The 130652-nt window shown below is 37.9% G+C and overlaps 1 protein-coding gene across 1 annotated transcript; it reads left to right on the top strand.

Annotated features, from left to right (window-relative positions):
• The first annotated feature begins 9082 nt into the window (after nucleotides 1–9082).
• Nucleotides 9083–119915, top strand: LOC131079756 (uncharacterized). Its single transcript, XM_058017790.2, has 5 exons — nucleotides 9083–9517; nucleotides 23678–23744; nucleotides 23962–24405; nucleotides 44910–45250; nucleotides 119402–119915. Exons 1-5 carry the CDS (start codon nucleotides 9395–9397, stop codon nucleotides 119618–119620), a joined length of 1194 nt encoding a protein of 397 aa, XP_057873773.2. The 5' UTR covers nucleotides 9083–9394; the 3' UTR covers nucleotides 119621–119915.
• The last annotated feature ends 10737 nt before the right edge of the window (nucleotides 119916–130652 follow it).

The following is a 130652-nucleotide window of genomic DNA, read 5'->3' as shown; positions in this document are numbered from 1 at the left end:
TTGCTTTCAAATCACTTTCTTGAAATCATCTTACTTGCTAATTGCTTGCATTTTTAGGTGACATCCACATAATTCAAAGGTGAAAGGAGAACAATGGGGTCCAACAAAGGGAGACATTGGTGATGGTTTGCCTTTTATTTGAATGTCTCGTCTTTTGTTCTTTCATTGAATGTATTAGGATTCATATTCATTGCCTGTTAGGTTTCATGGTTACCTAATATTTGGGCCTTGATACTTTATTTTGATTTCCTAGTTACATTTCTTGGTGAACCTAACGTGTCATAATTTGTCATAATCATGCCTCTTTCGAATCAATTTGCCAATTTCAAATGAAATTTCACATTCTTTTCAACTTGCCTATAAATTATACTCATTTTTTCATCATTTTTAACCATGCTTTGAGTATCCTTATGCTATCCAAATTGCTATCATTTTGTCATCAACTTGATTTCATTTGCACTTGCACTTGTAGGTGAGATCCACATCAAATTTGAAGGATAAATAAGGACAATGGAGGTCAATGAAGGAAATTTCCACATGTGGTTTGCGTTTTTATTTTGAAATATCATCTTTCATTCCTTCATTGAATGTGTTATGATCTATTTCATTGCATTTTAGCTTTTGTGGTTGGCTAATCCATTTCTTTGAACCTTATGCCCGATTTCCTACGTACACATGCATACATGCATACTTACATACATACAAAATATGTGTGTGTGTGTGTGAGTGAGTCTAATGGTGAAAAATTAGGGTTTTCACCATTAGATGTATGAAAACCATTAATTTTATGACTTAAAGACCATTACTTTCAAAAGAGGATTCCAATCCAATATAGCTAGTCACAAACCAGCAAGGATTAGGACTGAGAATTTTGATGTGGGGGGGAGGGGGGGGTGGGTTGATAATGTGAATCAATAAAACCTCTTTTGTGAGTTGAACTGCTGAAATTAGGGTAAATGTGCTACAATGAAGATGAAAATATAAAAAACAATAAGTTACAATTGTCATATTGAGCCATGAACCTAGATCTGATCAATGTAAGCAGATTCAAACTTGTTCCCAAAAAGAGCTCCTAAAATGTCAAGACCATGGTGTTGGTCGCCCTGGTCCTTCAAAATTTTAGCACTCCAATGGGGGATCGATATGTCACTGCAAACAATGCTTATTCTGAAGATCTCAACTTTGTAGCTACTTCCTACACATAGAAAGAGAGGAAACAGGTTGGGAATATGGGCTTGCCTAAGTCAAACTCCGGTTCAGGAATTAACCTTGAATGAAATATTGCAAATATTGAAATAAATGATGGAAATATATACCTTAGATTTGCAATGACTGATAATGATACTTTTCTTCTTGAATGTAACCACATATGTTGTATGAAATGGCATGAAAATGACAAAACCCTAATGACACACACATGATTGCATATGAATGACGTAATGTTGCTCCACAATGGATAAATGAAGAATATGTAGCCTTTAAGATCTCTAGAAATGCTTGATAATGAATTCTTCAATGTTAGAATGATAGATTGCTTGAGTATGGATTGATTGGATGCCTTATGATTCTCTATGTTGGTGAAATGAGAGGGATGGACCTCCTTTTATACTTGCCCATCGAAAAACATCTTAATTTTCCAACATAGGTCGACATGGAGATCACATTCATGCTAGCTCATTGTGATCGTTAAGAGGGGCCAAATTAAGGTCCTAATTGAGAGGAGCAAGGCGCCATGCCCTGGTCCCATTGAGGACCATGGTGCCATGCCCTGGTCTTACCCCATTTAAGGGCCAGAACAAAGAGGCCATGTGATGTGCAAAGGGAAAATGAGACTAGATTTAAATGGAATGAGAAGAATTAGGTCCTAGTTTAACTTTGGGAAATGAAAACTGAAACGAGGACCCAAATATGGACCAAATTGTAAGGGAGTACAATTTAGAATGCTACATTTAGTCCCCACTTTAGCGGGAGCATGAGTCTATGCAAATACTCCTGGTAAAGTAGACAAAAGAGAGATGAAGAAGAGGAGCAATGATGAGCATAATAACAAGGAGTATAAGACATCACTAATTTCAAGGGACCAAGCCCCCACTCTTAGAATCTTAACTCACTCAAACATATGCAAGGGAAGACAAAACAAGATAAAAACAAAAGGACAAGCAAAGACAAAAAGACAAACAAAGGCAAAAGACACAAAACACGAAATCTAAAGACCAAAAACAAGACCTCAAGTCAACTAGCCGAAGAGACATCGATATCAAAATGTCTCAACCACTAGTATCATTCTTTTAAAATACCATCTCAAGAACACAAGTGATCACATAAAAGAGGAAATCAGGCATCATCCATGAACCATCAACAGCAAAGCTATGAGTTCATGAGAAGAAGGAAAGAGAGAGCATGCATACATGCTAGATGTGTTTTTTCTAGGTGATCCATGGGAAGAGCGATGATAAATGACATGGATACTTTCCCCTAGATATGTTTTTCTAGGTGATCCATGTTGGGGATGAGAGTAGGAATAGTTTAGCCATCTTCTGCTACTTCCACTCATTCTCGTGCGTGTGTGCAAGTGATGTCTAGTTTCAAGTGTATATCACCCTGTATAAGAGTTTGTTTCCTCTGGTTTCAAGCATGCTTCGACTTGTTTAAGACATATAATGCAAATTCAAATGCCAAGGGGCGAATGTTTGGTTTCAGGAACATCTTGTTTTAGAGTTTTTCTCTAGTTTCGAGAATTTGTAACCCCGTCTAAGATAGATACATGCTTGGTTTCAAGGACATCACATGTAAGAGTTTGTTTTCTTTGGTTTTGGGAATGTATACCCCATCTAAGACATATATCAAATGTTGTGCCTAGTTTTAGGTGTGAAGCATCTCGTATAAGAGTTTGTTTTCTCTAGTTTTGAGAATGAACACCCTGTTTAAGACATGCAAAAATATGGTACAATACAGTACAAAGAGGGAAATATGCCCCCCCCCTTAAGATGTCAACATATCACTATGTTGATGTCTTAAGGAAGCTAGAAACAAGGATACCCACCTTCAACACCAAGGAGATATCCTTTAGGAAACAATGTTAGAAATCCAAGCTAAAGAGGAAATACTCTTCAAGCAAGGATAAGATAGTTGAGAAAAAGATATCATGCAACAAGTGTAAAGAGGATCCTTGGAGGAGAAAATATATTTTCTCAAAAGACATCTACCTCCAAGAGGAGTTTCTTGAACAAACATAACATCTTCTACCAAAAGAAAAGGAGAAAAAAATGCATACCTTCCCCCTATTGTTAGGTGAAAGAGATTCTTGATGAATGATGACACAATTTAAGATCCTAATCCAGCTTTGGGACATCAATGCTGAAATGAGGACCCAAATGTAGACCAAATTGTAAGGGAGTGCAATTTAGGATGCTACAATGAGGTATTTGGTTCACACACACACACACACACACACACACACACACACATAATTCAAAATTTAATTGCAAGAGCATAATCTATGACTATTAAAGTCGATTCATCATATGTTACATAATAAACATGCTTGAGTGGGAGGATGTAATGTCCACCTCGCCACCATTATTTGTATGCATCTAAGAATGTAAGTTACATTAGGTATCAAAAGTTATTAATACAAGTTTGTGAATAGGAGAGTTATGGTGTCAACTCAAGAAACCACTTACATTATTTATTATTATGCATCTACCCTAGAGAAATTTAAAATTGATTAAAATAACAATAATTCTAAACAAGTAAAGGGGGGCGCAATTGAGGAGTGACCTTGTCGTCACTCATTAACATCGGTCTGAATCCAAACATGTTGATTTCTTAATCAGTTTAGTGTATTATAATCTGGAGCACATAGACTGTAATGAATTTATTATATTATATTATGTCATAAATTCAATTGATCATATCTATATTATCGCATTGATTTGCATTTGCTTGTCTATTGTATATAATCGATTAAGAATAATTTGAGACTCAATCACTTATCAAATACATATACTTAAGTGCATGCATACTAAAGAATGCTAGCTCTTCGTAGTGATTTTTGATTCTCTCTTTTGTGAATGTGGTATACGAGATATAGTCCCATAAACATGTAATATGCTATATCTACTTCAAAGATTATAGGGAATTAGTAATCTGATTATAATCTTATAATCAGATCATATTGTATTACGTAATTTTCTTATAACATTGTTGAGTCATACATGACTTCCTAGATATTTGTTAGTTTGTGATATAACCTTATAGGATCAAATTGGAAACAAAGATTGAATAATCTCTAATTACAAAATAATACCATCTATTAATGAGATTGTAAGACCTAGATTTGTTGAACAATTTTCTTTTAGTTAGTTGATGAGGTTTATTGTCTTCGATTAATAAAACAAACTATTGGATTTGTTATTATGATAAATAATTATGAATTTATTTATAGTATAATATCACTAGATGGTTAGTAACAATCCTTGAGATGTCAATAAGGGAGGATGTCCATATTCAGCTGAAAGGGAAATCTTCCAATTGACAAATTAAGAAGAAAATTGTTAACAAACTTGTTTGAGAATATTTCTATAGTGGTCATAAATGACCGTTAGGGTTAACAGATAGAAAGCAGTTGACTTGTCTAGTTGGTTAGTTAATTAGTGAGTCATTTAGAGCTCAAGTAAGTATGAACAAGTCAAGTAAGGATGGTGAATACCAACAACACATAATACTGTGCTTGCAACTTAGAAACCTTGGCAAAGGTGGCACAGTGCAATGCATGTGATCGTTAATTCACATGAATTAGATACACTCCTTAGTTTGATGGTCATACTAGTTAGGGATACCTATAGTATGTGACAGACTAGATTTGTGTAGGTTCTAAACACCAAACTTAGATGGTATTTTGACCTAGACCTTTGTCAACACCCTCGTGAAGGGTAGGGCCACTTCAGAAAGGAAGGCATGTGGGGGAACACTAGGTTTGTGGTTGGAGGCAAAGCAACTTGATGATGCTCTCTCCCTCATAGTCAATGTCGACACTTGTACAAGATTTCAAATTGGAAAGTAGAAAACTTACATAAACTCTAACCTTTCTCTTTTATTATGATTTTCTTATTTAATAGATGAATATTACTTATTTTATTTTATTTCTCATGGAAAACTCATATGGAAATGTACTATTTTTTTATGATTCCTTGAATTAAATGTTAAAAAATATTTTAAAATTCAGTTTTAGCATGCAATTTATATTCATTTCCAAGAAGATTAGAAAGTAATAATCTTAAATTTTCCTTAAGTTAGATTCAACATGATGCACCACAAAGAAAAGCACATTAAATGGAGGGATTAATCAAGATTCTAGTCTTCAAAAAAGATATTGTTAAAGATGTTGAACATGTGGTCATGTTAGAATCACTTTGGGAGAGGAAAGGAGTTAAAGAAGATAGATATAGGCTATTGGGGTTTGTGTTCTCATTGAGGAAGGATTACTTGGATTGGTACAAGAAGACATATCCTAAACATGAAAAAAGTTAGGATGAGGTAAAATAAGACTTCTTGATCAATTTTGATCCTCCAAACATCCCCACAAAATGTGTGAACAAAATGAGGGAGTTAGTATATAGAGAGAAAATGAATTAGTAAAAACCTATGACAAAAGATTCAAGGAAATATGTCGCAAACTAGAAGAACCACTATCTGAGAGCTAAAGAAGATTAAATGGTTCATATCTAGCCCATAGAAGGATATAATAGTTTATTTAGATGGATGATTATTTGAATTTTACACAAATTTAATCACAATGGCATATTAGGTTGAGACATGTAACCTTAGTGGATACTGGAGAAGGATGAAACAAAAGAAACTCTAAACAACTTCAACTAGTAGTAAAAAAATAAAATAATTCAAAATGAAATACTAGCTAAAGGAGAAGTCAAGAAGGCCAAATAAATATGGTGCAGTTGTTGTTCCAAAGAAGGACATGCCCAAAATGATTACCCAAAGGCACAAGGAAAAGGGACAAAAACCACATTACACGTGGAAGTGAAAATAATACTAGTAAAAGCCAATTCACTATATTACACAATTTTTAAAGAGTGGGACAACCACCTCACTAAGGAATACCTTGATTATCAACTTCAAGACTAGAATGGAGGAACTCATTGTAACCAAGAATGCCAAAATCATAATTATAATATGGATATAGAAAAGAACATGAATGATGGGGGATATAGAAAGCCACCCTGGAGGGACAATAGGAATGCCTGTGCTATGCACAATAACCCAATGTAGGACTACATTGGGTATAACTAAAAATTATAGAGGTGGAAGAGGTAATGGAAGAAATAATCAGAGAATAAATTATGCCACATGTTTCAATTGTGGGAAAGTAGGCCACCATGTGATTGAATTTTGGGGTAAAAAGAAAAAGAAATGTTCTTATTTGTGGAGATGAATCCCATGGCCTCTATAAATTTGAAAATGCAAGATATTTTTTTTTAAATGCAAGAACACAATTTTGGAGTGATGAGCTGCATATAGGGGCTAGAGTTAAAAGGAGAGTACCACCGCAAGGGGTCAACATGATAAGGTGGTAGAAAAGGATAAACAAAAAAATTATCCAATAGTAGCAAGATGAGGTAGCTTATTTTTTTAAAGAAGAGGTAATGATGTAGATCCTTTGGTGAAGTTAAAGTAGTGGGGAAAGTATTGGAACAAGAAAAATCAACAAATAGTGATAAAATCATTAATGCATGGATGCCAAGATAATAAGAGCTAACATCCTGGAAGCTCTATGGGGTTTGAAGAGCCTTTTTGATATAAAGAGAACCTATTAGATCTGCACAAAACACCACAAATCACTTTAGGGTACCACAAAATAAGAAACATAATACCAAACCATCACCCAAGTACCCTAATATCCTAATAAAGCTTAGGAAATGTATATGCAAAACAACTAAAAATCTATCACTAACTGGATCATTAAGATTCAAACTAAAACTTAAGGTGGAAAAAAGGTCACTCATACTCAACAAATGGGAAGTCCATAAAGTCCACACAACAAGGTTACATTATTGGAATTCTTCAAGAAGCACAACACTTGGCCCAAAAAACCCAAATACCTACCACAGTCCCAAACGCAGAGAAATTACTGTTGTAGATCCAAGCCCACATCCAACAACTTAAATTAGTTAAAACTTAGTGGAACAATAGAGTTGACTTGACGACAAGTCAAGGTATTAAAAGGGGGATGATGTTGACAAAGAAGAGGAACAATTAGACATGGTTCAAGAGAACCTATCACATCTTGTCACATCAAGCCAATAGAGAATAAGATTAGGAAGATAATATATAGAATAAGGATATTATGTATGGGCTATGTCCCATACCTTAGATATAAGTATATTTTAAGACGTAACTGTTAGAGGGAGAGAGATATAATACGAGAGAAGAATGTAATAGAAGACAGGGGTGAATACATATGGATAGACATTATATGAATGTATAGAAGGATATAAGGTTATATAAAGATGTATATGGTATACTAAATCAATATAGATAATACAAATACTTTTGGGTTCCATATATGATGTGTTATGGTATGTTCTTTATATTCTGTTAAGTAGTTAGTCTCCTATCCAGACCTAATTCCTTGTTTCCTTAATAGGACTGAGTTTGGGATATAAACTACAACACTAAGAAAGTCATTGGGGCTTAAAATTTCGATCTCTATCCCCTTAGATTTCTTGCTAACAATTAAATTATTTAATTATCCTAAAAAATTTAGAAAAATGTTTTCTTTTCCTTAAAAATATTCTAAAATATTTTAAGTTTCTATTCAAATTTAAAATAATTTTCTATTAAATGATTGTAAATGACCTCATTCAAAATATTAGTAGAAATATTGCCCAATAAAATTGTGGTCCTATAGGGATGCTTCATAAAATAGCTTAGTAGGTGTTGCTAAGAATTTTTAATAGCTTTTATATGTAGGCGGTCCCATGGATTTTGTAATAATGGAGTTAAAAACTTTAAGCTCCAAAATTTTCATAGATTTGGTGGTTTCATGATTATTTTTAACAATTTAAGGAGTACTAAATTTAGAATTATATAGCTAACTTTGAAAAAATAGTCAATACCACATTAGGAAGTTGAGGTCATGGGTTAGATTCTCAATTTAAACATGATGTATGGTGTGAGATCCATTGCACATTGCATGAGAGGCTATAGGGGCTTACCTTGTAACTAAGAGTTAAGCTCTAAATCACCAAGCTAACCCTCAATTCTTTCGTTAAAAAAAAAGGAATACTAAATTTATAATTATATAACCACACAAAAAGGCCAAGTAGCCACCCACCCTAATTCGTGCACCTTAAGCTCCTAAATGGTACTTCGAATTTTGATTTTTTTTTTCTTTTTCTTTCGTCGTATGTGGCTTAAGAGCTTATAGTTATTGTTTAAGCTTCTAGACAATTACGATAAATGCACGAGGATTCATTATTTATACAAAGGGCAAAAGTAGTCATTAAGAAGTGATTCCCAATACCTATTCATAGATGCCTAATAAATATGTGCTACAAACACCAAAATATTTTTTACAAATAATCTACATATTCCTCTAATAAAAGTTTATACCAATGCCTATGAACATATGCCTTAGTAACCAAAATGCATGGTTATCAATAAAGTTACACAATTCCTCCAATTAAATATTCAAATTTTAATTATTAAGTTTACAATTGTTGGACTCGTATGAAATATTTTAGCAAGACTTTTAATTATCATGTATTGATTTTTTTTTAAAGATAGAAATTAAAAGATTAGATGAAGAAGAATGTAGTGATTAATGGACGAGTACTAGACCCTTTCTACTAAATCTGAAAAAAATATTGATATAAATAATTATAAATAAATTATGTGTACAAAATTTTATAAAGTGAATGGAAGAAACTTTTTAGACCACCATTAAATCCAAAATTTGAAAAATAGAACATCTTATAACTTCTATTTTCCTCCTCCACAAAAAAAGTTTATGGGGCGATTTCCATGGGACCCCTTCCTAAGAAAGGGGAAGGGGAAGGTACAACGACAAAATTGTCGTGAGTTTGGAGAAGGAATCGTTTGTGTCGTATAAGTAGGAGAGCCCAACAATTTCATTTTAAAACGATCAACGACAGACCTCTGTTCGTTCTTTCAGACCTGAATTTAACTTAACCCGATGGTTATATCAGTTAAAAGCGGAATACTACGATTTTATGATTAGAAGCAGGGCGAATATTCATCAGTTGTTTAATCAGCAAACGATAAGAAACTTTAATCGTAACTTCCTATCAATGGTGGGATTTGCAAGTTTTTGAATAGCGGCTAGGGTTTAGGGTTTAAGCGTGCGAGTGAAACCATGTCGATAGCAGCCGGGACCTTCTCTCCATGTCTTCTCAATAATGGCACTCTCTACCACAGTAGACGGTTTTCATTCCCACGCCCACATTCTGCTGCTCGCTTCAATGTTAATGCTTTCAAGGTATTAATTCCCCTTAAATATTCTGTAATAATCCCCTTGCTTCGTACCAAATTGTTTTCTCCTTTTATGAAATTTGAAGATCAGATAAAGCTATTTGACAACAAAAAATTGCATCTTAAAACCCTTTCTATACAAAATAATTGAATACATACGAGATTCTGGGAAGTAGCGATTGGCGCGGTGGCGAAGAACTTATAAATTATACACATTTATAAAAATGAAACAAGCATAAATTAGAGCTATGCGACAAGTTATAAAATCGAAACCGCCTGCGATTTTAGTACCAGACAGAGCTAAGCGGTAACTGTTTAACCCCATGACTTGCATTTTAAAGTGAGATTCCAAATTGTCAAAGCTTTGTGTGCTGGTAATGCCCTCTGCAGTCTAAATCATCTGTTTCCCAGAATTGTCATCCATGTGAAGTTACTTACGATGCACAACTTCAAGGACAATATTAATGTGAAACTGAACACATCATAGTGATGTCACTGCAGTACTGTTTGCGCATAATCAGAGAAAGGGAGGGAGGGGAACATCTGTATTTATGATTCTTGTGAAGACCAAGAATGCACCCACAGAAATTAAAGCCATTTTCAGATTGTGTGGGCAAAGGACAAATGAAAGAATTTCAGTAGCTATATATTCATGATTTCTTGACTATAGTAGGTACATTGGTGCTGGATATAAATGGCATATAATAGTTGGAAAAGTAGAAACTTCTCATTTCATACTACATCTAAAAGCATTTGTTGGCACCATAACATGCCCTTCCTATAGCACACAACAATGTTTTAGTTAACTGAAAATTTTAGTGTGAGAATCTCGCAAGTTGATTGAAAGGATAAGCATACATAACTGATAAATGCGAGTGCTGTCTGGTTAACTGGAGTACAATATGCAATCCATCCCATGCAAGATCTAGTTTAAGAGATTTGCCATGTAGATGTGCATAATTGATGCCGTTATTGGCATTCCATGCATGCAAACTGGAAGTTTGGACTTTGGAGTGCTGGGGTAAAGTGCCTATGAAACCTCCTAATTTAATACACTGAAATATAGACTTAATAGAAAACAATAATGAAGTTCTGCCACATTTTATGCTCAAAATAATCATTTATCATCGTGCATTGTAGTCTATTGCACTTATTATGCTCATGGTGTTAATGGCACACATGATCTAATGAGGGTATCTAAACTTGAGCATGCTTTGGATGAGAAATGACTATGTGCTGCGTGCATAGGTAGATTACTACATGAGTGTCAGCCATGGTCTAAATGCATGTGTTGCTAAATTGGCAGCATTTTGGTTTTGTTGGGAATCCGTTGTGGGTTTGGCATGCTGTTGATCAGCAATGCTTGGCAAATAACAAGGGATGAACTTGGAAGTGATTTACCAGTGAGGTTGGGAGTTTTATTGCAGCAGAGATCCTTGTTGGAGTGAGAGTTTGTCAGTGGCAAGAGGAAGATCTTTTTGGAAGTGATTTGTATGAGGTGTTCTCGATCAAGCTCCCTCAAGACTTTTTTTATTGGCTACTTGCATGGATACAACATTGACACTTTGAGTACCAGTTTCAAGTCATTTGAATGTTCGAAGTGATATCTCAATTGAAGAGTGTAGATTTTGTTTTGACCCAAGATCTAGTGGAGATGAATGTAGAACAAGTCCCAAAGACTCACATGTCTCCTCTAAGGATAAAGAGACCTCCTCCAACTGTTGTACATAAGAATCCACAATCATATCAACCTTAAAAGAATGATCATGTAGAGAATGAACAAGAGGGTCAGAGTGTTCCCTCGCAACAATCGAAGAAGGATCATCTTCATCAAAGAGAAGATGAATATCATCAATGATGTCTCCCAAATCTGCAATGTAGGATTCCACAAACAAACCTGCAATGTCTGTCAAGTAATCATCCCAAGAAATTGAAGCTGGAAGACAAGACATATCCTGCTGCACTGAATCACATGAAGGCGAAACTGTCGCACTATCCGCATCATCAGGTGCAATAGGTGATGTGATATCAATAGGAGGAGATGAAATACAAGGCACAAGAACAGGGTCACATGTGAGAATCCCCAAGTTCAAGTACCCAAAGTTCTCCTCAAAATCTGAACCATCACAAGAAGTGTGATCATCATGTGTAGAATCATCATATGTGAAATCATCATCATCAACAAAATTTGAAAAGGAGTATAACCGAGATGCATGATCAACCACCCAAGTCGCAATGATAGCTCTAGTCTCCAAGTCTCTAATGAAAACTGACTCAGGTGTGAACTCCACAATTCTCCTAGTTGCGCCATGTGTGATTTGATAGATGGAAAGGAGATTGTTTGTCAAATGGGGTACACACAACACACCATTGAAGGAGTTATCCCCAATGTCAATAGATTCTTTCCCAATCACATCCATGTATGTATGATTGCCCATCAAAATCTGCGGCATGGTGCAAGGCTCAAATGTAGAAAACATAGACTGCGAAGATGCCAGATGATGAGAAGCCCCTGAATCTGGAAGCCATCTCCCTGAATCATGACTTGTAGTAGCACAATGACCTTTTCCTTTTCTTGTCCCAAAAGAGTGAGTCTTCCCACTTGTAGAAGCCATGAATGCTTGCCCTTTCCCTTTTGATTGTGAGGAAGTAGAAGTTGATGAATCATCCTTCTTGTAGACATTAGGCAAATCAATGTTGTGCTTTTTGAGGATATGTGTGAGCTCATCAATCTTCTTAGAATGGCAACGACGCTCCTCATGACCAACCTTTTTACAATAGGCACAAGTAGGTCTCTCCCTCTTTGGTGAATTGTCCCTCTTGGAAAGAGGATGAATCTCCTTGTTGTGGAGAAGGTGATGCTTCGTCCTTAGGCTTTGATTGCCATTTTTTCTTGTTGGAGTTGTCCTTTCCTTGATTTCCTTTGTTCCCTTGATTTTCCACTAATGCTTGAGTCTTAGAAGCCTTAAGAACGCCCATGCTTATCAACTTAGTTTGTTCCATCATCAACATTTCAGCGAAAGCATCAAATGTAGGCATTGTGTAGCTTGAACCCATTGTCATCCTATGGGTTTGGAAACTAGAAACAAATGTTGCATATTCTTGTGGAGGTTTGCCCATCAAATTGAAGATCAATTGAGTATCCTTCTTATCAATGCCACAATCCTTGAGTTGTGCCCTCAACTCTTTTGCCTTAGTGACATAATCTTGTATAGTATCAAAGTTCTTGGGATCTAACATGGTGAGATCACTATCAATCTGATATCTTCTAATCTCATTAACTTGACTATACAAGTCTTGAAACTTTTGCCAAGCATCCTTGATTAGAGTACATTTCTCAATATGAAAAATGAGATCCTTTGATACATACTTTCTTAAGGTACCGATTGCCATGATATTTTTAATGAGCCAATTCGAGTGAGCAACAGGATCAGCCTTAGGATCAATGGGAGCAACAATAGTTCCATCAATATAATGAGATAGTCCTTTTTCCATAAGTTTACTCCATGCATCAATTTTCCAAGGAGCATAATTATGAGGAGTTAAGAGAGGAAACTTAGGAGAACCCATAGCAGCAAAAAGGAAAGAACACAAAAGCACAAAAGCATAAGAGACACCCCCCCAAATTCAATCAATCAAAGTACACCCCCCCCCAAAAAAAAAAAATGATGATTTTGACACTTTATATGTAGTACGTGTACAATAGGCCACTTGCAAACAATGGCAAAGTGGATTTCTGATTTTGTTTTACAACTACCCCAATAGGCTGAGAACTACAATGCAAAAGACCAGCAAGATAGATATATGTAATACAAGTGCCAAATTAGCCAAAAAAGACCATACGTTGAAAGTACAATTTCTACCCAAAATTGTTGCAAACTGATAGCATATTATGAGAGTAGACGAAAAATTATGCACTTTAAAAAAAAATGGCACCTGAAAAGGAGTTCGTATGAGCCCAAACAGAGTCCCGTAAGTTGCAGAAACGAGGATTGGACAGGTACAATCACCAAAAAATGAGATTTCTGAAAAATGTGTTCATCAAAATTAGAAAATAATTCCACCACAAGAAAGTACACGAAATTTTAGCCCATTTAAAAAAAAAAATGCACAAAAAAAGGAGCAAAATGAGCAAGATATGGCCATTTGAAGTTGAATTGCAAAATCAAAAAGCTCAATGGGAAGGGCCTGCCAAATTTTCAAAAAAATGATGACATCAGCAAAACACGAGGTTAAATTTGACGGCCGTATGATCGTTGCGAAAACTTCACCTCTTTGTTGACTGGGCGTCCGTACAATACGGACGTGATGACGTGACGCGATCTGGTTGGTTGAAAAAGATGATGTGGCAGTACGAAAATGTTGAGGTGGACTGTTGATTGGTCTGCCATGCGGGTTGTATAGTTGATGACTGATCGGTGATGTGGCCGAATCAGAGTGTGCCACGTGTCTTTGTCTGGACCGAGCTGATGTGGTAGACAAGAGGGTGTTGACTGGGTCACCGTACGAAGGCACTGATTGGCAGTGACTGGGCGCCCGCGTGGAGGTGTCGGAGGTGTTAGCAGAGAACGATAGAGAAGGGGCCGACGGGAGGATGATGCAATCGGCCGACGATGTACAAAGTCCACTGGAGACGAGGTCGACGACAAACAGCTGGCAGGGGCCGGGATGCCGGGAGATCGTCGGGCACAAAGAGTAGCGTCGTCGGGGTTAGGAGATCGCCGGGGACAGGATGTCAGGTGTCGGGGACCGGAGGAAGATCGGCGGTAGTTCGTGTGGCTGGGAACAATGTACGGGTGCAGCGGCTGCAGAGGAGTCACGGGCGATACAACCTGCAGGTGGTACGATGGCCATGGGGGAGGGGTCGTTGGACCCCCCAAAAATATATTTCTTTTGATTTTAAAATTTTTCAAAATGATTTCTGCCTTTTTTTTTTTTAAAATTTTTTTTTCAAAACTCTGTACCGTACCGCCCAAATTGGGGAAATTTTTTCTCCAAACCCAAAATTTGACTTTCACCAAAATAGGCCGAATTTATACTCAAAATTCATGGAAATAGCCACGCGGATGCAATGACAAGGTCGGATCTAGTCTAGGACGCCTCCAAAAGATGCTGCTCCTTAGATCTGCCTCTTGACGCCTCAATAGTGCCTCTCAAAGACGAATCAATGACGCTCTAATGGCTTTGATACCATGTGAGATTTTGCCAAGATCAAGAGCTCAATGAAATGTACACAATAGAGTGACAAAATATAGGACAAGAATAAACTATATTCTTATCGATAGATAGATGATCAAAAGATCAATAGTTGTTACATACAATGAATATGAGCTTGCATATATAGGCAAGGCTGTATGGATATGTGGGCACACAAACATGACATGTGGTTCAATAAGAAACAAGGGTAGGTAGGAAATAGGTGTGGTAGGTAAGAGAAACAATAAAATATTCCACATGAGGTGGATCGCCCACCGAAGGTGGAATTATCACTCCACAATAAGTGGATATGATAGAGTAAGATCACACCATAAAAGGTGGAAATTCTTCTACACACACTATCCCAATGTGGCACAAACACCCAAGTGCTTCATACCCAAACTACTATGAAATGCATTACCCTAAGTAAACTTAAGTAAGAAATAGGGTAATGCATTTCATAGTAGTTTGGGTATGAGACACTTGGGTGTTTGTGCCACATTGGGATAGTGTGTGTAGGAAAATTTCCACCTTTTATGGTGTGATCTTACTCTATCATATCCACTTATTGTGGAGTGATAATTCCACCTTCGGTATGCATTTCATAGTAGTTTGGGTATGAGACACTTGGGTGTTTGTGCCACATTGGGATAGTGTGTGTAGGAAAATTTCCACCTTTTATGGTGTGATCTTACTCTATCATATCCACTTATTGTGGAGTGATAATTCCACCTTTGGTGGGCGATCCACCTCATGTGGAATATTTTATTGTTTCTCCTACCTACCACACCTATTTCCTACCTACCCTTGTTTCTTATTGAGCCACATGTCATGATTGTGTGCTCACATATCCATATTGCCTTGCCTATATATGCAGGCTCATATTCATTGTATGTAACAACTATTGATCTATTGACGAGAATACAATTTATTCTTGTCCTATATCTTGTCTCTCTATTTTGTACATTTCATTGTGCTCTTGATCTTGGCAAAATCTCACATGGTATTCGAGCCATTGGAGTGCCATTGGTTTGCCAATTGAGAGAAATTCGGGGTTCTGCGTTTTGGAGCTTTCTATTGCAGGTTATTATTGGAGTTTGTTGGGTCAAATCTGAGGTCATCATTGGATTGAGGAGGTCTCTTTATGCTTTGAGGAGACATGTGAGTCTTTGGGACTTGTTGTACATCCATCTCTACTAGATCTTGGAGTGCCTTTTTCAGCAGTGTGGAGCAGCTCACCACCTTTGGAGGGGGTATCTTTCAGCATCGACATGGGGACACTTGAGCAGTTTTCAAAGACTTCATTCATCATGAGTTTTTTTCATACATCTTCCCTTCATGATTGGGGAGACTTCATGGATACACCTTTGGTTTTGTTTCTTCCTAAGGGGAGGAATGTTGTTCGACGTTCGTGGAGCAGTTTCTTCATACATCATTGAGCTTCTATCATTAGTGCAGATTCTACATTGAGGGGGCTTCCTAGCTTCCGTTCTTCTCTCATATGGTGGGGACATTCAAGAAGGGTGTGATTGACTCCTATGTCATGCAATTTTGCATGATGACATATGTGTTCACAGAGGAAGCGCTAAGCATATCACTTCTTGAACATAAACTTTTAAAGTATTTTCATTGTGGTGAATTTGCTTTTTGGAGGAAAGCACAATGAAACTTTCCCAAGGAAGAAGTCTCTCATTGTGCTTATGGGTGAGTAGGTGAGGGTATAACAATTTTATCATGAAGGGAGAAGTGAAGGAGGAGTAGCAGCAATATAAGAGAGCGTAGAGACATATGAAGGGCCATGTGAAGTTGTGATTGTTGAATCTGAAGCAGAAAGACCTAGATCAATACTTCATGCATAAAGGGGCTGATGCATGAATGGGAGTGTTGATTATGAAAATCATGTAGACATATCAGTAGAGTAATGGTTCAATGGGTGTCTGGATGAGGATTGGAGATTTTCAAAATGGTATGCCTATTATGGAGCCAAAACACATGTTGCAACGGTAGAATATATGTGCTTTGATGGGGATGAACCGAGTTGCAACTCAAGGCCACCACCTAACATGGATCTTAGCACAATTATATACTTGTTGTGTCATAGTGAGGAAGTAGTTGTTTGTGGAATATGCCTTAAGGTGAGAGGCTTTAGGAGGAAAGGGGAAAGAGGTTGTCTTAGATAGTTTTGTTTTTGATCAAGTTTTTTTTAATTTTAAGGATTTTTAACTATCAATTGGCATTAAATATTTATCTTATCACTACCATTTTGGCATTTGGCATTTGGCATTGATCAATGATGAAGTATCATACTATCAAATGTATTTAATTTTACAATTCTATATATTTTTTTTAATATTTTTGTATAATCTATATATATATGTACCCAAATGTACCGTACCCAAGGGCAAAAAGAATTGCCTATACCAGCATACACGGTTCTTGTACCCATATCCATATTGGCAACTTAGCCCTTGATGATGCTAAGTACTTGTCCCATTCGAACATGACTGTAAGTTGTCAAATAAATTGGTTGATGCCTTAAAAGAGTATTTGAGTCTTGGTCCTTTGTGGTTGACATTTATTAGTTGCCCCACCCTTGATGGTAAATGCATGTAAGTGATCCAAGGATATGGTTGATGCCTGTATCTCACACCATTGGAATAGTTAAGTTGTCAAATAAATTGGTTGATGCCTTAAAAGAGTATTTGAGTCTTGGTCCTTTGTGGTTGACATTTATTAGTTGCCCCACCCTTGATGGTAAATGCGTGTAAGTGATCCAAGGATTTGGTGGATTCTTGTATCTCACACCATTGGAATAGTTGATCATTGAACCTTTGATCAATGCCCATGTTTTGCTTTGGTGGTTGATGCTTGTAAATCATCTTTTGAGTATTGTCTAGATGCTTGTAAGTCGTTCCCTGAGTAATACGAAGTGAGTTTATCAGTTATATTTCTTGACTGGAATTTGTTGCTAGTAATTGTTAGTTTCATTCTAAGTTGCTGAATCGAGTATGGGAATAGGAATGGGTACATGGGTACGAAATGCCGGTATGACAATTTTTTTTCGGTACATTCATACAAAAATAATATGTATGTGTGTGTGTGTGTGTGTGTATGTATGTGTGTATGTATGTATGTGTATGTGTCTGTATGTGTGTGTGTGCATGTATGTGTGTCTGTGTGTATGTGTGTCTGTATGTATGTGCGTATGTATTTATGTGTTTATGTGTGTATGTATGTCTGTATGTATGTATGTGTGTCTGTATGTGTGTGTGTGTGTCTGTATGTGTGTGTGTGTGTATGTGTGTGTGTATGTGTGTATGTGTCTGTGTGTGTGTGTGTGTGTCTGTATGTGTGTGTGTATGTGTGTATGTGTCTGTGTGTGTGTCTGTGTGTCTTTATGTACGTATGTATGTATGTCTGTATGTATGTGTGTGTATGTGTGTCTGTTTGTATGTATGTATGTGTGTCTGTATGTGTGTATGTATGTGTGTATGTGTGTCTGTATGTATGTGTGTATGTATGTGTGTGTGTGTGTGTGTGTGCGTATGTATGTATGTCTGTATGTGTGTGTGTCTATATGTGTGTGTGTGTGTGTATGTGTCTGTGTGTCTTTATGTATGTATGTCTGTATGTGTGTCTGTATGTGTGTATGTATGTGTGTGTGTGTGTCTGTATGTGTGTATGTATGTGTGTGTGTGTGTCTGTATGTATGTGTGTATGTATGTGTGTATGTATGTATGTATGCGTGTGTGTGTGTGTATGTATGTATGTCTGTATGTGTGTGTGTCTGTATGTATGTGTGTATGTATGTGTGTGTGTGTGTATGTGTGTGTGTGTGTCTGTATGTATGTGTGTATGTATGTGTGTATGTATGTATGTATGTTTGTGTGTGTGTGTGTGTGTGTGTGTGTGTGTGTGTGTGTGTGTGTGTATGTATGTATGTATGTATGTATAGAATTAAGTTTAGAATGTCACATACCAAAACATTTGCTAAACAAGACCATTACAAATTTCAAATTTTGAAACATAACATACTAATTTAAATTCAGTTTTCAATGTCGAAAAGATCAAACTAGAATCTCATGATGGATAAGTTCTGCGTTCACTAATCACTAGAGTCAAACTAGAATCAGAAAGATCAAACTAGAATCACTAAACATTTCAGCATCTAAAAATGCGAACCCCGGATGTACCCACAGGAGATTCGTTTCAGAATCCGATTCCACTACGTTTCATACCCGGAATCGCCCAAATAATCCCACGATTCAGCAACTTAGGTTTTATTGTATACATATTTTGGGCTATGCAATTACATTGTCTAGTGGATTTTGCCAATAGTTACTCGAGGTATTGTTTGTGAACAGAAGCTTGGTGGTTCACGTTTGCAGGCTGAATAACAAGGATGGTTTTTGGTGAGGTGTGGACTTTTAGTTAGTCTCAAAATCATTCCATTTTGTTCTTGGTGTGTTGTAGTCATTTATCCTTACTATATTTGGATTTAAATTGGGCCTTGCGTAGTTACCTGGAGATGTGGAGTTACAGCTACCTGTACAAGGACAGGGATGTCACTCAAATTAGGATACATATGTAAATGAATAAGCATATGGCTATTAAGTATTACTTATGGATATAGTCATCAGAAATTGCGGGTCTGGGGATGGGGTCGGGGATGCACTTCATCTTTGTTGTGGAGGTTCCACAGTTTGTGGATTTCTACTTGTCTTTACACTTGTATGGGTTTATTGTTCGCCATGGTTTTGTTTTAGTTTGGCTTCTTAAGGTCTCATTGCTTTCTGTTCTTTCTAGGACATTTTCATCTTGGTGGTTATCTGGTTCCTTTGGCTATGTTTCTTCGTGGCCTTTAATGGCGAGTGAAAATTTATCCCTGCCCTATAAAAGCTCTGGAAAATGTAATACTTATTTGGTTGAAACTCTTGTTAAACATTCTACCAAATAGAAGACGAGCCCTGCTAGAAAACCCTGTTTTAACTTTGAAACTCAATTGTGGGACTGGTTGGTCAAATCCCATGAACTCTACTTCTGCCATGGGTAGAAAAGTGCTGAAGAATGTGGAGGCCTTAGTTTTGGATATGAAGTAAAGCCTCGTGGCCTAAGACTCCTTTAGTCTTGTCCCTACCTCTTCTTACCCAGCGGACAACCACTTTGTAAGGCTTAGATTAATGGCTAATTGATTACATGTAAAGATAAAACCTTTGGCTGAAGATTAGGCTGTCCTGAAAGACTCTATTACTTCCTCCATGTTCAGATGACACTCTTCTCTTGGCAAGAACTCTTGCTGCCCTGATGAGTAAACACTTTGCAAGGAACATCAAATCCCCTTGTTCCCCCAGTACCAAAGTTATTCTATGAAAGAGCTAGATGAGCGGAAAATTATTGCCATGCGGCAATAGGCACAGATCAGTGACTCGTATCCTCTCTGGAAGTGTGGATGTTATTACTTCTGAGGACCTGATTCCATTGAAACCTGCTCCTGACAGGGAAGACTTTAAAGAGGTTGTAACCTTTATGGTTGAGAAGATCTTTAGATCTATCAATCATATTGGCAGCAGGAGCCCTCATGCTTGAGACTCTATATAACCTGAAATTATCCATGGTGACTAATCCTTTCATTGGAATACAATACAGGCAGGGACTCTGGTTGGTGGCAGAAACCATTGAAAGGCCTTTAGTGGATATTAAAAAACAAAGTAGGGATGGTGGGTTTACGGTTGGATCCTACAACCTGTATCTTTCCTATCTAGCTTTTTTTGTCTATAGACGGGGATGCCCTTGATGATAGTGGATGGAAATGGAATCGCTTTTTGACATTTCTGATAATGAGATTTTTACCGTGTTTAATCACTGCACTTGCATTTATTTCAAGTGTAATACCAGGATTGATGATAGTGATTGTGAATATCTTTGGTTTGAATTCTTTGAAATTTTGAATCTTTAGGATAAGTAGGATCATGTTATGGGCTGGATTTGCTTGAGAACTTGTTTGTTATTTTTTCTTGAGAACTTGTTTGACACTGGAAGGTGGTTAGAGTGGAGCCTTTTAGTAGACATGGTTACTGTTAAATTTTTGTTTTTGTTTTTGCTAAAGTATAAACATAGTTTTGTGTTTTCAGTTTTCACTAGTTCAATTTTTTAGGAATTATACATTTATCTTCTATAAGGCTAGGTTACTTCTTAGTTTGTTATATTTTGTGTGTTATGTCTTGTTTATATTTAGTTTGTCTTGTTTTGTAATATTTTTATGCATGCATGAAAAACAATTGTAACATAATTTTTACAGATAATGCTTCATACTCTAAATTAGTTTCTTTTAATTTTCACTTTCCCACATTGCTATTTGTTTTTAAGCTCTTCGTTGAAGAACTTTTGAGATTATTTAGACACTTCTTCGGGTCAGATTGATGATGCATTTGATACTGATGGACCAATTTTTCGGTATCTGCTTGATGCTAACATAATTTCTATCTATGTAGAAATTGCGTGCCTGGATTTTTAATATTTTTAAATTACCATGTCTGAGTTAACTGAACACAGCAAAGATTCATATACTGGCAAAAACTAACCAAAAGCAATGTATGTCATGAATATGAAAAATATCAAACAAACCATTGAGAGTGATTAGAATCTTTTGCAACACCCAAGAACTTTACATGAATGAGATACAAAATTTTCCTACAAACGACTATTAGAAATCAGTGGTTTGCCACACCCAATGCATATGAAATATCAACAATTCATGTTCAACCGCATGTCACAACAATCAATACAGTATTTCCTTACACCTCAATAAACCAAAGTTGCATGGACACGGATACGGTATCCGATACGGATACAGTATCCGATACGGATACGGTATTCGATATGGATACGGCTATTTTTTAAGACCCCCAATATGGATACGGCTGGACAGGTCATTCATAAAAAACACATACACATATATTTGACACAATTTTCTAAGTTATTCGAAGAATTTTTCATTACTTCAAAAACAATATAGACACATAATTAATACATAAATAATGATAAGTAGATTTAACATTTTACAATATGCAAAAATAGAAGAGTTGCATTGGAAGATAACCCAAAAAATGGGTCACTGAAACAGAAAAACATTTCATTTGTCTTTCTCATTTGGTGTAGGTTTTGTTAATACCATTCTTTTAAAAAAAATGCATTAACGAAGTTTTTTAAAATTAAATTTAGGAAGATTTACGTCAATTTTGTTTAAAAATCAAATCATATTAGTATTTAGCATGGTTGGAAATCAAGTATTTTTGGGCATGCGTGGGTACAATATTCGACGTGTATCTGGGCTGTATCGGATACGTATCCGTTTCAGAAACGGAAACGGATACGGGGAAACGCGTTCCCGGGGAGGGACAAAGGAGTTTCCAGCAACTCTGCAATAAACAAATTCAATTAAAATTGCAGTAGTGGTCAAAATAACACATATAAACGCCTAAACGTAGAAAAATAAAACAGATTTTCCACAATGTGTGAATATCTCTATTCCAAACACTCCTACTCTAGCTGGGTCAGATTCTAGCCTTGTGTTAAGGTCATGTATTCGGCAAATGGAAATCAATGATTAAAAGGTGAAAATATTTGCAGTTGGTGCATTAGCTTATGGGCTTATACTCGCAGCTGTTCAATAGAGAATTTCTTCAAAGTTACAAGTGGGTCGGCATGATATTTTGTTTGCACTTCTTTGATCATCTTTATTGGTAGCACATCTGTTGTATGATCATATTTACATTAGCTTCAACTTGGTAAGTAAATCCTAATCTGAGTTGAACAATTTTGACTATATTCATCTGCTTAATATGTTCAATAAGTGCACTTGTCCATGAGGATGAGATGTAGTGAAGAATTTTAAGGCTATTTTAGCACTATTTCTGATTTCATATTGATTTTCAATTAATTAAAAACATAATCTTGATTTGAACTTAAAATAGTAATCTCATTCTTGAGATGTAAAGTCTCCATTGGAATAAATTCTTCTTTTGCAAATATTTCAGATCTCTCCATCAACACCACCATTATTTATCTGGAGAAAGCATTGTATCAATCTGGTATCATAAACATATTTTTGCCTTAATTTCACGTGTCCTGTGTCACTACCTTGTTAGCATCGCAGTCAACTTTAAATGATCTTGTTCCTTAAGATAAATAGTTGAATTTTATGATACAGTTTTCCTTTTTAAGAGATTGACATATTTCAGCCACCCAAGTATATAATTTAACCAACACAAGCTCTGGTATATTGTTTCTGTTTCTGAAGCCAAATTTAATTTAATTTTTTTGTTAAATTTCAATGCTGGTGGTAGGGATTAATAACTCTATTCGTCCTTATCAATTTTGACTATTATAACATTCTGGAGAATCTCTTCTCATTCAAACTTAAACTTACCTTACCAAATCCATGCCTGATATATAATTAGTCTTGAACTATTTAGTTTTCTAAAATTTCTGGGCAATGCAATATACCATTTATATATTAAAGTCAAGCAGATGAATAAAATTGGATGACTTCTTTTAATTACATTTCTGTGCAGTATTCCATCATCTAAACACCACAATGCTGGCTATCTCAGGAAACTTTGGAGATTGTTTGGCCATATAACTCCATTTTGGTTGAATCATTTCTTGTAGCAACTGCATGAATTTTTTATTTCCTTTAGTTGAGGAGTGAGATTTATAATTTATTATTTCTTACTGCTTGGGAACATATTTTCATTTGCATTACAAGCTGTTTAGTTAGTGATAAGAAATCATAATTTTTTCTAAGAATGGATATGGATATCTAATGATGGTGTCACCTTCCTATGACATACAAAGATATCTATTAATAGTTGAGCTAGAAGAAATCTATTTGTAAGTAATTTTAGCATTTCTTATGATACTGTCCCTTTCTAACATTTCGTTGGAACTTTTCTCATCTGATGCTTGCCAGGTAAAATCACCAGGAAAGGTTATCCAAGACCATAAAGAGAATGCACAATGGTTTGCCTCTGGACAATGTACACATGTTCCCAAACAAATTTGCACTTTGATATTCTTATTTTGTACATATTTTGTGTTACAAGGGTACTAGAAAAGTGGCTTCAGTCAATCTATTAGTAAATGAAGGATATCAAAAGTCATTAATCCTAGAGGACTAGAATATTGCAATAATATTTCTCTTGGCTAGAATGTTTCACTCATAACATAATTATAATAAATTCTGTCATTTCTCAGGGAAATTAGATACTTCATTCAAGTTCTTCCGTGGATGGTCACTTTGTGGTCCAGAACAATCTAGACACAAGGTACCAATAAAGAGAAGAGTGGGAACATATTCTTCTGCCGTTCCTGAAGGAGAGGCGTCAGGCATTGGATTAAAATCAGAACAAGAACTACAAGGTCCTTTAGAAAACCCTTTCAAAGAACACATTCTTTCTTCTGAGTGTGGGGCACTACATCAGAGCCAAAATGTTAATGGTAAAGCTGGTTTTGTTTCGTTTTATGGAGCTACTCACCAGCATTTGGAGGAAGAAATTCCCCGATTCACAGCATCCAGAGAAGGACGGCAGTCCCTAGTTTGGCTTTTGGGTCCTATATTTTTAGTAGCAACTGTTGTATTTCCACCATTTTTTCTTCGAAAGGTTTTTGAAGCTCTCTTTGAGGACTCCCTTCTGACAGGTATTAAGTTGTTTCTTAACCACAAATTTGATATTTCTTAACAGGTATGTGTTTTAAGCATTGGGATTATAGAACCAACGAGCTGCTTATTTCATCTATGGTTAAGCTGCAAAAAGTGTAATGTGGTAAGTGTGTTTAACTTGAAGAGCAAATGTCAGTGACAATTTTGACCAGTTTAAGCTAAGACTAAGACATTTTGAAAAGATGTAAACTCTGCTAATCATGGAGGGGAAATGCAAGGCCACAATTAGACTTTATACAATGTACATTATTGCAATGCTGGTTTATTACAATTAACCTAAGCTACTGATTCGGGTATGGGTACGGATACGGAATCGGCAAAATTTGTTTTTCCTTGGGTTCGGGTATGGGTACGTTTTATATATATATATATCTATACTATTAAATATTATAGTTTGTTTTACATATAATAATATTATATATATATATAATTATAGTATTATTATATATTATATAACAGAAGTATTATATATAATACAATAGTCTATAGATGTTTATATATATGAATTTAAAAAATCTTTAAAATTAATAAATAAATATATAAACATATTTTATTAAACATTATTAAATATATAAAAATAATTTTAAATAGTCTTTATAGTTATAGTATTAATTTTAAAAAAAAAATATGGAATGTTCTCTAACGCTGCAGATAAACACGAAAAATACGAAACTGGTGATTTCCAGCGATCGATTCCCAGCGATTTCCATTGATTCCCAGCAATTTCTGTCGATTGACAGCGATTTACGTCAATTCACAGCAGTTTCCGTTGATTCTTGGCAATTTAACCGAGGGCCGAACCTGGTAGGAACCCAGGGCCTAACCGGGACTGGATCCGGACCCGGTTCGAACCCAGCCTCGCACCTAGACCCTGTGCGATGATTCTGGTATCTTACAAATTAGTTCATCTGCAAGATGCTTCACGTGAAGCTTGGTTTTACGAAAGAGAGGATAGAAATTCACTAACTAATCCTGGCATTGTACTAGAAAGGGATGGAGATGCTTACATTCATTTCAGAAGCAATAAAGAATTGCCCTTATCAAGGATGATAAGTAGGCATAAGAAGTTATAGTAAATGATTCATTACCTTTATAAGACTAGAAATTTCCTCTTAGTCTTAGATAAGAATCCATATTGTTCTCTTGAACACTATATTTATTCAAAATCTTACTCATACCTGAGCAACAGCCAGAATTGGATAGTTGCTGTGCAGTAACTTTTTGCAATTTTATTTCAATCTAAAAGACACTTTAACTGTTAGTATTTGGCCTTCTTTATCATAAGAGATGGATATAAGGAATATCAATATAAATAAAAAGATGGATACAAAAAGAATGTTAGCAGGCATCTGCATAAGAGAAGCTTTCCTAATGCAAAACAAAAATAATATTGAGCGAAGGTTGTAGAAAGTGTCAAAAGCATCATGTTATCTTATAGGACAACAAAGTGAAGCAGCTCTAGATCAGACTAGTTTCACCTCAAAAGTACAAAATCCAAACATGAACAGTCTCCAATAAACTTCTAATAGAATGAACCTCAAAACAGCCTTGGATAATTCTAATCTTTGTATTGAGAATTACTTGAAGGAATCTTTTGTCCAATGCCTCTTGCTTCGTTGTGCTTTCTCATCTTCTTTTCACCCTTACTTGGCACAAGTCACATTCTGCAAGTCCCTCTTCTTCTAACTCTCACTCACTTTTTTGCTTCCCCTTCTTCTTCTTAGATGATATTTTGACATGCTTTTGTTTCTTTTTTCCTCGATTTTCTCTCTACATGCCATTCGTTGATAATTAGTAGTGTTTCTTTTTGGGCCTTCGTCCTCTTGGAGTTTGGTTGTTGCACATCTTCTTTGTGGTCTCATCATGTAGCTTACCTTGTATATTTGATTGTTTATCTTAATGTGCAATGTAATGTCCCCTTGTTGAAATAGGATTTATTAATAAATAATAATAATAATAAATTAAAATATAAAAGAATAAAAATAAAATCTAATATAATTAAAATTTAGTTAAGTTAAATGAATGGTCAAAAGGCTTGAGATGAAAAGTTGTGACTCCCTCAAACATGAGATATAAAAGGGGGAGAAGAGAAATTCATTTGGGAAAAAAAGGGATGAAGGAAGAAAGAAGTGGGCAAAGGAATTAAGGAAGCATTAAGGAAGTGACTCTTTCAAAGGGGCAGCAATGATGAAGGGTTGTGACCCTTTTGAAGGGTGGTAATTGTGAAAGGTTGTGACCATTTTGAAGAGGTGTAACTCTTCCTCACATTGGAGGATATAAATGGGAGAAGTTTTCAATTGAGGAGGAGATAAAAAATTGGTAGATCAATTTGGGGAATAATATATTATTCTCAAGGGCAACAATGAAAAGTGGTGACTCAATTTTTATGAAAGATGGTGACCCTTCCACCATGTTGACGTGTATTTCGTACACCATCATACACAGAATAAAATACCTAAAGGCATCTTATCCTCTCTTGAATAAAGTCTCTAACTGCTGAAGATTCGCATGAAGGATCAGTTAGGATGACTCCAATGTTCTGGTTAGTAGGGTCTCTACGTGTGGATAAGCACCAGCGGTATGATGTGATTTGCTGTGTCCTCAAGGGGCCTTACACTCCGAAAGTCTTTGCTAAATTAAAGAAGGTTTTCAAAAAATTAACAAAAGGATAGGGTTTGCAAGAGGTCTAATCTAATCTAACCCTAAGAATGACTTCATGTGGACAAGACTTGGCAAGATTCTACCAACTTCAATTTCGCCATAAAATAACAACTCAATTGAAATTGATGCGATCTTCTAAGGTAACAAACGATTTTCAACGCATCAGAGATCAAAGACACTACCACGAAGGTACATATCCAAGATACAATAATGATTGAAGGTTAAGTGATTCAAATATCTCCAGTCGACCACGCAAGGCGTTCCTACAATCAGCAAGAAACTAGTGGTATGGAAAGCGAATCCTACCAAAGATCAAGTCCAACACTATGTCCTTCGAATTAACACACTACTTTGATTGAGCATGATTCAAATGAATTGAACAACCATGAAGATAACCAAGAAAGTTGCAACAAAACACCATAACTTCAATATTTCATTGATTTCAAAGTCATCATGTACAACAATTGCTTGAATTCCTTTCCTCAAACTCAATCTTGCTACAAAAGTAAAATTGCTTCTAACTCTAATCTCTCTAATACATTAAACTTTCTCTCTAATCTCTTAACTATCTCTATTACAAATGAAATGAAAATGAGGGTATAAATAGCATCCTCAATTACAATGAATGGTCCAGATTGAAAGTAGATCAATGGTCAAGATCATGACACCTAAACCCTAATTAGGGTTTGTTACAAATAGTTCCCCTTTTATTGCACAACATTAAATGCATAGCCAATTATAAATTTGGCACGAAAATCTAGGAGACATAGACCAATGACAATTAGGATGCCATGTCATCTATAACAACCTCTCATCTAGAATCTTATTCCCTTTCCAATGCTCCTTTTTAGCATATGCAATGAATCTTGACACGATTCCCTCGATCTCAGCAATTGGAATCTCGGGAAGATTCTTCATTCTTTCTTCCAAGTGGATGACCTGATCAAATGCATCTAGAAGAGCTGCGTCCCATGTAAGTTCAAGTTCCTTAGTCTTTTCAATCAGGAGCATGGTAGCAAACATCTGGTCCTGTTGCTCATCTGTGATATTGACGTCCTTGCAAAAGATGACCTTGATTCTATCTTCCAATTCTTGCAAATCCACATCTGTCTCAACTTCGATCCTCCTGCCAAGAATGGTACGTAGTACCTCAAATACTCTGTCCTGGATCGGGTTGATCACCTCCTCAACATGACTGCACCTAGTACTGATGTCCTCAAAGAGAACTTCTTTCATCTGGAGTAAGGTTGACCACTGAAGTAAACTGTGAGGTCCTCCATCCATAATCTTTTCCTGCGCTAGGACCTTCCTCGATGTTTGTCTAATTACCTTCAAGACGGGAATGATAACGTTCTTGGTATGAGCAAAAGCGGCTACCATTATCATCAAATTGTGGATGATCTCAAGAACCTGAATAGCCCTGTGAATAGTCTTCATCATCCTTGTTGCAAATTCTACGGCAACTGTATGAGATTTATCCATCCAAGTACTCATACGCTGGACCATACTCCTGAATCTCTCTGCCTCACCAATTGATTGAAGGGGAAGTGCCTGTATAGGTGATCTTGCTGGATCCTGACGTCCCAAAGGCTGATTGAGATGGCTGAAATATGTTCTCCATGCACCGACCTCCCTCTCAAGCTTTCTACTCTTCTCCATTTCTTCCCTGAGCTTGTCCTTCAATGCTTCAAAGGAATCTGTGGCATCATCTAGTGTCTGCTCAGCTGTGGATGGACCTAGCTCAAATGTCTCTACATCATATTCCTCTGCTAAGATCTCACCTTCGTACTTGTCTACTGCTGGTGTAGCTATCTGTAATTTTCTGGATCCAGTCTCATCTCTAATCATCTTGGACATCTTGGTAGCCTTTCTCTTCTCTGTCACTTCCTGGGAATGTCCAACAAGGCTCTCTAAATCAATCACATTGTCTTCGTCCTCGATCACAATCACCTTCGTTAATCTTTCCTTCAACCAATCTGGGATGGCTGATCTTGTCTCTCTAACCTGTATCTCCTTATGCAATATTTCTTCTTCTCTGTGAGGAGATGTTACCTCGTCATTGTTCTTGTCTTCATGTAGCTCATAATCTTGGAGAGATCCACTTGGTGACCCTTGAGGTACCTGTCCTTCCTTATCATTCTGAACCATCGACTCCATAGACTCCTCCACTTCAAGTGTCCTTTTCTCCTGTCGAGAGGATGTACCGGATGAACGATCTCGGCTGGCCTCTTGTTTCTTCTTGGAGGATTCTCTGTTTCCCGGTCTCTCTTTCCTCTTCGAGCCTCTTGGATGGAGATCGCCTTCACTTGCACTTTGAAAGTTGCCTTCATTTGCATTTCTGGGATTAGGATTACCTTCGCTTACACTAGCTCCACCTTCAGCTGGCTTCTCTTCCAAAGTGAAAGTCATAGCTATGCCTTGCTCTCTCAACTTCTGATGCTGCACATCAACCCATCTGCGAGTACAAGACAAGACTGGAGCCATCAAAGCATCTAAATCCACGAGCTCGGGCTCATTCCAATCTAACCTTACTGATTTGCTTTCTCGATCATAGGATGACTGGAGATGTCTGCCACTGTCTTGTGCTTGGTCGGCCACTCTGTAAATCTTGCATTTCCTGATGAAATCCAAAGGCAATCTAGAGTGCATCTTTCTTTTTACTTCAAGATCGTCTAAGAGATTCATCATAAAATCTTCAATCTGAAACTCATGCTTAAACTTCCTACCGACTGTCTCCTCTATATATCCATGTGGATCAAAGCTTTCCCTCAAAGCAAAGAATGAAAAAGAATACACAGCTAACTCCTTCTCTGCGTCATCCATGGCTAAAGCATTAGGACATACTTCAACTGAATTGCCCAATATGATGGGTACCGGAACTCCATTTCCATGTCTGTGTCTGAATGCCTTCGCATAAGCTGCCAACTGTCTTGTTACCTCAAGTAACACAATTCTGTCTGTCGGATATCTTGGCAACATGTATGGAGGTGAAGGACATCCATGAACTCTGATATAAGTAAACTTCTGAAATTGGATAAACCAAGCACCGTACCTCTTTACTAGTTCCTGTGCATCCTGAGATAATCTGTTGTGAATCCCGCCTTGCAACGTCCTTGTGATGTTCATAGTGAAGGTATCATTAACTAACTTGTAGTTGCTTCCTGGCGGATGATGCAAGTGAACATAGGAATCACAAACTCTGACCTCGCCGGGTCCTCTTCCAATCACTCCTCTGTGAGGTAATCTTGCGTACTCGAAGCTCCTGATCAAGGCATAGATGACGTATGAACTCATGTGGAAGGACTTGGTAGCTTTGAGTCTCCTCAACTGTACGTCCAAGCAATGGCTAATCATTCTAGCCCAATGAATTGTTCCTTTACCCTGAACTATCACCTGGATGAAGTAGAACATCCACTTTTCAAAGTAAAAAGCCTGAGGGGCTCCTGTGACTCGGTTGAGCATTGTAATCAAATCTCTGTACTCCTCCTGGAAATCAATCCTGTGTGGTGTGTTCGGTACCTTACTCAGGCGAGGACGACTCTTGAGTAACCAGTTCTTGTTAATGATGCTTAGACAAGCATCTGGATCATCTTCGTACATTGACCTGGCTCCTTCTATGCTCTTGTAGACCATATCTCTGTGCTCTGGAAGATGGAAAGCCTCACTTATAGCTTCCTCTGAAAGATACGCCAAAATGTTTCCTTCCTTGGACACGATCGTTCTGGATTGAGGATCGTAATGACGAGCACACTCGATCATCAACTCATGACACTGAACTGCTGGAGGGAAGCCGGCCGCCTTAATGATGCCACTTTCAATTATCCTCCAGGCGACAGGTGATGGCTTGCCAATGTAAGGGACATCTCGAAACTTCTTTGTGCTGAAGTTGCCCAAATTAGTATCTCCAATGTTGCTCCACTTCGACACGATCTTGGTCTCCACTTCTTCGGTCTTTTGATCTTCCTTCATGAGAGCTGGACGACTGGTGGATGCTCCCGCCTTAGGGGTCGCCATACCTACACAACATTTCACAATAAGTAACTGGATATTTGCAATATATATCATAAATTAGAGAGTAAATTTTAGGAAACATCATGATAAGTCTTTGAGTTATCATTTGCTAAATAACGATTGAGCTAAGGAAATTCAAAATTTAAGCTATGACGATCAACAATTCAAAATTAAAACAATAAAACCATATCGCCATACCTCACTAGAGAGCTAACTCTAGAATGCAAAACAAATGGATTCGCCTAGGCAAAATTAACGTTAGATGGCTTCAACGTGATCTCCTCTTCAAATTAGCAACTTCGCCACCTTTCAAGTCTTTGACGTGATCTTCCAATATCCTTGGCAAGTTCGCACAATATGAAATTTTAGATTCGCACCCCCTTTGATGATACTTCACACCACCTTGCTTGAAACGAAATTCGCTCTCTCTAAACACAATTCGCACTTTCCTTTGTCTTCCTCGAATCGCACTTGAATGTGGATGATAAAATGATAATGTGAAAATGAAAATCTTCACCAACCTTTATAAGCGCTCACACCTCAATTACCACTAGGCCGACCTTGGTAAAATTAGGCAATTAAAAATGATTTTTTTTAATAAATAATAAGGCCGACTTTGATAAAATAAACCCAAGCGCTTCATTTGATTTTAAATTAATAATTAATAATTAATTATTAAATGCCATCGTTTATTAATTAGTAAATTCGATTTTCTTTTACAAGGCAATAATTAATTAATGATATCAAGCACAAATTTTAAATGCTTTCAATTAAATATCGATTTTCCTAGCATTTAAAATTCAAAATGTGTTTGAGTGCCAAAATTTAAAGATGAAAAAATGCAAACCTTATCGCCCTGGTCCCTGACTGAGGGACAGGAGCGATCCATCAACTTGGTCTTGATCCTTACACTTTTGATATTCAACATCTCCATTCTTACGTGGAAGTTGGCATTTTTGCTAGGATTTTCAAACTTGAGTGACTTGACCTTGCAAATGAGTACCTCTTGATGTGATATCGCCCTGGTTCCTTGGAGAGGGACAGGAGCGAACTTCATAGTTTCTCCTTGATCTTGCTTTCTAAGTTGCCAATTTGTATCGCAAGGCAAGTAACAACTTTATTCTTTCATTCTACGCATAATTCACTTGTCTTCTACAAGGCAGATTTGATATTTGAGTGTTTTTCGCCCTGGTCCCTTGGTGAGGGACAGGAGCGATCTTAGTGCTCTAGCCAACATTCTTTGTAGTTAATCTTTAACTTCTCGCTCATTGCCTTCCAAACGACTATCTTGATCTTGTGCGATCCTGCCTTGTCTTGATTTTGAGGAAAAATGAACGTTTTAATAAAAATCGCTTTGGTCCTTGTCCAAAGGACAGGAGCGATATAGCTTCCTTGTTCAAATTGGTATTCATTTGACGTTTAAAACCTTTGTATATCATCTTCAAAGACACCTTGGACCTTTTATCATCTCGCATAATCCTTGACTTAACGTGATTTTTGAGAGATTTGGCCAATATAGTCAATATCGCTCTGGTCCCTGCCTGAGGGACAGGAGCGAACTTCAAGGTTTTGAGCTTGTCTTTGCTTCTATTGACTTGTAATTACTTTCATAATGTAAGATGAAGTCCCTTGATCCTTCCTAATCACTTAATACTTGATAAAATTTCGAAATCTAGGCCTTCATGAGGATTTCGCTCTGGTCCCTTCCTGAGGGACAGGAGCGAACTTGAACATTTGATGCAAATCCTTCAATACTGGCGACCTTTGATGCTTTGTTCTTCATTGAGATGCCTTAAAACGTCCTTACCACCCTTTACATTGACTTGGAGAGTTTTGAACTTAGCGGAAAGGCAACATAATCATCATATCGCCCTGGTCCCTGACTGAGGGACAGGAGCGATCTTGCTCTTGTAGGCTTCATCTCACTTTGCCAACGTCAAAATCTATCTTCAACAGTCTTGTAGTACTCCGCTTCACTCATCCATGCCTTGGAATTTGCTCTCACTTGGCAAGAAATTTGTCTAATGTAAAAATCGCTCTGGTCCCTGACTGAGGGACAGGAGCGAACTTAGGCATTTGGGTCCCTTGTAGATGTTTGGTAATCTTCAATTTGTCTTCAACGAGTTCAATTCACCTCCTTTCTTGCCATCAAACAAGTATAGTGGGCAATATTTAGTGTCCTCCCTAAGGGGGACATTACGTGCAATGGAGGATTAATGGTTTGACTCTATTAGATAAGTCATGTTTGAATTGATGTTGGATAATTTGTGAATTTAGTCAGATAATGAGGTACATCTACGATGGAATGGACAGAGGAAAGGAGCTTGTCATACAATATTATAGTGTTTTTGAGGTCAAATATGTGCTCTTATTGACCTCCATTGGATGAGATGACTATAGGGCACTTCATGCTTGTGGGTACTTCCTCGACCCAATCTTACAATTTCTTGGTAGCTTCAAGGTTGTTGAGAAGGTTTTTGGGGCCCTCTTCTCCATCATATAGGCTATGAAGCCAAGTTTGGAGACGAGGGCGAAGATCATTTCCAAGATTAAGATCTACAAACAAATTGTAGGATCTCTCTTCTCAAGACATGCACAATAGCAAAACCAATTAGCACCCCAAGTAAAGTTTCATTCATTGAATTTTGAAACATTGATTTAAATTTTATGATTTTCTATCATTATTAAATTTTGAATGTCTAGTATTTGTAAATCCCAAACGTTTTAAATGTTGTCCTTAAAGATGCATGGTGGGACTATTTTGGTACTAAGGTGTCTAATCTTCAAAGAATTGCCATCCAAGTTGTGAGTCAACCATGTAATGCTTTGGGGTTGTGAGTGTGATTGGAGATTGTTTGAGCACATATGCTTCAAAAAGCATGTTCTCAATGCAAAGGTTGAATGACCCCTTATTGGTGGATTACAACTTACATCTCCTTCAAGCAAGGGCATCTAGACATAAAGATTGAATCTTTCAAGTTCATGGAATTTCTCATTCAAGACTTAGTGCGTAGATAGAAAATGAAGCATTAGTGCACAAAAGATAGAGTGTGCTATATGTGCTTGGTAACAAACAATACCACATGTACCTTGGGTTTTATAGACCTAGGTTATGAGGTGATTGGATTAAGGTTTGTAGTGGAAAACTTTTTACTTTCCTCAAAGTGTGAACATGGCCAGAAGGTAGTGCAAATTTCTTCCAACATAGTGTTTGGTTAGATGGCATTGATAGCAAGTGTGTTGTGTAAAGTATGTGAGGAACAAGATGGTGAATGGAGCAATGGTGGTAGAGTTGGAGTAAGTAGTAAATTACCTCCAAGCAAGGATGGAAGAGATGGAAAATGCTTAATATATGGAGGGAGATGTAGATTCAAGCGATGACAAGGCATTTAAGGAACACATGGACAAGGTTGGCAAGGTTCCATTAGAGAGGAGATAGCTAAGGGTAATTTCTAGAGTTGGTGCTTGGAGGTGATAATTTGAACTTTGCATGGAGTTTGTGCTTATAACTGATTAATTAGATCACGAAGTTGGAAAAATTCTTTTGAGTATGAATCTATCAAGGATCATGTCTAGAGGGATAGAGTACAAGAAGGAAATGAAAAAATATGCACATGGAGCAAGATGGTTATTGAGCTTAGGATGAAGTTCCTACTTGTGGACTATGAGATGATTTTGTTTTGGAAGCTCCAAAACTTAAGTCAAAAAGAGATGAATGTGCAAGACTACACTAAGGAGTTCTTTTGGTTGACCATTTGCACGGGGCACAATGAAGGAGGAACAAAGAAATTTATGCTATATGGGAATGGATTGCATGCATCCATTCGAGACAAGTTCATCATGCTAATTCCCAATTTGTAGAAGAAACCCTACTAGTACATGTTGAAGGTGGAATAATTGTTGTCAAAAAGGCAACAAAGTGCAATGTGAGAAAGGGGTGGGTTCATGCAAAGATGAGGTCTAGTGTAATGAAAAGGAAGATTCGACACTAGAATGTGAAGGGGAGTTGAGCAGATCAAAGGCCTTTGGGAATACATCTTAGAAAAAAGATTTTCCCTTTGGGGGAGGATGAGGGGGAAGAGTTTCTTCTAGAATGTGCTATAGATGCAAAGAAAAGGGACATTGCGCTTTCAAATGACCAAGTGTAGCGTAAAAATGCAACATGTGTAGTCAGAAGGTAGCAAACAACCATGTTACTCAAGGCAACTTTGAGAGGAATATGTTAGGACTCGAGAGAATGTGGAGAGGAGTTGATGCATGGAGAGGGCCACAACATAAGGAGGGTGTTGATAAAGTTGGAGAAGAGGGATGGTGAATTGTTGCAAAGGAAGAACCTATTTAGGACTATTTGCAAGTTTAGGGAAAATTGTTGTAGGGAGATCATCGATAGCAACAAGAATGACAAACCAGTATCTAGCAAGATAGTAGAGAAGTTGGTCTTGAGGAGGTTGAGGCACAAGAACCCATACAAGGTGTTGTGGCTAATGAGGGGCCATTAGGTGGTGGTGAACAAATAGTATATGGTTGGCTTTAAGATTGACATTTAAAAAGGAGTTCCTATGCAACATCATGTTGATGGATTATTGCCACATGTTGTTGGGAAGACCATGGCAATATGATCAGAAGATATGACATAATGCACAAACTGACATCTATAACTCGTGGAAGGATGGGAAGAAGTATAAGTTGGGGCCCTTGAAGGATAGTGATGCGAAAGTGGAGAACAATTTGCAAGTGTCGCTAGCATTAGGGAAGTAATTGTTGAATTAGGTAAGGAGTGTGCATGTCTTGTGCTTGGGCCCAATCCTATGCTATTTGTTATCACAAAGGAAGAAAAGGAAGAGGGCAAGGAGATGATATGTGAGGTGAGAGAGTTTGAGTGTACACGGACACCATTTGAGAAGAAATATTAGGATTGTTCCTCTACACAATATTAGCCATGTATTAGATTTGACTCTAAGGTCGAGTTTACAAAATAGGGTGGCCTACTAGATGATACCATAGGAGAATGGGGAAGTAAGAAGGCAAGTGTAAGAGCTACTTGTGAAAGGGTTGGTTAGGGAAAACCTAAGCCCTACGTTGTACTGGTACCAAAAACAGATGGATAATGGAGTATGTACATTGACTTAGGATTGCCAGTAAGATCACTATCAAGTATAGGTTCCTCTTGCCATGCATGGACGATTTGATGGATTGCATGAGTTGAGCATGATATTTCATGAAGATTGATCTAAATAATGACTACTATCAAATCAAGATTGGGGAAGACAATGAATGGAAGACAACCAACCTTAAAGAACAAGGTTTGGTTGTATGAGTTGTTGGTGTAAGGTCATTTAGCCTAACAAATGCACTTGGCACTTTCATGCATCTGATGAACAAGGTGCTAAAGCCATTTCTATGTAAGTTTGTCATTGTATATCTTGATGACATCCTAATCTTTAACAGGACAATGAAGAACATTTGGTGCACATCAAATAAGTGTTGTAGCAGCTAGTGAGGAGAAGCTGTTGGTGAACTTGAAGAAGTGCAACTTCATGAAGATTGGGTTGGCATACTTGGGATTTGTACTGTCCCAAGAAGTGTTGAAAATGGACTGTAAGAAAGTAAAGGTGATCATGGAATGGCCATTGCCAAATATTGCTTTCTAATCTCAAAGCTTCCACATATTGGGAAGCTTCTCCAAGAAGTTCATTTAGAATTTCAATAGGATTTGTGTACCTATCACTAAGACTATGAAGGGTGATAAAAAGGAATTTATCTAGATTGGAGTAGTTGATATGGCGCTACTTGATTTTTATAAAGTTTTCGAATTAGATTGTAATGCTAGTGGTATAATGATTGGCATAGTACTAAGTGAGGAAGGGCAATCACATACCTAAGTGAATATAAATAATATGCAGAAAAGATATTTTACGTATGATCAAGAGTTACAATGCTATGTTCCACAATGTTTCAAGGGTGGGTATAATGGGGTGCTAGGGGATGACTTTCGTGGATGGCACCCAAGGTGTCATTTTTTGGGGATGGTGGGGGGACAATGGTATATATATAGACAAAAAAAAATCAAGATTGACAACAATATAACAACAATATTGAGAACTTGGTTAGGGTTCTTTGTGGCTCCTCAACATCGAAACCAACATACTTTGAAACAAAATGACCTTGTTTTGGATGTTTTCCCATATTATGAAAGGTACTGAAGAATGTCACAATAGGATTTACTAGTTGGCAAAATCAAAGTTTTTATCAATCCTAGTTGATACTATTCTTTTGGCATTTGATTCGTTGATCTTGTGTTAGAAGTTGCTATAAAGTTATGAAACTTAGTTGCAAATGAAGTTGCACAGTTACATATTGAAACATTTGGGGGCAAAATTGTGTTAGTAATTGTTACTTTTTAATGCAATATTTTTCAGTATTGGTATATAATAATGGAAATTGTGTGCCACTGTCATACCAGTAGGGTGACTTATTCGGCTACTATATGTGAGAAGTATACATGGCCTATGGTCATTGCTAGGTGGACAAACGAACAATTTAATAGATTGATTTTTTTGCTGAATATATTCAAGGTGTATGGTTATATTTTAAACAATTCCTAGAAGTGTAACATAGCTTTTGAATACTCTAATAAGTTTCTTTGTAACTTGCAAGATCTTGAAATTATGCACTTCTATATTTTATTTGCTCTAGCATCAGGACTAATTTCAAATATCGAGGATCTTATAAACTATAGCAAATGGTGATTTTGTATGTAAAAATTCCATTTTCTGATTATAACATACACACATAGATGATCTAGAGTTTAAAATTGGAAAGGATTGCAAACTTATATAAGAACATCCATATTTTATGTCTTTCCTTCTTCACTGTAGTGAATGTCACGGTGGATTTAAACACTAAAAAAAGTATGACTGCCATTGGGGATGTTTGGCTGTCCTTGGGATGGTCAAGGGATGTCTCAACTGTCCTCAACTATTGCAAAGTTGTCTGCCTTGGTGCTAGCCATACATCCATGTAGCGTTTCCTATCCATATATTGCATTTATAAAAAAATTGCCATTTTCAAAATTTTTGGGGATGGCAAGGGATGTCCCTTGCCATCTTGTTGTACCTAAAACATTTATGGGGATGGGGATGGGGATTGGAGGGTCAAGGATGCATCCATATGGAACACAAGTTATATGTAATCATACAAGCATTGAAAAAGTGGAGGCATTACATGCTACCCAAGGAGTTTATGTCGTACATTGACCATCAAGTGCTACTATACAATTTATTGGGGCAAGTTGAACCAATGACATATGAAATGGGTAGAATTCTTGCAAAGCTACTTGTTTGTTCCAAAGGATTGGTGTGGGAAAGCCAATCAAGTTGTAGGTGTGCTAAGTTGAAGGCGTGCCTTGGTTAATGAGTTGTGCTTGGGTTAATGAGGTGTTCTTGAGTCACATGGTTCAGTGGGGTAAAGAAGCAATATTCGTAGGATGAGGACTTAAAGGAAGCATGGGAAGTGTGTGCAGAACCTTGTGCATGCAATCCAATTGTAATTTTCAAATTAATTAGTGCAAGATGGATTGCTTTCAAAGGCCCCATTATTGTGTACCCAAGGGGTCAATGTGTGAAAACCTCATCGTGGAGAAACATAATGGAGGTTTAAATGTTCATTTCATTGTTGACAAGATGGTGGCACAATTAAGTAAGGGTATATTTGGCCATGTATGTTTGTAGATGTGTATTACACCAATCCTTGCCAATTTCCTTGATACCATTGGAGCATTTAACCATGGATTTCATTCCTGGGTTGCCAAGAATTCAGAACAGCCACTTCATATTTGTTGTGGTCAATAGGTTTTGCAAGATGGCACATTTTATATGTGCAAGCAAACAAATGTTGCTATGTAGGTGGTTGATTTGTTCTTTAGGGAGAGTGAGGTTGCATGGATTACCATTTGACCATTTTGTTGGATTGGGACATCAAGTTTGTGGGGCATATTTGGAGGGCGATATGGAAGAAATTGAACACCCAACTACAATTCAGCTTGGCATATCATCCTCAAATAGCCTAGGAATTGATGAGAGAGAAGCTATTGCAGTGTTTGATGTGAGAGAAGCTAGGACTTTGGGACTCAATCTTGGCAACGAGTAGAGTTCACATACAACTCAGTGAACCAAAGCATTTGGAGAAGCCCATTCTAGATAATCTATGGGTAGAGTTCAAGGGGAGTTGCGGAGCTATGCGACATATAAGTGAGCAAAGACATAGTGTAGAGGTAGATGATTTCATAGAATACACGTGTAACGTGCACAAGCAAGTGTTCAAATAGTTGGAGAAAAGCAAAGCCCAAGACAAGGAGAGTGTAGACAAGAGAAGTGAGGTGGAATTCCAAGTGGGCAACATGGTGTTTGTGCATTTGGATAAGGAGAGGTTCTTTAAGGGGACACTTAATAGTTGAATTGGAAGAAGACCCTTACAAAATTCTATACAAATATGACAAGATTGCATATGAGGTAGAGTTGCTAAAGGAGATTGACAATCCCCATCTTTAATGTTGTAGACACAGACCCTTATCAAGGACAACTTGATGATGTAAATGGAGGAGTAGAAGAAGAAACAGTGGATTGGAGGTATTAATTCTCGTAAAGGATACAAGAAGAGATAGAGCAAATCCTAGATACAACAATTAAGAAAACATAGATAAATAAGTACCTAGACAATTGGGGGGTTTGGAGAGTTGAGCTTGTGACTTGGTTAAGCACATTAGAACTCACCAAGCACAACATGGTGAGAGTAGAACTGCTGGGCCATGCATGAGTAGAGGGTACATGGTCAATTCTTTTCTACCTAGGGTGTTTGATGTAGGGGCATCCTTGTATAGAGATCAAATCCTTCAGGTTTTGGGAGTTTTGCATGCAAGGGTCAGCATGTGTCATAGATGATGAATGATATGGTACCACTTAAATGGAAGAATGTGGTGTGCACTAGGTGACAAAGAAGACTGCGTGTACTTAGGGTTGAACAATCGCAAGGGTGAAATGGTTGGGATGACATCCACATGTCAACATGAGGGGTGATAGTTGGTGATTGGATTGTATGTTAGAATTGAGAATGTGCATGATGACAGATAATCCTATCATTCTTCACTGCTGCTTTTTCTTGGATGGCTGTGAATTTGTTTGTCTCTAATGCATGTGGGTGAGTTGGTAGATTCAGATATTTATGTGGGCTACACTAATGATGGTTTGTGTCTTTGGCCGCTGAATCTCTTGTAAAATTGTTTAAATAGTTGAATACTATACATAGTCGGAGTCTTTGATGGTTGAATGAGTTGAGAGTGCATATTTTATGGAGTATTCTGGTTGTCATCTTGATTGTAATAATAAGAGAAGTTTGCTTGTACTTAAGCAGTGGTTTTAGATGTTGTGCCAATTCAAGAATTTATTATGAAGAGTTATTAGATGTTGCACTGATTCAAATTGGCACAATATCCAAACCACTTCTTAAGTAATTGCAAACTTCACTTTGCATTACCTAAAAATCAGCACCATTTTGGATCCAACCTAGAGCATAAGGCGTAGGATGTCGAAAAGTTTGTATATCAAGTTTTCCAACCAAGGGATTCTCTAGGTTATATTGGTCTCATTTTCATGGTGTTTTCAATCTTTTTATATTGGCTCTTATTTTATAATTCATTCGCTAAAGTTTTCAGCCACATTGCTCTCAATTTCTAAGTCTAAGAATATCCATTGTTATAAATCTAGCTAAAGAATATCCTTATAGTTTACAAATTGTTAAGAGGGAATAAGGGGAAGGGGATAGGGGCATTGGGAGATGAGAGATGCATCCTATGTTAGGATGCAAAGGCCATTCAGAAGGAAGGAAAGGACTTGAATTAAATGCTGTAGAAGAAGCTTTGAATCTGATTTCATGTTGTGGCAAGATCAGAAAACTCATTCCAATCTCTTTAGATATGAGAGAAGTCAAATGAGTCGATTTACTAGCTAACCATCTCACCTTATCCAAATAGCACATAATCTCAGAACCTTGACGTCCCCTCACTTGTGGAATTAATTAAAAGTTTCAAGCACCCCTTGACAACTGTTTTTTACATCCATTTAAATTGCAATTTGAAGGCCTTTGATAAGAGCCATTGCTTCTGCTTGATTATTTGCATGAATACAATGTTGAATAAGTAAATCATCTTTAAACAATCTCCACCCTTTAATTAGCTTTGTCAAAGTTGAGCATAAGAAAGATTGAAAGGGGGGACCATATGATCTCAATTTTCATGGCTCTTTTGAGACAAAAATTGACAACATCTTTTTCTTCTAGCTCCATAAACTACTTTATTGGACCCCATACTCGAATTGCTCTTCATACCACCTCAGCTATTTTCTTGTAGTTAATGATTTTATTATTTTTTTCATAGCCACTAGTTACAACAGATGATGGATAGAGAAGTAAACCAGAGGCAAGGGAAGGGCATACTATAAAGGTTGATTTCTGGGAGGATAATCAAAATGATCAATTCACTTCAAGTTCTCCTAAAATAAGCCTCACAATTTCTTTGTATTGCAAGAATCCTTCAAGTCAGAGACTGGAAAGGTTGGAACTGTTTTTGTTTTCTTTAATTGTGCTATAAACTTATAGCTTCTTAGAATTCTCAACCAAGATAGGAATAAATTCTACAATATGTCCCTTGGGTCCTATAGACAATTTAACTATTTTTAATTTTTACTAATGATGAAAATTTTACTTAATGCATGTAAGTCATTCAATATATTATGCAATGTTGCTAAAAAATTTAACAAATTATCCATTCATTAATTATCTAGATTACTAGAGGATTCAAGATTTGTATTTAATAAAAAGAGAAACTTTACTAATTTATACAGTTCAGAGTAACATCCTCACGGTTCATTTCAGATCCCTTGTTGCATTAAGAATTTAAGAGGTACAAGTAGTTATCCAAAATCATAAAAAATATTCTCAATATATTTCATAATTGTAATAGCTGCTGTCAACAATATGTAGATTAGAACTGATTTGTTACATACTCAATAATTACTTTGGTGAAATATCCATCTGTATCCTCAATAGACCATTATATAGAAATACAAATAATTATCAAATTACAATCATCTTTCCAATAATGATACAAAAATATAAGTTACATAGGTACTTTTCAATGAATATTATAGGACAACCAAGAGTGCCATAACCATTGTACTATTTCTTCAGGATGACATCAGATTAGACCAGAGACACTGCAAGGGTGGAGAGACTATCAGTGGAGTGCTTTACTGCACAACTTTCTATCTTTATAGAAATCCTGCACACTTCCCCTGCTCTCGAGTGGCCCAACCCATTATGAGGGTATCAGATAAGGAGATCTGACAAAGTAAGAGAGAACCATCTGCATGTCATCACAAACAGCATATAAAATAAAAATCATAAAGAACTAGATAACATTATGACAGGGAAAAACATTAATGCATAATCATGTACTTTGGCCAAGCATTTAACAAACATGTCATTTATCACATATCATGAACAAGAATGGGTATGTTGGGTTCCCTTGTCTCAGATCCCTTAAGCCTAAAGGAATTTGTTATAACTTCATTGAATAAAACTGAAAAATTTGGTTTGGAAATCTAGTTCTAGTTTTTCTATTCTTCATAGAATGTAAACTTTCTTGAATCTCTATCTGGGAATCCTAGTTAACCCTGTCATGGGCTTGTTCATGGTAGGCTTGACAAGCCTACATGGTTTCCTTTTATGATGTATAGAGTGGATTGTTTATGAACAATGAATATTCCATCTAGGATTGGTTTTCAGGTACAAATCCTTACTAGGATTCAGAGAGATGCCATCCAAGAAAATTTTCACTCTTAGCCACATGTTTGGTGTCAACTTCATACCCTGAATTGCAGAAAGAAATGGGACAGTATTCATCAAAATAAACCAATTTTTTTTTCTTGGTGGTAAGATCGAGGAAATTAGTATTCCCTTCCTTCATGATAAAAACTATCTTTTTTCATTCTTCTGCACATGCAGTGACATCTTTGGTCACTATCTTCAATGTTTCTAGCAAAAATGTTCTTGAAATCCAACTGGTTCTGGAGCTTTATACACTTTGAGGCTGGAGGCTGCCTGCTTAATTTCCTCCTTCGTAACTGGCATAATTAGCATCTAATTTTGCTCGCCTTTGAAATTAGGGTTGGTATGTTGCTTACCAGTTTGTTTTGAGCTTCATATAAATAAACAACTTCATTTTTTCATGTTCAGATGTTTCCATTCTGCATGGTGTCACTTGTTTGTCGTTTTTATATGTTTCTCTGGATTATGGTTGGAAGGTAGAAAATTTTGTCTGTCCCATTCCTCAAGAAATTTGACTCTTGAATTTCTTTCAATGGGTTTCCTCCAATCTTGGTACATGCTGAAATTTAGTGATTGGATGTTTACTTGGCTCTGTTAATTCCTAATATCATATCCCCTTAACAATGACAATCTAGAATGTGTCCAACTCTTTGGAAATGCTTACCTTTTTCGTTAGTGTTGTCAATTCTTCGACTGTTTGCTATTTCCACCTCTACTTTTTTTCTGTGACTTCATTCTTGGAGCCATTGACTAGGATATCCTTGCATTTTTTTAGATTTTATTTGAAATGCAGACCTTTCAGCCTCCTTTACTCAAAATAAAAAAGGGATACTCTTTGGTTTTGTTTCATTTTCAGTGTTTAACTTAACTGGCCAGGGATCAGATCCAGAATAGTTGTGGACCTACAAAAGAGCACTTTATTCCTTTTGCCAATCGCTCCGAGTTTACTATGAGGCAGTCTGATCCTTCAAAGATATTGTCTTTACCCTGCCTCAATTTCAATTAAATGTTTAGCCTATTGGTTTGATACCTGTCAAGGTGAGAGCTAGGTAGAAACAGCCTATATCCAGCATTGATTGAAAGAAGAGTTCTGCACCACCTGTGAAAGCATTGAAGTCATCTCCCACAACCCAGTCTATATCATTATACTCTCTTTTGAATGATTCCAGTTCTTCCCATCATATTGTTTTTCTCCACAAATATACTGGGACCATAAACATTGGTAATAATAAGAAGCATACCTTGCTTAAGATTTTTCATGCACAAACTATTTGTATTGTTTGCCTTGGAGAGAAAGCTTACATACAGAATGTTTTGGGTTCCATATGTTTGCAACTTTCTTGTAAAAGCAAAAGCCAAAAATATATTGTCTTGCAGTTTTCTTCAAAAAATTATCTCAGTTTTCTTCTTGCTGGCCCTAATGTGACATTTTTGAAATAGGATGAAAAAGAAATAACCAAAGCACAGACACTCGTGTGTAATTTTCTACAGGAATTATGGAACTCTTCTCCAATGTAAAAGCAAAAGCCAAACATTTTGCATTAATATGTACTTTTCTCCAACAAATTATCTTACTTATATTCTAGTTGTCCCTAGTGTGCCAAAGTAAGATGAAAACACAATGGTGTCTCATTTTAACATATTAACAAGTTTTAAGATAGGTTAACTAATTCAGGAGGACATGTTAATTGAGCAGCATACAAATATTTTGGAAACTTTAATTGATTTCTTTTGTAATTCTTTGGATAACCAACTAAACATGTGTCAACATGCTAAGGGTGCAACCATTTGGTATTATTCTAAAGTAATAATTCTTCTGTCTTTAAAGACAGAAAAGCAACATATTGTTCTTGCATTTTTATATTTGTATATTCAGTACATTAGTGCAATTTCAAGGCTTTGGACTAATTGTCATTTTTTGGAGGTGCAGATTTTCTAATACTCTTCTTTATGGAGGCTGTGTTCTATGGTGGGGTTGCCGCTTTCCTTCTTGTTACAGATTATGTTCAGAAGCCTTGTTTCGAATTCGTAGCAGACAAGAGAAGCATTGATAACAAGCTATATGGATACAGGGTTGTTTCAATAGCAACATTAGTTCTCAGTGTGCTCCTGCCACTTGTATCTCTTGGTTTGGTGTGGCCATGGACAGGACCAGCTGCGTCTGCTGCTATTGCACCTTATTTAGTAGGCCTTATTGTTCAGTTTGCATTTGAGCAGTATGTCCAACGTAGAAAATCGTGCGTTTGGACTATTGTTCCCATTGTTTTTCAGGTATATGGTTTTCATTTGATCCATTACATTTACAAATTTAAAATTTATATGGTGTATTGCAAATACAAGGTCTGCAAAGATGGGAAATCTGAATATAAGGTTCTCAGATTTTGTTATGAAAAAGGGCTTTTAAAATTCAAGAATCTCATATTTCACAAATTGGGTACTTACAGATACTGAATTACAGATTATTGCATTGATGTAAAGGGTTTATGACACTTCTTCCCTATTTAGAAACTTTCCTGTAAACAATGGAATGAAACTTATATGACACTTCTTCCCTATTTAGAAACTTTCCTGTAAACAATGGAATGAAATTTATCTGAATTCTACCATTTTAATGAGCTTGTAATAATTTTCTTAGTTGGCTCTCTAGAGGAGCTGTTTTATCTTAACAAATATTATAGCAATTAAAGAACCCTTAAAGGAATTCTGTCTTCTCTTCTCGTACCAATTACTTTTTTTGTAGAAAGGTGTCTTGTATGACATCAGGGCACAATAAGATCACATGAAAGAATCCAACAGAGTAAATGAAATTGTGGGCCAGAATAGACAAAATTTTCTCTTCCAATATGGCCTTAGCTCCATAAGTCAGCATCATTCCTATATCCAATGCCCATTATAGCTGAAAACTTGATCACACAGTCCAATATGAGTGCTGTTAATTCTTCTAGGTGAAGGTTGGATTTCCATCACTAAATATGGCTTTACTTCTCCACATCCAAAGAAAAGCAATGCTTGCCCAATTTATACTACTCTGTCTCTGTCATGCTGCCATGCTCTTCCAATACCGGGTCTTACAAAGAGTGGTAAAATGTTCAGAAAGATTCCAATATAGAGACTCAATCCCAAGTTTTGAGGCATAGTTAGAAGACTCAGACTCGCCTCAGACTTGGCAAGCTGATTTTTGATCTCGACTTGGACTTGGTGTTCAGACTGGACTTAGCAAAGACTTGACAGATTGGAAAAACCATGAAATATATAGATTTTTTAAGGATTTAAAACTTGTTTCGTGCATTCTTTACTAAATAGACACAAACTAATCAAATAGAAGATATTTTGATTACATACACAAGTATAATCAATCATGTACATAAAAACAGATTTATTTTTAGCTAAAATAAACAACATTTATAGGTATATAAATTATAAATATTGTCAAATGTATACAAATCTCACGGACTATGAAATCTATGGCATCAAAATAAATATCAAACTAAAAATATAAGTTTATGGCTCAGAGGAACATGCATCACTTGTCCAAACATCATGGGAAGTCCTTTATTGGCGCCTAAGATAGGTGTTGATGATGATGCAGCCATGATGTTTTCTTGTGTCTCAATGACACCAACACAAAAGGGGTCTATCCTCCATCTTTTCTTTGGCTATCCCCTTTGCCTTTTGTTCCATAGAATTCGTCGTTGATGACAGGATCCTCAATCTGTGCAATCCAATTTGACTGTGGATCAACCTTCCCCAGAGTGATGGGAGATGAGTCAATGCCCAAGATTTGTTTGTTAAGGAGGCAAAGGTTGTAATGAACATGTACAAGCACATTCAACCTTTGAATTGACAACCTATTGCGCTTCTTGGAGTGTATGTGCTAAAATTTACTCCAATTGCACACACATCCTGAAGCATTGCAAGGTTGGCTTGTAATGTCCTTGCTAGTTAGGGATCACAATCCTGCAAAACAAATTGTTAGAATACAACAAACATATAAATATATATATATATATATATATATATATATATATATATTCTAAATTGCCACTGAATTTTAAAATATTTAATTACATAATCATCATTTAATCTAAGCAAAAGGATACGAATGCCATACAAAGTATGTCCTTAGGCGGCCGTGAAGCTCGCCTTCTTGGAACCTATCTTGGTTCCAAGCCCTCAGGAAGTCGAAGGTGAATTCGACTCCTGTCTTGAATGTAATTTCTTACATCCAAGCCCTCTAGGAAATCAAAGGTTATTTTGATTCCTGTCTTGGGTGCAACCTCTTACACCCAAGCCCTCCAAGGAAGACCATGAGTCATTCCTTGCCTTGGGTGATGCATCCCATCACCCAAGTCCTCGGAGTGGACCGGCCAGATCCATCTCCTCTTGGTTGACCCTAATCAACCAAGCCCTTCATATGCATATCAATAATCAGTACATATTGCCCTAGGGATTAGCATAATCCCTCCCTTAAACTAAGGAAGTTTCCTTCCTATAGTTTCCATCATGAGATAATATATTTATGCCTTTCATTAATATTTTCCTATTCTCTATTCCATATATTCACATTCCTGATTTAACAAGTATTTCTTCCATATATTCCTTAAAACATTCATTATCCCATATGCACATATATTTTAACTAAGCATTGACATTTATTCCTTAATATTTGAAATCCTTTCATTAAAGCATTTATTAATATGAATATTATATATTCATTAACTACATTAATTATTCCCCTACATTACCTATCTAACATATTAATGCATTTATTATGATATTCGTTATTTACATCCATTAATTATTTATATTATAATATTGATTATTTGCATCCCTTTAAAATATACAATAATTAACATTAACAATGACCTTGCCTACATTCCATGACATCTACCTATTACTTAATTACGTCTCTAGTATGTGGGAATATTAATCCTTACCTGTTTGCTTGCAGCCGAATTCTTGTTCGCACTCCTCTCCTCCGTGCCTCTCCCTTTTTTTTTTTTTTTTCCTTGCGTGGCTGCTTCCCTTTATATCTTGTAAGGGATGTGAACCTCCACGATCCCCTTCCACACCAAGGGGTGCGGTGGTAATCACAGCCCATGCTGCGATTACCATCTCACCTCTTGGTGCGGGAGAATCGGGGGGGTGGCTGTTTAAATATAATAATATTAAATCTGCTTTAATATGTAATGCTTTGCTTTTATTTGCTTTAATAATATTAAACATAATACTTTTTGTTTTATTTGTTATATATTAAAATCACACTTCTTTCAAAATATATGATATTTTAATTAATTCTTTCCTTATTATATAAATGTATTTCCTTTTTAATATAATACTTATTATATTAAATGTATTTCCTCTATTTAATATAATATTTATATATTTCCTCTTTTTAATAGAATACTTATTTTATCGTATTAGTCATGTATTTACAATAATCTTAATATTATTTATATAACTTTATATGAGGGCCGATGCGGGTTTATCACAGTCCCTCCGTCTCAATTTTGCTTGTCCTCAAGCATCTTTAGGTCTTCCTCCTTTTCCCAAGTAGCATCCTCGTTTGGGAGATTCTTCCATTTAATCAAGTGTTCGGTAACAGTTTTGTTCCTGAGCTCTTTTTGCTGTGTATCTAGGATGATCTTGGGGTACAAGGTGAGTTTCCCTTCGTCATCTAGGGGTGGTAATTCCTTGCAAGGAGCCAAGTGTTGCCCGAGAACCTTTTTGAGTCGAGAGACGTGGAACACATTATGTATTTTACTGTCTTTGGGAAGTTCTATTTCATAAGCTACTTCTCCAACCCTTCGAATTACCTCATAGGGTCCGTAGAACCGTGGTTTCAATTTTTCAGCCCCATTCTTCTTGAGGGAGGATTGCTTATATGGTTGTAGCCTTAAAAACACGAAGTCTCCGGCCTCAAAAGTCCTTTCTGAACGTTTCTTGTCTGCGTAGATCTTTTGTTGGTTTTGGGCTTGCTATAAATTCTCTTCCAAGGTCTTCGTGATATCCCTACTTTGTTGAATGAAATCTTGTGCTTTTGGCACTTTGCTTTCTTGGTTTAATAGTTCACCAAAACTTGTGGCCTCATAGTCGTACAAGGCTTGGAAAGGGCTCATCCTGATTGACATGTGGTGCGTTGTGTTGTAGCAATGTTCTCCTAGGTGTAACCACTTGATCCAGGCGGTCTGTTGCCCTGTAACATAATTCCTTAGGTAGCCCTCTATCCATTTGTTCACTATTTCAGTTTGCCCATCAGTTTGAGGGTGGTAATTGGTACTAGGGGTCAAAATCGTTCCTGCCATTCTGAAGAGTTCCTGCCAGAATTGACTAATAAACTTGCTATCTCTGTCACTGACAATATTCAGGGGGAGTCCATGGAGTCTGAAAATCTCCTTGAAGAATAAATCGGCTATGTGGTGGGCTTTGTATTTGGTGGAGATTGCAAAGAAGTGGGCATATTTTGTAAGTCTATCTACTACCACAAAGATGGTATCTTTACCTCATGACCTTGGCAATCCTGTTATGAAGTCCATCGAGATGCTCTCCCATTTTTGTTTGGGAATAGGTAATGGTTGAAGTAATCCGGCTGGGTGAGTGAGTTCTGTTTTATAGCGTTGACATGTTAGGCACTCTTGTACATATTTTTGGATGTCTCTCTTCTGGTCTTTCCATGCATATTTCTCCCTGATGTGTTTATAAGTTTTATAATATCCGTGGTGTCCCGCCAAGGGGTTATCATGGAATTCTTTTAGGAGCTTGTTCTTGAACTCGGTTTGAGGGGTTAAGTATATCCTTCCCTTATATAATATGAGGCCTCCTTTAACCTGGAAGTCTTCATTGGGAAGGTTTCCCTTTAAGATTCTCTTTGTTTGTGGATCTTGGTTGTATTCATTAAGGATTTCTTCCTTCCAATCCCTTGAGATGCTGGTAAGGGCATTAAGGTGGGCTCTGCGGGACAATGCATCTGCTGCCTTGTTATTCACCCCTTTCACATATTCTATATCGAAGTCATAGGCTTGTATTTTGCTCACCCATTTTTGTTGCCTATCATTGAGGTCTCTTTGGCTCAGGAAGAAGCGTAGACTGTTATGATCGGTTTTCACACTGAATTTCCCACAGACGAGGTATTGGCGAAATTTGGCTAAGGCGTGCATTATGGCTAGCATCTCTTTGTCATAGATAGAGTAGTGTCTCTCTGCTTCGGTGAGTTTACGACTCTCAAAAGCTAGGGGGTGTTTCTTTTGCATGAGGACTGCCCCAATTCCCTCCCCGGATGCATCACATTGAAGTTCAAAAGGTATAGAAAAGTCAGGAATAGCCAATACGGGACATGAGCTCATGGTTATCTTAAGTTGTTCGAAGGCTTCTTGGGCTTGGTCATTCCATGTGAAGGCTCCTTTCTTCTTTAGGTCAGTGAGGGGTGCTGCTATTTTGGAGAAACCTCTTACAAAACGTCTGTAGTAGCTGCATAGTCCCACAAACCCTCTTAATTGTGTTAAGGTTCTAGGGATGGGCCATTCCTTGATGGCTTTGATTTTTTCCTCATCGACACTTACTCCTACTTCACTAATTTTGTGTCCTAGGTATATGATTTCTTTCATCCCAAATTCACACTTGGAGGCTTTAGCATATAAGGATTCAGTTTCAAGAATATTTAATACCTCTTTGATGTGTCAGAGATGTTCTTCCCATGTCTTGCTGTAAATGAGTATATCATCGAAGAAGATTAGAAGAAACTTCCTCAATTGTTGCCTGAATGTATGATTCATGCATGACTGAAAGGTGGCCGGGGCGTTAGTGAGGCCAAATGGTAGAACCAAAAATTTGAAATGTCCATAGTGACATCTGAATGCGGTCTTGGGGATGTCTTCCTTCCTCATTCTGATCTGGTGGTACCCTGACCTTAGATCGATTTTAGAGAAATATTTTGCCCCGTGAAGTTCATCCATTAGTTCATCAATTCTTGGGATAGGGTATCTATTCTTTATAGTCTTTTTATTCAGGGCTCGATAATCGATGCACATCCTCATCGTCCCGTCTTTTTTCTTGACCAATACTATTGAAGAAGCAAAAGGGCTGCTGCTTGGTTGGATGTGTCCCATTTCTAGTAATTCTTTTATGGTTTTTTCAATCTCTTCTTTGAATTTGTGTGGGTGGCGGTAAGGAGTGGTAATTACCGGTTTTGCTCCTTCTTCTAATTCAATGGAATGCTCAAATCCCCTTTTTGGTGGTAGTCCTGGAGGGATGTCTTCGAAGACCTTTTTGTGTCTCCTAAGGATGGGTTGTATATCACTCTGAATGTTTTGACCTTCGGATTGAGATTTATCCAAGATCATACATTGAGCGATCCACTCTCCTTGATCATGTTGAAGAATTTTCTCCATTTTATTGCAAGATACTATTTTTGGAGAACCGTCGGGGATTCCTTTTAATGTTATCTCCCTCCCTTCATGTTGGAAACATATCTCTCGATTTGGACTATCCATGGTGAATCGTCCCAATGAATTTATCCATGGCATTCCCAAAATGATGTCATTCTCTAGGTTCACCACGAAGAAGTTCCTCATAATTGTATGTACCCCTAGGGTGACTTCCAATTGAGGAATAACTTTAGTGCATTTGTCTATGACTTCGTTGCCCATAATCACTTCGAATCCTTCAAATTCTTGAGCTTTTAACCTTCTCTTTGCTGCCAAGTGTTTGCTAATGAAGTCATGTGATGCTCCTATGTCCACTAACGCAATTACTTTCTGTCCTCTGATAGTTCCTTTGAGCTTGAAGCACCTATTTTCACTCCCTTGAGTGATGACTGCCAAGGTGCTTGGTTCGTTGTTTTCAAATCTGGCTCTTTTGTATGGTCTTTCCTCACCCTGTATTTCTTCTGTGTTATTTAGCTGTCCTTTTTTACATTCGTGGCCTCTCCCCCATGGGGCTTTGCATTTGAAACATAACCCCTTCTCCACCAAGTTGTCTCTCTCCTTACATTGGTGATTGTAACTCCAAGGTTTTTGCACAAGCGGCAGGGTTTTTCTCTGCGGTCATTCTGGTGTCCTTCATTCCTATATGGTGTTTTGGTTGAGGTATTCTTGGGAGCACTAAATTCAACCATTCTAGTTTTCTTGATGGCTTCTCCTAAGTTCTGTGGTTCCAGGGGTTTCACAAAATTCTTAATAGAGTCTTTTAGGCCTTCTAAGAACATGTAGGTGAGCCTCTTTTGGGATAGGTCAGGAACCATTACTGACAAGTTTTGGAATTGGTCTATATAGTCTTCAATGGTTCCTACTTGTTTAAGGTGTGTTAACTCTTGGAAGTACCATTCGGAGTCCTTTTGGTCGAATCGGCTAATGAGCCTTTGTGTGAACTCATTGTAGGTGGCGACATTTTTGTGTCCTAGGGTAATGAGACCGTTATGCCACCAATTATGGGCGGTTCCGGTTAAATGTAGTATGGCAAATTTAATAGCATCTCCTTCAGTCATGGGACTGTATGAAAGATAGGTGTCTAGTTTTTGTACCCAAGCTTGGGCGACATCCTTCCCTGTCCCATCAAAGCATGGTAGGGACATTTTGTTGACTTTAGCTTTAAGGTCATTACCCATAGGTTTTCTCCTTCTACCTTCACTAGTTTTGGATTCACAGAAGTCCCTGAAGGACACTACTCTTTGAACTTCTGGCTCTAACCTAGCATAAATTTGGGTGATTTGTTCTACCCCAAGTGTGGCTCGTTCCTCTTCTTCCCTTACATGTTCCTCTCTAGGTAAAAATTCGGGCATTGTTTGTCTAGAACTCTGAGGAGACCGTTCGTTATCAGTGTGATTAGAGTGTATCTCTCTCCTGTGGTCTTGCATATCTCTATTGTTGCTGTTTGTACTTTGGAGGATTAGTTGGCTCATTCTTTCGAATTTCTCGTTGGTCTGTTCCATGAAGGTCTGAAGTTGTTTGGCCAATTGATCAGCCATTGCCTTTGCTGCTTTCTTTCTTTGATACGCGATCATAAACTAAGAACCCTTCCCACAGGTTGGCAAGATTATGCTCTGATACCACTGTAATGTCCCTGCTAGTTAGGGATCACTATCCTGCAAAACAAATTGTTAGAATACAACAGACATATATATATATTCTAAATTGCCACTGAATTTTAAAATACTTAATTACATAATCATCATTTAATCTAAGAAAAAGGATACAAATGCCATACAAAGTATGTCCTTAGGCAGCCGTGAAGCTCGCCTTCTTGGAACCTATCTTGGTTCCAAGCCCTTAGGAAGTCGAAGGTGAATTCGACTCCTGTCTTGAATGTAATTTCTTACATCCAAGCCCTCCAGGAAATCAAAGGTTATTTCGATTCCTGTCTTGGGTGCAACCTCTTACACCCAAGCCCTCCAAGGAAGACCATGAGTCATTCCTTGCCTTGGGTGATGCATCCCATCACCCAAGTCCTCGGAGTGGACCGGCCAGATCCATCTCCTCTTGGTTGACCCTAATCAACCAAGCCCTTCATATGCATATCAATAATCAGTATATACTGCCCTAGGGATTAGCATAATCCCTCCCTTAAACTAAGGAGGTTTCCTTCCTATAGTTTCCATCATGAGATAATATATTTATGCCTTTCATTAATATTTTCCTATTCTCTATTCCATATATTCACATTCCTGATTTAACAAGTATTTCTTCCATATATTCCTCAAAACATTCATTATCCCATATGCACATATATTTTAACTAAGCATTGACATTTATTCCTTAATATTTGAAATCCTTTCATTAAAGCATTTATTAATATGAATATTATATATTCATTAACTACATTAATTATTCCCCTACATTACCTATCTAACATATTAATGCATTTATTATGATATTTGTTATTTACATCCATTAATTATTTATATTATAATATTGATTATTTGCATCCCTTTAAAATATACAATAATTAACATTAACAATGACCTTGCCTACATTCCATGACATCTACCTATTACTTAATTACGTCCCTAGTATGTGGGAATATTAATCCTTACCTGTTTGCTTGCAGCCGAATTCTTGTTCGCACTCCTCTCCTCCGTGCCTCTCCCTTTTTTTTTTTTTTTTCCTTGCGTGGCTGCTTCCCTTTATATCTTGTGAAGGGATGTGAACCTCCACGATCCCCTTCCACACCAAGGGGTGCGGTGGTAATCACAGCCCATGCTGCGATTACCATCGCACCTCTTGGTGCGGGAGAATCGGGGGGGTGGCTGTTTAAATATAATAATATTAAATCTGCTTTAATATGTAATGCTTTGCTTTTATTTGCTTTAATAATATTAAACATAATCCTTTTTGTTTTATTTGTTATATATTAAAATCACACTTCTTTCAAAATATATGATATTTTAATTAATTCTTTCCTTATTATATAAATGTATTTCCTTTTTAATATAATACTTATTATATTAAATGTATTTCCTCTATATAATATAATACTTAGATATTTCCTCTTTTTAATAGAATACTTATTTTATCGTATTAGTCATGTATTTACAATAATCTTAATATTATTTACATAACTTTATATCAGGGGCTGATGCGGGTTTATCACATGGCTCAAGATATGATGTGCAATCCTTTGAAGATTTGAAAACTTAACACCAAACCCTTCTCACCATGTATCTGAAATAAGAAGAAAAAAATCATTCTCATTGTCTAGCTTTGAGTCATACTTTCAATATTAACGTAAAAAAAGAAAAAAAATTTAATTTTTGAACTTAAATTATGCCTTTAATAGATTTTTACATGGCTGCAACGTTGTCCAAGTTGTCTTGCATATCTCTCGTGCAAAAAGGTCTTGTGCAAGCTTGAGGATCTCTATCTCAATGATTATTTGTGCTCCAACCAAAGAATTAGGTGCCATCCACTCTATGATTATGCAGAGCACACTTAGAACCTCCTCATTGGCCTTGAAATTTGGATGTAATTGTAATGTTGGATTGAGGAAATAGGTGGCTGTATCTAAGAGCTTTTGAAATTGAAGGTGCCATTATCAATCAGTGATCTCCCATATGGGAAGATACTTATCCTAGGGGATCTAATGGCCTTCTTTGCCTCAACCATGGCCTCATATATGTAGCCTATTATGGGATTCTCCCCTTCAATATCTTGTAAGAGAACAACTAGGGGCTATGTGAATTTCAATTGTTATGAAACATTAACATAATTAAGTGTGAACAAAAATATGCAAATGAAATGGCAATATAAAGAAATATAATAAAAATTTACGTCTCCAATTTTCTTGGCCAGTATGCCCAAAAACTATGCTCATAAAAAATCCAATTAACCATGTCAACCCTTATAGTTGTCTTTGCATATGATGACGTAGACCACTCCTCACTAACAAACATGCACCTCAAAGCGGCCTTCATCTGAAACAATGATCACAACATGATAAAATTGGTTGCAAAGTGGGTTATTCTGAAACAAACTGAAATATCCTACTCTGATTTCTTTGCTACATCAAATGGCAATTATAAAATATTTCCAGTTTTAATGGCAACTTCTTCAATTACTTCTGAGACTATGAGATACATCAGAACAATAGTTTGCAGATGCAGATAACAATTTCAACAATGTTTTCAGACTAGCATAATTACTCAGCTTAACATCTGAGGATTTATATCACTTATAGAAATTATGTATTCAGAAACAACAGTCTGCTACAATATAAGACCAGAGATTATATAGATTGGTATAACTTTCAATGCCTGAATCTTAATGTATACTTGAGTTTTGGGTCTGTTGCTGTTGCAACTTGGCTTCACCACCTTAGACTGTTGGCTTCAGAATCTCTACCCCTCTGAGAATGTTGACTGGTAACTATGTAACGCTGCAGCTGTGACTTATTACTGCCCAGGTTGCAATCGATTAGCGATTGAGGCGCCTTAAACTGGTGCCAACTTTGGGCGCTGTTATTCCAAGCCTAACCAAGGAACCCAACGCTGGTAGTTATCTCCACGCCTGAGCCTTCCTATGCACCTCAGATTTCTCCTTAATAAATGGCAAGCTCCTTTCCTTCCTGTCTGATCTTTAACATCTGCGATATAATGGAAAGAAATCAATCTATCTAACCCAGTGCTAATGAATCTGCTGGTCAAGGAAAGGGATTTCGTCCTAACCTTGTTCTCATATGGCAGACGCAACAGATCAAAAGCATAATAAGAGAGCAACTTGACCTCCTTTAAATAGACAAAATGCCTACACCTCAAGGGAAGTCGGCCTGATTAGGGGAAACGGCCCTAGAGTCAGCCAAGGGAAAAACAAGAGAAGCCGACTTGGAGTCGGCCAACATAAAAGACAAAAAAAATAAAAAAAATATTAATATTTATTTAAAATAGTGTTAATAAAACACTTTATTTTTAATTGCAAATCGCCTAGAAAGGTACGCCTATTGGGGGACATGACACGAATTGGCTCTTTCTTTTTTGTGAATTTCACATTCGGTTGAGGACCCAAGTACGCTAATATAGGTATTCACAAATATTTTTAGTATCCTTAAAAAAATAATTTTTAGTATACTTTATATATGTTTTGATCCATGAATTCTTTTAAAGATCCTCTAATATGAGGTCAAGCCGTCAAGGCAATGAGTAGCACAAGTATGGGTGCTTGTCTATGAGAATTTTATCTGCAACAACATAATTTGATGCACTATTTGTAACTATTTGCTCTACATTCTCCTCACTCACCTTGGCAAGGACTCCCTTCAAAGCTTCATAAAGGAATTAAGCATTTTTTGCGTTTCTTGAAGCATCAATTGACTTCAAGAACACTGTATCACCAGAGAAAGAAACAAAATCAACAATTTTGTAAATTAGAAATTAAAAATTAAAAATATTAATCACTAAATCATTGGATATCACTAAATACAATTACCTTAGGAAATAACATGAAAATTCAATAACGTACAAATTCTTCTATTGGTCCAACCATCAGCCATAGTGGTGCAATCCTTCTTCCATATGCCACACTGTTAATTGTAACTTTTTACATTGGTCACCTTTCGACTCAAAATGGAGCCCTCTATCTCATCATCAGGGGCTTTCAACCCCACCCCACAAATAGCAATGACATCTATCACATTTTGCCAATAAAGAAACCTAAAACTAATAAAATAAACAAACTAAGTATTCTAAATCGAGAGTTTAATTCAAAATTCTATGATGCTGCATACCCCCAAATGAAATAATTCAAGAGATGAATAAATTAAACTATATACTGTAAAACAAAAATAATAATAATAACCACCTAGTTGGGTGAAATGGAATGGTGCGATAGAATCAGAAGTCTTTGATTGCACTTCTTGTGGCATCATGTTTATCCTTGTTCTAATCCATGCTCTCAAGTGATGATTTGGGCACTTGGAGTAGTGTGTGGACTAAAATATGAATCTGAATTGGATGAAGATCTATGAACTCTAGGCCCAATACTGACACTACCATTGCCCTTGCCACTACTCATAGATCTAAGAAATATAGGAATGAAAGAAGTCTCTCCATTTTTATTGCTTGAAAGCCTCTAATTGACTTTGCACTTAACGTATAACTTGAAGAGGTGTTGCAAAGCATATGGTTCAACATCATGACATGGTATATGTGCAAGGTGATACTTTAAGTGGATAGTGCCTCTTCCAAGCAGTTTTGTTATTTAATGAATATATGTTTTCTCCTCTATAATCGGGAGACGCATCTCCACCCCCCTGAGACTTGTCTCCGAGGCAGAGACGCGTCTCAAATTCTTTTCGCGCACCTAGAGGCTTTGTTTTGGGCCGGAGACCTCACTTCCGTGTCTCCTGCTTCTTCCTTGACTCTTGCCAGGTTTTTGGCTGTCTCCTGTGTGTCTTCTCTAGGAAAATGCAAGTTAAAGGGTTAAAAACAAAACAAAAACATTGTTTACCATCATATATCCACTGTTGGAAGCATTGAAGCCAGCCTAGAAGAGTGAAACACTCCCTGAAGACTACAAAAGTTGCACAATGCTGGGTTTGCAAATCATTGCAATCATTTGTTTACATCTGTTTTCAAAATTTTAAACCCTACAAGCATGGCATTCGCTGAGACCAGTTCACATGCATTGTGAATGCTTCCACATTTTGCATACATGTCATGTCAAAGTTCTATGTCATGATATTTTTTGGAAATTATTAAATTATATTAAAAAAAATTGGTGTTTCCAAGTACTCCTGTCTCCAATTTTTGAAAATTAGCCATACTGGTACCAATACCAGTCTCCAAAGTCTCCAAGTACCCCTGTCTCCTGGTGACCTTGGTTATCTCCTTTTTTATTGCCCTAAGGATGTCATGTTTTCAACAAGGACTTCTTTCTAACTAGGGTTGACAGAGTGATTGAAAATTTGGAACAAATTTATAAATGTGGAGTATGCTGCAATAAGATATACATGAAGAATTTTTAACATTTACAATTTCTGTGTAAATTAAAATAAAAAAAATGATAAAATAAAAAACAACTAGGCTTTGTAGCTATAAATTAAAAAACAAAAACAAAAACAGTAACAGTTTATTCTTTTTCCATTAAACCTAAAATGAAGAAAAATGAACACAATGAAAATTTGAAAAAAAAAGACAAAAAAAGAACTTCAAAATACAAACTTACCTCTTCAGATTTGCTCCAAAATGATGGTAAGCTGCTTGAAATCAATGGTGGGCTTTTCCTAATACTTTGTAGGCTTCCTATAAATGTGTCAATGATTTTTGCAAACTTGCTCAAATTGTCTTCAATTACCGTTTCTTGATCAATGTGCAGGTTTTGTCTTCAAAATGTGCTTTTGAGGCATGATAGATCATTTTAAGTGTTTTTGTTCTAACTCTAATTTTTTCTTTTCTTTTTTAATTTGTTAACTTAGCTGTGGCCGAGTCACTGCGTTTGTCCAAACTTGCTGGGTATTTTGGTTTTGAGTCTGTAGGAACTGTTTGATCATTGATGCCACCTGCTTTGAGACTTTTCGAGTCTTGGTGAGTTCAATTGAGTCTTCTAACTATGGTGTGTGAAACTATACAATTTCAAAAGCCACACTTGATTGGTTCATCTGTTAAATTAATACATCCCATTCAAAACCTCAAACTTATAAAGCTTAGCCATCCGTACTAGATGTTTTGATTAATTGTGTTTTTAAAATCTTTCAACCATTTCATAGAATGTTGTTGATTCTGTTGAGACATGGACCAGCTAGGACTCGAACCTAGGACCTTCCATACGTTGCTGGAGTGCTCTACCACTGCGCTACTGGCCCCTCTTGGACCAGTCCATCGTTGGTCCGGGTGTGGCTTATTTTCAACACTAACACCCCCCCTTAAGCCACACCTCTCGTGTGCTTGGGGCTCCTAGCCTGGACCTGGCTCTGATACCATGTTGAGACATGGACCAGCTAGGACTCGAACCTAGGACCTTCCATACGCTGCTGGAGTGCTCTACCACTGAGCTACTGGCCCCTCTTGGACCAGTCCATCATCGGTCCGGGTGTGGCTTATTTTCAACACCAACAGATTCATTTGTTCTTCCCTTTCATGTAGCTCCCATCTCTTGTTAAATTGTCTTCCATTTGGTTACCTATAGAACTTACATGTCTTATAACATAAAAGGCTTATCATAAACCAATTGTTATTCATTCAATATCAATCTTTGGCTTTTGTGGTTTCCTTGGTATTTTAGACATATTACACTCAAATGTCATCATGTAGACCTTGAGGATGGTGTTTTGTTCATGGCGGGTAAACGTTGAGCATGGTTCATGTTCTCCACTCTAATGGGAAATTCCTCTCTTTTTCTAAATGGTAACCCCAAATAAAGAATCATTCTCTAGCACGTCTTCTCCCCAAAAATATTGGAAGATATCCTAGTTGATCATGATAAGATGGAAAATTCACTTAAAACTTATAACTAAGTCACACATAGTCCTTGAATCCACATTCTCTTGGTGTAGCTTCTTGGAGGTTATTTTTTAGGCCTATGAATTTCACCCATAAGTCTAGAAAAGGTACATGAGAGATTTGAAGCATGTCAAAAGAAGAAAATATTATACCGGGAGGCTAAAATCACCCAAAAGTGACATCTAGGTGCACTCCTAGGGGTGTAATGTCATGTTGTAAGTCAAAAATGTTTTTAAGTGAAAGTGCTTGTACTTTTCAATGTCAATGACAAAATATATCACTTAAGTAACTCAAAAAACTATTTTTTCACTTAAAGACAAATGTTGTTGAAGAAATAGAAACCTTTTAACACTTCAGTGGCTTGGGGGGTCAAAATGTCATTTATTCTATTGGGTGTTCACCTAGTGACTTAAATGTTAAAATATCAAATTGAAACCATGGCAAAGTGTTCTTAACTGGAATATGGTGGTCAAAATCAGGTAAGGCTCAAAGTGTCAAAGAATTTAGATTAAAAAATGCCAATTTTCTCCCAAGCTAGCCCTAGAGGGTCTTGATGACAAAGCATCAATTCAAATAGATTACTAAAGTATAGGCACGCCTAATAAGGTCTTGGTATCAAAATGTTGATGAAGGAATAGAAGAAAATGTGCATCTCATCACTCGATTGCGCTCCTAGTCACTTAATGTAAAGTTGCCAAAGTAAAAAAAAGACAAAAGTGATTTCAAGCCCAAAGGCCTGCTCATGAAAGGTTTGAGGTCAAAAAGTAATTTTAGAACATAAGATAAAATGCATATGGAAGCCAAAGTGCATAAGACACTGTTGGCAATTTTTGTGCCAACCTTGATAGGTAGCAAAGAAACAGGGTCTCGCGGGATAGGAAAAGTCAAAGGCGGGTGGGCTTTTCCCTTATCCCGCAAAGTAAAATTGATACAACTAGGACCACGCAGGATAAAAAAGACAACAACAGCGGTGGGGCCCTTGCATCCTTTTCGAGCTCCAATTCTATTTTTGAGTTGACCGGGTTGGTCGGTCAACTCACTTATGTTCAACCGACTGGAGGGTTCCCTATCGTTCAAGGGCCGGTTCCCCTTTTTCTCTTACCGGCTGATGGCGGTTTGTCTCCCTGCCACCCCGCAGGATTTTCTAAGGTCATCAAAGGGCAGTGCGGGATAGTGAGATGGTGATCAGGCTTATGACCCTGCCACCCTGCACAGGCAAAAGATAGGGACAAATGATGCTGTGGGATAGCGGGAAAGTGATCTTGGTCTCTCCCTGCCACCCCGCATAGGTAAAAGAGAAGGGCAGATGATGCCACGGGATAGGGGGAACAATGTAGCGGTTAGGCTTCCCCGCTATCCCGCAGGTCGAGGGCGAAAGAACAAAATGGCGCAGGATAAAGACAAAGTAAACAACGCGGCTCCCCTGCCATCCCGCAGGCATTTCATTGTGCCTAAGGGCGGCGCACAGGGTAAACAAACAAAAGGAACAAGGCTTCCCCGCCATCCCGCTAGGACTTTTGGCATGCATTTTTGGCTCCACAGGATAAAGAGCGACAAGCGAATGGCTTCCCTGCTATCTCGCAAGGGATTTCTTGGAGGCAAAGTGGCCTGCGGGGTAAGAGACCGCGGGGGTGATGCTCCTGCTATCCTGCAAGGTGAAGCCGGGTGAGGAAAAGTCCTGCGGGATAAGGAAGCGAGACAGAAACAAAGAAAGCTTATCCCGCGAGGTAAACAGGAAGTGCAAAGGGACCCGTTGGATAAGAAGACGAAGCAAATCCAAAGGGGATGGTTGTTCCCCGCTATCTCGCGCGGTATACAGGGCCGTTTAGCGATCAAACACAACCAGGGAGTCGTGGACCCCGGGTGCGACGTCGGATCTTCATAAAGGTCCGATCCGACGACCATTTTTTAAATCTCAGATTGGGCTTTTGAGTGCGCTTACATGGCAAGATCTCGCGCGTCCATCTTTGCTCGAATCCTTAGATCGACGATTGAAATTCAATTTTTGCCGTGGTCGTTGGAATTCAATTGCTCTGTGCAGGGTGGTTGTCGACCTGATGGTCGAGGATGTCATTTTGCTCAGTCGGCGCCCGATTTTGGACCTGATCTCACTCCATCCACTAGATTTACACGCCATTACTTCAGAGGTGACCCTGCAAGCCGATTTCAGATGAAACCCATGCCTCTTCAATGCAGACTGAAGACCTTTTGTGCATGTAGACGCCACCCAGTGCATCTGCGCAGAGATTTTCCTTCTTCTGTGCAGGGATTTTGTTTCTTTAGAGGCCAGTTTCAGCACGCCATCAGATCATTCCTGATCTGATCTTCCTCTCCCCTCTCTGATTTTTTGTAACCTAACTCGAGTGGGGTTAGGGTTTCAATCAGTTGTTCAATTCTGAGTTAGGCTTAAACTATAAAAGCAATTTTGTAACATATTGTTCAGATCTTCTCTCTTCTTTTTCTTCTACAGAAAGCTTATGTCTCTTTGCACTTGTAAAAAACTGCCTTGCCTTCTCATTAATGAAATTACTTGTTTTGCCTCATTTCGTTTCATTCAAATTGTGTAATGCCTTACCTCTTTGTTTGAATGCTTTCTTGTTGGTTTTCCTGAGTTGTAGGTGTAGTCTTGATTCCTCCTTGGGTGGCACATGAGAACTGGTTTCAGTTCCTCTTGCCATTTTCCAAATTTCAACCTTCACTAACAATTAGGTGGCTAATTAAGATAGGAATCAATGCATACCTGGGTAGTTTTGTTGATGTTCTGTGCAGTCATAGGCAGGGGAGATCATCATTTCAGCCTAGGTGCAAACCCTTTTCCTTTCTTTCATGCAACCCCTCTCTCTCTCCCTTTTCACTATCGAATCAATAGATTAGTTTTACCAAGTGTTGGGTTGGTCCAACAATCTGCATTTCAAATTGTAGAGGAAGCGGTCCTTCTTCGAAGATTCAACCTCACATTTAGCAAGGTCCCCCACTTGAGAGGTTGACTCAATGTTTCACAAGGTTACTTTTGTGACAACAAGCCGTCCTTCTCCGAAGATTCAACCTCACATTTAGCAAGGTCCCCCACTTGAGAGGTTGACTCAATGTTTCACAAGGTTACTTTTGTGACAACAGTTTTTGGCACGCCTGGTGGGGCTGTTGGACTTTTAGTTCATAGATGGCCATCGGGGGTACAAACTCTTAGTAACTGGTCATGTCTTTGTTGATAGTTGGTGTGTCTATCAGCAACTCAGTCTTTGGAGGCAGCAAATCACATACCTGGCGACTCTCTACAAAGAAGACATCTATTGGTTAAGCAGTCTAGCGCTCAAAACACCCGAAGACTTGGTGTGTTCTTCAGTTTCAGATTTTGGAGGCATCTTTCTTCAAGCACCTACTTAGCAAATCATGGTATGTCACCTTCCTCTAGTAGGACAAGTCCTTTTACCCTTTGCAAGCATTCTATTTAGCAAAATCCATCTTTTTTGAATGTTTTTGCAATGAGCACATATCATGTGTGCAATTTTTATGCACCCCCATTTTGTGAAAATGCCAATCAGCCCTCCCCATCCTACCAATATGAACAAACTAGGACTGCTCCTAGTTTTAATCCAAATACTTTTGCTCCAATAGCAGGTGGGTATCTTCCTAATGCTTACCAACCACCCGCCCTTGCTCAGCCTCCTTGTCAGCTCAGCCCATCTCGAAAGAATGAAATAACCCTCCTTGCAGATGCTATGGTGTTGCAGGCAACTCAGGGGTTCAAAGACATCATGCAGGACTACAAAAGGCAGCTTGATGAGATCAAGCAACAACTTTGGGAGCAGCAGCAGGAGGAGGCCTTTTACCAACAACAACAACAAGAGGAGCTTGCTTACCAAGCTCAACTACAACAACAACAAGAGTTGGGCTCCAACTCTTGCATAGCAGCTTGCTTCTGCAAGGGAGGAAGAGATCAAACAGTTGGTGGCCCTAGATGTCAAAATCATGCAGGTAGAGGCCTCTGCTCCTATTCCCCCTAAAGGAAGATTTCCAAGTTTCAGACAAGGGAGCCCTCCTAGATCTTTTGAGGAGCCTGTCCTTGAGCAAATCCACCCTTACATTGGGCCCATCCAAGAGAGCTCTAACTGTGATGTCCCAAGTTCCATGGGAATGCCAGCTATGGATGTGCAGGAGCCTATTTTTTCAGGTCCCTCAGTGGTTTGGCCCTGTTGAGATCCGCCTTTGCAAGGATGGACCTGTTGTTTGGAGGGCAAATGGAACTCATCCTCCCCACATATTTATCAAGTGACCTGCTGCTAATGAGGATGACATTGAGGAGTCTGAGATGCCGTAGGAGGATTCCATGGTGGAGCCTGAGGTGCTGGAGGAGCAAAAAGAAGACAGCTTGCAGTAGTTGGACACCAAGAAAGAAGAATGCAACACGGAGGAAACTTTGATCAGTTTTGATCATCTTCCCTCCTTCATTGAGGATGAAGAAGCTCTTCCTTCATCTGAGCCAGTGGTGTATTCTCTGCAGGAGGGGCCTACACTTGAAGAGGTTAGTTCTAGTGACTGTGGGATATTGGGAGAAATCAGTTCTGCTCGTGCTCCCATTTTTGCAGTCCCTCAATATAGTTGGAACAATGCCTAAGTCAATCCCCTGTGTTTAAGAGCGAGGAGGAGTTGAAGGAGGACTCATTTTGGGACAACTTGGAAGGTTTTTGTTCAAGTTTGGACACTTTGCTACCTTGTCCTATGCAGGTCCAGGAGAAATCAAATGAGGACTTTCAGCTTTTGGAAAGTCAAGATGATTACTCGCATGAGGTGGCTGCCCAAGGTGAACAAGAACATAAATCAAAGTTGACTAAGAGAGAAGATTTTCTTTTCTTTTCTTTGTTTTTGATGATGAGGTTGAGATAGAACATGTGGCAGATGCCAAGTTTGATCTTGACCTTGATCTCCACATATTCTCAAATATAATTGACAATTTTTGTGCCAACCTCAATGAAGTTGAGTGCATCCCCTTAGGAGGGGGGCAATCTGGTTAGCATGATCAGATTTTGATGGTGGAGACGATTGAGCAAGAGCATGCCAACAAGGAGAGCTCAACCTTTGGCTTATCAAGGGGCTGCCCAATCAGATATCTCTTCATAATTGGGGCCAAGCAGGAAGTTGTAGAGCCACATATCCAGGTCCTAAGTGTATCTCAGACCAGTAGCGTGTCTGATTGGCAAATTGGGGTATTTTTTTTTTGTTTCCAGGTTGCAAAGTTTCTTGCAACTATTCATGGTTTTGCCTTCACTTTTCTAGCTTTGTTTTTTGTTCCAGAGCCATTTAAATCACCCCTCCCTGTTTAGAGAGGGAAGCTACTTCAACCAATTTGTGAATGGTTTTGTTTAACAAGTTTAAGTTGATTGGTTAGAGTAGGATAGTGTAGGATTTCTTTTCCTCCAAGTGCTTTGGCACATTGTATTTAATTTATGTTCTTCTGCTTTCCAAGAAGTAGTCGAGCACAGTCTGCTCTTTCAGTGTGGCAGTAAATTTTGATGTAATCCAGGTTGCAGGGGCAAAGATTATTTATCTTTTTGCTTAAGGTTTTGACTTTGCACCCAATGCACTTCATAAGGCTATTGATCAATGTGCCAAGCAGGCTTGCCATCCCCTTCGAGTTGCCAGAAATGTTGGCAATTTTTGTGCCAACCTTGACAGGAAGCAAAGAAATAGGGTCTCGCGAGATAGCAAGATAGGAAAACTCAAAGGCGGGTGGACTTTTCCCTTATCCCACGAAGTAAAATAGATACAACTAGGTCCGCGCGGGATAAGGAAGACAACATCGGCGGTGGGGCCCTTGCATCCTTTTCGGGATCCAATTCTATTTTTGACTTGACCGGGTCGGCCGTTCAACTCACTTATGTTCTACCGGCTGGAGGGTTCCCTATCGTTCGAGGGCTGGTTCCCCTTTTTCTCTTACCGGCTGATTGCGGTTTGTCTCCCCGCCACCCCGCAGGATTTTCTAAGGTCATCAAAGGGCAGTGCGGGATAGCGAGATGGTGATCAAGCTTATGCCCCTGCCACCCCGCATAGGCAAAAGATAAAAAAAAATGATGCCGCGGGATTGCAGGATGGTGATCTCAGTCTCTCCCCGCCACCCCGCACAGGCAAAAGAGAAGGGTAGATGATGCCACGGGATAGCGAGAACAGTGTAGCGGTTAGGCTTCCCCGCTATCCCACAGGTCGAGGGCGACAAAACAAAATGGCACGGGATAAAGACAAAGTAAACAACACAACTCCCCCACCATCTCGCAGACATTTCATTGTGCCTAAGGGCGACACGCGGGGTAAACAAACAGAAGGAACAAGGCTTCCTCGCCATCTCGCGAGGACTTTTGTGATGCATTTTTGGCCTCGTGGGATAAAGAGTGACAAGCGAATGACTTCCCCGCTATCCCGCTGGGGATTTCTTGGGAAGCAAAGTGGCCTGCGGGGTAAGAGACTGTGTGAGTGATGTTCCCGCTATCCCGCGAGGTGAGGAAAAGTCCCACGAGATAAGGAAGCTAGACAAAAACAAAGAAAGCTTATCCTGCGAGGTAAATATGAAGTGCAAAGGGACCCGCGAGATAAGAAGACGAAGCAAATCCAAAGGGGATGGTTGTTCCCCGCTATCTCGCGCGGTATACAAGGCCGTTTAGTGATCAAACACAACCAGGGAGGCGTGGACCCGGGGTGCCACGTCAGACATCTGCGACTGTGGGTTCTTCATAAAGGCCCGATCAGACGGCCATGTTTTAATCTAAGATTGGGCTTTTGAGCGCGCTTACATGGAAGGATCTCGCGTGTTCATCTTCGCATGAATTAGATCGACGATTGAAATTCAATTTTTGCGTTGGCCGTTGGAATTCAATTGCTCTGTGCAAGGTGGTTGTCGACCCAATGGTCGGGGACGTCATTTTGCTCAGTCGGCACTTGATTTTGGACCCGGCCTCACTCCACCCACCGAATTTACACACCATTACTTCAGAGTTGACCCTGTAGGCCGATTTCAGATGAAACCCATGCCTCTTCAATGCAGACTAAAGACCTTTTGTGCCTGCAGACGCCATCCAGTGCATTTGCGTAGAGATTTTCCTTCTTTTGCGCAGGGATTTTGTTTCTTTAGAGGCCAGTTTCAACATGCCATCAGATCATCCCCGATTTGATCTTCCTCTCCCCTCTCTGATTTTTTGTAACCTAACCCAGGTGGGGTTAGGGTTTCAATCAGTTGTTCAATTCTGAGTTATGCTTAAACTATAAAAACAATTTTGTAACATATTGTTCGGATCTTCTCTCTTCTTTTTCTTTTGCAAAAAGCTTGTCTGTTTGCACTTGTAAAAAACTGCTTTGCCTTCTCATCAATGAAATTACTTGTTTTGCTTCATTTCATTTCATTCAAATTGTGTAATGCCTTACTCTTTGTTTGAATGCTTTCTTGTTGGTTTTCCTGAGCTGTAGGTGTAGCGTTGATTCCTCTTTGGATGGCACTTGAGAAGTGGTTTTAGTTCCTCTTGCCATTTTCCAAATTCCAACCTTCACCCACAATTAGGTGGCTAATTAAGATAGGAATCAGTGTATACCTGGGTAGTTTTATTGATGTTCTGTGCAGTCATAGGCAGGGGAGATCATCATTTCAGTCTGGGTGCAAACCCTTTTCCCTTCTTTCATGCAATCCTTCTCTCTCTCCCTTTTCCCTGTCGAATCAATAGATTAGTTTTACCAAGTGTTGGGTTGGTCCAACACTCTGCATTTCAGATTGAAGAGGAAGCTGACCTTCTCCAGAAATTCAACCTCACATTTAGCAAGGTCCCACACTTTAGAGGTTGACTCAATGTTTCACAAGGTTGGTGATCAATCCTGATCACCAAAGGTGCAAACTTTTGTGACAACAAACACCTCTTAATGTAATTTTAGAACCTATAAAACACCTCTTCCCTTCATTGTTTTGCTGTAAAAAGTGCATTGGCAAGGAGGAGGATGCCACATGAAGGCGTATAGGAGCAGGTTGGTGCATAAAACATTGAGTTTTCTCAAGGTTTTCTCATTACGGTGTTGCATCTTCTCTTCCCAAGTTATTATTGGCAAGAACCTTTCCTAGCTGACCTGATTTCCAAGGTTTCCTTTATGATTTGGACGAGTTTGCAGCAGTTTCTATGGTGAAATTTCGGTGATTTGCCAATACAAAATAGACCTTTGTTCCTAGGTTTTAAGAGAAGGAACATTTTGCAGTCCTTAAGACATGTTTTCAAGATTGCACTTTCTAGGCACCTGGGGTTTCAAAAATTTCATGTTGGGGTTGTGACAGAAAGGGGTGATTTTCAGTTTCTCAAACAGCTGGGTTCTCAGTCATATATAACAGCTATAAGGCATTTTGAGACTATTTGCAAACTTTCAATATTGTTACATGAGGACATTCCCCTTAGGCTTTTCCAGCTATCCCTATTCTTGAGATATTTCAAAGATGGTTGGGACAGCTAGAATATTCGTAAATGCCCCAAAATTTTTAGAAGACAATGGGGGATGGTTAGTTGTCTCCTGTTGCCCAACATGAAAAAAGAGCTCTTGAAAAAAGAAAAAGAAAAGTAATAAAAAATGTGGTGGAGGGGCCCACAATGCTCCCCACACCCTTCTACATAACCCTAATCCTAAAACAAAGACATTTCAAAACCTAAAATTTCTTCATTTTGCCATTTCCTCATTTTGCATTTTGTGAGAAGAAGACAAAGAAACACAACAACAATGGTAAGAGTGTTAGTTTTAGGATCAGAAATGAAATAAGCAGAAATACACAACACAATAGAGTTGAATAGACAATTAACACAACAGTTTACCTTGGGAAAACCCTTCTTCTTGAGGGAGAAAAACCCAGCCAATAATATATCACATATATTATATTGAATAAGACAGAAAAATCTGCTTTACAACTTGGCCAATCACAAGGCCGATTGATGCAAAGATGATAGAACCTCTCTAGATGCAAATTTGTAAATGATATTATTTTACCTTGATTATAATCGATCTGAAGCAAGATGACAATCTGCTGAAGATAATTGTTCTCCTCCTTGAATGATTAGATCTGCTGCTAAGGTACGAACTTGCTGCTGAAGAATTCGAATTGGATACCAAATGAAGGAGATTGGCATGAGTATATATACATAACTTGGTGTCTCTTCATGAATAGTCGGCCTCATCAAGGAGACGACTTTACAAAATGAAATAAGGCGACTTTCCCATGAGTCGGCCTTATTATATAAATAAATATAATTATTATATGTTTAAATAGCAACTCCTCCTTGAGTCGGCCTTATATCTTTCATTTGATATTTATTATTAATTTCAATTTGAAGGAGAAAGAAATCTCCCGCAGCTATTACATCAACAAAGAGAAGAGCACATTAATGAGAATAGAAGAGAACAAGAAAGAGAAGAAGACGGGGGCATTAAAACTGCATCAATTGAGGTAAGTTTAGCATCTATTATTCATTCTCACAAATCCTTTTGATTTTTTTTTTCCTTCAATGTTTCAAACTCTAATCACCTTTTCTTTTTCTTTTCCAAAGGTAATGTTTGCAGCTGTTTAAAAAAATTTGTGCAGCAGTGAGGGTTGTGGTAGTCATGAGTTTGAGGCTTAAACTATAAACCTAAGCAAGTAATAGGTCAATGATGAAATCATGATAAAAAAAATCTACAAAATACATGTCCCTTGTTGCAAATCTCTGCATATTCACAGCCAAAGCCACAATCAAGGATTATCTTGCTTCGTACAGTGGACACCTTTTATTGTATACAAGGACTGCCATGGGAAAAGTTGGCATGCTATAGTCCTTGTACTGCTGAATACAAGTGAAGTCAAATTTGGCAAGAAATGCCATTTTCATAATGCAAAATGTATCAATCATGCCTTGCATAGACAACGCATAGAAGAATCCCATCTATTAGTATCCTAGCTAAAGTCAAAATAGAACATAACCATTTATCATTTTACTTAACTAGTCTTTGTTAATGAGTTTGTCAACAAAACATGCAGTTTTGAAGGCTTCAAAAAGAAAAATCAATAACAAATTCGTCACTTGAATATACACGCTAGTCATTGAGACACAAGTAAATGTCATGGCTACATCATCATCTAGGACCTATCTTAGATGCCAGCACATGACTTGTGATGTTGGGATGAGTAATGCAACCTCCTCTGAACCATAGACTTACAATTTTAATTTTGATGGCATGGATTTCATATTCCATGAATTTTGTATATATTTGACAATATTTATATATCTAAGTGTATTATTTCCTTCAGCTAAAATTTGCGTTTATACTTCTGCAATCAATGTATAGTTGTTTATTTGATCAAATTAGCTTCTATTTGATGATGTTATTTTGTCTTTAAAGTTCATTTATTAAAGGGTGCATGAAACAAGTTTCAAATTCTTAAAAATCTATGAATTTATGATATTGCTATCAAGATTCAATTGTGTACTATTTGAGTCAAACTCAATGACCCATGTTTCATGAGTAGTGGTTCACAAGAACCCATCTCTCTTGAGAATGAATGGTCCACTTAGCGCTCATTGCATCTAGGTGATGCTCATAGAGGTGAAGCATTGGGCCTTCTCGGGAGGTCACCCATCCTGATACTACTCCAACTCAAGTGTGCTTAACCATGAAGTTTCCCCCAAGGTTAAACCCACTTAGCTTTATGCTTTGGGTTAAACCCACTTAGCTTTAGCCAAATTTTCTCAAATTCTTTCCTTTCCAAGACTTAGGCGAATTTCTTTATGCTTTTCACTTTTGTTTTAATCATCTTTCCATTTTCCTTTCAATAGTTGGGCGAATTTTATCCTTTGCCTTTGATTTTGCTTTACTGTTTTCACTTTCCTTTCTTTACCTAGGTGAATTCCCTTTTGATTTCAACCTTTGTTTTCCAAATTTTTTCTTCTCAACTTGGGCGAAATTCTCTTTGCTTTCCACATTTGCTTTCACCCTTAGCCAAACTTCTCATTTGTCCACTTAGGGCAGACTTCATGTGTGGATAAGGAACTTTCTAATGTCCCAAGGTGGACTTCATCTTGACTTTAGAAGTTTTTCTCATCTCTTTATACTTAGCCATAATTCTGACTTTTCCCTTCAAAAATGCCAACACATAACCACTTTCTTTACCCATTCCTTGGGCGGACTTGCTACTTGTACAAGGAATTTTCGGGCAGAGTTTGCTTGTTGTCAGGCCATTTTTGCTATGTGTTGGGTGGAGTTTACTTGTTGTCAGGCCATTTTTGCTGTGTTGGGCGGAGTTTGCTTGTTGTCAGGCCATTTTTGCTATGTGTTGGGCATAGTTTATTTGGCTGCAAGTCATTTTTCATTATGTGTAGGGCGGACTTCATGTGTTGTCACACCATTTTCTTCTAACCTTTGGGGGAACTCATGTGTAATTATGTCATTTTGTTATGTGTCAAGGCGGACTTAATGCCTTGGTAGACTTCACTTGTTGGCAAGCCATTTTGTCTATGTGCAAGGCAAACTTCATGTCTTTGCAAGTCATATCCTTATGGATTTCAACATGTGTTATACCATTTTGCCTCTTGAAACTTGGGTGGAGTTTGCCATTGCACAAGTCATTGCACTTGAAGTTTGGGTGGAGTTTGCCATTGCACAAGTCATTGCATTTGAAGTTTGGGTGGAGTTTGCCATTGCACAAGTCATTTCTTCTCAATTTAGAAACTTTCTTTGTGCCATAAACACTTGGTGGATTTTCTTGCTCATCACCATGTTCATCTGTAACTTTCTGGATCAATGCCTTGTCTGAAGATTTTCCCTTGTTTTTCATACTTGGAGATGCAAACTTTTCATTTCGAAGATAGGAACCCTGTTGCCATGACCTGAGTGACCCAATCCTAGGTCAACTTTCAAAAAAGCCGAAAAAAGCAATAAGCAAAAAAGCAGAAAAGCAAGTGAAAAAGCTACTTCTCGGATTGGTCCCAGAGTGCCAAAAATGAAAAAGCAAAAAACAAAAAAGCAGAATCCCACAAAAATAGGAATTTGTCAGAATTGACCCTAAGCAATTGCATTTTTCGTCCTTTGGCTTGCCTTAGCACTTCTAAGATGTCAAAATGTCCTTTTGATCATGATTGGTCCAATTGACTTGAGGAATTTTAGAAAACTCTCTGAAAACCCCTAACTCTAGGTTTGCAAAGATTGGCTACTCAAAACACTACCCTAAAAAGCAAAAAACTGGGGGTCCCCATTTGCAATATGTGTGAAAAAGGTCACAACACAAGCCTTGCTTTGTTTCTTACCACTTTGCCTTCTTCATTCAAGTTGTTCCTATAAACCCATTTTGTGCCTATTATGTCCTTATCGTTGGGTCTAGGCCCAAACTCCCATGTTTCACTTTTCTGTATTTGATCAAACTCTTCTTTTTGTTTGTTAACAGATTTATCACCTAATTTTATATTCTCACGTCCACAAAGGTGACAAATGTAACCACAGTTGAACTAGTCAAAACAAACTATCTACTGACTGATTCTCTGCTTATTTTACAAGGTGGCAGCTACCTTCATATAATATTCAATGAATAAGAATTAACCAAAATGCTTTTAACCCGAAAGCAAATAAGGAGAGAGCTTTTAACCAGAAAGCTTTGCAAAGGCATGCATAAAATACAAAACTATTTTTTAATAGATTTTCTAGATTTTGAATCAACCAGATTACCACAAAATATCATTTATAGATAATATTCTTGCAACAACAGAAAATTTAAACCATTCACCGTCTCAAATATAAACTCATCCATTGATAACCGTTCAAAAGAACAAAAGACATCCACACACCATAATTCAAAGATTACGTATATCTGAAAGCCAGTAGCAGTTTTTCTATATTCAAAACAGTAAAATAGAAATATGCTTAACGAAGTTTATGCTCTTAAGAGTAAAACAAAGTTTGCCCAAAAGATCCCTAAAATGAAACTAAGTCCAACTATTTAAAACATAAAAGTAACGGTTTTTTGAAGACAACCGTTATTTAAAATAAGTCTTTAGGCATCCCAGCCAATAATTAAGAAAAGTAATAAAACAGTAAAATTATAAAACTGCCACCGCCTACTCTGCTCCCAGTTTGTTATCATTGATGATCTCCACCTCCTGTCCAACACGTGCCGCTTCTTGGTGTAAATGTTATTGCAATTTCCAATTCAATGAACAAGTTATATGCTAGATTGTGTATTTTCAATTTTGGTATTATTACTATGACAATAATATTATTGTATTTCTCTTCTGCAGGTCTGAAGGATGAACATTTATCGATTTCAGTGTCATTCCTCTTCTTTTGAATGATGTATATGTAGCAAGGTAGCCACGATCAAGTGGCACCTTGATCGGGCATGTCTTTTAGACATGTCCGACCAAGATGTCACTTGGTCGTGACTGTCCACATATTTGCTTCGGTGTTTATGATGACTAATCGGTGCCATGTTAACAGATCGACATAAACACACCCGATAATGAATCGGTGTCAAAGCAAATGGTAATGGATTGATATGAACACACTCGATAATGAATCGGTGTCAAAGCAAATGATAATGGATCAATATAAACACACCGATAATGAATCAGTTTAAAGTAAACAATAACAATAACTGTTAGCATTATATGCTATCGGGTTAATACCCCGATAGTATATTAATGCCGATTCAGATATGAATCGACATTAATATGCTATCGGGTTACTAGCCTGATAGCATTTAGATTGACGCTTAACATAGTTAAGTAGGTCGTCAATCTAATCCATCATTATCCAATATCAATATCATAATCAAGATCAAAGTTACAGTCTGATAAACATATTCAGTTCTGAAAGCATAAATCAGATAATCAAACAGAATGGAGGAGATTAACGGGTTAGGAAAATCTTATCTTTGCAGAGGCTACTAATCATTAACACTCCCTCTTAGCTTTGAAAGATAGATAAAGTAACCTGCATCACATTTCTTTTTCCATAGTGTCAGTCTCCAAGAATACATATCATCTATACATATGATATGAAGTATCATCAGGACATAATATACAAAGATAATATATCACTCTAAGCATGTGATATAGAATATCACCTAACCATGTGATATAAAAGATTCATCATTTCATTATGACAAGATATCACCTCAACACGTGATATCAGTATTGCCTAAACACGCAATACTAAGGATAAACATATGAGGATGGTTAGATCCCCATCTTATCCAGGTTGTGATATGTGCACAAACATTCTATACAAATATTTTATCACAACACCATCATGGCACATCCATGACATGCCAGAGATCCAACATGATGCTGGTTTAGAGAATCATAAGATCGTCACCTTATGATGTCTGCATACAAGTGTTCATAATCTGAGAGATTGTCACCTCTTAGATATAAACACAGGGGGTCAAACCCAGAATGTCCCAACATGACAAAAGAAGTTTTACACATTAAACATCTTATTAAAGCAGACCACCTTTCTATCATACCTAAACCTTTTCTGAAGTGATCAACCTTCACTCTGGAAAGTGGCTTGGTCAGAATATCTGCAGTCTGATCTCCTGTGCTAACATATTCCAATTTGATCACATTTTTGTCTACCATGTCTCGCACATAATGGTATGGAATCTCAATATGCTTGGATCTGTCATGAAATACTGGATTCATAGAAAGCTTTATGCAGCTCTGGTTGTCACAATGGATGACAGTGGGTTTCATAGGTTCACCAAATAATCCACAAGCAACTTCCTAAGCCACACTGCTTCTCGGGCAGCCATGGAGGCTGCAATGTATTCGGCCTCGGTGGAACTTTGCGCTATAGAAGATTGCTTTCTGCTGATCTAGGATATCATGGCTGATCCCAAACTGAAGCAGCACCCAAAGGTACTTTTCCGGTCAATCACACTTCCAGCCCAATCTGAATCTGTGAATCCATGTAGATTAAGATCAACTTTCTCATACTTGAGACCAAGACTTAAAGTGCCTTGTAAATATCTCATAATGTGTTTTACTGCAACCAGGTGTATCTCCTTTGGCTCACACATAAACTGACTCAAAGCATTTACTGCATAGCAGATATTTGGCCTTGTATTTACCAGGTACATAAGAGAACCAATCATTTGCCTATATAGAGTGGGGTCAGGAGAAGGTGATTCTGCTGTTGCTTCTTTAAGTTTATGAAGATTGGTTTCCATGGGAGCGGTCATGGTTTAGCATTCCAAATCTCTTCAGGATGTCCAAGGTATACTTGCCTTGGTTTAGAACAATGTTATCAGAATTCTGCCATACTTCCAACCCTAGGAAATAATGAAGGAATCCCAAGTCCTTCATATCAGATTCTTTGGATAGCTCTTTCTTGCATTGATCTATAAGGTGATCTTCTCCTATGATTAATAAGTCATCAACATATAAAATCAATATAAGCATATCACCTTTATTTTGTTTGTAGTAGAGATTAGGATATGCATCATTTTTAGAGAAACCCAGTTTTGATAGATATGTGTCAATTCATTCATACCAGGCCCTGGGGGCCTGTTTAAGCCCATATAGAGCTTTCTTGAGTCTACACACATGAGACTCTGCATGATGAATCTCAAACCTGTTGATGTGCTTTTTATGCATATGCGAACACATAATAAAATACCTAAAGGTACCTTATCCTCTCTTGAATAAAGTTTCCCGACTGCTAAAGATCTCGCCGAAGGATCAGTCGAAGCAACTCCAAGGTTCTTGTATGTAGGTTCTTTACTCGTGGATAAACCCTTTGTGGTATGATGTGATTTTGCTGGAATCACAAGGGGACTTACACTTGATGACCTAAACATCTGATTCGCTTTGAATATTGCTGGAACACAGGATTTCACTAGCCTAGACTTTTTGAAAAAAGGAAAAAAGGATGAGGGCGAGGAAAGGATCTAATTCTGATACTAAGAAATGTAGGAGCAATGATTGATTTTTTGATGAAATTCTAACTAAGTCTTGTTTTGACATCCCAGGACCATCTCCACAAGGTTAGTGCGATCTTCAGAGGAAAGCTTTATGATGTTCAGATCATCGCTACAGGCATAGACACCATCAGGTTGATGCATATCAATGAAGAAGCGACAATTGAAGTTAAGCTTAAGCTGAATGATTCTAGTTGACTACACAAGGCAAGTCTGCAATCAACAAACTGCTAGTAGTATGGAAATACAAATTTCACCATCAATCAAACGCATTTCTTGCACTCATCTAATAACATGAAATCAAATTTGAGAAGTATAGAGACCATGCAAATTGTTGAATCGACCCATAGATTTCACCATTTCTTCAATGAAGTTTACAAGTCTTTTACAACAACATCTTGGCAACAATCTTTGCCTTCTCTTTCTATTCTACTCTAATTGTTATTCTATCAACTGATTATTCACTACTAGCTAACTATTCACCTACTATCCACTATTGACTAACTACTTTCTATTCACTAACTATTAGCTTTCTATTAGCCTTTACAAATGAAGGGTTGGGGCTTATATAGTGCCCTTAATACAATTCAATGGCTAAGATCAATTTGAGATCAATGGCCAAGATTCTACAATGAAAACCCTAATTAGGGTTTGTTACAACAAACTCCATTCTGGCCAATGAAATAATTGTATTAATTGGACACATGTCTTCTCTGGAATATTCAACCAATGGATAGCTGGGGTAGGTACATCGAAGTTTGTGCCACCTTTAATGAGTCAGGTACATTGAATTTGGACATGCTGAGGTGGACCAACCCGACTGGAGGAGTGATGACTAGGATGCCACCTTGTCTAACACTTGGTTGATTCTCAATTTAGTGATGCTTTCCTTCAAATGCTGGACTGGAAGATAGATGGAGAAGGTCGTCCTTGTTGATGTTGGATTGGAGGAGGTCGTCCTTGCCCTGGCTTGATCTTCTTTGATGAGGGTCCGCCAAGTAATTGATCCTTCGACTCCGGGGCCGCCATTTGATGCCTACATAAAAGATTAAAGTTAGTCTCTGAGCATCAAACCTTAAAGCATAGAATTTAGGCCCTTCCAAGAGAATGATTTAAGATATTAATTTGGAAATGACATGATAAATCCAGAATTCTAATTTTTCAAATTAATGGCAATGAAATCAAAATAAATCTTGAATAAGAACTTCAAAATGATTCTTCATACCTTCTCCTTTGAAAGCCTAACTATAAAACCTTGGAAAATGATGAAAGAAGACCGGATTTTGCTGGACAAGGGTTGAATTGTGGTCTTCCTTTGGATGAATTATGCCTCCATTAGCCTCCAAAAGAGCTTCTCCTTCTTTAGCCTCCAACACTTAGCAAAATTTCACCTCCAATCTGCTGGATTTCGCTCCTCAAATTGCTCCTCAATTTCGCACTTAGAAGGGATGAATGAATGATTTGAAACTTGAAGCAATACTCCCCCATTATATAGAGCGCTCACCCTACTCCCTTCAAGGCTGACTTGGCAAATAATGGGTAAAATAAATAAAATTTCCTTGAAAAGGTGGCCGACTTGCCTATAAAGGCAAAATAATGTTTTTTGAGCGCTCATTTGTATTTTTTTAATTTTAAAAATTAATTTTAGTGCCTCCAAGGTAAATTTTTTTCAATTATTTCAAGGCCTAAAAATTAATTTATTAAATTCAAAATGCCTTAATTAATGCGCATTTAATTCAATCTTTCCAAATGTTTTAATTTAGGGAATTTAGCTCAAATTGGGGAATATCAATGTTTAATCAAGGCCTAATGAAGCTTCCTAATGACTTCGCCCTGGACCCTCTGGAAGGGTTAGGAGCGATTTTCTCAATTTGGTCCTGAATATCTCATACCTTGACTCCAAAATCTCTCAGAAGGCAAGCTTATGCTTGTTTTGACCTAATCAAGTCTTGCATTTCAATTTTTTATCAGGAAATTAGGTGAAAATGTGAATTTCGCCCTGGACCCTTTGGAAGGGTCAGGAGCGAAATTCTCTCCTGAGCTCAAAATTCTCATTTTTCAAAGTTCACAACCCCTTCAAGGCATCCCAAATAGGCTTTTTCATTGCATTCCAGACTTAGCTTTATTCAACTTAGGAGGAAAAGTGTGATTTTAGGGTTTTTCGCCCTGGGCCCTCTGGAAGGGTCAGGAGCAATTTTTCCTCCTTGGGCTTACTCCTTCATCATTTTGCCTTAAATCCTTTACTCAACGCTAGGCGATGGTCTTCTTCATTCATTCCACCCAAGTTTGGCTTGCTTCTGCAAGATAAAATAGAGGTTTTTCAAATTTTTGCCTTGGACCCTCTGGAAGGGTCAGGAGCGATTTTTCTTGTCTAGGCTAGGTTGCTTCTTCTTGACCATCCAAATTATCTTCAAAGGACAAGACATACTTCCTCGCATCCACTCCAACCATAAAAATTGTTTTGATCTTGCAAGAAAAAGGTGTTTTTGAGAATTTCGCTCTGGACCCTTTGGAAGGGTCAGGAGCGAAATTGCCTTTTTGACCAAAATCTCTCACTTTTCACCTTGAAACTTCTTTGTTAAGTAAGATTTCATCTTGCACTGTGCTAAGAATAGGGTTTCATGTCCAAGAAAGGCCAAAAAATGTGTTTAGGAGGAATTTCATTTTGGACCCTCTGGAAGGGTCAGGAGCGAAATTGCCTTTCCTGGACAAAACTCCTTCATTCTTTCATCTCCAAACAGGCCTAGGGGCCTCATCATGTTCATCTCACCTTTCATCACGCCTTTGATACTCCAATTCGACCAAACCAAGCAAGAAATGTCTCCTATAGAGATTTTCGCCCTGGACCCTCTAGAAGGGTCAGGAGCGAATTTCTCAATTCATGCTTGTTCCATCATTATTTCAAGTTGATTTCACCTCTCCAAGAAAGAAGACACTATTCCTCTCTCATCCAAACCCAAGCTTGACTTGATTTTGCAAGGAAAACAGGTGATTGAAGAAATTTCGCCCTGGACCCTCTGGAAGGGTTAGGAGCGAAAATTTGGTTTTAGGCAAAATCCTTCACTTTTCCAAGTCAAAACAACCTCAAGAGGCAAAAGGGAGTTGTCCTTGTTTCAATCATGCCACAGACTTGACCTTCTTCACTGCAAAATAGGAGCATTTGGTAATTTCGCCTTGAACCCTTTGGAAGGGTCAGGAGCGAAATTACCCTTCTTGGCCAAAATTCCTCATTTACTCATGCTTTCAAATCTTCAAATGACGTCCAATCTTTCCTCCAAGATGCCCTGCACATCACAATTTAGCCAAAGTCAGTGAAAAATAAGCTCAAATAAAATTTTCGCCCTGGACCCTCTGGAAGGGTCAGGGGCGAATTTCCTTTTCTAAGCCAAATTGCTCAGTGTTCAAGTTTCAAACCACTTCACAAGGCAAAATTAGATGGTTTTCCAAGTTAGGAACAAGGTTTCAAGCTCAAACAAGGTGTCAAATGAAGTTTATAATGAATTTCGCTCTGGACCCTTTGGAAGGGTCAGGAGCGAAATTCCTCTTCTTGGCTAGAATTCATCATTTTTCAAGGTTTTCAAACATTTCCAAAGTCCAAACATGTCCACTTTTCCCTTCAACATGCCTTGCAAATCAAAATTTGGTCAAATAAGGCAAGAAATGAATCCTAGGTTGGTTTTCGCTTTGGATCCTCTGGGAGGGTCAGGAGCGAAAATCACTTTTTAAGCAAAATCTTGATCTTTGAAATCATCCAACTCCCTCTCAAGGCAAGAACATTCAAAAACATCTCCACATGTGCCTTGGAAAGTAGGAACGAACTTGATAGTGATAAATTGAGGTGTATAAGGATTTTCGCTCTGGACCCTTTGGAAGGGTCAGGAGCGAAATTCCTAATCTTGGCCAAAATCCTGACTTCATTTTCACATTTTTCCATCCAAACAAGTGTTTTGCCCTCAAAGATGCCTGGGAACAAGTTGGTTCTAAGTTTGGGTCAAACTAGAATGTCCTATGGAGATTTTCACTCTGGACCCTTTGGAAGGATCAGGAGCGAAATTCACTTTGGACCCTCCGGAAGGGTCAGGAGCGAAATTTGAGTTTTTGAACTCTCTGTTAGGATCATTTTATGGAATGTAACATTTAAGTATAAGTGATACTTTAAGTTATATTCCATATATACTTTCAGGATGTTTGAGAGTGGTTTCAGACCTCCAGGAGCTATATTGCAAAATCTAGTTTTTGGAGGATTGTCAGTTTTCCAGACTTAGTCAAATTTCAGGATCAGGACATTCCAGACTTAGCCAAATTTCAGGAGCAGGACATTCCAGACTTCATCACTCATCAACTTGACCTCACTCAAGCAAAACCTGCTATCCAGGTGATCCCCTTGGCGACACTCGAAAGTTAAAGGCTAACAGACAAAACCCTAAAAGACCTAAAAAAACAAACCCTAGAAAGCAAAAAGCAGGGGTCCCCATTTGCAATGGGGCGATGTGTGAAATGGTCACAACAAAACCCTTCAGGTTGCTCTAGGTATGCTTCTTCAGATATCTCTCCATTAAGAAATGCTGTCTTTACATCCATTTGATGTACCTTCCATCCCTTTGCTGCTGCAATGGCTAGCACAGTCCTTACTGAGGTATATCTGGCTACTGGAGCAAATGTTTCTTCATAGTCTATTCCTTTCTTTTGAGAGAACCCCCTGGCTACAAATCTTGCCTTATGTTTTTCAATACTGCCATCTGCAGCATGTTTGATCTTAAAAAGCCATTTAGAAGAAACAACAGATTTCTTAGTTGGCCTAGGAACAATCTCCCATACATCATTTTTCATTATGGATTGATACTCTTCAGACATAGCATCCATCCATACTTGATGTTCAAGGGCATCTGTTACATTGTTAGGTTCGTTTTTAGATAGATCATTCATAAGAGCAACATAGCTAGTGAATTTATTAGGCCTTTTGCTTTCTCTGAAGGTTCCTGAAGGAGCAACAAACCTTTGAGCTTCTTCTACTGTTTTGGTGGCCCATAGTGGTCTTTTCTTGAGATTTCTAGGTGAGTGTTCATTTTCATTTTCAGTTTCATCTATATCTCCCTCTGAAACTCAGGAGTAGGATCTTCATCTAAGTTAGAAGTAGGGACATAGATTTCAGGTTCTATGAAGTTCTGAGCTCTTTTGAAGGCTACGTCCTCCTCAAAGATTACATCCCTACTTAGTTCAATATTTCTTTGACCAGGTACATAGATTCTATAGGCTTTGGAGGTTTCACTATATCCTACAAGCAATCCTCTTTTTCCAGAAGGCTCTAGTTTTAGTCTTTTTTCTTTAGGTACATGGATATAGACAGGACACCCAAATATCCTAAGGTGGTTGATATTGTTGGCATTATGTGAACCGGTATAAGGACATAACGATATTGTATGTTGTCATTGATGTCGATATGTGATATGAAGTGAATCAGCATATGTGATATGTGGGAAGAGAGAACCGGCATATGTGTGAACCGGTATAAATGCCGAAGTGAAGCAGTATATTTGTTCAAGGTGAACCGGCATGTAGTTATGGGAACCGACACATGGAAGCATTGTATGACTACCGGTTGGTAGGTAGTTTCCACTTCAAGATTTCTGGTTGGAGTACCTCAAGCCTGTGTGACTCAATCGGTGATTTTTGTGTGACGAGTTAGCAGTATAACGGAGAATAGATCGTGTTGCCATGTAAGCCCTGTGCGCATGAAGGATCTTGCATGAAGAAGACTATCCCTATCTACCTTGGGAATGTGCGAAGTTTGTTAAACGGTGATATGCGTGATGGGTTATCAGCCACCATGAAATCGGTGGATAATGGATGATGGAGAATGTCTTGAGATCGATTCAAGATTGTTGCATTTAATGCAGTATGATTCAATGGTCAGGATTGAACCATTTGAATTGCTTAACCTAACAGGTTTAGGGTTTAGGGTTTTTGCTACCGGCCTGTCTGTTTCCTATAAAGTCGATGTTGTGTTTCTTTCTAAAGTTGTTGGCAAAAGTTGTATGTGTGTATCCAAGGGAAGTGATACATGATTCTTGCCAGACCAAAAGAGAGAAGAGATACCTGCCAAGTGAATGTGCATAAGGTGAAGAGGAGCCAAAACGGATCTGCATTAGCATTGAGTGCTGTTATCAGATCATTGTAATTCCTGTTGATCTTTAACCACTTCAACAGTTGTGAAATCCCTTAACAGGGTAGCCTTAACCAGCTTGATACAAATCCTTTAACAGGGTAACTCAAAGTTATTGAGTTCTGGGAAGCTATAGAGCTCTGGAGATCCTTTAGCTATTGAGTTCTTGAAATCCTCTAACAAGGTAACCCTAACCAGGTTTAACCCTTAACCGGGCATTATAGCCATCCTTTAACAGGGTGATCCCTAACAGGATCGATTCCTAGCAGAACCTATTGTAATGTCTTTAACCGAACAAGGCTCCTAACAGAGCGGACTTCTAAAGAGTTCAAAAAGCAGCTTGTGGGTATTCATCCCCACCGTGGTTTTTCCTAGTTGGGTTTCCACGTGAAAAATATGTGTATCATGTGTGATGCTTTTATCTTGTGATGCTTTGTTATTACTTGTTAAGCATATGATGGTTCTGTGTTTTATGCCTGTCTATAAAACATATTGAACTAACTATTGTGAAGATTTGATGATAGTTTACCTGTTCATGCATGAGGGTGTAATGGTACTATAGTATTGAGCTAAGAGGAAAGCTAAGTGAGTAACTGGTTTATGATTGTTTTAGTTGTTCTGGGTCTTACCGATTGCACTCTGTTTCAACCAGTGTCACTGCTTGCCAGTCATTTGGAGTATTTGCTGTCAAGCCGGTTTTGGACAGTATTTTGTCTGTACTGATTCAACCCCCCCTCTCAGTACCGGTTTGGTACTATTCGTTCATCATTGAGTTGTCAAATATCTGGCTTAATTTTAGTGAATACTTCCTCAGGAGTTTTGTCTTCAAGATGGGAGTGAGGGCATCTGTTTTGTATATATACAGCGGTGCTGGATGCTTCTGCCCAAAGATTTGAGTTAAGGTTTTGATCTAGAATCATGGCCTTGGCAGCTTCGACTATAGTCCTATTTTTTCTTTCGGCTACCCCATTTTGTTGGGGGTTATAAGGTATAGTAAGCTCCCTCTTAATCCCATTATCTCTACAAAATTCTTTAAACGAATCTGATGTGTATTCTCCCCCATTGTCAGTTCTTAGGGTTTTAACTTTGTTTCCTGAGTGGTTTTCAGTTAGTGATTTAAATTCTTTAAACCTAGAGAGGATCTCTTCTGATTCTTTACTTTTCAGAAAGTAGATCCAAGTCTTCCTAGAGTAGTCATCAACAAATATTACATAATACAAGAATCCCCCTAGAGAGGATACGGACATAGGTCCGCATACATTAGAATGAACTAACTCTAGAATTTTACTAGTTTTCCTAGTACTATTTTGGAATGTACCCTTGGTATTTTTACCTAGGGCACATCCCTTGCATGCCCCTGAATGATCTTGCTTTAACTTGGGTAGACTTGTGACAAGGTTTCCCATTGAAGATAAAGCCCTAAAATTCAGATGGCCTAATCTTCTATGCCAAACTTCATTTGCATTAGTGGCTTCATGGATTAGGGCTAGGTTGGGTTCTGTGCACAACTCATACAAATAGTCTCTGTCCAATGGTCTTTGCCTTCTTGACGGAAGAGTTCTTTAGCGAAGCCAATACTCTGTTGTCCATGAATGTCACTCTGTATCCGTTATCTTCCAGTGCCGATATAGAGACTAGATTCCTTTTTATGCCAGGGACATATAGTACTCCTTCGAGCCGCAAGGATATGCCTGTCTTCAATTTGATGGTGCAGGTTCCCATTCTTTTGACTGGATGTGTGGAGTCATCTCCGATGGTTACTTCCTCATTACTCTCCTCTGTCATGGAGTCAAGTACTTCTCTAAACCCTGTGATGTGCCTGGATGAGCCATTGTCAATCACCCATGAGTTGATCTTGTTAGAAGCTTGGCTTGTGAGTGCTGAGTAGAATACATATTTTCCGGAGTCATCTTCCCCTTTAGTCTTTCCTGCTTTGGCAAATGTAGCATGTTTCTTGGTTCTTTCTGGGCACTTTGCAACATAGTGTCCGAACTGATCACATCTGTAACATTGGATGTGAGATAAGTCCTCCTTTGAAGTATTCTTACCTTGACGACCTTTTCTCTTTCTAAACTGCCTTTTCTTGGTTTGCTTGGTGGAGTTAGTGTTTAGAACTTGTAGGTCTTCATCTATATTCTTATGTTTCATTCCTATTTTGTTCAATCTTGATTCTTCTTGGAGACAATCGTCCCTTAATCTTTCAAACTTAGGATATTTGGACCTTGCACTGAGGCCTTGGACGAATGTACTCCATCCACTAGGCAACCCATCTAGAGCAATAAGTGTTAACTCTTTGCTTTTGATCTTGTAATCCAGAGTAGCTAGTTCATCTCTTAGAGTTGATATCCGCATAAAGTAGGCATTGATTGTCTCCCCCTTGTTCATGGTGATATGATTTATTTCTTGTTTTAATGCCAGAGTTCGACTTGCATTCGAAATCTCAAATGTGCTTTCAAGTGCTTTGAACATTTTATAGGCTATCTGATGTTTTCTTATGATGGGCATTATATTGTTTCTCACCCCATCAACTATTATTTTGATGGCTTTTTCATTTCCTTCAATCCATGCCGTTTTGTCAGGATCATTTTCAGGTTGGTCATTTTTAGTTTGAACAAATGAATCCACTTTGTTCTCCTTTAAGATCATGTGGATTTTGAACTTCCAGGCTGAAAAATCATCGCCACCTCCGAGTTTGTCTTCGAATCTGATAGCGCTGGCCATTGGAGAAATGTGATGTAGTATATAACCTTGTGTCTTAAATTGTTCACGAAATTGAATAGCCTCAAGTTCGATCAACTTGGCTCTGATACCATGTAAATGTTATTGCAATTTCCAATTCAATGAACAAGTTATATGCTAGATTGTGTATTTTCAATTTTGGTATTATTACTATGACAATAATATTATTGTATTTCTCTTCTGCAGGTCTGAAGGATGAACATTTATCGATTTCAATGTCATTCCTTTTCTTTTGAATGATGTATATGTAGCAAGGTAGCCACGATCAAGTGGCACCTTGATCGGGCATGTCTTTTAGACATGTCCGACCAAGATGTCACTTGGTCGTGACTGTCCACATATTTGCTTCGGTGTTTATGATGACTAATCGGTGCCATGTTAACAGATCGACATAAACACACCCGATAATGAATCGGTGTCAAAGCAAATGGTAATGGATCGATATGAACACACTCGATAATGAATCGGTGTCAAAGCAAATGATAATGGATCAATATAAACACACCGATAATGAATCGGTTTAAAGTAAACAATAACAATAACTGTTAGCATTATATGCTATCGGGTTAATACCCCGATAGTATATTAATGCTGATTCAGAGATGAATCGACATTAATATGCTATCGTGTTACTAGCCTGATAGCATTTAGATTGACGCTTAACATAGTTAAGTAGGTCGTCAATCTAATCCATCATTATCCAATATCAATATCATAATCAAGATCAAAGTTACAGTCTGATAAACATATTCAGTTCTGAAAGCATAAATCAGATAATCAAACAGAATGGAGGAGATTAATGGGTTAGGAAAATCTTATCTTTGCAGAGGCTACTAATGCATTAACACCTGGGCCTTGAGTCTTTGCTTGTACTCATGATACCTGTTCGTAACCGGCTCCATGTTCGGGTCCTCTGGCATTGTTGTGATGCATAGTTTCGTTCTCCATTTTGAAATTAACCTGTCGATAGTGGCTATGTTCTTGTGCATTTCATCAATCTCGGACTCAAAGGCAGTGGTCTGCATTTGTAGCTGACACAATCCTTTAAAGGATTCCAAGGAGATGTTTTGAGGGTCTTTGACGTTCTTCTGATAATTATCTTTGAATTGGCTCGTCATTACACTGAGTTCCCGTACATTTTTTGCAAAGCTGTCCGTGAGGTCAACATCTAGAGCACTGAGGTTATCCTTTATTTTCAGCAGACCATTCAAGTAGTGTTTTAAAGCATTATCAATGTCATTGATATAATCATGATAGATCTTCTCTTTCCAATCCAGAGCTTCATGCCAGGTAGGGTCAACTTCCTTGGGATGTTCTACTAACTTTTTAGTCGTTAGTGTGGCATGGTTCAATGACATGAGGTCTGCGACCTCCTTTGAAAGCACAAATATGCTTCCATGCTTTTTCCTGATCTGCTGTAGCTGGGCTAATAATTCCTTCTTTTTATTCCAAATGTTCACATATAACATTCTGAATTTAGTGATGTAACTGGCACCAATCCTATACATTTCATCTATCTACTCAGTGACAACTTTAGCATACCCCAAATTACCTTTGACCTTTCTCACAGTATCCGGATCAATTCCCTGTACATGCGAACTTGAAGCCTCCTCAATAGCAGGAGTTATGATAGATGAAATGAAATCCTTGAATGACTGCACTTGGGATTGCAGCTCCAGGTTCTTTTTCTTCTGTTCTTGGGCCCTTTTGATCAATGCATGGACTGAAAAGTCGGCATGATAGACATCCCCTTCTAAAGTAGAAGGTCCCATATCCACATGGTTGATCTTATAATCATTTTCTGTTATGCCACTTGCATTCATGTCCCTAATAGGGTCAGCAACTTCTAGGAGCTGATGACTAGATACAGAGTCAGAAATGATCCTAGACATTCGCTTAGCCTTTTTAGGCTTGCAAGAACCTTGCAACAACAATGCGACTATATCTATCTCACTAGAAATAGGGGTGGACATTTTTCTTTTCTTTTCTACTTCTGTTTCCAACCATGCTGGAGAGGTTGTTTCAAGTCTTGATCCTTTATTAATAGTGGTAGGAGTATTTTGCACAGGAGAGGAGGGGATTTCAAGCAAATCAGAAAAAAGAATGATCATCAATTATTTGTTGGTAAATACCTTCATAATCAACGAGAGATGATTTTCCTTTGGGTGGTCCTTGGTACAATCCCGTCATCCCACTCACAAGTTGATTTCAGTCTGGCAGCGGTTTCTTCAGGTCTCTCTCCATCACCACTTGATTGAGAGCTTCGGTTTAGTAACCTATCTGTAGACTTAGCTGTTGATGCTGGAACGGGAGAAGAGGAAACTACTCCTTGCTCTCTGCGGGATGATGACTTTTATCTTTGTGAGGAGCTGACCTGTTGCTTCCACTTACCATTTAACCAGTCGGATGTCCTCCTTAACACTGGAGCAGCACGAACCATTAGGTTTGAGACTTCTTCTTTAGACCAATCAATTTCTATGGGGGCCGCATCAACAAAAGTATGATACTTTGGATCAATAATGACCTCATCTTCAACCACGTCATCGGGAACATTAAAGGAAACACCAAGAGTGTGGATTTGCTGCAACGAGAGCCTCATGAAACTTCTCTTAAACACTTCGGCATCATCTAGACAATCCTCCCAGAAACCTTCGATCTCAAGCCAATGCATATAACCTTTGGCTCCATACAAATAACGTTTCACATATGCCTTACTGTCAAAAGTACTTCTAGATGGCAGAGATGGAAAATGAAATTTCTCGAAAATCGTTCCCAGGGCCTTAGCAGTGCTATTTGTTTTGCAAGAGAAATGAGTTGTGGATAATGGGAAGGAGTATCCTTTCTTCCACATGTTTAGGTATCTAATATTTACAACAGCCATTTGGCGACAAACTTCTAGAAATACAATATGATCAGACGAGAACCAAGGCAATTTTAGCGGGGCCTTCTCAAAACCCCCAATTCTAAGGTATGTGAACTTGTTGAATTGGGTGTAGAAACTCCCAATTTTGTCACAAAGGTAGTAGACTCATGGGAAATCCGTAGGCCAGGGTTTCCTTCTAATTTCCTGACCATACCCATTAAGAACACATCTTTGACAGGGGAAAAAGATTGCATACCCTTTCGCATGGTGAGTTGGGGGAATTTCCGATAGACGGGTGTGAATGCAGGGAGAGGATGATGCAATTCCAGACTCGACCAAGCAGACTCTTGACTAGCTAGGACGAAAATCAGATATGTACACATATGAAAAACCAGGGACTACGAAAATTCCGCGATTGTTCATTCAAGTGATAGCTAATAATAGAGGCCCAGTCAATAAAACTCTTAGGAGCACAAATTACCAAAATGAAATGACACATCCAAAACTCAAAATAATCAGTGCAAGCATTTCCTACAACACGGTGCAAGGGGTATAATTTCTGCAACTTTGTCCTTAAAGTACATCCTTTTTAATTTGGTGGGCAATTGAGACTTACCTTTTTTTTCGGACTTTAACCAAGTCCTGGCAATGCAGTTCATACACTAGTCCCCATGTGTTCGGAAATACTCTTCGCTAGCTAGAACAAACATGTTTTCAGAGGCTTCTCTCTCAAGAAGGCACAAAGTGCGGGAGACACTTTCGGAATTAATTCGTGCAACAACCCTACCACCCTCTGCTCAGATTTCTTGTGTTTCTCGGTCGTATCTTTTAGAGCATGCAACAATTAAATTTGCGCAGGGAACAACAGACGAAAAACCAACTGAGAAAGCCAAGCGACATTGAAAAATTCTCTCCTACAGCGGAGTTCTCTCGCTTCCTTCAATCTCTTGCAGAAAAGTTTTTAAGTTCAATTGCTCTACTTCCGTGTTTCGCATGCTTGCCCAGTGATTTTGTATCACACTTTGCATGGACACAAGCTAGATAATGCACCTTGTGAAAACTCAAAAGTGAAGGCTGGTTCAAAAATCATTCGCCACCTCGTTTGTGTACTTGAGTGATGTGACATGCCTTAAATGTTGCATTTACTTCCACTTTCAAAATGGTCCTTTAATTCGGCTTATTCCTGCTGACAAGGCAAACAACGTTAGTCCGTACAAAGACTTGACACAAAGGCGGCACCCCAAAACCTAGGTGAAACTTGACAAGTCGCTTAGTGGGGGAAAATATGAACTTAAGAATCTACAGTCGAGACTTACAAACTTTTCACAACCCGCGCTAGAGCGATCGAAGCCCAAGACAATGGGAGATCGGAAACTTTCGAAACTTTCTAACCCTGCGACAAGTTTAGAAAGGGACAGAATGCGCAACATGACTTTGGAAACTCATAAGGCCCGCGACCGGAAGCTTGAAACATGAAGCGAAAGGGAATGCTTAGGAGAAATTGGATGGTGACTCCAAATTTAAAAAAAGGGGGGCAACACTTTCATGGTTGGTATCCAAAATTTATCTTCAATTGCTTCTTCAAACACTTAGGTTCAAACATGGACATCAAAGAAACATCATTATTTTCATAGTAATTTACAAGTAAGATTTGATCAACTGGATGATTTCTTTCCACAAACTTAGAAGGAGTCTTAGAAATAGTCTTACCATGATTAATTTCAGACTCATTTTCAGAATTAGTATCTGCTGTGCCAAGTTGAAAACTTGAAGAAGAAGAGTTTATTACCTCAGGTTGAACAATTTCAGAAGTATTCTTTACATTACCATTTGCTGTTCCAGCTTGTGTATGAGAGGAAGAAGGTTGAATAGCACCTTTTATTTCATCTTTTTGAGCACTACTGTCACCATTTTCATGCTTGTCACAAATGTTAATAATCTCATGAATTTTTACATTAATACTTTCTACAATCTTTTGTAACCTTTTGTTAAAGCATTTGTAAGCTTTACTTTTAGAAGAATGACCCAAAAAGTACTTCACAGTTCCTTAGCTCATATGGTGTTTTATTGTACTTTGCTCTCATTATTCCTCTGTTTTGAATGTAGACAGCAGCATGAACTGCTTCTTTCCAAAAAGTGTCTTTAACCTTTGACTCATTTATCATACTTCGAGCCATTTATTGAACCGATCTGTTTTTCCTCTAAACAACACCATTTTGTTGAGGTGTTCTAGCTGCTGAAAACTGTCTTTAATACCATTTTTCTCACAAAAACTAATAAATTCATTAGAAGTAAATTCACCTCCATTGTCAAAGCGTAAGCATTTTATTTTCAGGTCCATTTCATTCTCAACTAGAGCTTTAAATGCTCTAAACTTTTCTAAAGCTTCTGATTTCTCTTTTAAAAAGGTTACCCATGTCATGCGTGACTAGTCATCAATTGAAAGCATAAGTATTTTTCACCTTGTAGACTCATCAATTGAAAGCATAAAGTATTTTTCACCTTGTAGACTAGCAGTCCTTATAGGACCACACAAATCTGTATGCACAAGCTCTAGAGGTCCGGTGCTTGACAATTCCTTGGACTTGAAACTAGTTCTAGTTTGCTTGCCCATCTGACAGTCTTTGCAAACAATATCCGAAGGCTTGGCAAGCTGAGACATATCTGTTACAGCTTCCTTCTTGCTGACTTGAATCAGATTGTCAAAGTTCATGTGCCCAAATCTTCTGTGCCACAACCAAGCTTCGTCAAGCTGACTTAAACAACACTTTTCACCATTAGTATCATCAAGAATATACAGATTATTTGCAGCTCTACTTTCATTAGCAACAGGATTTCCATTTTTACTAATAATATAACAATCTGAATTGAAAATCAAGTTATATCCTTGATTACACAGCTGACTAACACTAAAAGATTATGTTTTAGCTCTTTAACATACAAGACATTTTCAACCTTGGTTTCACCATCATTTAGAACAAGTGTACCTTTACCAGCAACTCTTGCAGAAGAGTTACTACCAAATCTAACTTTACCTCCATTCATCCTTTTACGAGTAAAAAAATTGTTGTGGATCAGTATTTCAAAAAACTTTTAATACAAATTGAGCCAAATTAACAGAGCTGAATCAATGAACACAAAGAGAACACAAGGTTTATCTCGTGGAAAACCCTTTTGGGTAAAAAGCCACGGCATCAATAGCTTTCATTAATTCAAATGGGCACCAACCCAATGAGCACCAAGTTAGATTACGGCAGTGAGCTACAACTCACATAAAGAGCACTAACTCGGAATGACTAAGGCTGAAGGCACCAACCTCATGATTAGCACCAACTTATAAAGTAATGCTAAAACTTCAACCCCTCTGTTATTCTGAAGAAACCAAAACAAACCTTCAACTTCTCTAAACATTTTGAAGGACCTCACAATACAAAATTTATGACAATACTAGACCCTGAGATCTTCTTGCAAAACTGAAAACTTAAATGATATCTTTCAGTTCAAACACTCCTGAGTCACACATATCTTGAACTCACACCATCTTTGTATATAACACCCATCGCTGATTCTTTTGCACACAGTGTTTTTTCAAAAATAATAAACTGAACCAGCACAAGCACCCGATAACACACTTGGCTATACTCAAATCGAACTCCCTTTTAACTTGCCTTCCACACACACTGCACACAGAAAAATAGACAATGGTTGTAACACAGCTTATAAAAAATATGTGTTCATCTTGATATATGTACAACACGTAAATTTTAAACTCCTGTAACAGCACAGCCAGCCTTACGCGCTATATGTTACTTTTACACTTCTTCAGAAAAACCTTTATCACTGTGCACAAAAAAATTGATTCAAATTCTCTCAATTATTCCTTCTTGAAAACCACTAACACCAGTTACAAAATCAATCAAAAACTATCCAACTTAGCTCCATCACACATTAGCGCTTTAGAAAGATGCTAAGAAACAAAACTCCGAACAAAAACCAACATACGCCAGAGAGATACGATTCACATCAGAAAAACTATGTCATAAAATGATTGAGAAATGTATGTATCTCTTGCCATGCACTCCAAACACATACAAGATTGCAGAAAGAAACAGCTCTGAACACTCTAAATGTAACATTTTTAGCCATGTATTTCAAGCTGGCGATATAAAAAAAACTGAACAGACAACTCTGCCCAGCACATGACAAACACGCCCCTCTTTCTCTGCAACTTTAACCTCTTCATATTTCGCAGAAAGAAGTCTAATTTCAGAATAAGAAAAGATCGAACATGTAACCCTGCCAGCCACGCCAGCACAAAGAAAATCGAATACAAAAGAAAAATGAGTTTCCAAAATACGCCAAGAGTGTCGAATGAATTTTTGATGTATGTGAAGAAGAAATAACCTCTGAAACTTAAACCACGTGGTGGCCATCGCTTAAAGAAAAGAAGATCTCAAATACTTGGCATAAGAGATGACTTGGCACTTAGTCATATTGACTAAGGTCAGAGTTGGTCCTCACAACCAACATGTAAACATCCAAGCAACCAACCAGCTTCAACTAAACAAACACTAAAACCCAAAATTCCAAAGACATCAATGACAATAAAAAAATTCAACAACAACTCCGCAAACATAGAAACAAGCAGAGACTGTAAATGTAAACACGTGGCAATAAGTCAAGTACACAGTGAACACAGAGCCAAACAACTTCTCATATCACCAAGTGGACAACCCTCTCACATCAATGACAAACAGTCCAACAATTCATGCCTATATGGCTTCCCAAAGCCCTTATTTATAGTAATCTAGGTGACGTGAGGATCCGGTAACACCCAAAGATTACTTACACTAATAGGTAAACTAATTATGACAAATATCCTACTTTAATAAAGCAAAAGGAGGAATTGCCAAGATGGCAAACAGCATCAATGCTTTCTTTATTTCTTATCAACTTTACTTTTTCTAGACTTTAGACAAATTTAATAAAAGTTTTGTTGTCCTCATTTTTGTTTTCAAAAATGAAGGACCATTACATAAATTTTTGTGAAAAATTGAAAATTTTACTCTATGGCACGCTTCCTGAGGCAGAATTTCGATTAATCCTTGGACTAGTTTAATCCTCAGTCCATCCTTGAACTACGTTTCGAATTTCGTCGCATTTTGGATTCGTTTGCTATGTCTTTCCTTCAAATTCGGGTTTTTTCTCCCTGATTGCAGGTGGAGAATTTTCCTTGAACTGCAAGTTTTAATGATTTCCATTGTTTTGGTTTTTGTAGGGAAATTTTTAGCTTATTACATGTGCACTTTATTGGAAAATAAAAACTTGTAATTTACTTTTTATTTCCCTTTTGTTGTTTTTGTTGTTTTTTGGCTTTTTCAGTTAAAATAAGGATTTTTTGGTTAAGTTACAAGTAAACTTGTAGTTCTTTTCTAAAACCCCTACTTTAATGGTTTTTACATGTAATGGGGATTTTAAACCCCTATTACATGTGTGCAAGTGAATTATAACTTGTTGAAGGGATTTTATTTTCCCTTTACAAGTGATTTTAAACTTGCACATCTCTCTCCAAACCCCGATTTTGCCTTAGAATGAATAAAGTGACATTTTAAACTTGCTATTTGGTTTAAAAAACCCGATTTTGCCTTTAAAGTGCATTTTTGACATTTAAACTTGCTATTTGGTCTAAAAATCCCGATTTTTGCCTTATAGTTAAAAAAGTGCAATTTTAAACTTGTTATTTGTTTCCAAAAACCCGATTTTCACAAGTGCATGTAAAATTGAACTTGCACTTCTTTTCCAAAAACCCGATTGCAAGGAAAAAACGGTTTTGAGGATTTCAAGCAAGATTTTGTGGAGGAATTATTGGAGGAAGAAGGCGTTTGGGATTCTTCCCTATTCTTATGCATTTTCAAACATCTTTCACGCCATTCTAGGGTTTTGGGAGTTTGATTTATTGCTGGTTTCTTGGTGTCAAAATGCAGACACGTTTTTGCCAAAAACCACGTTTTTCTCCTCCAAGGGTGCCACGAATCAGCAATCTCCCAAGTCGTTTTTGCATCTTATGCTAAGGCGTTGAGGTTAGAAGAAGATTCATTCACTTTTCACGCCATTTCTTTTGGATTTGCTGCCACGTTTTTTTACAAAAGGCGTTTTTGCAAAAACCTGGAAAGGGTTTGCATTGAGGAATGTCTCTATTTATTGGATTGTCTTCTTTATTATAAGATTGTTGCATCTTTTGGAAAGGTATTTTCAGTTTTATGCAAGGTATGTTTTCTTTTCTTTCCTTCTTTCTTTTTCTTTTTTTTCTTGTTTTCTTAGTTTTCCTTTCTAGTTGTAATTTTGTAAATATGTTGTTCTTCCCCCCAAAAATTGGTTTTGTGAGAGAGATTTTTCCCTTGATATGCAATTTTTGAATTGCATTGTTCTTCCCCATTTTCCCTCTTTACTTGTATTCGGGATTTTAAATCCCGATTACAAGTTGGCTGGAAATCTTTGTTCTTCCCTTACGGTTAAATAATTTAACCGTTTTTGTTTAAAATTCCAAATTGAAAAGATGTGAAATACCTTCCCTTTCAAAATCGGGTTTTAAAAACCAAATTACATGTTGAAAAGTTCTTCCCATTTTCATGAAAACGACATTCCCGGATCTTCCCTTTTTTATCCATTCATGTCACCCATATCCGTACTTTCCATTTTTGTCGTTTTCCGTAAGTCTAATTCTCATTTTCCATCCATTTCTCCATTTGCAAATTTACAAGTGTACTTGCATTCGGGTTTTAAAAATCCGATTGCATGTATGTTCTTTCCATCTTGTATACTTGCAAAAATTTCCCCAAGATCCGAAATTGGTCAAAGTCAAGATTTTCCCATTTCCATTTATTTCCCCTCTTTCTCTCACAAAATCGTGAAGTTCAAGAATCGAACTTTTTTCCATTTGAAGAAGGAAAAATGTTATTTACAGCTGAATATGATGTTGCCTTAACGTTTTTAAGTCTTCATCACAGTATTCCAGGTTGTCCATCAATGTCAGATTTGCCTTCATCACCAATTCCAAAAAAGATGAAGTACAAATATGACAAGTACCAAAACGAAGTTGCGCCTTCCCAAGTTTTCTCTCCTTTGGATCATATCAGAGATACAAAGATAGGGCATGTAGACATGTCAGAATTTGTCAAGAGGGTTGAGGATCCACAAGATAGCAATATGCAGTGGTTGTTGGACAGCCATTTCCATCACGCATCTTCTTTCCCGGTGGCTGCCCTAGAACCTGAATTTGTTCTCGCTTGCACTCATCACTTTGACAAGGAGACAAGAATCATTAAAAATGATGATGGCGAAGCAATAATTTGCCTTGACGTGGACACAATTGAGAAGGTCTTCAGAATACCTCCTGCACCTGTTTACATGGAAATCTCCAAAGAAAGTGCAGCTAAGTATTATGTGAAAAGAGAAAAAGTTTGTAAATGACATATCAACAGGTGGATCCAAGAGCCACAAGCCTCCTTCTCAAGGTAGGCCAGGTTGTACCGCTGTGATTTCAAATGGGAAATAGGAGACATCATAACCCTCCTCAGCAGGATAATGGGCCTTGAGCATTCTAATGTTTTTGAGCCTTGGATGTACCAATTCACCATGTTCATAAGACTGTCTCATCATATATCATGGGGGGAAGTCATCAGTGATGCCTTGTGTGAACAACTTGCAGCAGTCCCTTCCACCATGACTTTCTACATGAACTCATATTTGGTGTACTTAGCAACATCACTTAGACATTTTCCAGGTCTTTCTACCAAGGGTGATCGCTCGCTTATACCAGTTTGGGAATATTATGATCAGTTGCCTTTGAGACCCAGCAGATTGCATTTGAGAAGAGTCCAGGATGCATTCTTCGGTTACTTCATGTGTCAGTTTGATAGAACTCTGAAGAACAAAAGGGTATCAGATGAGGCATGGGAAAGGGTGAGTGAGTATGGATGCTTGTTTCTACAGTTCCCGACCTTCACCTATATGAGAATCGGATGCTATAGTGGGTAGCCATACATGCTCCCTAGATACCCAACTGATAAGATCATTCTTATGGAGTTGGGAAGACAAATCATGGTTGTCCACACTCATCAGTCTGCCAGACACAAGGTTGGAATGGGGATCTCTACAACAAACCCACTAAAAATTGGCCGGTATTCTCTTGTCGCATCCGTTAAAGCTATAAGGCCATGGAGATTGAAATACAAGAAATTAAGCTCAAAAGGTTTAAGTCCAGAGCTGATTTTGATTACTGGGGTATGAAGGAGAAGATCAAGAAATCCTTTGTGCACATGCATTGCATTGAAGATATCTGGGTAGATCTCCGCACAGAGGTCAAGATTCTAAAGATGGATTACTGCAGGCTCACTGTTGAGCAAATTGTTGATTTGAATTTTGTCGATATTCCACAAGGAATGATTGACGATGGGCACGTGCTTGATCCTGAATATATTTCGCGAAGGGTTGAGGAAGCTCCATTTCCTTTGATCCAATGGTCACATAAGGAGTGCATATCCATTCTTGAGAGATTTCAGCCTATCTTGGCTAACACCAACGCTTGGCTGAAAAGTAATGTTGTTAGACTCATAAAAATCAAGATTGGAAAAGAAGATGATTCTACGGGGCCTCTTGGACGTAAGTTCGAGATTCAGGTTGACAACAAGGAAGGCGCATCATCTTCGGGCACAAGGATGAAATTGCGAGTTAGTCGGGCAGTAGTGCTTCCTCCTGAGGAGACGACAATTCGTGGAAATGAAAAGTCACGATTTCATGTTCAGGTGATCGATCTAGATAATCCAGAAGAAGGGCAGCAATCTGATGATTCTCCCAAGTCTCCAGTTTCAGACTCGCCTCATGAGATCATTCCCCCAGTTTCCATTGAGACGCCTCTTTCTCCTCCTGATTTGCTTGTGGATGAGTCTCCTCAGAATGCTACTCCCATTTCAGCATACGAGCCACCTCCTGATCATCAACAAAAGAGTGTGTTGGAAGTTCCTGAGGATATTCCTACTTTCTTCCAGTTGTCAGAAATTGATACTTCCACTTTTGATTTTGAAGAGTTTATGAGGCAATCTACATGCCCATTGGTAACTGAGCAAACCGTGGTCGTTGTCCAAACAAATATTCCTCCCAGGATGACCACGGTGATTCAAACAAAAATTGCTTCTCCTTTGCCTACAACTGCTACTGAAGGGGAGTTGATGACTTTACCCCCACGGATTAGCGCTTTTACTCCAAAAAGGAAGAAGCAAGAAATCTCACCTGATGCCTTTGATTATCAGCACCTAAAACAGTCCAGATCCAAGGTTGCTAAGAAGGCCAAGACTATCTCCAGAGTAACCATTGACAGTAACAAGATGAAGGTAGCTGAAATTGTAGAACCCATTGCAGATAAGCCACTTGAAGAAATGTCAGCTGCTGATTATAAGGTTACAAGGATGGAATTGGGCAAACAAATGCATGAGGTCATTAAACATGATGCTCAGTTTTCTGTAGCTTCGCTGGTACAAAGGTGTGATGAACTTCTAGCAAAGAAAGACAAGCTAGAAGAGGAAAACTGACAACTTATGGCAGTTGTTCATAAAATCACAAAACTTGCTGCTAAATGGAGTAACTCCATAGGTTCTTCTGGTTCCCAAGAATCAATTCGTGGAGTGGAAAGGGCTACTCAGAAGGTACAAGCACTGGATTCCTGGGTTGATCATCTTCATGATCTATGTGCACAGGTAATGAAAGACATTTTTCAGATGATGTCTAAGTTGGAAACCATTGAGGAGAAACTGGATTAGACTTCTGATACTTTCAAAAAGAATCTGGAAAGTGTTGAAGAAAGTTTGACAATCTGACGTACCATGCCCCAACAACAGCTGAGTGTTTTACAGGAGCATGCCATCATCTCTTCCAGGGTCATGTACTTGGAATTTGAAGAGCTTCTGGAAAACAAGGCCCTTATTCTTAAATCCCTCATTGAGGAGATCGGTGATGCAAAGAGATTCCGGGGTGAAGTTTTCCGAGATATTGTTTCACATTGTGAAAGGGCCTCTTGCAACATATTAAGTCAGGATGGTGAGCTGATTCCAGAAGAAGAAGTTCTTGCTGATTTACAGATGAGGATTCATAATGAATGGAGGAGCGAACAATTCTCGGCCACTTCAATTCAAATGTTGATGAAACACCAAGTCTTTTTGCATGAAATCTAGTCCATCCTGGATAAAAACAACTCTGCGCTCCTTCGGTGTCATGATACTATCGTGAAGACTATGGTTGTTGCCAAGAACACCCATGAACCGGATCCTGAGGAACTACAAATGATCATCCAGAAGTTTAAAGGATTCGTGTCTTCACGTGCTGCAACTTAAGTGTTTTTCAACACTTAGTTGTATTTTCCCACTTTTGTAATCTTTAGTTGTAGTTTTCCTTTCGACAAGTTACATGTAAAAGTATTTTTGTAAAATGCAAGTTAACTCATTACTTGCACTTTTGTAATTACATGTAAGGCAACTTCAAGTTGTGTTTAGTTAGGACTGTAGTTGGAATAAGTCTTTGTTAGTTATTAAAGTCTTAGTTAGTTATTGAATATGTCTTGGTGGTTGAGAGAATCTCTCAAGTTAGTTTAGGGTCCTCCCACCTTTTTCTCAAGGCTCCTCTTCTATAAATACTTGAGGGGTCTATTGTAATCTTTATCTTTTGGAAAACAAGCAAAAACTCTGCCAAATTTACAGCAAAGAAGTCTTTGAGCTTTCATGTGTAAATTCAAGAATTGAAAGGAATAGAAGAAAATTGCTCAAGCTTTGAGTCTTTGTGCTACATACTTGAGTTTGTGTTCTATATTATTTTTCTTGCAAGTGTTCCTTAAAGAGCTTAATCGCATCTGATTTGCAGTCTTTGTGCTGCAAGTAGTTGAGGTTAATATAGATTAGAATAAATATTTTGTTGAGAGAAGCTGCAAGTCTTTGTGCTTTCACTTGTTCTTAAGAGAATTTAGGAATAGATTCTGTGAGAAATAGCTGTAAGTCTTTGAGCTTATACTACTTCCCATTGTTTTAAGTAGAAAAGAATAAGATATCCCAGTCTTTGAGTTGTTAAAATTTGTTCTTTATAGCATTAGTATAGAAAAGGGTAGATAGGACTTCACATAATCAAGTCTTTGAGCTTGATATTGTTGTCCCGTCCCGAAGGAAGTGACGGAAGTCTTTGTGCTTTCAGGAAACTTCATTTCCTTTCTCTCATTTCATTTTGAAAGTGGTTATGTTGTTTATATCAAATCGCTATCCTTTTTTGTGAAGAGAAAAGGATATTGTCTTTCTTGAAAGAAGAAGAAAGACTGCTGTCCCATCCTATTTTATTTTCAAAGTTGTAGTTAGATAGGGGGAGCCTTCCCTTAATTAGGAGAGTTTTACTCACATGCTGTGGTTGAAACCACAATTTTGTATATTTCCCCAAGTGCACAAAATTTTCAACCAACAAGTTTTAGCATAGTTGTCTAGTTTGGCAATAATTTTGGTGTCTTGAACCTTTTGAGAAGATGTAGTGCCTTGATTGTCAGAAGGTGGTCAAGTCAGGGAGTCATGTTTCATGTTTGGAGTCTATGGTGGAGCAATAGGTTTGAGTTGTAGAGTCGAGACAGTGAAAAGAGTAAAATGTTGTTGTCAAGTTAGGAAAGCTGTCAAGCAGTGTGTTGTGACCATTTCACACATCGCCCCATTTAAATGGGGACCCCCTCTTTTTTGCTCGTTGTTGCTCGCCTTTCGCTCTGCTTTTTAGGGTTTTGGTAGTTTGTCAGTTGTCTGGATTTAGGGTCAAGCCTTAGGGTTCCCGTTTTGACGTTTTCAGGCCAGAGTCCAGTCAGTCTTGGGAGTTTTTTGAGCTTCCTTTCGTAGGATGCAATTTTGAATAAAGTGAATTCGCCAGAGGCTAAGTGAGTTGGTCTATTTTCAATTGGAATTTTGAATGAAGAGTCTAAATTTGTCTAAGTGTGAATGATGAAATTGTGAATTTTGTCCAATTGAGTGATTTTGACCAAATTTTGAAAATTTTGATATTTGATCCCGGGCATTGGAAATGACTTGTTTTTACCTTGTGAAGTGATCAAAATCCCGAAATCATGATATTTTGGCCTGTAGGAGCAAAATCGCTCCTGTCCCTCAGTGAAGGATCGAAGCTCGTTTTCAAAAATCTTACTGTCCCTGCAGGATCAAGATGATTTTTTGAGTGGAAGTGGTAAAGGGAGGTATTATCTTTCCATTGAATATAATTTGAAGAATTTCATGAGCACGGAAATGCCCCAGGAGTCAAAATCGCTCCTGTCCCTCAGTGGAGGACTGGAGCTCAAAACCAAACATTGCCTTGTCCTTGCAAGATTTGAGCAACTTGACGATTTGAAGAGAACCAAGGAGATATGTTTCATCAGTTGAATATAAGTTGAAAGCGCAAACATGAAGAAAACATGACTTTGAAGCAAAATCGCTCCTGGCCCTCAGCCAGGGACCAGGGCGAAGTTCAGTGTAGCTCCGTCCCTCTCCCAGGGACCAGAGCGAAATTCCTCATGAGGCATGTTTCGGGCAAAAAGCAAGCAAGTTTTGGGTTTGAGGCAAGAAAGGAAGGTGAAATGAACCCGTTGAATACATATTGAAGATTGCAAGACACCTAATGAACTCCAAATTGGCCTAGGTGCTCCTGTCCCTCAGTCAGGGACCAGAGCGATTTTTGCCTTAGGTTAATTTCTCGCCAAGTTTGAATGAATTCCAAGCCATGGATGAATGAAGGGATGCACAACAAGATCGTTGAAGATAAATTTTGAAGTTAACAAAGTGTGATGGAGCCTATAAGTACAAATTCGCTCCTGTCCCTCAGCCAGGGACCAGGGCGATATGATGGTTATGTTGCCTTTCCTCTAAGTTTTTACCTCTCCAAGTCAAGGTGAAAGGTGGCAAGGACGTTTTGAAGCGTCTCAATGAAGAACGAAGTATCAAAAGTCGCCAATATTGAAAGAATTACACCAAATGTCCCAGTTCGCTCCTGTCCCTCAGTCAGGGACCAGAGCGAAAGTGTTCAAATAAGGCCAAATTTGGGTTGCTATTCACATTTTGAATGTTTGAAAGGGAGTAAAGGACATCGTTTTGCACTTTGAAGACAATTACAAGTTAAGATGATGGAAAATTTTCATTATATACCCAAGTTCGCTCCTGTCCCTCAACCAGGGACCAGAGCGAAATCTTCACAAAGGCTTAGATTTTCAAAGGTTTATCAAGTATCAAGTGGCCAAGAGGGATCAAGGGACTTCGTTTTACACGATGAAAGCAATGGCAAGTTGATGAAAGCAAGCATGAGCCCAGGACATTGAAGTTCGCTCCTGTCCCTCAGTCAGGGACCAGGGCGATATTTACTATATTTGCTAATTCATTCAAAATTCACGCCAAGTCAAGGTTGTACAAGGTTGCACAGGGTCTAAAGCGTTTTAAGAAGATGGTATGCAAAGGTTTCAAACGTCAAAGGGTCATTAATTGAGCCAAGGAACCTATATCGCTCCTGTCCTTGAGCCAAGGACCAGGGCGATTTGCACAAGATCATTTATTTTCCTTCAAAATCAAGACAAGGCAAGGATACACAAGATCAAGGACATCATTTAGGAAGCAATGAACAAAGAACAAAGGTTGAAAGATAGCAAATTTTGGCTAGAACTTCAGGATCGCTCCTGTCCCTCTCCAAGGGACCAGGGCGATAATCTATTTAAACATCAAAATGCCTTGTAGATGCCAAGTGAAGTAAAAGTGGAATGAAGAAACAATGTTATTACTTGCCATATAGTGAAGATTGGTGATCGAACAAGCAAGATCAAGGAGAAAACACCAAGATCGCTCCTGTCCCTCTCCAAGGGACCAGGGCGATATCACCTCAAGAGGCACTCATTCGCACAAGCAAGTCAATCAAGCTCGAATTTCCCAACGAAAATGCCAATTTCAACGTAAGGATGAAGATTTTGAACGTCAAAAGCAAGAGATTCCAGGCTAAAATGGTAGATCGCTCCTGTCCCTCAGTCAGGGACCAGGGCGATGAGGTTTGTACTTTTCCACTTCTCCAATTTTTTGGCGCTAAAGCAATTTTTTTTTGAATTTATTTTAAATGCTAAAATCGACAAATTCAAAAAATTCAATTAATTAGCATTTAAAAATTGCGCTTGGACATTAATTAATTGATTTTTTGCCTTTTAAAATCGAGTTTATTAATTAAAAAACGATGGCAATTAATTAATTAATTATTTTTTTTAATGAAAAATGGAGCGCTTGGGTTTATTTTACAAAAGTCGGCCTTGTTTTTTTATTTAAAATTTGTTTTTAATTGCTATATTATAAAAGTCGGCCTAGAGGTAAATGAGAGGTGAGCGCTTATAAAAGGAGGGTGAAAATTTTCATTTTCACATTATCATTTTATCATCTCACATGCGATCTTGGAAGGAGAAGTGCGAATTGTGTTTAGAGAGTGCGAATTTAGCAAAGGGAGGTGCGAACCTTAGTTTCCATATTGAGCGAACTTGCCAAGGACATTGAAGATCACGTCAAAGACATCCCCAAGGGTGGCGAATTGATAAAGAGGACGTTCATTTGAAGGAGATCACGTTGAAGCCATCTAATTTCGATTTTTGCCTAGGCGATTCTTTTTTTTGCATTTTAGTGTTAGCTCTCAAGAAAGGTATGGCGATATTGATTTATTGTTTTGATTTTGAACGTTGATCGTCATAGCTTAAATTTTGAATTTTGAAATTTTGAATTCCATTAGCTCAATCGTTTTTTTTAGGAAATGATAACTCAAAGACTTATCATGAGGTTTCCTAAAATTAATCTTTAATCTAATCTATGTTATGCATTGCAAAATCTAGTTCTTATTATGAAATGTTGTGTAGGTATGGCAACCCCGAAGGTGGGAGCATCCACCAGCCGTCCAGCTCTCATGAAGGAAGATCAAAGGACTGAAGAAGTGGAGACCAAGATCGTGTCTAAATGGAGCAACATTGGAGATACCAACTTGGGCAACTTCAGCACGAAGAAGTTTCGAGAGGTCCCTTACATTGGCAAGCCATCACCTGTCGCCTGGAGGATAATTGAAAGTGGCATCATTAAGGCGGCCGGCTTCCCTCCAGCAGTATAGTGCCATGAGTTGATGATCGAGTGTGCTCGTCATTATGATCCTCAATCCAGAACGATCGTGTCCAAGGAAGGAAACACTTTGGCGTATCTTTCAGAGGAAGCTATAAGTGAGGCTTTCCATCTTCCAGAGCACAGAGATATGGTCTACAAGAGCATAGAAGGAGCCAGGTCAATGTACGAAGATGATCCAGATGCTTGTCTAAGCATCATTAACAAGAACTGGTTACTCAAGAGTCGTCCTCGCCTGAGTAAGGTACCGAACACACCACACAGGATTGATTTCCAGGAGGAGTACAGAGATTTGATTACAATGCTCAACCGAGTCACAGGTGCACCTCAAGCTTTTTACTTTGAAAAATGGATGTTCTACTTCATCCAGGTGATAGTTCAGGGTAAAGGAACAATTCATTGGGCTAGAATGATTAGCCATTGCTTGGACGTACAGTTGAGGAGACTCAAAGCTACCAAGTCCTTCCACATGAGTTCATACGTCATCTATGCCTTGATCAAGAGCTTCGAGTACGCAGGACTACCTCACAGAGGAGTGATTGGAAGAGGGCCCGGCGAGGTCAGAGTTTGTGATTCCTATGTTCACTTGCATCATCCGCCAGGAAGCAACTACAAGTTAGTTAATGATACCTTCACTATGAACATCACAAGGACGTTGCAAGGCGGGATTCACAACAGATTATCTCAGGATGCGCAGGAACTAGTAAAGAGGTACGGTGCTTGGTTTATCCAATTTCCGAAGTTTACTTATATCAGAGTTCATGGATGTCCTTCACCTCCATACATGTTGCCGAGATATCCGACAGACAGAATAGTGTTACTTGAGGTAACAAGACAGTTGGCAGCTTATGCGAAGGCATTCAAACACAGACATGGAAATGGAGTTCCTGTACCTATCGTATTGGGCAATTCAGTTGAGGTATGTCCTAATGCTTTAGCCATGGATGACGCAGAGAAGGAGTTAGCTTTGTATTCTTTTTCATTCTTTGCTTTGAGGGAGAGCTTTGATCCACATGGATATATAGAAGAGACAGTCGGTAGGAAGTTTAAGCATGAGTTTCAGATTGAAGATTTTATGATGAATCTCTTAGACGATCTTGAAGTGAAAAGAAAGATGCATTCTAGATTGCCTTTGGATTTCATCAGGGAATGTAAGATTTACAGAGTGGCCGACCAAGCTCAAGACAGTGGCAGACATCTCCAGTCATCCTATGATCGAGAAAGCAAATCAATAAGGTTAGATTGGAATGAGCCCGAGGTCGTGGATCTAGATGCTTTGATGGCTCCGGTCTTGTCTTGTACTCGCAGGTGGGTTGATGTGCAGCATCAGAAGTTGAGAGAGCAAGGCATAGCTATGACTTTCACTTTGGAAGAGAAACCAGCTGAGGGTGGAGCTAGTGTAAGTGAAGGTAATCCTAATCCCAGAAATGCAAATGAAGGCAACCTTTGAAGTGCAAGTGAAGGCGATCTCCATCCAAGAGGCTCGAAGAGGAAAGAGAGACCTGGAAAGAGAGAATCTTCCAAGAAGAGACAAGAGGCCAGCCGAGATCGTTCATCCGGTACATCTTCTCGACAAGAGAAAAGGACACTTGAAGTGGAAGAGTCTATGGAGTCGATGGTTCAGAATGATAAAGAAGGACAGGTACCTCAAGGGTCACCAAGTGGATCTCTCCAAGATTATGGATTACATGAAGACAAGGACAATGACGAGGTAACATCTCCTCACAGAGAAGAAGAAATATTGCATAAGGAAATACAGGTCAAAGAGACAAGATCGGCCATCCCAGATTGGTTGAAGGAAAGATTAACCAAGGTGATCGTAATAGAGGACGAGGACAATGTAATTGATTTAGAGAGCCTTGTTGGACATTCCCAGGAAGTGACAGAGAAGAGAAAGGCTACCAAGATGTCCAAGACGATTAGAGATGAGACTGGATCCAGAAAATTACAGATAGCTACACCGGCAGTAGACAAGTACGAAGGTGAGATCCTAGCAGAGGAATATGATATAGAGACATTTGAGCTAGGTCCATCCATAGCTGAGCAGACACTAGATGATGCCACAAATTCCTTTGAGGCATTGAAGGACAAGCTTAGAGAAGAAATGGAGAAGAGTAGAAAGCTTGAGAGGGAGGTCAGTGCATGGAGAACATATTTCAGCCATCTCAATCAGCCTTTAGGACGTTAGGATCCAGCAAGATCACCTATACAGGCACTTCCCCTTCAATCAATTGGTGAGGCAGAGAGATTCAGGAGTATGGTCCAGCGTATGAGTACTTGGATGGATAAATCTCATACAGTTGCCATAGAATTTGCAACAAGGATGATGAAGACTATTCATAGGGCTATTCAGGTTCTTGAGATCATCCACAATTTGATGATAACGGTAGCCGCTTTTGCTCATACCAAGGATGTTATCATTCCTGTCTTGAAAGTAATTAGACAAACATCGAGGAAGGTCGTAGCGCAGGAAAAGATTATGGATGGAGGACCTCACAGTTTACTTCAGTGGTCAACCTTACTCCAGATGAAGGAAGTTCTCTTTGAGGACATCAGTACTAGGTGCAGTCATGTTGAGGAGGTGATCAACCCGATCCAGGACAGAGTATTTGAGGTACTTCGTACCATTCTTGGCAGGAGGATCGAAGTTGAGACAGATGTGGATTTGCAGGAATTGGAGGATAGGATTAAGGTCATCTTTTGCAAGGACGCCAATATCACAGATGAGCAATAGGACCAGATGTTTGCTACCATGCTCCTGATTGAAAAGACTAAGGAACTTGAACTTACATGGGACGCAGCTCTTCTAGATGCATTTGATCAGGTCATCCACTTGGAAGAAAGAATGAAGAATCTTCCCAAGATTCCAATTGCTGAGATCGAGGGAATCGTATCAAGATTCATTGCATATGCTAAAAAGGAGCATTGGAAAGGGAATAAGATTCTAGATGAGAGGTTGTTATAGATGACATGGCACCTTAATTGTCATTGGTCTATGTCTCCTAGATTTTCGTGCCAAATTTATAATTGGCTATGCATTTAATGTTATGCAATAAAAGGGGAACTTTTGTAATAAAACCCTAATTAGGGTTTAGGTGTCATGATCTTGACCATTGATCTACTTTTGATCTGGACCATTCATTGTAATTGAGGATGCTATTTATACCCTCATTTCATTTCATTTTAAAAAGTTGAATGAGAGATAGCTAGAAAATCAGTATTAGAGAGAGATTAGAGTTTAGAAGCAATTTACTTTTTGTAGCAAGATTGAGCTTTGAAGAAAGAATTCAAACAATTGTTGTACATGATGACTTTGGAATCAATGAAATATTGAAGTTATGGTGTTTTGTTGCAATTCTCTTGGTTATCTTCATGGTTGTTCAATTTTCTTGAATCATTTCTCGATCAAAGTAGTGTGTTAATTCGAAGGACAAAGTGTTGGACTTGATCTTTGGTAGGATTCGCTTTCCAAACCACTAGCTTCTTGCTGATTGTAGGAACGCGTTGCGTGGTCGACTGGAGAATACTCGAATCAGTTAACCTTCAATCGTTATTGTATCTTGGATATGTACCTTCGTGGTAGTGTCTTTGATCTTTGATGTGTTGAAGAACCATTTGTTACCTTAGAAGATCGCATCAATTTCAATTAAGTTGTTATTTTATGGCAAAATTGAAGTTGGTTGAATCTTGCCAAGTCTTGTCCACATGAAGTCATTCTTAGGGTTAGACTAAATTAGACCTCTTGCAAAACCCTATCCTTTTGTTATTTTTGAAGTTTGTTTAGTTCAGCAAAATCTTCGGCAACGTAAGGCCCCTTGAGGACACAGCAAATCACAACGATCACTGGTGCTTATCCACACGTAGAGACCCTACCAAAAAGAACATTGGAGTCATCCTAACTGATCCTTCTTGCGAAATCTTCAGCATTTAGCGACTTTATTCAAGAGAGGATAAGATGCCTTTGGGTATTTTATTCTGTGTATGATTGTGTACAAAATACACGTCAACACAGTGTCAATGTTGCAAGGAGGTCAAGGAATGAACTCAATGAAGTCATGATCATATAGAGCTTAAGTGTAGCAATCAATCAAGTAATGTGAAGTATTCCTAAAGGTGGATATCAAGAAAAAGATATGTGTGGATGAAACTGAAAATTCCATGAGGTGGAGGAATCTACACCTTGCCAAAATCCATGACCTCATGAAATCCACGATTTTGAGGTGAGGTGAAGAAATTTGTCCATAGCTTGCTCAAATCCACGACTTGAAAGGCCCAATGCTCAAGATAGGCGAGAGGTGGAATCATCAATCTATTCTTCGGTGGAGAAATTCACTAGTTGGAGGTCTTGAGGGCTAGGTCGAGTAGTAGTTGTAGTATCAATTTTATCCATGAACCTCCAAAATCCACGACTTAGGCATGAAGTGATAAATCTGTCCATGAGTTGCCCAAATCCACGACTTTAGTGAATTGGTAAGATAATCAATCTTTCAAGGGTTAGGCAAAATACCCGATTTTGGTGACTAAATGCTTAGAATAGCTATGGCAAGGAGAGTTAACATCGAGTCAGCCTTGTAACAAGTTCATCTTCACTTAGCAAAATCAATGAGTTGGAGAGGAAGTGATCTTGAGGTAGAGAACAATTTGTCCATGAGTGCTCAAAATCCACGACCTCAAGGAATCAACGCCCAAGCAAAATCCACGCCTAGGCTAAATCCATGACTTGGAGGTCTTGAGGGGGATGTTGAGTGAAAATTGCAATAATCAAATTCGTCTTTGAACCAAAAAATTGCAAAAGAAATTGTTTTTAATGATGAGCATAAGAAAGAACTAAAATGATCAACTTTATCCATGACTTGAGGTGAAGATCAACGTTTGTCCATGAGGTTGAAGAATCCACAGAGGGTGGAAGGTAATATTAGAATATTTAATTATATTTTAGTCACCTATATTTAGTTCCTTGTTTAATGGTCATTTAGCTTTTTAGTTAATTAGCTTTTAAGCTTTATTTAGCATTTAGCTTTTTCTTTTTAATTAATTAGCTTTTAAGCATAATTTAGCTTTTAGCTCTTTAATCTTTTATTTTAACGTTATGTTCTAATTATAGAACATCGTCTTGTAACCTCTATATATACGTGTGTATATCGTTCAATGTAATCATCCGATTATTGAATCATTCATTCAATTTATTTTTCATGGTATCAAAGCATGGAAATTAAAAATCTCGAAAATTTTTGTTATTAAAATTTTTCGAAGTTTTTATTGAAGAGATTTTTTTTTAAAACTGTTTTTTTTTAAAAAACAGATTTTTTTCTCTTCCTTTTTTTTCTCTTCCTTTGCAGGCTGAATATTTTCCTAGGGTTTCTGCAATTTTTGACTAGGGTTTTGACCCTTATGTTCAAATCGAAATTTTATTTTGGTTGTAGATTCTTGGTGGGTTTTTCGAGAGCTCAACTGGGTCGTCGTCAGATTTTTCTGGGTGCATCGTTTTTCGTGCCTCAATTTTTGAGCCGTCGGATTTGCGTTCTGTTTTCAGATTCTTGGTGGGTTTTTCGAGAGCTTTTCTAGGTTAGTCTCAGATTTTTTTGGGTGCCTCGTTTTTCGTGCCTTGATTTTTGTGCCAGCAAATTTGCCTTGGAATTTAAAAACAGGTCACAATTTCTGTTGGACGTTGGGATTTTTGCTGATTTTTTTTTTGCACCATTTATGCTGTTTTAAGTGTGCAGAAAATTTTAATTTTTGGGTTTCTTCCAAAGCTCAAAATTCGTGCCGGAATTCTCCTATAGGGTTTCAGTTTTTTTAGCAGCTGTTTCTATTCTGATTTTTTTTAAAAAAAATCAGATTCTTCTGTCTCTTGCTTTCACTTAGTTGACCTCGATCAACCTCGATTTCCGTGATGGCATCATTAACCAACATCATGTTGGAACACAGTCAGAAGTTCAACGGCCACAACTACAACACCTGGAAGCAACGTATGCTTACCATCTTTGAGTATCGTTGCCTTGATCAGCTTGTTTTGGGCAAAGAATCTCGTCCTACAACAACATGTGATGATCAAGACAAACATGATGTGAAGAATCGAGAGGCTGTTATGCTTATCAAACTCTCCGTCACAGATGATCAACTCCCACAGGTGCCTTCAGGTAAAACAGCAAAAGAGATCTGGGATCTTTTGAAGGATCTTCATGAAATGTCCGACAAGAGTTGAGCTTTCTTTCTGAAGAATATGTTGTTTTCTATCGTGATGGATGAGAAGTCATCTATCCAGGCACATCTTACGAAGATCAAGGACATCCGTGATCAGTTAGAAGCTATAGACCGAACCATGGTGGAAGAGGATATGGTAGTGATCACGTTGAAAAGCCTTCCCAGATCCTACGAGCATTTCATTGATACGCTCAATATCTCCTCTACTAGTGTTGATTTGAAGTTTCCTGATCTTTGCAACAAGCTGCTACAACAGGATCGATAGAAGCAGCAGTTTGGAAGCAGCGCTAGTTCATCCACTGAACAGGCTTTCACAGCCTCAGCTTCGCATAAGTACAAGGGTAAAGCTTCGTCCTTCCAGCAGAAAGGACAAGGTCAAGGTCAACCTCAGCAGTCTTCCAAAAAGAAGAACTTACAGTGTTCCTACTGTCATATATATGGCCATTTGGTGAAAGATTGCCGAAAATTGATAGCATCCCAACAATCCAAACAAGGAGGGTCCAAGCAGAAAGCCAATTCTGCCACGCATCCTGATCAGAAGGAATCTGCCTTCTATGCGTTCATGGCCCAAACCTCCTCTGATGATGTTCAATCATTAGCCTGGTACATTGACTCTGGAGCCTCTCGACATTTCACACATTGTCGGGATTGGTTTACAGAGTACATGCCTTTCACTGATTCAGTGATCTTTGGTGGAGGTGAAGAGTATACTGTTGTCGGCAAGGGCAACGTTCAGATTTCATCTGGTGGGAGGGATTTAATAATCCTCAATGTATACTTTGTACCTGGTATGAAGCTCAATCTACTATCAGTCAATCAGATTATGCAGCATTCACCACAGCTGGATGTCGTCTTCGGGTTGCACAAGTGCAACATTGTTGACAGGGAGGCTCGCACTACAGTTGCAATTGGTATTGAGGATCATGGTCTTTATAGACTTGTTGATTCTACTGGTTCTCAGGAGCTCGCCATGGCAGCTAGGAGTACTTCCATCAGCACTCTTTGGCATCAGCGATATGGGCATCTCAATGTCCACTATCTCTCTTAGTTGGTTTGAGAGGATCTAGTCGTAGGATTACCTGAGATTCAAACTCAGAATCATGGAGTTTGCAGAGCGTGCCAAGTTGGAAAGCAGCATAGGACTCCGTTTTTAGATGGAGACGCTTGGAGAGCATCCAAGGTCTTGCAACTTGTTCATGCAGACATCTGTGGTCCCATGAACACTCCATCAATCACTGGATGCAGGTATTTTCTATTATTTGTTGATGATTTCAGCAGACGCATGTGGGTTTATTTTCTTAAGCAGAAATCAGAGGTGTTCACCGTGTTTCAAACCTTTAAGGCCTTAGTGGAAAAAGAGTCTAGCTGTCAGATAGTCACTCTTCGGTCCGACAATGGAGGGGAATTTTGTTCTACAGAGTTCACCAACTTTTGTGCATCACATGGCATTAAGCATCAACTTACCACACCTTACACCCCATAGTAGAACGGTGTTGTTGAGCGCAGGAACCGTATAGTCACTGAGATGGCTCGGTCTATGTTGGAGCATAGAAATGTTCCAAAACACTTTTGGGTGGAAGCGGTCTTCACTGCAGTCTACCTTCTGAACCAGTCTCCCACAAAGGTCGTTAAGAAGATGACTCCAGAGGAAGCTTGGTCTGGCAGGAAGCCCAAAATCAGTCATTTGAAAGTTTTTGGCTCTACAGCTTATGTTTGGATTCCAGATGCCACACGCACCAAACTGGATCCAAAGAGTCAAAAATTGATGTTCATCGGCTATAGTGACAACCACAAGGCATATCGGCTGGTTGATATAGACACTAATCACCTCATATTCAGTTGAGATGTAGTATTTGATGAAGAAAGAGGGCCTTTTCAGCCTTCCTCTCTTGATTTGAGCACTGAGGATCACCCTCCAAAGGCTATAAGTATGGGTGTTTGTCTTTCCTTAGCTCCACTTGATGGGAGAGATTTAGTTGACTCTAAAGTTGTGGGGTCTTCCAGGCATGACATTGCACCCCCTGACTTTCCTCAAGATCTTCACGATCCACATCCAGAGGAGCTTGCTCCAGATATTCCAGGCACTCTTCATCCTGCAGCAGATGTTGGTACTTCTACTCTCCGGCCTAAGTGGTGGGCCAAGACCATTGGTGATCTTCATGATGATGAGCTCATTGAGGGTAGATCCGTTAGAGGTAAGAGCCAACAACACACAGTTAATTTTGCTCTTATGGCCAACATTCATAGTATTTATGAGCCTCAAACATATACAGAGGCTAGAGGTGTACCTGAATGGGAAAAGGCTATGGTAACGGAGCAACATAGTCTTCTGAAAAACAACACTTGGGTATTGCCTGATCTTCCTCCAGGAAAGAAGCCCATTGGCTGCAAATGGGTGTCTAAAGTCAAGTATAAATCTGATGGAAGTCTTGATAAGTACAAGGCTCGGTTGGTGGCAAAAGGGTTTTCACAGAAGGAGGGCATCGACTATGAGGAGACATTTGCTCCCACAGCCAAGATGAGTACCATTAGGCTTGTCCTCGCTCTCTCAGCTCAATTTGGATGGAAAGTCCATCAAATGGACGTCAAGAGTGCCTTTCTCAATGGTGATTTGCAGGAAGAAGTCTACATGACGCAGCCTCCAGGTTTCAAGGTTGCCGGTAAGGAACACTAGGTATGTAGACTAGTCAAAGCACTCTATGGCCTCAAATAGGCTCCTTGTGCATGGTACATCAAAACTGATAAGTACTTGATTGATCAAGGCTTTCAGAGGAGTCCTTCAAATCCCAATTTGTATGTCAAACATACTAGTGATGATATTCTATTTCTAGTAGTCTATGTTGATGATCTCATCATTACTGGCAATGCAGCACATCTGATCATGCAGGTCAAACAGAATTTGTGTCAGCATTTTGATATGACAGATTTGGGACTTCTTCATTATTGTCTCGGTTTAGAGGTTTGGCAGACTGATAGCCACATATTCATTTCTCAGTCAAAGTATGCCAAGAGCCTACTAGATAAGTTTCGAATGCAAGATTGTAAACTTGCATCTACACCTATGGAGATAGGGCTCAAATTTATCAGCCAAATCAGATTCACCTGTAGTGGATGATTCTTCATTCAGGCAACTAGTGGGCAGCCTCATCTATCTCACCACCACTAGACCTGACATCAGTTATGCTGTGAGCTATATTTCTCGCTTCATGTCAGCCCCAAAAGTTGAACATTGGGTTGCAGCGAAGCGTGTGCTTAGATATGTGAAGGGCACTCCTGATTTTGGCATTCTGTACAGCAGAAGCAAAGATCCTAGGTTGGTTGGTTTTACAAACTCAGATTGGGCAGGTTGTGTTGATGATAGAAAGTCAACTTCTGGGTATGTTTTCAGCTTGGGTACAGGTGCAGTCACATGGACCAGCAAGAAGCAACAGGCAATAGCTCTTTCCTCGACCGAAGCAGAGTATCGGGGAACTATTAAGGCAGCATGTGAGGCAATTTGGCTACGTAGGATGCTTGCAGACATGCAAATGTCTCAACCAGGACCTACTCCCTTGTTTTGTGATAATCAAGGGGTTCTAAAAGTAGCCAAAAATCCAGTCTTCCATAAGCGGACAAAGCATGTGGAGCTTCATTGTCATTTCATCCGCCAACATGTTGAAGATGGATCAGTGATACTGCAGTACATTCCTACAGAAGATCAGACTGCAGATATCCTCACCAAGTCCTTGAGCCCGGCAAGGTTTCTCAAATTTAGAGGGCAGCTTGGTGTGATAGATAGCATGACCATTAAGGGAGGGTATTAGAATATTTAATTATATTTTAGTCACCTATATTTAGTTCCTTGTTTAATGGTCATTTAGCTTTTTAGTTAATTAGCTTTTAAGCTTTATTTAGCATTTAGCTTTTTCTTTTTAATTAATTAGCTTTTAAGCTTAATTTAGCTTTTAACTCTTTAATCTTTTACTTTAATGTTATGTTCTAATTATAGAACATCGTCTTGTAACCTCTATATATACGTGTGTATATCGTTCAATGTAATCATCCGATTATTGAATCATTCATTCAATTTATTTTTCAGGTAATGCTTATCCTTAACTCAACAAAATCCACGAAGTGAAGAAATCCACGACCTTAGCATGATATTTCCAACTTGTCCTTGACTGCATCAAATCTACAACTTAGAGGTCTTGAGGGGTATTTTGGAGGAGAGTTGCAATAATCAAATTTGTCCTTGAATCTCACAGACAAGGTGATAGGTGAGAGCTGAAGACAATGCGATCAATTTTAAATTTAACTTGAAGAGATGTAAATGATAGAATCCATGACTTTGGGAGTGAAAATCAGTCTTGCCTTTGCCTTGGCTGAATCAACAACATGAAAATGAAGTGATCAAGTTTATCCACGAAGTGCTGGAATCCATGAAATGCAAAGGGTAGATTTGTCCATGAGACACAAAAATCCATGCCTAAGTAAAGTCCACACCATTTTAGGACTTGATTGGGGTGAATGCAAGGTAAAACGTGTGAAGGTGGTCCTAAACTGAAGCGTGTGGACCTAAATGTAACATGGAGATAAGGCAGATTAGGTTTGCATCAGACCTAGAAGCATCGGAAAATCAGACCTGATTCCATAAGCAGAGTAGAATTTGTTGTTTGGCATTGAATAGTGAGGTGTAGTGTAGTGGTAACCCTTCATTTATACCCCTTCTTTAGTGGTAAAAGTGCCTTGAGCAGCCGACTTGGAGATAAAAGTAAATAATGTATCATGACCGACTTGCATCTAATGCCTAACTTTGTACATTGTAACCCAAATTATGCACTCAAAATTCTCGTCGAAAGGGGTATTAAACCTGCTTGAAGGGGATTGAATACTTAGTTGGCTATAAGGGGCAAATTCGAAGCAATTTATAGAAAGGATGGAACACATATTCGGCTAAGCAAGGTAGTGTACAATAGTATGGGTATGAGTTGGTATAAAGAGGAAATGGATCTTGATTTCAAATATTAATCCAGTCAAATTCATTCAAGGGCGCAGACCTCAGCAAGTCTTAGTCAGGAGATCAGAAGCTTAATTTTAGAAGAATCTTGTTAGCATCAGTCAGGATGCGAGTTTGATCAGGGGGCGATTTAGCATTTTTTAGGGTCTGATCTGAGATAGTTAAAAGCTAAGTTGCTGAATCGGGTATGGGAACGGGAATGGGTACGTGGGTACGAAATGCCGGTACGGCAGAAATTGTTTTGGGGGTTGGATACGTTTTGGGTACGTTTATTGTATGTATGTATATATGTAGCCAAAAAATAGAATTAAGTTTAGAATGTCATATACCAATGCATATGGTAAACAGAAATATTACAAATTTCAAATTTTGAAACATAAAATACTAATTTAAATTCATTTTTCAATATCAAAATGATCAAACTATAATCTCATGATAGATAAGTTCTGAGTTCACTAATCAATCAGCACTGTAGGTCTTAAGAATATCAAAAAGATCAAACTAGAATCACTAAACATTTCGGTATCTAAAAATGCAAACCCTGGAGTGCCCACAGGATATTTGTTTCAGAATCTGATTCAGGTACGTTTCGTACCCAGAATCGCCTGGAAAACCCCACGATTCAGCAACTTAGGTTAAAAGTGAAATCAGACCTGACCTACAAAACAACTTCCATATCTGCGAGTATATGTCTAGGCTCAACTAATCATTTCCAGAATTGAAAAGAGGTTGAGATGTCTGATTTCTAATGGTGATGGTCTTGTTTTCACTCAGTTACATGATCATTGATGCAAAATGTGTTTTTGCAGGTTTTAATACAAGGATGAAAGACTTCACACCCAACGATGCAAGATCAAGCTATCCAAGGAATTAAATGGAGGAAATCAACATCAGCATGCTCAAAGCAAAGATTAGGAATACTTCAGCAAGGCAAGTGTAAGATTTATAATATCAATACAAATCATTCTAAGCGACAAGGAGATTAAATACTCAGTCTTAAGACAAATGCATTGGATCAAGGTGCAACACCATTACAAGGATCAATTTGGAGAGGTAACCTCACATAGCGGACTTCAATAGGGAAGACTTCATTAGTGGGCACAAGGATACAAAGAGGTGGCTTGAAGGGAAGATTTCATAAGATAACACAAAGTAGAGAATCAAGGCATTCAAAGGGCTAGCTTTGCAGCATAGGGAGCTCATCATTAAAGGAAGAAACATAAGGATATCTTGATTTTCCTTTGGAAATCCAAGAATAAGCTATCAGTACAAAGAGGTTGAGAAACGGTACAACATGGAGGTATCCTCATACAGCAAGGCAAGGAAGTCGAATCAAAGCAGGGATTGAGGCAAGGCATTCAAGTTCAACATGAACAAAGGAAGATCAACCATGGGCATCACATAGTCTACATCAAGCATCATCAAGGCAAAATATCACACAAGGAAGGGGGTTCCCAAAGGTGCAAGAGCAAATATCATCAAGATAGATAGTTTTAAAAGAGTTAATCAAAGAGAGACTTGATCAACAAAGATGATGCAATTTGGGAATATCTCTCGCTGTCATCACATTCATCATGGAGCAATTTGAAATGTTGAGCATCAAGAGATATTGCTCAACCACAAACACTTGTGATGAGTTACAAGATGAGCAAGTTGAGATGGCACTTGGCCATCATCAACCCAATCACATCACTCCAAGTCAAACCATCCATATTCAATGTACTTAACCTCATCACTCATTGGTCGGCATTCAAAGAAGGACGTGTCTTAATTATATATTGATCTCATTGGTCAAGAAGGAGTTTGTGGTAACAAACCCTAATTAGGGTTTTATCTTGTAATCAATTAGAGCCTTTGAATTGTAAAGAGACCTCTATATAAGGCTCAGTCTCCTCATTTGTAAAGGGTTAATAGTAGTAAGATAGCATGTAAATAAACATACTTTTCATTGAATTTATGGTGGATAGTGGTGTTTCTTCTACATATTGCATGGTTTCTTGTTATATCCTCAAATTAGATAAAGTTAATTGATTATAATGGAGAAGTGTGATGATATTTGATGAGTCCTTCGGTTCATACCATTTACACCTTGTTGATAGCAAGTTGTTTTGCATGGCTAGACTGAACCTAATTATTATTGTGGCTAAGTTTGATTGTGAATACTTCATTTGGATTGCATCAGTGTTGGGTTTTTGAATGGATTGTTTACAATATGAAGATCTTTCAATACCTTAGGAGATCACACTCTTTCTATGGTGTTCTGAGCTATCTCTAGTTAAGTAGAAAGTAGTTTCATGAAGGATTTGTCTATCAAAGCATCATTCATTTTTGTCATTGTCCTTAGGAATTAGGAGGAGTTAGCATAGATTCTCTAAACCCTTTCCCCTTTTGTCCTTTTTTTCATTTGAGTTTGATGTTCATGTTCCAGTTGTAGTTCATAAATGTAAGTCCCCTTGGATTAGCAGCAATCACATCTATACACCGAGTCTATCCACATATAAAGTCAAGACTTGACTATAGGAACCTTGGAGTCACCTCATTTGATCATGAAGTTTAGCATTTGAAGAGATTTTGTCCAAGAGAGGTTAAGATACTTGGTATTTTATTCTGTGTTTGAGGTGTATAAAAAACACATCAACAAACATGAGATAAACCTATAATAATGGGTTGTTCAATTATCATTGATGTGTGGAGTAATATTAGACATCAACCACTCATCAATATCATAGTTACATTTGTAGTTGAGTCTCTTTTTCTTAAAGCTATTGATTGATCAAGGAAGTGCAAAGATGCAAACTTTCAATTTTTATATTTTGAAGGGTGGCCATAGAGAAGGTTGGGACATCAGATGTTCAAGTTGTCACCAACTCAGCACATGTTTGTAGACTAGTTGGCATGATGATAGAGGATGTTTCAAACACATTTTTTGAAGCCCATTTGTTTATGTGTTGAATAATACATTGAAAGACATTGAAAAGATAGATTGCATTAAGGCAGTGGTGGCAAGAACTAGACATACAAATGTTCATTTTTAATTGTAATACCTCACTCTCTTCAAGAATCTTTTGAAAAAGAATTCCTTAAACCTGTGAAAAGTAGACATCCTAGGTACTCTTTGTCAGAGAGGCGCTTGAAGATAGGGAGCCTCTATGATTAATGATAGTTAATGGTGAATGGGGTAGTGGGTAAAGACCAACACAACTAAAGGGAAGTGTGTGAAGCAAAAGATCCATGATGATTAGTGGTCAACTTTGAGGTAATTTACTAAATCAGATTTGTTTTGTTTATTTGTATTTCAAAATTTGAAATTTTTTCTTAATTTAAATTAGGATTGAGTCAATAAGTTTTGAATATTTGTTTGTAGATACATTTGCATTTTCATCTCACTCACTATGTGGGTAATTAGGTATGCTAATTCAAACTCCCCTATTTTTGACAAAATTTATAAGACATTCGACAACATGCTTGGCTACATGAAGTTGGAAATTTATAGTGGGGACCTTGATTTGAGAGTACGGGGGATGCATTAAGTCCATTGTGATGTGGTAGGAGAATACTATGAAGATCTCACTTCTTATGACAATTTATGCTCTAAATTCATAATGTTATGCATCAAGAACTAAGAGAGTGCCTCTTCTTCATTCAAAGATGAAGAGGTGAAAGGGTTTTGAAAGCCCTTTGAAAGATGTACAACATTGAGGAGGCATCCAAATCTTGAGAGCAATGGATTGCTTTTGTCAATCTTTGTGGTCCAACATTTAGCAAATTGGAGGCCAAGACAAATAGGGATTAGCTCAAAATGCCCCTTTTTGGTTGCTGGAAATTGCACGGAAGGGATGCCTTAGAGTTGAGGATGCTTGGCATTCACCTCTTTTCATAGGTTGCTGGTTGCTTTGTTGCAGAGGAATTGGTCCACATGAAGCTTCATTCAGTCTGTCAAGAGGATAATGCTTACCTCTTGACAATCAGAGAAGTTGGTGGCTGTGCATAAGATCTTGGAACTTTGGGATTGACAGGCTCATAAGTGTTGTCAGATGCACATAAATTTCTGAGGAGGAGACACAAGAGGGGCTGTTTGAGGTATCACTGGATGAGGCAGTTCTAATATTGGGAGTGATTCATATCAAGCATCCAATTTTGATGCAGTGTTAGCAGATGAATAGGTGCAGCACAATTTTTGTAATATTTTTGTCATTTTTAGTGTAACTTGCTGCTCTTGGGCACTTTGTAACAATGAAAATAATGAAATTTTGTTAATTTGTGTGTCCACTCATGAATTTTCAACTCAGCTCTAATGCTATTTAATATGATTCTTTAGTGTGTATGATGAATGCTCTTACATGAATAATTGAAACTTCCTATATTGTTAGGAATTTCATTTTTTTGAACTGCCATCCCCTAAAGAAGGCCTCCCATCTCCTATTGTCCCAGAAACACATCCTGTCATCCTCCGCCATCCCTGTCCTGGAAATGGTGTGGTACAGAGGCTTTCGATGATCATCATTTGTTTGTAACAGCATCTAAGGTTTCAAAGACTGTTCTGATTGTGAGGGATAAACAGCAGGTTACCTCCTTAAAACCTCAAAACAACAGTGGTTTTCATCCTTGCAAACAGCAGATATCACTTATTCCTAAACAGTAACTTTCGGTCCTCCCAACAGCTGAGAGTTCAGTATGGAAGGTGGTGATTTGTAGTCAAATACAGCAGTGACAGTGGGTGTCCAATTCCCTCCTTTGCACTTTCTAACTTGTCGTTTGTGTACTCTTAATGAGGGAGACTATCAACATAGCCTCGAACTTTGAAAACAACAGTTTTTAAGGACAAAATGGTCAGGATCTCATTGTGATTTTAGTCAAAATGGAGTGCTGTTTTGGTCCGGCAGATGTAGGTGTTGCTTGTATAAAGCAGAAACCCTGAGTAGTTGAAGTGTAAAGACAAGTAAGACTCTTTTCAAAACAGAAAACAAGATTCAGTACCATTTCCAACCCATGGAGGCATCTTCCAAACTTGTGTCCGAATGCTTTCAGGTGAAGGACACCAACTTTGAACATGTGAATGTCCAGGTATTGGTTTTTGTAGAGCTCATCTGGAAGGGTAATAATGTAGCAAAGAGATCGTGGGACAGTTGTCTTGTTGAGATAGCCTCATTTCTAACTTTGGTGCAAGGTCAAAGAGTTAGTTGTGGCATGTGTTAATTTTTAAAGCACAGTAAGAGAGACCGAAACTTAATGGTAATAAATTATACTTGCATATGGTCAGTGGAATTATTTATTTTAACATGCATTTGATAAATGAATTAGGTCATTGCAATGCCAAAAACTCCATACCTTTGTTTTGGATTTTTTTTTTCAATTTAAATGATGTGGGAATAGTATTCAATTTTCAACCTTTTCTTCTTTTGCAGGTTTATAGACTCCATCAATTGAATAGGGCTTCACAGCTAGTTGGAGGTTTAATGTTCACACTAAGAGGAGTAGAATCCAGTCCACAGACCATGGCTATAAATGGTTCATTGACAACATTGCTAAACGTCCTTCAAGTTCTTGGTATTATTTGTCTCTGGTCAATGACAACATTTATGGTGAGGTTTTTCCCATCTCAACCAAAGACTGTTTCTCCTTGATCTGTTTTTCTTGAGGAGGATGACTTCCATAGAGCTGTAAATGAAAACTCTACGTACAATGTACAGTTTTGTAAAATTGATTTCTCCATTGATCAATTAGAGCATTATCTGGTTTGTTATGAATATATTATTCTGTTTGTTAAGCATGTTTCTGATATATTCTTTTTGCCGGTTGATTACAATTTCCCTTGGAATAACCTTCAAAAATTAGCAGGAAGCAGATCATGGATGTGTTCTTGTGCTAGGCACATAATTTTGTGCTAATTGTTATTAATGATTTATTATACTTTCTTCATGTTTTTAATATGTGGCTTGGCTGTGAGATCAATGACATCCACAGAACACTGTGAGATGAACTCAAACCTCCATTTTAGGTAGTTATAATGCAATAACATGCATTTAAGTACTAATATTAAGCACTGCAACAATTTCGAGGACAATTCCTATGCTAACTTTGCTCATAAAACATTGTCGAGATATTTTTGTAGGCTGTAAACCCCAAATGAAATAATAAATACATTTTTTCCTTTGCCCCTATAATAATGTCAATCATTGCCAATTTCTTCTTCAGTCTCTAGTTTGATTTATCATTCTTTCTGAAGTCTTGGCAGATTGGCTTCTGAAGTCCCTAAATGACAAAGAGTATCGCCAAGGGAGAGCATAGAGGTTTTATCTAACCGATTCTGCAGAGATGGCTAGTACTTATCGAGAAAGAACATGGTCGAAACTTGAAATAGCTTATTTGTGTCGAGTGATCATATCTGGCTGATAGAAGCATTACATCAAAAAGCCGTTGACATTGATTAGACTTGTGAGGCATTATTATTTGTCTTTCCAAAGAACACAAAGCACAAAAATTGTGAATCTAAACAAGTGCATACCTTGATAGTCATTAATGTTAGCTCATTATTCATAAGGTTCTATGTAGCAAGATATGTTATTTAGAGACTAATGGGGAATGTGACACATGGGCTTTTTCTGACAATGATGTCTAAGACTCTCAGGAAATGTTATGATAATGGACAGTTATATGATTTCTGGGGAGTGAGGGTGGGGAAGTATGTCTTGATAAAGTAAGGCCCATGGGGAATCTATGATAATGTGCAGGTCTAAGACTCATGCGAAATCTATGAGAATGAGCAGGTCTAATGCTAATGGACAACAGATTAAGTTCATGGAAAAATGCAACCTTCCTCAATAAAATGGGCAAGATTTGGCTTAAACTTATCTTCTACCCAGCATCCATTTCTAAATAGTTCCAACATTATAGCATATAATGATTAAGTCCATTATTGTTTGCTCTCTACTAAATCCTCATACTGTGAATAGTCCATATAGTCTTTGTCTGCGTCCACTCCTAGAGCCGTTACCTAGTGGATTTAAATAAACTGTCTAAGGCAGTGGTCGATTCCATGCCAATCATTTAGGTGCATGCTTTGTTTCAATGGGTAAGTACAAATAGTGCAATCCATAGAAGTGTTATTTAAAATAAGGGAAAAAATGGTCATCCAAATTTATCAATTTATATATCCGTTGAAGTGTTATTTAAAATAAGTGAAGTTTGTCATACAAATTTATCAATTAGTGTGTATAATAGTAACTATGAATTTTAACTAATCAACACACATCCATCTAATTACTATAAATCAACAGTTAGCTTACCATAAATAAATATAATACATTCCCCATCATAATAAACAATAGAATTGATGGAATACCCTATCATAACAACAGCATTGATATAACCATAATAGATTATGGATAAATATTTTATTCTAAACAAATCTATTACTTCACATCAAAATAAAGAGAAGAATTATTATAATGTTATATACTGATTTATTTGAAATAAATATTTTTAAATATAATTATTAATGTTTAGAGTGAATTTTGTCAATATGACAAATATTTCATGTGTTTTAAAGCATAAATCTTATAGGCTGGTCAGGAATGAGGAATGACGATATGACAATATAGAAAGTATAATGACAATTGGAAACTTTTAAAACTAAGACGTAATTTGAATTATTTTGACAATTAAAATGTAATAGAAAATAAAACATTATAGAAGGTATTATAAATAGAGATGTGACAAAGGTATTATTAAATATCAACTTTAAGAAAAAATATAAAAACAAAATATGATACATAAATAAAGCACATCACTTCATCGAATAGAAAGATTGCTTAGAGGAACTTGCAAACGAATCTGATCGATCCAGTTACATATATTTAATATAAGAATTGAATTTGTCAATATTAAACGAGTATTTATTAGACATTTACAAAGAGAACTTTGATTTGTTTGAAAATGTGAAAAGTTATTATAAAAACAAAGTTTTATGTGCATTATAAATTGTATGAGGTTTGTGATGCAAATTTAAAAATATTTTTATTTTGAAAATTTCAACGAACCAATAAATGTAAATGCAAGTCTTGTGAAATTTGGTAGGCAATAAGACAACAAATAAGTAAATCATTAATATAAAAATGTGCATAGGAGAATGCTTTTGTATTAATGTTCACTTCAAGAGGTAACCTTTCACAAGTGATCAATTGAAATACATCTCTGAGGTGACTCTTTCTTGCCCATGCACAATAATATATAGCTTTTAACAACCTACAAATATCGCTCCCTCATGGATGTGGGATAAATACTTATATTTAAATAAGTGGGATGATTTGCACAAGAAATGCACCCAAGCCTTTAATTATTAATACCTTATTCATATTGGAAAAGGGATCTTAATATTGTCCCCTTCCATATCCTTCCATCCCCCTCTATACCCCCTCACTTACCCTACTCCCCTTGTTCCCTCCAACCCCCAACCTGCCTAAACAAGCTTTGACCTTAAAATTTGATATGAGAGAACTTTAACAAAATGGTTGTTGCCTCCCACATTACATCTTTAGGTACATTCCTTTCCATTATACCCTAATCCTTGGATACAACAATTGCAAAGTTGCCTCTTTTGCTTATCTATGATCAACATTGGATCTAAAAGGAGTACCCCCTCTTATCCAATAATGGAAGCCTTGTCTACACATGTGGATTGCTTAATAATTCTCCCAAGATAAGAAACATGGAATGCTGATATTTGAAGTGGAGGAAGTGCTAGCCTATAGGCCAAAATAACCAACCTAGAAACTTAGCTCTAACTTTATGATAGTCATCTTGTTGCTTAATATGGTTTTGCATTTGCTATAAGTTCTCTTTAAAGACTTTGAGAAACTTATCCTCAAGGGACAAGAAGGTATCAATGCTCCTTGAAACTCCATGAGAAGCTACAGATGGTGGGGTTGACCATATAAAGCCTCATAAGGGGTGATTTTGGATGAACTATGACAAGTGGTATGCACTACTTTCTACCAAGGGCAACCACCAAGGCCGTTGTCCTTGTTGCTTTGACATAGTGTGAAAATTGGAACGTGAAGAAATGGAACTAGAGCATCTGACAAAGGGAAAGTTTGCGAGGAGAAAAAGATTAGAATTCTATCTAGAGTTTGTTTAGTTTGTAGATTGGCATGCCTGTTTCTATATTTGGCTCATTTTTAGGAGCCTCATTCTTGATCATACAAACACCTTTTTGATTGTTTTTTTTTTCATTTTGAGTACTTTTTTTTTTTGTCTTATCTAATACTCTAAATATTTTTATAGTATGATGTATGAATTATTTTTTTTATAAAAATATCAGATTCTTAGAGGACAACTTGCATAGTCCCCATTTTAAAACTTCAGAGGAATTGTTTGGGCTCATACAAACTCTTTTTTGGGTCCATTTTTAAAAACTTGAATGATTTTTTGAGATCTACACAATGATGTAATAATTTTTCATCATTTTAATAATTTTTTTTAAAAAATTCTAAGTATGTCTCTTTACAATATTTGTACATCAAATTCACTTTGTGGAAACTATAATGCACTAAAACAAAATGTCTTATTACTATAACATTTGGGGGGGCATGTTTTGAATAATATTTAAGTTTACAAAACAATCACATTAGCAAGACCAAACTACAAGCAAGAACACCTTCCACAAACAAGAGCTCCAAAGAAGAGTTGCTATATTCCTCGAGTGCAAAGAGTGCAAAATGAATAAAAAGAAAAAGACTTTCTTTATAGAAAAATTAAATGTAAACCTAATCTATAATTAGGGAACTAAAAATAGCTCTAAAAATCCCTAAGTGAGCTTAACCTTAACATAACATGCCTACTAAATGTAGGATGCACCAACAAACCCCCTTAACAAAAACTTAGGGTGGCACAAAATATTGAATGAAAATGCAAAGAATGGGTCTCACAACAAAATGATAAGCTACTCATGTACAAATAAAAAAATCTCTCACAACTGGAGAAAAGGAGTAAAAAAAATGTGGGAGAAAATTTCTTTCCAAAAGGGAGAAAGATGAATGAAGGACTAAGAAGCCTCTAAAACAATGTTCGAAAAAAGAGGAACATGAAGAACATCCTTAAAGCAAGAAGTTGTAGACAATTATCGAACGATGACTATTGTAGTGCTTAATGAAGAACCTCATCTAAAACATGATGAATATTAGGATCAACAAGATACAAATTTGAATGAGTGCCCCCAATAACACTACTCAAACAAAGATTAAATGACAAAGAAAGGCAAACATATGATAGCCAAAGATAAAGATGGCGCATGAATCTGCATGAATGATCCAATGACACTACTGAACCAATACAAAGTAAACTGCAAGTCAAAAATACAAGTGCCAATAGTTTGAAGTACATTGATCAATTGAGGATGGAAGGTCACCTCCATAAAATAGGAATGCAAAAATGTCATATGGTAAGTGCTTCATCTCATCAAATTGAATGGATAACTAGCCACTACATCTACCTAGTAGACAAGAACATATACTAGATATGTAACTCAATCCAAAGAAAAACCAAAGAAGCATTAGCAACAATAGTAGAAACACCTAATAATGTTGACATGGGGAATGTAGGACAAGTCCACTGAAACTGTATCACCATAAAGTGCATGAAGTAGAATAAAGAACAATTGGATGTGCACAATAAAGTATTTCCAATTTGTGAGATTTTGCCAAGATCAAGAGGCAATGGAAAGCACAAATAAGAGAGACAAAATATATGATAGAAATAAACTGTATTCTATCAAGATGAAAATACTGATCAACTGGATCATCAAACATTCATTACATACAATGAATATGAGCCTACTTATATAGGCAAGGCTATATGGATATGTGAGCACACAAACATGACATGTGGCTCAATAAGAAACAAGGGTAGGTAGGAAATAGGTGTGGGTAGGTAGGAGAAATAATATAATAGTCCACATGAGGTGGATCACCCATTGAATGTGGAGTGTAACAACAAGATCACACCATAAAAGGTGGAAATTCTCCTACACACATTATCCCGATGTGGCACAAACACCCAAGTGTCTCATACACAAACTACTATGTAATGCATTTCCTAAGTAAACTTAAGTAAGGTGTAATAACATCCAAGATGAATAATTATTTACACCAACACCCCCCCTTAAGTGCAACTTAGGGGAATGCACTAAAGTCTACAATGCAACTAAGCAATGCAAGATGGGTCCCGGCTACGAGGCCATGTTAGGTACCCATGCAAATGCATGAAAACCAATGCAAGTAAATCTCTCACAAAGCGGGGAAAGAGAGAAAAACCCAATGGGAAAAAACCCTCCCCCAAAAGAGAGATGAAGAAGAGAGACTAAGAAGAAAAAATTCCCCCCCATATGAGAGAAGAAGAAGAGAGACTAGGAAGCCCCCCCTCAATTTGGAATCTGCACCAATGATAGAAGCTCGAAGATGAATGAAGAAACTGCTCCATGAACGTCGAACAACATTCCTCCCCTTAGGAAGAAACAAAACCAAAGGTGTATCCATGAAGTCTCCCCAACCATGAAGGGAAGATGAAGCAAAAATACTCATGATGAAAGGAATCTCTGAAAACTGCTCAAGTGCCCCCATGTCGATGCTGAAGGTTACCCCCTCCAAAGGTGGTAAATTGGGCCACACTGCAAGATCTAGTGGAGATGAATGTAGAACAATGTCCAAAGACTCATATGTCTCCTCAAAAGATAAAGAGACCTCCTCCAAGTGTTGTACAAAAGTATCCACAATCATGTCAACCTCTAAAGATTGATCATGTAGAGAATGCACAAGAGGGTCAGAGTGATCCCTCTCAACAATCAAAGAAGGATCATCTTCATCAAAGAGAAGATGAATGTCATGAATGGTGTCTCCCAAATCTGCAATGTAGGATTCCACACACAAACCTGCAATGTCTGTCAAGTAGGCATCCCAATCAACTGAAGCTGGAAGTTATGAAATATCCTACTGCACTGAATCATAAGAAGGCAAAACTGTCACACTAGCTACATCATCAGGTGCAATAGGTGGTGTGATATCAATAGAAGGAGATGAAATGCAAGGCTCAAGAACAGGATCACATGTGAGAATCCCCAAGTTCAAGTGTCCAAAGTTCTCCTAAAAAACTGAACCATCACAAGAAGTGTGATCAACATGTGTAGAATCATCAAATGGGAAATCATCATCATCAACAAAATCTGAAAAGGAGTATAACCGAGATGCATGATCAACCACCCCAGTCGTAATGATAGCTCTGGTCTCTAAGTCTCGAATGAAAACTGACTCAGGTGTGAACTCCACAGCTCTCTTAGTTGTGCCATGTGTGATTTGATAGATGGAAAGAAGATTGTTTGTCAAGTGGGGTACACACAACACATTATTGAAGGAGTTATCCCCAATGTCAATAGATCCTTTCCCAATCACATCCATGTATGTATGATCACCCATCAAAATCTGCGGCATGTGGCAAGGCTCAAATGTAGAAAACATAGACTGCGAAGATGCCATATGATGAGAAGCCCCTGAATCTAGAAGCCATCTCCCTGAATCAAGACTTGTAGTAGCACAAAGAGCTTGTCCCTTTCCTTTATCTGTCCCAAAAGAGTGATCCTTTCCTTTATCCTTGGAAGAAGAAGCCGATTTAGACATTCTAGAAGGTAGGTTGATTCTATTCTTCTCAAGAAGATTCTTCAACTCATCAATATCCTTCTTATAACAATGATGTTCATCATGTCCTGACTTCTTGCAATATCCACAAAAAAGATAGTCCTTATATGATTTCCTCTTAGGTGAGAATGGTGAATCACCTTGTTGTGGAGAGGAAGATTGTGCTCCATCTTATTGTGGTTTAGACTTAGGTTGCTTTTGATTCTTGCCTTTTCCTTGATTACTTTGATTCCCTTTGTTAGCCACCAAAGCTCGTGACTTTGAAGATTTGAGAATCCGCATCGTGGTCAACTTAGATTGCTCAAGTATCATCATCTCCGTGAATGAATCAAATGAGGGAGAAGTGTATGAGGAACCTTGAGCTAACCTATGGGTGTGAAAGCTAGATACAAAGGTTGCATACTCTGAAGGAAGCTTGTCCAACAAGTTATAAACCAATTGAGCATCCTTTTTGTCAATTCCAGAATCCTTTAGCTTTGCTCTTAGCTCAGTTGCTTTTGTGACATAATCTTGAATTGTATCAAAATCCTTGGGATCCAAAGTTGTGAGTTCACTATCAAGCTTGTAGCCCTTAATCTCATCAACTTGACCATACAATTTCTTAAAAATATCCCAAGCCTCTTTAATTGTTGTACACTTATCAATATGAAAAATGAGGTCATCTGATACATACTTTCTAAGTGTTCCAAGTGCCATAGCATTCTTAGTAAGCCATTCAATTTGAGCATTAGGATCAGCCTTAGGATCAGGTGGTGCTGTTATAGTTTCATTTACATAATGAATGAAGTCCTTTTTCCATTAGTTTACTCCATGCCTTAATTTTCCATGATGCATAATTATGAGGAGTTAAAAGTGGAAATTTAGGAGAACCCATAGCACCAAAATGAAAAAACACAAGATAGAGAGAGGCACAATCACACAAGACACCCCCCCAAAATACTCAATCAAGAAATCCCCCCAAAATGGTGATTTTGGCACTTTATACTTAGTGCATATACAATGGGCCACTTGCAAAACAAGGCAAAGTGGACTTCTGATTTCAATTTACAACTTCTCAAAATGAGATCTAAGAGACTTCAACAAATACTACTAGTGATCTAAACTGAGATCCAAGCAAAATGCAAGTACCAAATATGCCAAAAATGGCCAAATACTGAAAGTACAATTTCTACTTAAAATCACTGCAAACAGATGGCAGATTATGAAAGTAGATAAAAAAATATGCACTTTCAAAAAAACCAGCACCTGAAAAGGAGTCCATATGAGCCCAAACGAAGCCTCCAAAGTTGTAAAAATAGGGATTTCACGATTTTCAAAAAATCTGTATCCGAAAACCAGAAAAATCCTGCACCATTGTACAGATCACAAAATTCTACCCCAAAACAAAACAATTGCTCGGAAAAACGAGTCCGGATGAGTGAGATATAGCTATTTGAAAATTGCCTGCAAAATTATAATTTCTGGAAAATTTCCGCCGCAACGTCAAACTTCAAATGCCTCTAGATTTGGCCTTCAAAGTCCGATTTTGATGAAACAAAAGGCAAAAATGACTTTCTTGGTCCTCCTCAATCCAATGGTAGCCTCATATTTGACCCATCAAGCTACAATAATAACCTGCAATAGAAAACTCCAAAATACACAACCCCAAATAGCATCAAATTTCTCTCCATTAGCAAACCAATGACACTCTAATGGCTCTGATACCATGTGAGACATGGACCAGCTCTGATACCATGAGATATTTTGCCAAGATCATGAGGCAATGGAAAGCACAAATAAGAGAGACAAAATATATGATAGAAATAAATTGTATTCTATCAAGATGAAAATACTGATCAACTGGATCATCAAGCATTCGTTACATACAATGAATATGAGCCTACTTATATAGGCAAGGCTATATGGATATGTGAGCACACAAACATGACATATGGCTCAATAAGAAACAAGGGTAGGTAGGAAATAGGTGTGGGTAGGTAGGAGAAACAATATAATAGTCCACATGAGGTGGATCACCCACTGAATGTGGAGTGTAACAACAAGATCACACCATAAAAGGTGGAAATTCTCCTACACACACTATCCCGATGTGGCACAAACACTCAAGTGTCTCATACCCAAACTACTATGTAATGCATTTCCTAAGTAAACTTAAGTAAGGTGTAATAATATCCAAGATGAATAATTATTTACACCAACACAATTGAAAAGGGTATGCAAATAAAGACACACATGTATGAGGGTAGAATCATTATGATTTGTCTTGTTGTGGAAGGGACACTCATTTGATAAACGTGTGATGGCAAAACTAAGGCACTACACAACCCCCCATGGAACTGTTAGTGCATTCTATATATAGGAGGTGTGTTATATTTAGTTTAAGGTCACTTAGGGCTTCTTTGAGCTAATTTTAGTTCCTTAAGTATAGATTAGGGATGCATTTCTTTTTCTATAAAGAAAGTCTTCATGCTTTTTTTCATTCATTCTATACTTTGTTTTGAGGAATGTATCAAATCTTTCTTGCTGCTCTCATTTGTGGAAGGCGTTTTTGTTTGTTGTTTGATCTTGCAGGTGCTTGTGTTGTAAACTTCAACATGGTATTAGAGTGTGGATTCAACAAATGCCTTCTTAGTCTTTTAGGTTTTTCTCTCTCAAAAATTATTACAAGATCACAATATCTGGCACCTACAACTCTTTTGTAGGATCTGGAAGTGGGCATTTTAAAAAAAATGGTGCTCATCATTGTGTTTGCAGTGGCAAGAAACCTACAAATTAATTGTCATTTTGTCAAAATATGAACAATTGATTTTTTTGGGGCTTTTTTTTAGGGCATGAGATCCAAGGCAAATTTCAAAGTTGAGTATGAAATTGATGCATCTTGGACAAAAATGAACTATGCCATCGGGTTTGAAACAACCAAAAATAGGTAAAGATCACTCACAATTATATTGTCATTTTGTCAAAATATGAACAATTGATTTTTTGGGGGCTTTTTTTCTAGGGCATGAGATCAAAGGTGAGTTTCAAGATTGAGTGTGTGAAATTAGTATATCTTGAGGAAAAATAAACTATGCCATCGGGTTTGAAACAAGAAAAAACCTAAGGATCACCTTTCGTTTTGTCAAAATATGAGATTTTAATTTACAGGTGATTTTTTTGTGGGCATGTTTGACAAGGAAAAATTTGTATAATTTGCATTAACATGTATATCCATATGCCATGCTTATCTTTTCCAACCATCATACTCTCTAGGTGTCAATATCTAATGTATTGCATAATTTTTGGCGAAAAACAACGATGAGTTTTGACTTTTTCGATAGTCGTACTCTTTCTAGTAGTTCTACACGTTGTTGGTATCACAAATAAAAATATACCCTATCTTTTCCACCAATTTTTTGCCACCCCCCCTTTTTCTTCTTTATCACACACACTTAATTGTGTTGTTGGTTTGTGGCTCATCAATGCTAGTGCCCTCATCATGCTATCTCTTAGTCATATCAATGAATAGGTGCTCCAAAATTTGCCCCCAACAGACAATGAAGATTTTATAGGTGACTAGGGGCCGAGTTCTTAAGCCCCCAACATGTCCTTTAAGCCTATTTGGAGAACTTGAAAAAATTGCATGTAACTTCCACATACAGTGTCCATTGTTCATGCTCAATATATTGTTGGAAAGATGATTTAAAGGGTTATCAGTGGTGGTGATTATTTTTGTAGGTTCTTCTCCTAATTTTTTCTACAATTTTTTGAATTCATATCTTACTACTGGTGCTTCCAAGGTCATATCTTGCACATCCAGAGTCCATTTTTTGCAAACAAGTAGGCATTGGAAAGATGCTTCAATGCTCTACACAATTCTGCAACTTATTTTCCTATATATATTTTTTAAAAGTACACAAAGAATCCATCTGAATTGTGTTTCTAATTTTGTAGCTTGCTTGTTTGAAAGTTGTAAAAGAGTTTTTTGTTGTTG

Source organism: Cryptomeria japonica, chromosome 6, assembly GCF_030272615.1.
Source record: "Cryptomeria japonica chromosome 6, Sugi_1.0, whole genome shotgun sequence".
Classification (NCBI taxonomy): Eukaryota; Viridiplantae; Streptophyta; class Pinopsida; order Cupressales; family Cupressaceae; genus Cryptomeria; species Cryptomeria japonica.
Note: the sequence above shows the minus strand (reverse complement) of the source record. Positions and strands in the feature narration are given on the sequence as shown.

Bases quoted from the DNA above. Each gene is read 5' to 3' on its own strand.
- LOC131079756 (XM_058017790.2), top strand. From the start codon at position 9,395: ATGTCGATAGCAGCCGGGACCTTCTCTCCATGTCTTCTCAATAATGGC. The intron at 9,518-23,677 runs GTATTAATTCCC...GATGCTTGCCAG, and splicing joins TCAATGTTAATGCTTTCAAG to GTAAAATCACCAGGAAAGGT. The intron at 23,745-23,961 runs GTACACATGTTC...GTCATTTCTCAG, and splicing joins ATGGTTTGCCTCTGGACAAT to GGAAATTAGATACTTCATTC.